General features: G+C 38.0%; 1 protein-coding gene across 1 annotated transcript; it reads right to left on the bottom strand.

Annotated features, from left to right (window-relative positions):
• Positions 1 to 2938: 2938 nt before the first annotated feature.
• Positions 2939 to 100961, bottom strand: LAMA1 (laminin subunit alpha 1). The gene is made up of 63 exons (XM_014871232.2): positions 100880 to 100961; positions 79758 to 79928; positions 79303 to 79415; positions 72422 to 72664; positions 67323 to 67502; positions 64506 to 64595; positions 63938 to 64055; positions 62713 to 62891; positions 61128 to 61233; positions 60476 to 60636; positions 57493 to 57633; positions 56384 to 56557; positions 54696 to 54797; positions 53790 to 54001; positions 52522 to 52633; positions 51524 to 51634; positions 50636 to 50763; positions 49950 to 50036; positions 49489 to 49700; positions 48872 to 48978; positions 47729 to 47909; positions 46322 to 46458; positions 43669 to 43905; positions 42429 to 42572; positions 41904 to 42083; positions 41121 to 41306; positions 40889 to 41016; positions 39733 to 39853; positions 39453 to 39590; positions 37933 to 38054; positions 36918 to 37004; positions 36483 to 36676; positions 35379 to 35521; positions 32473 to 32571; positions 31046 to 31157; positions 30713 to 30875; positions 28181 to 28391; positions 27835 to 27951; positions 27577 to 27740; positions 26812 to 26950; positions 25460 to 25553; positions 24222 to 24338; positions 23081 to 23263; positions 22631 to 22785; positions 20614 to 20757; positions 19725 to 19858; positions 19413 to 19563; positions 18760 to 18884; positions 17333 to 17483; positions 16043 to 16187; positions 15289 to 15430; positions 14059 to 14173; positions 13707 to 13877; positions 13134 to 13285; positions 12464 to 12649; positions 11799 to 11961; positions 10555 to 10667; positions 9299 to 9488; positions 7201 to 7359; positions 5951 to 6104; positions 5222 to 5355; positions 3936 to 4158; positions 2939 to 3483 (listed from the first exon to the last, which is right to left on the bottom strand). Exons 1-63 carry the CDS (start codon positions 100959 to 100961, stop codon positions 3323 to 3325), a joined length of 9294 nt encoding a protein of 3097 aa, XP_014726718.2. The 3' UTR covers positions 2939 to 3322.
• Positions 100962 to 101194: the final 233 nt, after the last annotated feature.

The raw sequence follows: 101194 nt of genomic DNA, 5'->3' as shown, positions 1-101194 counted from the left end.
ATCTGTGGCTTGTTTATAGGACTAAGCATAAACGTTTTGTCATGTGCTTTGCTCCCAATACCCTTTAGTCCCCTCTGTGGCAATGGACAGCTCTTTCTGCTTATGCTGCCCTTGTTTGTCAGCTGTAAAACAGGACTAGTACTTTCCATATAAAGGCAACATGAGAATTAGTCGAGTTAAATTCTACTCTCAGATGTAGCCAAACAATTCCCTGAGCAGATCAGGAGTTATAAACATCCATCTGGGAAGAACAAACTCAGCAAAGGCTTTTTATGTGGAAAGTGCTTCGAATACAAAGAGAATCATATAAATGCTAAGCGTTATTGTATCTGTAGCCAACTAAAAAGCATTCGGTGACTACAGAAAACCTAAACATTAAGAAAATAATTTGAAACGTCATAGCAAATGAGCTAACTTCCTACAGTACTTTCAGACAAATACATTGACCTCCTCCATCCTTCCCACTCACTTCACTCTGTGCTCTCAGTGGCTGTACAAGGAAAAGGACAGAGCAGCCCTGTGTTCATGCTGCAACTTCCTCAGCATGTTCTGGACCTCATCAATGTTATTTTTGAAATGGGTCTCCCTGCATTCTGTATAGAATACAAGGGGGGTTTGAAAGACTTTTACTACTTCTCAACTTAGGAAAGTCAATTATGATATAATAAAATGCACCCTGTAAACTCTTGTTTTATGCTAAAACTGCCTATAACTTTATAAGACATGCATATTAGCAGATGAAATAGATTCTACATAGAGTGGCCGAATACCTCCTGTCTCTGAAAAAGAATGTCAGAATTCTCTTTTGATACAAATGGCCCTAATGAACCATGTGTAGTGGTTAATACTGTTTCACATTAAGTTGTTTTGTATTGTTTTGGTACACTAACTTGATTTAATATGCAGACAAATGGAACAAGCGCAATGGCATTTTGAAATATGAGGTCTCAACTTTAAGTCTTGTATTTCAAGATGCTGGTGGAGGCATGAAGAATTTTGTTCCTCCTAACAGAAGCTGAATTCAAAACTAAGTCGCAAGAGGATTGTCACCTCACAGAAAGTAACATACGTGGAAAGCTATTACTAAGAAAGTGGTAGCAAGCAGGGAGAAATTTACTGAAATTCCAAAGATGCCTCAAGCATTTATATACTCCACGGTTCTACAAGGACAGCATTTTGCATATCAACACATAGAGAGAAAGTATTGTAAAAAGCAGGTGTTGCAAATCAGACTGGAATGCTTTAACCTGTGTATGCAGCGAATGTCATTAGAAAGTGTGCGTGTGTGCAAATGTGTCTGTGTCCATGTATAATATTAACTACCTCACTCTGCATTTTCCAGGAAAATATTTTGGCTTAGACGTTTGCTACTTAATCTATTATCAATTTCACATTAACACTGACACAGTATTTCTTTTTGTATGAGGCAAGATTTGAAATTACAAAAAAAAGATCTAGTAAAATACATATTTTGGGATATGGATGAAATTTTATCCAAACCATGTTGCCTAAATTATGCTTGTAACGTGAACCTTGTAAGATCAGATGTTGGGGTTAAGAAACAATGAATACAAACAAACGGTGTTTCATTTTTATTTTTCAATGGGTTTCTATTAACGTGTGTCTTCTCTGGAAAATAATACAATGCCACTAATCAAAGTGAAGTGTTTGTATGTACGTTTCCCTTACAATCCTCATTACGTTATGTGTTTTGTTGAAGTACGCCGACATGTTTGTGTATTTGTACAGCAGAGTGTGTCCACTGTATTGTATCCATGTCAAAAATAAAAAAAAAATACAACAAACCCAGCTCTTCAAATCTAAACATGTGTGTTTTGGATAGAAGCAGGGGGCAGAAAGGCAGTGGTGTATCTGTTTTCAAAGCAACTGTGTTGTTACAGCACCCCAACAGCTGTAGAGAGCACCATGTTCTGCCACCCTTGCTGAAGCGCAAGAGCTCTTTGCTCCAGGAGCTCTTCCCTTGGACTACTGCTCTGCAACGTACAAAACACACTGCTTGGAATCATTGCAGCCAGTATTTTTTAAAGTACATAGAGAAAAACTAACTTTAGAACAAACTGTACAAATGCATTGTAAGGCCAAATGAAATCGGAAGGAGCCAAAAAAAATACTGCTAGTTCAAAGAGAAAAAAAAAAAGGGAGATGGAAGTAACTTGCAAAGAACTATGTTTATTACAGATGTGTATTAAAGTAGGGGACACATTTGTCACTGCTCAGTGATCTGGCCAGTTGATGAATGGATGTCCTTACTTGACTGGGATTGAGCACATGTCCCCCAAACCTGGCTCAAGAACAGCTCCTGGAAGACTCATTTTAGAAACAGAGGCAGGCACAGTAAGAAAAGACAAAGATACAACTGCAGGCTGGCCTCAAAACTGCCTCCCATTGTCTGTAAGAAATACTGTTTTCCAAAGATTGATGCATTAGCTTGCATTGTCAAAATACATAGTTATTCCCAAGTAAGACCGAAATTGTTTCTTCAGCAACACATCACTTCACAGGCATCTCTGTGCCACAGAGATGCTGCTTGTCCTGAAGCTGATTCCATGAAAGCATAAACAGGGACATAATCCATCTAGTCAATGTATCTGTAATGAGTGTCAGAAGCACTGGATAGTAAGACAGAAGGAAAAGGAACCAGAGCTACCCTATGAAGTGTAACTAAGAAAATTATATTCATTAAACTCTGAATCTGAGCCCTTCAAAAGTATGCCTTTAGTCAGTCTCCTGCTCCCTCTGCTGGATTATGTCCACTTACATTTCATATAATCAGAGTCATACAATGGCCCAGATTGGAAGAAGTCTTAGAGATTATCTAGTTCCAACTTGTGTGTAGTGGGCATACTTGTAAGTTCTTAGCCTTCCAGGTCTTTTTCTTCTTACTAAAATACATGGACAACTTAACTACATGAAATAATGCAGTTTATTGTAGTTTTATTATGTGGTCCAAAATTACTGCCTTCTTACAAAACCGCCAACACACAATAAAATGAAATACTGTCAAGTAATCAAAAGAAAATATACTGTAAACACTGATTAATAAAAATTCCCAAAAGAAAAATACCCAATTAATGCCATTAAAATTGTTGTAGAGGTATTTGTTGTTTAAAACCATTTAGTTAAAATGCAGGCATAGAGCTTCTGATTAAAAAAAATAAATGACCTGAGTTGGAAAACAACCAGAAAAATAGATGCAGCTTCTTATCAGTTCTTCTTTTCATTACAAAATGAGAATACAAAATAACAGATCAACAACAAAAAAACCAATCCCTCTCTCAATCCAGACGGGCTTTGCTACAGTTCAGTGCTCAGCCCCAGGGCAGGAATGAGGAAACACTCCACGCAGGTCAAAAGATCTGCTGAAGTCAAACAATTCTCTATGTTGGCCTCTGGTCAAAACAAGGTTCCTCAAACAGCCACGGAATGAGCTCTTGCTTGTGAGGCAGTTTTGCTTGACATCAGCTGAAAAACAAACATGAAATATGTATAATCTATTTCCCCTAAACTGAAAAAATACAAAGATGCAGGTTATTAAAATTCTCCTCCTCTGAAATGAGAGGCAAAATCAACACCTGAGGAGCATCAAGTTCCATTCATGTTTGGATGAACTGTGACATCCCAACATGGACAGCAACTGCTTTTTTCAAGCATAAGCCATGCATGGCAATAACTTGGCAGTTTGCAGAAATAGTTCTTGCCAGGGAGCAATGGAAGATGAGAGGAATAAACAGGAGAAAGCCACTCTGTATGGGTTTTTGAAGTTAAAATAGAAACTAGCAGAATATGAAGCAGCAGCTGAGCTGTACATAGTCACAATTCCCATGGCAAACCAAAAGGAAGCACGTGTTAAGAGTAACTCTTGTGAGAGTGAACACAGGAGGGACAGAAGGGAAGGGAAATATTATTGTACCTACCAGGATAACCTCCAACATAAATGGGATTGTTCGTATCTGCAGATGTTGACTGGATGTAGGGATTATCAGTGTGAACCAAATTCCCATCGATTATCAGTGAAATGTGATGTTTGCTTTTGTTTGCTTGAAGCTTGTGCCATTTCCCATCACACAAGTTATTTGTGCCTCTTGGTTCATATGTAGCCGTTATTCTGCCAGCTCCATTGTTGACATGGAATAAAACCTGCACAAACAGCCAGATGCCAATGCAGATATAAAGTAAGAATACATGAACTAATCTGCTTAGATAAAAGCACAATCACACTGGTGCAGAGATTTCCGTTTTAAATGTTTGGCAATATGCACGGTTAATATTTACTTTGATGGATAGAGTAGATCCTTATTAAAGTGTTTTTTAATAATTAAAACACTTAGATCTACCTATGCAATGGTTCATTGATACTCTTCACTAGGGATTTCAATGTTTCTTACAAATACAAATCGTTTTCCACAGAACCTGGGAGTTCAGATCTGAGAGAGGATTCACTGCATATAACTGAAGAGGAAGAAGAATGGCCTGAAAGCACTTGTCATTGCCAATAAATGTATTGATTTTTTTCATGTGTTTATTTTTCAAAGGAGCAGACATTTCCTTAACTCTGTGGTGAGGATTAATATATAAGTATTAACTGGGAAAGTATGTCCCACACAAACAGTGATATTTAACACTGTCTCCAGTTAGGAAGCTTTGAATAAAAAATGAGCTATTTCTGCAAAGACAAATACTTAGGAGCAATCAAGTGTATATTTTTTATGCAAGAGATGACTGGAGAACTATGTATATTGATTGTTAAAAGGTTTATGGAGCATAATGGCCAGTAGAAGTAGAGAATGAGTTAAGTGCTCATGAATATTGAAGAAGAGGTTACAAAACAGTGTGCATTGTATATGCAATATTTTTCTCAAGGACAAGGATAGCTTTATGGCAGAAAAAGTATTAAGCAATAAAAAAGATATATATTTGGTCTAACATACAAGGTATGTAGTACAGGAGGTCAGAATGGCTGCACACTAACATAAATTACACTAATTAAAAATCAAGAAAGTTCCAGTGACTTCTGCTAATGTCACATTTTATCATATGATGGCAATGAGAAACCTTGAGACAACGTCTGTCCCATATTCATGCTGTGGAAAGTTGCCTCCATCACACTTCACTGGTGTGTATTTCATGCATTCCAAGAGTTTTAGCCTCCCAGTTTCAAACAAGCCTTGTGAAATCAGAGTGCCTGCACAGGGCAGCCTACCTTGCCATGTACAATTTCCAGTCCAATGGCATCAACCTTGGCACTGCTGACCCCAAGAAGAACCCCATGCACTGCTGTTGTACGGAACTCCAGGGTGATGTTCACATCAGAACGCACTTTGTAGCCTTCTCTGACTGAAAATAAGTTAGAAGCTTCTAGAAGGCTTGCAACCCACAAAGTTAAATATATACATTCCCATTAAAAGGTCTAAAAAAGTTGTTAATTATGCTGTTGGCATATGAACCTTGCAGAACCTCTGGAAAATAAGTTTTCCAAAGTCATAATTCCCATATTTTACTGGAAAAGATAAATTCCTAAACAAGTTTTTTTTCCATTAATTCAGATTTAATCCATTCTATCTCATTTGTAAGAAACAGTAAAGAGCACAAATGTAATCCTTCAAGTTATTTCACAGGTCTTTTGTCTTCATATTCTTTAACAGACCTTAACATCATGAACATGGATATTCTTAGCTAAAGAAAGATGTAGTTCATTTTTTTCCCAGTGCTAAAATCATTATCTCTTTTATTTGTGCAAGATAGCCCTTTGCAGAAATTACCACTTTTGGATGAATGGAGTAAAGGGACTCAGTTAGAAATCCATATGCAGGGCATGTACTCACTGTGTGAGGAGTCAGTTAATTACACACAGTTCCAGTAAGACCTAAAAGGAGTATGTTTTCATTAACATTAATTCAGTAAGGCACTGTTTTCATTTCATGACACTTACCAAGAGCAGCAAAGCCACTTCCATCAAAGAAAGTACCCTCCTGCACTATTTCATAGCATTTATTCACAGCAAAGATAGAGACAGGACTCTCGTTGTCCAGTTGTTTGCCATTAATTGTCATGCTACCAATGCAGGCAGGAATACTGTGAGTAACCTAAGCATATGGAAACATCAGAGACAATGTTTAGTATAAACTGCTGTGATGGTCTCTAGGGATTCAACTGATCTTACTGTAGATAAAATATTATCTGAACAAAACACAGCAGAATCTAAAATATTTACATAATAAATTTCTATTATTACATATAATTACGTAAGGTGCATAATGTCTTAGAGTCAAAATCAAATTGTTTAGAAGCAGAGCATACGTTGTCTATTGTATGCAGAAAGAATTGTATTTGTTTGACTATGAGCAGGGATACACTCAACAGTAAAAACATTCCAAACATTCTTCAGCAAATTAATGAGTAATCAAGATTTTTGCAGGACATTTTGCAAGTTCTCTTCATCAAAAAGATTAATCTGAATCACTCTAGAGGGTGTCTGGGCATTGCCACAGGCTCTCCAGGGAAGTGGTCACAGCATCAGCCTGACAGAGTTCATGAAGCATTTGGACAATGCTCTCAGGCACATGGTGTGACTATTGGAGTGTCCTGTGCAGGGCCAGGAGCTGGACTTTGATGATGCTTGAGAATCCCTTCCAAATCAGGACATTATACAATTCTATAGGAAACATTATCGTCATCACCAGAATCCTTGTTGACATAATGGGCTGCAAAAAGAGGAAAGTGACAAAAACCTACCCCCTAAAACATGTATTAAAAATATGCTTTAATCTAAAGACAGCTAAACCTAGTATTTCAGAGGTATTTAAGGCACCTAATTTCCTTTCGAATGCAATAGGACTCAGGTACCAAAAATGTCTGAGATTTTAGGTCATGTTTTCACCTTATACTGTGAAAGACAGGAATTTATATTCTTTATCCATTTTAAACAGAGAAACAGAATTTAAAAAAAGTTCTGTTAAGGGCTATTACTAACACACAAGGATAAAAGCTGTAGCTGGAATCATTAAGCCATAAAAAGCTAGAAAGATTGATCTGGTAAAGGGTCATTACTTTCCTTGTTGCTTCTTTCCCCAAGTACTTATTTTTAGCCTGTCAGGATGCTGAATTAGATGAGTTTGCTGCACTATGCTCATTCTAGTCTTGCAAAATGCCATAGTCACCCCCCACCCCAAACCTTCTTACATTCCCAAGATTCTTGGGCACGTAGTCTAAGGGGAGTCCTCCCACATAGAGCTTCCCTTCCACGTCCAAGGTGCTGCCATCTCCCACAGCATTGACTGCTACCAATTCCTGTCCATCCACAATGATTGTGCCTTTTCTTTTAACATATTCCATCTTTACCTGGAAAAAAAGGAAGCATGCGACATAAATGAGTAAGCTGAATTTGCTACCTAATCATTATTTGCCATAGAAATAAGCAAGACAATTGTTTAGTGGTTCAATTACTTTGACATTCTTTTCTGAGGCACCTTCTTGAAATTCTTCCTGAGGCTGTGACTATTTCTGAATGCAGTTAAACAGCTTTCTTGCCTTCCCAAGGGCTCACAGTGATTTCATACTGTCCTGCCTAAGGTTTTCAGCATTTTAGTATTTCCTTAAATCACCAGTTTATTGCCTTAGAATATGGGTACGTCACCGAGTTTGGAGAAAGGCATTCTGTGCTGGCCTCCTGCAATTATTGTGCTACCCAACAGCTGAGGCATTTCAGCTCTCTGAAGTGCACATTCCTATGCTGTCATTTTATGATAGGCAGTGCTACATTCACTATGACCAAAAAGCTTTCCAGTTCTGTCTATCTTCTTCACTCATGTCCTCGTGCCTGCATTGCCCTAAACAATTACTCACATGTGGCTGAGGGAAGTCAGCTAGCCATTTATTCCTCTCTATTTACTTTTAGCCCCACTCAGAATCATGACTAGGTTCAAAGTGAAGTTTTATGAGCATTTGGGCTGGCAAGGGTATAAAGGAATAAAGCAAGGTGGTATGAGCAGAGAATGAAAATAAGTGGTGCTTCTTTCAGTAGCAATGCATATTAGTTTGCATTGATTGCAGAGGAACTGCAATGACCACCCCCAGCTGGGAAGTGGTGTGACTCAGCCTTAATCTCTGAAGAAGGCTGAAGCTGATGCCTTATGTCCTGGGTAGTAAAGACAGGTCAACTCTTGTATAGAATCTGTTCAGCTCTTAAAATGTGGATAGTGTCAGTAGGAGTTTAATAGGAGTATGTGTAATTTTAAACAGGCAGCTGTGAATCCTGGAGCGTTCCTCCTTTCAGGGTAGGCAGCAGAGCTTAACTATGATATCTCTGACAGAAGTTCACATTTCCTCTCTTCATGTTAATTTTTGATGTTTTCTCTTCTGATTATTTATGAAAAGCAAAAATAACTCTGCTGATTCCCAAGGCACCTAGGAAAGCTGGCAGCTTTGTGTCATCAATCACTTTGTCCCTCAGAAGCCACTTCCTAGAATGAAGGTTTCACACATGGATAAGTGAGGAGGGGAAGCTTAGCAGGATGAATATTATCATCCTCACCTGCCTTTAGGAAAAGTGATATCCTCAGAGTTACTTCTAAGACTCCTGCAAACATCACAGTCACTTCTCACACAGAAAGCCAGAGCCAGTATCAGGTGGGTTGCTTGGAGGAGCTGGGCCAACAGAGACTGACGCAATCTTTGTGCAGAAGGCCTGAGTGCTGTGTGACACCTCCAAGCTGTAGACATAATTTCTCCTCAACTCTGCTTAAGACAAGTCCTCCCTGCATTTCAAATGTCCCCCTTTCTCATGTTGCCTCAGCCAAGGAAAGGAAAGACAGTGCTCCCCTGTTGTCACTAGCTGCTGTGACGTGCTCAGGTAATAAGCGGTAAACGGGAGAAAAGAGAAACAGTGCACCCACAAATCTCTGTCACACTGTCACATGCTTAAGTGCAGGTCTTTGGTGGCATAATGCATTGAAAGCTCTCTGTCAAAAATATCAGACTTTTTACACCTCTCTGTTAAGTCCTTCTCTGTAAAAGATGACCATCATTATACAGTTGGTGAACTATTTAATTCCTAAATAGTTTGAGATACTTGACAGTAGCTGGAAGATGGATTTGATATACAATTAATGACAATTTTAAAAGGAAATAATTATCAAATAGGAGTTTTCTGAATGACTTCATGATTGGGTTAGAACCAGTTTGCTTTTGCAACACAGCAAGTATACAGAGAAGGCAAGCAAAATCCATACCAGTACCTCCAGGGAAGAGAAAATGGAGCACAAGATTGGCGACCACCTACCGTATGCCATTTTCCATCACTGATAACAGCAGGGTGAAGAGCTACTGCTTTTCCTTTGCCTAAATCAAATGAGAAATGGAGCTGTCCCCCATAAAGCTGTAGGGCTGCATAATCAACCTGGTTTTGGTGAGCCATGTAGTAAATCAGGCCACTGGAGGCAAAGGTTCTGAGATTCAGCTGGACGGAAAGTCTAGACAATAAAAATTCAGTGTTACTGAAAGGTGTTTCTTCTGAAGTGATGAAAAGCTTTTCTGGACACAGAGAACAGCCTGAACCAATTTATTGTTATGAAAGGAGATTTATTCTTACAAAGGCCAGAAAAGTAGAATTTGTGTTGATTCTAAGAAAGTATGACTTATAATGTATTTCATAATGAAAATCAGTGCTGTACCTGTCAGAAGCAGAAGAAGTGCTTGTCAAAGAGCAAGATGAACTTTAAGAGAGACAGGCTCAGCTGTTTGTGACTGCAGGTTTGCTTATTGCCCCAAGAAAGGAACCCATTCCAGGATAACTTTATGACATCCATTACTATTAGCCAGGCTTACTGGGATATTATGGGCAGACTGAGAACAGAGGGAGGCTTAAAAGGTAGAGGAGATGAATGAGCCATTTAGTATGTGGACACCAGGTTCAGACTACATGGCATCAATCCTCTGCAATGTCCTTTGCTCAGTAGCTGTAACAGAAGGGCTAGAAGGAAAAACCACTCTTTTCTCAATACCTGTGGAGACTTCCTGAGTTGAAAGAAGCAAATACAAGTGAGTTGCAGGCTGTTTAATTGGGACCTTATTGGGAGCCTCTCAAACAAGTAAAAGAGGCAGAAAGGCTATCATACATTATGTCTCAACAAAATTATTCTTCTCAGCAGCCTTATCTCCTTCAAGTGCACCTTCAAACATGGAAGGTGCACTTGCATAAAATAAAAAGGAGAGGGTGAGATGTTATCTGCATCAGACAAGGGAATAGAGACTGAATGTGAGCTCTGTATATGGAAAAAAGTCGAAGTATTTACAGAGGGTACAGCGAGACTCAAGTCTGAGAGGAAAAAAAAATGCAGAACTCTGACCATGAATTACTAAACTCATGATCATTAATCTGGGATATGATACTTTCTTCCATGAGGAGCTCACAAACCTGAAGTGAGGGCCATGTTCAAAGCTGGCAGTGCAGTGATCAATCATGAAAACCATCACTGCACTTCTTGCAGCTCAATACAAAATAACACTGTGTGCATGTGTAATTCAGGATATACTCACTTCTTCCTGACAGCAGACTGATTGAAGAGCAGGGTCAAGTGGCTGCCTTTGGCAAGTCCAAACTGATGGGCGCCTTGAACATGATCAGGCAGCTCATCTTTTGCACAAACTACCTGTTAATGAAAGGTCTTTATTGAGTAGGATAGTGTCAGGTACTGCCCAGCAATTGTTGAATGATAATCTGTGCCTGCACACAGCTTTGTAGGAAGCAAAACTGAGCTCTACAAGATAACCATGAAATATACGGCAAAACATCGATTAACTAAACTCACAATCATTCCAACCTATCTTCAGACTCAAAAATAGCTCATTCTAATGATTAAGCTATGTCTCGTAGACAGCACTGGCCTTTTCTACTGAAAAATGTTTGTAGTTTGAGACATTCAATTCACTTTTTGTCTTAATTGATAGCCCTTTGTATAACTAATGCTATAAGTAAAATTTCAGTGTGAAAATCTTATAGGTTTGGTAGAAATATTTTCCCATTTTATGAGGACCCACATTTTTGTTATGATTTGGGGTATGAAGAGCTGATAACAGAGTATAAGCCAATGCTATACTCTACCTCTAAAAATGACAACTTACTTCTTTTTATAGTCACAGTTGTATGTATGAAATCTTGCTTTTTTATAAAATCAAACATAAAAAATCTTGCTTTCTGTTGCCACAGGAAAGTGGTTTCAAGAATGCTTTGGAAACCCTTCCTTATAAAGATGTGCAGCTGCAGGAGGAAAGAAGTAATGTGCTTTCTCTCCTGGGAACAGGGACTGTATGAGAGGAAACAGGTGCCATGCAAGCTCCATTCAGACACTCTGTCTCTCAAGTGGTTTGTGCCTCCTCTCTGACAGAGAGCAGAGACTGCATGTGTGTAACCAGGAAAATGTGAATGCAGAACTCCACAGCTAATGCAAATTTGGGCACAGAATCCCGTTGGCAGGAATACACTAAAGATAATAGTTACTGTCAGGTCCTCCTGTTGGGAGATTATCATTCCACTTTTTCTTGCTGTTGTTGTTGCTGCTGCCTGAAGAGTGATAAACCTAACTACATTTCCATTCCAAATGGCCAACAGGCTGCTACAAAGGTTAGTATCAGTTTTTCTATAGGAAACACAAATCTCAAATTAACTTCCATTGAACCATTCCATACTGCAAAGGAAGCAAATACGTGCCATCTGTAATTTGATAATTCTCCACAAAGAAAGGACAGAAGAGGTGGCAACAGAGCTTTGCTGAAATACGTACTTTTTTTGCATCTGTGAGAGGTCTCAGGGGAACTGGTAAAGCCTGAAGTTCAGGTTGAATCACAATGTCTGATGGCTGCACAGCTGGTTTAGGCTTCTCTGACAGAAAGCAGCTGTCCATATCCACATGTTCATACTTCATGGAAGTGGTGAAATATAAAAGCCTATATTTTTTTAAAAAACAAATTTTAAGAGGTTCATTTTTGCTTATTTCCAAAGGAGAGTATTTTACAATGTCTTTCAGTAGTATGAGGAAAAGGAAAGGAAAGGAAAGGAAAGGAAAGGAAAGGAAAGGAAAGGAAAGGAAAGGAAAGGAAAGGAAAGGAAAGGGAAAAGAGAAAAGGCATCTGTGACAAACAGATTGAGAACTGGCAAATAATCTGTCCACAGTACAATATGAATCTACAATATTTTTGGAAAATCATTCTGTGTGTCACTGCAGATGAAATTATAGTACAGAAAGCTGTGCTTTGTGCAGCATCTCCATAAACACTGAAAATATTTTTAATACTATTTAGAAATATAGCTGGTAATATCCTCTTTCTGGCTGTTATAACACCCAGATCATGAGTACCATGCATATCTTATGTTAAAAAACAGGCAAATGGAAGTGTCATGGAAGAGATCACGGTTTTCCAAAACAAGGCAGTTACCCTTCTGACTTACTCCTTGTTAAAAATAAGGTTGCTGATACAGCCATGAAAGGAGCCAGCCAGTTTTAGCCCAAAGATGCCCTCTCCTGCTGGAATGCCACCAGCATAGAAGTTGGAAATATTAATGGGGCTATTTTCTGTTGCTGAACCAAGCCTCAACTCTGCAGGTTTACTTTCATCCACCTGTACAGTTATGATCCTGAAAAAGATAAAGTAGGGAAAGCATTCAACAAGATTTTAGAGAGCAATTTTCAGATGAAAAGCATTCCTACCAGCCTCAAAAACGTCCTCTTCTAATAAATAAATATTCCATCACTTTGATAATCCTTTCAATGTCTTAAAACTGGAAGCTCTTCTTTTGATGATTTTTAAAATGTAAAGTTTTGTCAAATATCTTTCTGAATTATTTTGATAGCTGTGTATCTTTTTTCTAATACTATTTAGTATGCTTGTACTCAAGTGCCCCAAGCTGTTCTAGAGATTTTGAGAGCTTTTAGCTACACCTCTATCAGTGGCTGTATAAAATTACCATGTAAATCAGAACATCTGCATTGACAGCAGAAAAACACAGCCCTGATTATCCCACCTAATAAACTAGCAAAAGGCAATTCCTCAGAGAGTGCAGTGAACTGACAACAACGTACAATAATTAAAAAGGTAGTACTCTTTGCAGTCACATGTACCTCTTATTCCGAATTAGGATGACAGAGTGTTCTTGTCCATCACTGTATGTTCCATTAGCAGACTGAAGAACTACTTTCCTAGTACTTGCTCTATCTCCAGCATTAACATGCACTGCAAGATGACCATCAATCAGCATGATGGAAAAGAAAGGCTGTAGATTTAATCAGAGGATTAATTTTTAACTGTAGCTCAATTTTCAGACACTCATTTAGTGTTTAAATAGAACATACATGAGAAACATTTACCTCCAACCTTGTTGGAAACTTTTTAATGAAACTCAAACACTAGTAGGAATTGTATTGGTACCTCTCAGAGTACAAAGCCTTCTAAAATCAAATGCAGAAGCTGGACATTTCTCTGGTCAAAACAACTCTAGGTAAAGTGTAGGAGGTTTTTTTAATACACCCACACACACTCCTTCTCTTACAGCAGGAAATAGTAAGATTTTCTCTTTGGATTCTAGAGGCTTCAACTGTGCATCAGATACATAATATATATAGCAATCTGACTTGATTTTAGAAAATAAAAATGGCAAAAATAATCCCCAAAACTTCTTTGTTTTCAGTACTTGCCAAATGTGCTTGTCTTCGGTGTCGCTTTTCCAGTCCCCTGCTGAGTCCAGCAAGGATGATGCCACTGCTGTTCTTTGTAGCAAAAGTTGCCATCAGTTCTGACTCTGGGCTTAAGGACTTAGGTACCAACTCAATATATCCATTGTTCATGATGCTCACACTGTGAATAGGCTATTTTTTGAAGAACAGAAATAATTACTGAATTTATCCCAACCCAGTGTCAGGTAAGAAAAAAATAAAATAGAGATTAGATTATCTAAGAATTTGTAAAGATAAATCTGTTTCAACTCACAGTAAACACCACTATTCCATTAAAATAAAGATCAAATCACAAAACTATAAAGTCTCCTACCTCCAATACACAGCCTTTTCTTACTCCATACGAATTTCTAAGCAAGTCAAAGGTGGAACGAGATATTTCAAGATTCTTGATGCATCCCACATACATTCTGCTATTAAGACCTTTCCTGAAACACAAAACAAGGCTTTCTTTCCAAAGAGTAGTACTTGGAATCTCCTGGGAGAAAAGATTAATTTCTCTTCAACAAGAAAAGAAAGACATCTGTTTTAAAGAATGAGGTTGGTCTGGTGTAAGTGAAAAGAGATATAGTTTAAGTTTTACTCTTGGATACTAAATCTGGTCTTAAAAAGAGTGAAGATAATGTTGTGCCCAAATTCAAACATGAAATGTTGTGTTGCCAGGCCAGGTCGTTTCCCAAAACTTTAAGGTGAATCTTCAGCTGAAAGAAAATAGATTGTGTAAACAGCAGCTACTATGCAGCATTGATTTTTCAGTTTTCAAGTCTGGAGAATGCCTAATTTGGTTCCCGGTTTAAGGCTGAGGAATCTAAGGCTATCCTGCCATAATCCCTTACACGCTGGTATGCCAGCTAAGATTAACAAGTCTGCAGTCTGTAATGACTGTGCAGAGACCAATAATGTACTAGAATTGACCTTATTGTCAAGAGCATGCAGAAAGTTTAATTAGATTTTCTCTTGCCATATTTATCCTTTCACAGTGAAGCCAGTGAAAGAAATGTGACTTTGCAAGTTCAGTACAGATGTGCAATACAAAAACCCCCATAAACTGGAGACATGCTATAAAATATGTATTTGCAATGTTTTCTGATCTGTTCACAGTTGTTTTTCCTCTGTTCCAAGTTACTGAATTACAGGAATTCTGCAGTACAACTTTTATCCTTAAGCACAGTTTTGCCCATAAATGCCGCCTGGAAAACACAAGGCTGGCACAGGTGGAGACCAAAGGAACATCACTGCAGACAGCAGTGCTGAATGCTTGCCCCAAAGAGCAGGGGGAGGCTGCTGTGGCAGCTGCTGTGGTGGAAATCACCCTTGGAGGAAGAAAACAAAATTAATTCTGATCTGAACTGCAGCATCAGATGTACCAGTAGAAAGCACTACACCAGAGTTTGAAGTCAAAGGACAGATGTTGTATGCGTGGCCATAAACTAAACTCCAGAATTCACTTTTTTCTCTAATTTCAGAGGAGATTAGAGTACGTAAAAGTTCTTCCCTCACCTTACAAGAGTCTTAGCAAAGGTGGAAAAGTGAGACACTTTACCTCAGAGCCCTCGATCTTGGCAGCCCACCAATGAAGATTGGGTCCTTATCAGAGCGGTTCAGGTCTGAGGCAACACCAGGAGATTCTCCTTGCTTGGTTTCTTTATAATTAAGGTTATATGCATCCATGACTGCCAAAATTCCTGCAAAGAAAAGAGAGTAAAGATCTGGAGAAGGACATGAATACACATTCTTCCCTTCTGGCAATCTTGTCCATAATAAAGGAAAATGCATTCATTGACTTGGACAGGTATGGACAATCTTCTTATTTTTACAATGAGCAATTTATTGTACTTCCAGCTATTCTGTTAATCTCATTCATTCCTCTCTGCCAAAACCAAATCTGGAGAAGTCTACAGGAAAATAGATATGTATGAGAAGATGTTATAGCTATTAGCACATGTGTTATTGCTGAAACACAGACCCTCATAGAAGAGTTGTACTAAGTAACATTAAAATGCAGAAGAGAAAATGTGATCGTTCATCTACAGACTCAGACAAAAATCTCAGTCTTTAAAGACTGTTGGTACATTTTTGTGAAGCAGTTTCTACACTACCTGCTCTTTATGAGATGTGCTAAACCAAGCACAAGATTCATACCATAGTCCTTCTAAAAGCAAAGTATCATAGGTGTGGCTGCTAAAGACACTGCATTGAAGTGATCAAATTTGTTTGCTGTGATGTTCCCTGCAGCTATCTCAGATATTTGTATTTTCAAATGTGCAGACAACCAGATTTTACAATCTGTAGCCTACCTTGCTTCTTATTCCGATTGAATGAGATTTTATACCACGTTCCATTGTTGTAACGATTTTCTGTTGTAAGAGCAAGGGGTCCTGAACCAAGATCAACAGTCACCCTCACTTTGCCATCAACGAGCTCAAGGGACAAGAAGTCTCTCTGAGAGGAAGAAAAAAAACCCCAAAACAAAACCAGATTACAAACTAACAGATGACATTCCTGGAAATAAAATCTTCCTGAAGAATGCATCCCTGGCAGGTTTGGCCTACTGTGTGGAAAAGATTTAGTAACTCTTGCACCTGGACAATTTGTTAAGCCCAAGATGCTCATCTTCACTATATTTAGGAAAATTAAGTTACAAGTACCTGTCAAGGATGTATTTTTGTTTTGTCTTATTATTCTTACTTAAATACATTGTGAGGTTTGATTGCTCAGAAGAGGAAGAGGTAAATAAAGTCACATTTTCCTGATTTTGGATGAAGTTAAAAGTAATTTGATTTGAAAATTAGCATAACGATCAAACACTATGATGTTTTTTCTGCAAGAAGCAAAGACCTTCCTCAAACATTAAAAAAGACTTTCTGAATTGCATTAAAGGTGCCCCTCTGAACTGTAAAGCTTAAATCAGATATCATTGTGCAATGTATTCAGGCAGTGAGTACATAAAGCAAATGAATAATGCAGTGATTCTGAAAGAATCTGTACCCAAAGCTTTTCCTTCCTTCAGGAATAGAAAACCACCATCTAAGAATGCAGTAAACTGCATGACATGACAATGAAGGTCTGCTGATGGGTCTGGGTTATATTGCTGTTGCAGGAGTTTTATTTAATTTGTTTCAGTTTACTGATTTCCCATCTTATGGATTTAATTCAATATGGTTTTTTATTATTATATTGTCTTTCTGCAAGCTCAGTTCCGAAACATTTTTGAATTCTGAAAAGGTTTCTCTAACTGAAAAAAACTAGCTGGTTGCCCTTACTGTTTTCTTTTCTGTCCTTTAGTTAAGTAATCATTAATTTTAGTCTAAAATAATTTATTTTTATTTTAAATTTTAAATAAATTGTGAATAATTATTTTCGTTGTTTAATGTTGCCCTTAGTTTAGGTGAATATTTGCTGTAATGACGTGTCCTCTAGGATTCTTGTCTTTATTCCTTTAGCTTATGATGCCAATCTCAGGTGATGAACTACACAAAAGTAGTAATATGCTCTAATATATGTGAGCTGAAAAACAAAGAAACCAGTAAACCACCAAATGATCTAAGACTGTGTAGACAATTTAGGAATCTGATCCATTTTCTTACAGTGCCATTAGAAGCAAGATACAGAAGAAGCCCATTCGGTGAAAAGGTACTGAAAAATATTATTATCTGAGTCACTGTTGAGCGGAGTGCCTTCTCCACAACTGAGTATCCACTGCCATCAAAATGGAATGAAGTGTCCTCATCCTGTGGGCTACAGAAGCAGAAAACCAGTAAAAAAATGTTAACATTTGTTTTTTCCCAGTAATTTTAATATAAAATGTAAGAAAAGTAAGATCATAGGATAGTTTAGGTTGGGAGGGCCCTTAAAGCCCATCCCATTCAAACCCCTGCCGTGAGCAGGGACACCTTCCACTAGACCAGGTTGCTCAGAGCCCCATCCAACCTGGCCTTGAACACTTCCAGGAGTGGGGCATCCACAACTTCCCTGGGCAACCTCTTCCAGCATCTCACCACCCTCACAGTAAAGAGTTTCCTTCTAACATCCAATCTAAACCTGCTCTCAGTTGGAATCCATTCCCCCTTGTCCTGTCACTCCATGCCTCTGTAAACAATCTCTCTCCATCTTTCTGGTTGGCTCCCTTCAGGTACTGCTGAGTCAGTGCAGCCTCCAGGTAGTAATTTATAAAGTGTGGGAAAATACTTGAATCCTGATGTAATGAATAACTGAAGGATTCCAGCCAACGGCCACTTTCATGATACAACCTCACAACACATGATTTAGCCATGGGGAAGGATGCACACAAGATAAGTGTTCTTCCCTTATGTATGAAAATAAAAGCCAAACCCAGTGATTTCCTGAGGGAAAAAATAATTGTTACAGCATACACCCTCTAAATTAAAACGTCATCCATTTATCAAAATGCTTTGCATAATTGCACTTACAATACATGATCTATTAGCCCCTTTCCCTGCAGCACAAGACTTGTAAAAAATATCTCATACAATCAAACAGCACCCTCTGCTGTTTCTCCGTGAAATATTCTGCAAAGGGAATATGGACAAGCATATTTCTTTTCTATTCTTTAAACACAAAAATAGTACAGTCTGCAAAACGTACCAAGTTCAGTGGCTACAGTTTTGCTATCGATTTTTTTGGTAAGACTGCTTTACACTGTTTCTTACCCTAGGAAAGAATTTGTCTTACTGGAAAACAAAGATGCCAAAGTATTTTGGTTCACTGGTAGTCTCTACTTCCCATGCACAAAATAGAGAGCAACAATAAAACTCCTCGGAAAAAGTGATTTAAAAATTGAAATTCCATACAATTAAGTTATTTGATATCACTGACACATTCAGATTAATGTGCTCAGAACTGTAAGTTAATGATCAGTGAAACACTGCAATTTGTCTGAGCTCCGTATGTTTAGTTAACACAAAAATATAACATTACAAATGTAAATTATTCTAAACCTGTTAAAAAAAAAAAAAAAAGAAAAAGAAAAAGAAAAAGGAGTGAGACAAAATACCTTCCAAAACAGCCATTGCACTTGCCCTCTCTTTCTACATAGTTCCAAAGACCAACAGATTTGCCATTCAGGGATGCCTCTCCTAGGCACCCTTTAAAATGGGTCACCTTAACAGCAGGTGATTTCTATAAGACAAGAAATACTTCATGAATACAAATTAATGTTAAGTACTCTGAAAATTATGCAGCAAAATTTTTGCTTGGTTGTTTTCCTTGAACTTTGTTAGATAGAAGTCATAAGAAGAAAACAACATGTTTTAGTATAACTATTAACAATTATAATTCAAATAATAATAGATTAGTACATCAAAAAAGTAAAATAACTACGTCCTTGACCTACTTACACATTTCATAGTGTGAATAACGATTGCAAACTAAAAGAAACCATGGAAGAAGCAAACAAAACCCAAATTCATTTCATAATGTCTATACATGGTGCATGCAGACACAGACAGTCCTGGTTAAAACTTTATGTAAAAATTTTCAGGGAAAATTAACTTCAGGATACTATAAGACCCTTACAGCATCTCAGCTTTATGCTCAGAGTACCTGGCAATGCTTGATGAAGTAACCAAATAATGCAATTACTTCTAATGCAAATGTATTTCTCAAACATGTTCAAAACAATTAACAGAAGGCTGATCAGAAGTTAACCTTGATTTGCCCTCCAAGTCCTCCAATGAACATTAGGGTTGACTTGTTAACATCCAATATGCTGGCTGTCCCCGGAGAGGTTCCAGATTTAGGTGAAGTCTTCTCATTGGAGTTCATTTCCTCTATGCTGAGTGTACCTGTTTTTCCAAACCTGCCGAACACAAATAGTAATAAATAGTCTTAGAAATCACCAGGCCCAATCAACACACACATACTGTTGGCTTCTCTTTCTAAGGAAAAGAAAAATCTCATCACTGAAAAAGTCACTGGATGCTTTGTGTACAACACTTACGACATTCTCATTTTAATTACCTAGTGGCATGTATTCTGTGCCATTTGTTGTTGTCAATTTGAAGATCAGGGTATTCCACTCTTGTTGATCCAGAGCCCAAATCCCAAAGAAGAGCTACCTTACCACGTCGCATCTCCACTGCCAGGAAGTCTGTCTGAAAAACAGCAGAGCCTATTGTAATTCACAGCATCAAATGTGCATTTTCATCAGTAACATGGAGAAAGCCTTTCCAGATTCATGTCCCTATATCCCATATTGCAGGAGTTAACATTTAGCAAAATCAGGCTTTTCACTCACTTCTAATGAAACTAAAGTCCTTCAGGTTATATGCAAGTAGCTGAATGTATTCTTTATATAATACATATATAAGGAGACATGCAGATACATAGATGTCTAGAAATATACAATCCTGAGTGTATGTGAAGTGACTTATCAGTCTGAGAAAAAGTAGTATCCCATGATAGTGTGCTACAAGGAAATAACAGCTGTGCATTTATTGGGATTACAGAGGGAATGAAGAGGACAGCAATGTGACAGTGAGCCATCACAATCCCTTTCAAGTGGGTGGATGCACCGTGCTCATGAGAGCCAATTTTAAGAAGTTTAGTTGTGTTGTCAAGCAAATCATTTGATACACTCCAGCATGCTATACGAAAGTATCACAGAGGGTGTGACACTCAATCTGGTGCTTTTATTCTCATCTCTGAAAAATCTCTGGAATCATCTAAGGCACATAAGTATTTCCACACTAGTGAATACATCTGTCTGCAAGGGGCCCCACTTGGTTACTTAGTTTGAAATCAAGTAAGAAAAAGCATATTTAAAATTTTTAAAAGTCATTTAAAACTTTTAAAAGTCATTTAAAACTTGACTACCATCACCTTCAGTGAACGTACACCAGAAACTTACCTTTCCATTGCTACCCAAGTAGAAAAGGAGGTTATCTGGCTCAGCAGTTTTCACATTAAGTGTTAAGGTGTTGTAATTTGTAGATGAAATTTGGGGTTGATACGCACGAATGCAATCTCTGTCTGCTGATACTGCAACTTTAATCTGAGTGCAAAAGAAGAAAACAGAATGTAAACAAATCTCAGTGCACACAGCACTCATTTGTGGAGTATGTACCTAGCTTCTGACCAAAGCCAAACCTTTTGCTGAGATCCTTCCATGTAATCTACGTATTGCTACCTGGGTTAGATTTTTGCAATCTTCTAGGTATCACTTGATAAAGAGATTCACAATAGAAAATAATGAAATCTGTCTTAATACATTCACTCAGTTGGGAGGTTTGAATCAGTTAATAAACTATTCAAATATTTCAGAAAATAACAGTAAGTCTTGGATCAGAATATCATAAATCAGCAAAAAGCCATGTCATAATATTAGAAAATAAAGATACAGAAATTCAAAATGTTTTAAAATAAAGGAAACAATTTCTAGTCTATGTGAAGATAATTTTTTTGTAAACAAATTAAGAAGGCATATCATCAGCAATAATTTTGATTATTCCAAATGTGTATTGTTTACACAATATTAAAAATTACATTTGTGAATATATGGCAAGTTCAACTTTTTAAAGATTAAATAAATCATATCCCTGTTGTCATACCCCTAAGACCACTGTTTAGTAAACTGATAAGGCATTGATCCAAGATAAATGCAGCCAAACTTCCAGCAGCTTGGTAGTATAATGACAGAAAATCCATTTTAGCAAGAAAAAAAGCCTTAAATCCTTTAACTTCATGGAATATATCTGTAACTGCTAAATGCATATAGCACACATGTGTGTATGCATGCATCTGGACACAGATACATAAAGTTTCTCTTGTGTAGCAAAAAATTACAAACCAACCAACAAACAAAAAAGATCAAACAAAAACCTGAACAAAAATACACAAATATACAAACAAAAAAATTAAACAAAAAACAAAACCACAAAATCAAAACAAAAAAGCAAATAAAACAGAAACAAAAAAACCCAACCAAACCCTAACCTCACCTCCCCCCAAACAGAACAAATTCCCTCAAATTGGAAAAAGGGACTTTGCTAACACTTCTTTTCACCTTGCCAGGAACCTCTGTGGCTTATGACACCTCAGAAAATACCACTCTTTTTTTTTGTGGTGGATTCATTAAGCTTCAGTAGACTGTGACAGAGAAGCAATAACCATATAATTAAGAAGATTTGCAGGAAGAACTGAGTGCCTTCTGGTTTTTTTAAAAAAACCTCCCAAAACCTTGCAATAACATGTCCACAATTATGTCAAAGGCATACCAAAAATTACTCATTGCAAAGTCAATTTCGTATTCCTCTCAAAGCCTAATGAGATCCATAGTGCAGTTGATTCACTTTTGCTGTCTTTAAGGGAGAGGCAGAGATTTAAAAACAAGTATACTGTCATAAAGTACTCTGGATGCTCAGCTGCTTCTCACAAAGAATATATGGATATGACAGGCCAAAGATGGCAAATTTATTGATAGAATCAATGCTCTTGACAAAAAATTTTAATAGTTCTTGATGTTATGTGGGGATACCCCACATCAATCTCTAAATAACCTCAAAAATTAACATCTCATACTAAAGGGAACAGCAGTACCATCTCCCAGCTTGTTTGTTTCTCATCAAAATCTCTCATGACTGCTCTCTGACATATTATGTTTCATTATTTTTACAGGAAACAGGAGGAAATAGCAGATAAATTACTAGCTAGCTGTTCTGACAAACTCACAAATGCAATAAGAACCTTGATGCTAAAACCTTAAAATGTACCAACAGCCCTGCCAGTATCAGTAGGTGCTCTTTGGACTTCACTGAGACTCCGTAACAATAACCAGGCACCTTGAAAAGAAATTTTAGGCTCCTTATCTCAAAGAACCTCCCTGCTAAAAGTGAAAATTCATTTAAGTCTGGGATTATGGAACTTACAGATGCTGCCTGCTTGCGAGCCTGGCTGATAAGTTCTTTAATTTCAGACAGGTTTCTGTTCAGGTTCTCCTCTAGCATTTTCAAAGGTTTGAGTCTGTCCAATAAAAGACTTGCTTGTGCTTCAACTTCTTTAACTTGTTTTTCAGCTGTGAATGCTGTGAAAACATAAAAAGAAATGTTGAGGTAGGGTGAATGCAAAATGTACTGTTCATTGCTAAAATACTTAGCCAAGGTTGCCAGTTTGTGATCATTTTGGTTTCAGCAACTTTTAACATCAGTAAGGGATATACATCCCATGTGAATCCTCTAGAGGACTTTTTTAAAAAGTTAGCATTTTTTTACTGAATTAGGAATAAACTCACAATCCATCAGACTCATATTTAATGCCTGTGAAAACTGAATATTAATACTGCTTCTGCAAGCAGTGACATTTCCACAGAGCAGACTTACCAGCTTTTGATGAATCAGTTATGAGTTCACTTGTTTTCCTCAAAGAGTCATTAACTTGGGACAATGTAGAAGATGTATTCATCAGCTTTTGACTGAACTCCCCAAAGTGACTTAAATCCACCACAGCACTGGTGTTTGCAGACACAGCCAGCTCTTTCACTTCAAGCATGTATTTCCTGGTATCTGAAACACAGTTCCAAGGTTAAAACACATTCAAAACCTTCATACATACTTGTAACTAACAAATGCCTGGCTTTGTAACAGCCCTACAAACATAGTCAAAATACTAGGAATGTGGTCAGTTACATTCCTGTCATAGTAAGAATTGTGGTTTTGTTTCTTCGGGGAACTTGATTCTGCCTATTTCATCAGGAAGTTTGTATGAATGCATCAGGGTTGTAGTGTGTTTAAGTTCCCTAAATGAGTGTTGGCACTCAGAGACACTCGTCTGAGACTTAAGTTTTGAATTTAGCATTCTAATCCAGATTCACAGTAGAATCAAATAACCCTAGCTAGAGGTCTTTATCAGTGTTTTTCTAACTTAAAACACATTATTAAGATTGGCAAAGTATTTCAGACCCTCTTATTCAGAACGTAAACGTAATTTTCTTTATTAGTTTCCATGAACTCTAGGTTTTGCCTTTATTCAAAATAATGACTGAGAAAAGAGGAATTCTTTCATTTTAGAAAAGCACAGAAAATAGATTTTAATCAATTAAATGAAATCAGCATTTACAACAGGAAAATATTTACAGGCATACTGTGAAATTCACAGATTAGCAAAACAATTTTGAAACAAGTCAGAAAAGAAAGTGAAATCTCAGAGTTCCATATGTAAATTTCCCTGCATGTGGGATTAAATATAACTTTGCTCTCCTTTCATATCAGTGCAATTATATTTCTATCAGAGCCCATCCTGATTTATAGCAATGTGAAATGTGAATCAGACTGCAGACCTTATATTATAACCCAATTATGTTTAACGGGTTTACTGAAAAGAATGTAAAATATTTACAAGGCTAAATGAAGTCTCCAGTATAGTTTAATACTAGGTCTCTGCAATCAGATAATGAACTGGGTTTATTACAATTGTTCTAGAGAGTTCTGTAATAAGAAGAATGTCAATATAAATTTCACTTACTATTAGGCAATGCTCTGAGTGTCAACAGAGAATCATTAAGTTGGTTGCCAATTTTATTAGTACTTTCCTGAATCTTTTCTACCTTTTTGTTCAACTCATTCAGTCCAAATAGAAGTCCTGTAGAAAGAAATAACAAATGCATAAACAAATACCATACAACCCACACAAACCCAAAGTATTCATTTATCTCATCAAGGGAGCATTTTTTTTCAATAGAAAGAGCACTTTACAAACAGGAATGCAAAATGAATGCAGTATAAATATATAAGCTCCTGTTCTGTTCAAATCCAATTCTATCAGACTGAATAACTACAAACCTTTTCCAGTGAGGAAAAGACTATAAATTAAAATTATTCCATGACTGTGAACTCCAATAATTTTTAGTGTTCTTCACATTTTGTATTATCAGACAGGAGCCAAATAAGTGGCTTTTTTCTATATATTTGTGATCTGTTTGCAGAATCCTTTTATTAGAAATTAAAATATGTAGACAAATGGTAATCCTGTCCATGTGAATAACATAAAATTTATTCATATTTGTAATTCACTGGTATTGCAAGACAACACAATTTTACAGTTACAGTTTATCTCTGTGAAACATTCCCTGTCCAATTTTGTCAAAAATGTAACTTAGGGTTTGCCTCTGCTCCTACACAAAGCCTTTGCTCAAAATACTTTGAATTTTCGTGGTGTAGACTTCAACACCTTGCTGGTATCTTTGGAATAATATTATAAAAAAAGTATTTTTGAATTTATGGAGACAAAGAACTTCATCCTTTTTTTCTATTTCAGCTGTCCAGCGGGAAAAAGTGAAAAGGATTAGGATTTAAACATGTCATCTTACATACCTGTGTCATCCATGATTTATTCCATAAAAATGAATGGAATTTTTGAGAATTATGGTCTTTCTTTGTCTAGTACACAATCTCTAATGATTTAATTCATAAAGTTTGGAAAAACAGCCATTTCAAGCACTGCTTATTATAAATGGGGTACAGTGAAGGCCAAATTATTAAACATTTATGGAGAAAAAATTTATTCTTACCCAAAAAATGAAAATCCTATGAGAATCCATAAAACATTAATCTTAATTGCATGAAAATATGTACATAGTCGTAGATATATATTTACCTTAGCTTATGCTCATTAAAAAAATAATAAACTATACAAAAAACCAGCACAAAACAGAAAATTGAGAAAAGAAATAAAGGTAGAAATGTAAATTCTATAGAACTGACCATCACTTTTTTTCTTCAGATTTTTAGCTTCATTCTGAAATCTGGAGCTAAGCAGTAGAGTTTCTTTTCCCAGAAGACTGAAAGACTCATCTGGCTAAAAAACACAGACATCAAGTTGCCACATATGAAAAACAGAAATGCAACTGAAAATATTTAAGTATTTGCTGATATCTACATAAAGTTATTGAACATTCTTGTTATTTATGAGATATTGAGCATCCATTGAGATATTGAGCATCCATTAAAAATAATACAAGTTGTTATCCTTTATTCTAGAATGTGACATTGAATGTCTTTGCATTTAATAATTTCTAAAAAAGACGACTATGAAACAAAACCTACAAAATTTTAGTTTCAATACTGCTAGAGATTCAGTGTTGCCTTTTGGAAATTCTAATTCCAGGCCTAACTCAAAATTTCCAGCACTGAGCAGTTTAAAGTGAGATATTTCAAAATTTCAGTCTTAGAAGCATGCTTTTACCTTTCTCCAACTGAAAAAACACCTTGAATGATTCATGCCATAGAAAGCTTTAATAAGACAGAGTGCTGTATAATAACATACAAGGTCATAAAACAATGTCTATTATTTTGATCACTGTCATGTAAATGCATTGTCACACATTTACTTCTGCAGTTATAATGTGCATGACAAAGAGATGTGGGGAGGGGGGGAAATTATAGGAAACTGTTAAGATCAGATTGGGAACTAGTCTGTTTTTTCTGATCTACTGTTCCAGTAACAATCTGATAATCTTTGAAGGCAGAGGGAAGGTAGATGAGACACAAACATACATTTGTTATCAAATGTCCTCTACTAAGCAAAGTAGCAGCAGTTGGGAATACCCAGATAGAAATGGAAGAAGGTTAGGTCAGATAAGGAGATCATTGAATAATTCCAAAGGTGGAAAGGAGCACTAGAAGTTTGGGAATCTAAGGCCTATGGGAATACATGTCAGATGCCTGATATAAATCCTCATAGAATCAAGTCCAGTCCAATCTAATGCTAAAGAGGCATTAGATGCTAAAAAGCAACAAACAAACAAACAAACAACAAACAAAAAACACAAAACAAAACAACACAAAAACAAACCAAAAACAGAAAAAAAAAGGGAAAATGGTACTGTGGCAGAGAGAAAAGCAAAGTAAACTGAACTTGAAATGTGATGCCATTACTGCCTTGGAGTAGGGAGTCAGGATACAGTACATACTAGCTAGTAGGACAGAGACTGCCATCAAGGACATGCTGCCATCAAGAAGACTCAAGTATTCAGCAAGAGCTGAAACAAGTAGAACAAATATTCCTAAATAAGAAGGGGGAGGACATAAATTAAAGTACTAATTTTGATACTTACTAAATCCAAGGGGACATTCATAACTCTAGATGCATCATCTGCCAAACTCTCTGTTCTTTCAATCACACTTTTAACACTGGAGTGAGTGTAGATAGCAGCAGTTGTATTCAGAGTCACATTTCTTACTCTAGAAAGGTCACTAAATGGACAATTAACAAGTAATTATGTTTTCAATCAAGCACTGAGTTCCATGTCTCCAATTACAACATGCATATCTTTCCAGAATACATGATGCACTCTGAAAAAATGAGCACACCTTGCCCAGTGCTGCATAAGGAGGGAGCTTTCAATTCATTATTTTGACCTCAAAGAATCAGTTAAAAGGTTTTCAATTACAGGGCTTGTTTCTATTTTGTTAGTTGCTGTTCTGTTTTGTTCCATTCCATCTCTTTTTTTTTTTTTCTCCTATTTTGTTCCCTTCCTTCATGCTATTTTTTTTCAATTTATAACGACCCTTAGGACAAACAAATCGTATCACCTAAACAGAACAGAAACAAGACCCTATCTGAAATTCAAAAACTAAGTACAGATACAGGATCTAGGAGGAAATTATAAACATCTGAAATCTAATCTATATTAAATTTTGCTTTATTGAATTTATCTGGCTGTGGTGAAGTCAAGAATTGCTTAATGTTACTCCAAGCAAAATGTTCTGATTTCAAAACATGGACAGGGAATTTGTTTAATGAGTTAGGCCTCTACCTATTTATATTAAATCTGACAGTAATGTAAATCTGATAATTTTGTAATTCTTGGGTTTATCACCTCTCTAGTGCATCTGCAAGTCTTTGGAACTGGGTGGCGTGTTCCTCAGCTCTGTATACCAAGTCAAGCACTCCTCTCACAGACATCTGCATCACCAGCTCATCCACGTGATGTCGCAGCTTGGTGCTCCACAGGACCAACCCATCCTGCTGGACTTCCACGTTCTGCAAAAAAAAAAATGTTTGCCCTTTTTTTTTTGTTTCACTAGCAAAACAAACTCGAGAGTCTCTAAAAGGATGTTAAAACCTGAGGACTTACAAATGTAGAGTTCTTCACATCTTGGGCAAGAGCAGCAGCAGCATTCAGTAGGACCTTCCCTTCTTCAATGAGCATGGTAGAGACTTCTTCACCTTCCTTTATTTTCAGCTTTTTGTCCTACAGCATAAATCAAGTGTTTTATAGTAGGCTGATAAACCAGGTGTACTGATGAGTTCACATAACACATAATATTATGGTTTTCAAACAGGGGTATGGTTTACTTTAAATTTTTAAGGTGTCATATATTAAAACGTTTAAATATGTTTAAAAATGTAAAATATCAGCTTTTAAACACAATCACATATTTGCTATTTCTTATGCAGCAACACTGACAGTCCAGTCTTACATTTAAGTCTGCCAGGTTGCTGGAGATGAGAGGAAACAAGCGATGGGTCTCATTGATGTCAGCGAGTGCCTTGTTCACCAGGTCCTGGGCATCCTGCAGTCTGCTGTTCTGCTTTGATAAGAATTGGCTTGCATCTGCTTTCAGTTCAGCCAGTTCCTGCTGGGGTTTGAGATACTCCTTCTGAACGTGGGTCAACAACTTTTCTGCAGCTCTGAAAAAGGATAGGAATCAGAAATTAAAGAAACAGCAAAGGAGAAACTAAGGCATGGATTTCTTAAGGAGAAAATGGTGTAATGTGAAATTAATTTACATGCATCTTCCTACTAAAGTCTGCCATTTTCTTCTAGAATAGCATACATACACATGGCAGTTTAGCTGTTCATCTTACCACACAAAATGATGACTGCCTGGGGAGAGGAGAGTAATACAGTTCATAAACTTTGCATGTAATGACTAGAGGGGAAAGGGGAAAGTATGAATCACATTTGTTTGGGTTTAATGTGGGACATATAATTTGGGACATACCCCCCCACGTCAAAATCTCTATGAAACTTTCCTCTGGGAGTACTCAAATCCTAAGTGCAGTGATTCATATTTTGAATGTAGGATCAAAACATCATTTATGAGGATTGGCACTGGAAAGATACAAGTACAAGTAACCATAACTGAAGGACAAGAGTCTGGAAAAGTTTAAATATCAAATAAAAATAAATAGGCTTATTAAAATGAACACTGAAATGAACAATCTCTGCACTTATATTTTTAATCAGCGACAGAGATTATCTGGCAAATATTAAATTCTCCCAAATCTGTCAGTTGTTAATTGCTTCAGCTGTTCTATCTGGGAATATTTGCATTCCCATTTGAACACTTTCCAGAACTGAAGGAACAGAAATGAAAATTATCCTAAGTCTATTCCTTTGTTTCTCTTCATTTCAGCACATATGCTGAACATTGCAACTCCTGAAATGGTATTTTTACATAAATGTTTGTCCTTGTTAATCTGAGTGCATATCACATAGATCTTTAGCCAAAGGGAAAGAAACCTAGTTTATTTCACAGTTACATACAGCAAAATGAATTCCAACTTTCTTACTGAACAGCAGATGTGCATTTGCATGTATTTCCTAAAATTAAAAATTCAGACTCCTTTCAATCGGAAGCCACAGCCTTAAAAAATTTACAAGATCTAAAGTATTTTACAAGTCAATAATGCCTTCTGTTTCAGTATAGAGTAAAAAGGTTATATTCCATATTGTCTGGGGACTTTGCCCTTCATAGCAAATGTGTGGAGACCTCAGTTGCCTCAAGTACATTATCACAAACTCAGTCCACTGTGAGTCACGTGGCAATATCTACTTCCTAAAATACAGACTAGCAAACTGCTTATTTAAATAATTTTTGAATTTACAGCTGCATTGCTTAAGAAATTCTGCAGAGCAAACAACCTTACAGAACTTATTAACTCTCTTCTTCAATCTGTCAAAGGACCCTTATCAGAGAGCTTTCAGGAATTTCAACAGAGACTATAATTGAAAAAGTTATTTTGCAAACACCTTCTATAACAGCTCAAAAGCTGTTGATGTTGAAAGTCAGAACCTTCTTTTACTATGGAACAACACATTTGGAGACATATTTGAAGTTCCTAATAAGAATAAACGGTACACTTCTGGTCCATTTTCATGTCTAAATAGCTTCTATACAGTAATAAATTCAGCAGAAGAGTCTGCTGAACAAAATGAGACATGCTACCAACACAAACACTCTATCCCTGCTTAATCCAAAGGACTTAATAAACAATAGTCAAAATTTAAGAAATATTCTACTCTGGTCTAAATCCTTGTTCCTTGAAGCCAATGTTAACATTCCTACAGGTTTTGGTGTGCTATGGCATTAGTTAGTATTCTGAAAGTGGAACAAAAAATTTGCTGACTTTTGGAACCACATTTTTTTATCTTGAAATAAGCACTAATAATGATTGTAAAAGCCATTTCTAAGTAACCTTCAACTGGGGACAAATCAAGACAACAGAATACAATCCTAAGCAATGGCTGAGAATGCTTTAAAAAATGCCATGGTTTTATTTGCAGATCTTTGTATTACACATTCCAGTGACAATCAATTGTCATGTCCTGACATGTCCTGGGCTTGAAATTGACTGAGACAGTTTTCAGCCAATATGTCATCTAACATATATACATGGAGAGGTGTATTAGGGTGAGATCTGAAAGAATGTGAAATCAGTGAGTCTTCTGGCTTATTGCACTGGAATTTTGTATCACATCCAAGTTAACAGGCTTTACTATTGATTTACAGACTTCTAAAAGAGTTTATTATTGATTTGTATCACATGGGATGACCAAGCATCACCAACTCATGTAACTCGAAAACGAAGTTCACATAGCTCTTCTTGGGCTAACTATCACACTGCCACCTTATTATGGCAAAATGTTTCTCCAGATATCTCTTCAAAAGAGCAGTGTTGCATGGCAAGACATATGTGAAATAAAGCTTTTGGTAGAACAGGCTTACTTTAGGACTGTGGTAGCTTTATGGTGCCGTTGAACAAAATCCTTCTTGCGCAATGCATCCAAAAGGGCAGAAATATCATCCTGCAGGCTCTGAGATGCAGCATTTGACAGTGGCAGATCCAGGCCCAGTGTTTCATTTAGTGACAAAGCAACTTCAGCAAGTACTGAGTAGAAGAGTAAACAATTTAGTCATACCATTAAAAAAATAAAGGACATCTTTGAATCCCCTGTGCAAACTGTAGCATTTGCCATGTAAATAGGACTTCAAGAGTTGTAAAGGACATACCCTTACTAAATTTTGTAAAGAAATGGAAATATCTTAAAAACAGTATACCTTTGATGGTTGTATGTACTGTCTCAATAAAGCCAGTCAGTTCTTGACTTTTATTCCTGGTTTTCTGAGTCATTGTGTCAAGTTGCTGAGCTTTTTTCAAAAATCTAGTTGTCTAGAATAAAATCAGAGATGATATTTGACAGTTCTCCTAAAACACTGATTGATTCCTGACACCTGTCTATGTTTTTTATGCTTATTTTCTTAATATTGAGAATATTTTAGTTTAAGGAAACAATGTTTTTTGGTAAGGTAGATCTAACTGGTTTACAAATCTCTGATGCTTCCATGCTTGCAGATGCCTTAATTGTGTGTAAAGTTACAGACTCTCAGATCAGAGTTATCAATTATTTCCATAATCAGTAAGCTCATAATTAGCAAAGCTATTTCTTTATCTAAGTAAATTTTTCAAGTACAAGTACTGTTTGTTAAGAAAATCACTGTTCTGGATACATCAATATTAATGCAATACAATAACAACATTCAGTGGAAGCACCAGGTTAGATTCTCTACACATGGTCAGAAAATGATAAGAACATATGGTCAACAAATGAGATCTAATGGCTGAAGTACTATGGTGTATTTCCTATCTACAATTATTCTTCTGTTAAGACTGGATAAAGAATACAAATGGTATTTAGTTTTCCTGTGAGACCTTAACAGACATATTTCTCCTGAAATAATTTTAAACACAATACTACAGGTATCAAGGACTTTTTCATGAATTCTCAGCTGTGACATAACTTTTAAAAAGCTCCACATATTCAAACCAATGAGAAGAAAGTAACTCACTCTCTACAATTTTAGGACATTAAATGATCACAGTACAAAAGAACTGAACTTAAACAAAAACCATGTAAATCTCCTGTACAATATTATAAAACACTGAATTTGCAGATTTCCACATAGCAATTAACTCCTCTTTTCAGGAAGACTAGAGCATGGACTGAATTCTTTCACTTAACTGTAGATTTAGCCTGGAGAAAAGGAGACTCGGGGAAACCTTATCACTCTCTACAACTCCCTGAAAGGTGGTTGTAGTCAGGTGGGGCTGGTCTCTTTCTCCAGGCAGCAACTGAAAGAATGAGAAAGCTTAGGACACAGTTCTAAGCTGTGCCAAGGGAAACACAGGTTGGATATTAGGAAATATTTTTCACAGAAAGAGTGATAAGATACTGGAATTATCTCCTCAGGGAGGCAGTGGAGTCACCATCCCTGGATGTGTTTAAAAAAAGACTGGATGTGGCACTTGGTGCCATGGTTTATTTGGACTGGGTTGGACTCAAAGATCTTGAAGGTCTCTTCCTACTTAATGATTCTGTGATTCTGTGTAAATAATTTCTGAACAAGTCTCTGGCATTAAGCTATTATGCTATGAAATCTCAAATGATTTCTCCAGACAGCCTAAGAATAAAGAAACCAGCACCTACCTCTTCATGCAAGTAATCAATTCCCCCTGATAAATTCAGAAGATTTTCTTCTGCTGTATCTAATGAGTAAGTTGCATCTTCTCTAGGAACTATAGACCTCTATAAGAAATGAGAAGAGCTCAATGTAGTTTGAAGACTTTGTTGTGGGTCCAGAAAAGCTGAGAAGAAAATAACTATGCACACTATTTCGATTATAATTATGTTTGAAAGGACTGATTTTCAAAGCACACGAGATGACATAAAGTAATTACATATATAACAGTTCATGCAACACAGTGTACCATTTCTTTAAATAAGCAAGAATCCAGCCATGTTGTATTTTTAATAGAGTTAAAAGGAAGGAAACAGCAGTTCTACATTCCTGATTCTCAATTTCACCAGAGTCTGAGCTGCCCAAATAAACTACTTTGAGGAGCTCCAAGGCCCTTCAAATTAAATATTTCACCCAGTCCTGTAGCTGCTACCCTTACAGCAGCAGGTCCTGTTAGAACAGCTGCACTAGGGTGTATCTGTGAGGATGACCCTGGAGATCAGCAGTCCTGTGGGTCCCTTTGTCAATGAGAAAGAATAACAGGCTCAAGGCCACCTCAAACCTGCACCATAAGGCAATAAATAGGTGATTGTACCCAAGTCTGTAATATTTGATACAGTCAAGGCCTGAAACAGAATAGCACTTCTCTAAATATGCAAAGAAACTTACAGCATCTCTTACAGAGAGAGCAAGTCTAGGAAAGGATATTTTTAGATTTCAGATGTTTCAGAGCAATCATCGTAAATACCACAAGTTCTATACATATATATATACACACACATATAAGTAAAATCCAAATTATTCAAAAAGTAGTACACAAGAGTATCCAACAGCCTTGTGTCAAATGGGAGTTTCAAAGAAAGCTAAAGCTCTTGAGTCTTAAAGCCCAGCAGGTTTCTTTAAAAGCCTAGTTCAAGAAAGCAAGCCAGGACAGCAACCAAGTTTAAGTTTATGAGGAGGAGTAAAGCAGAAGGCTTTAACTAGAAAAACTGAACTGCTGAAGCCTTCCAATGGACTGGAGGTGCAGAAGCAATGAGGAGTGGACAATCTGATGTGATAACATTGTCATTACCAATGGACCCACAGAAAGGTACAGAAAAGAGGAAGTACTCGAGTTCCTGAAATACCAGCATGAGTGCAGGGGACAGCCCTTCAGGAAAGATCTGTAATTCACAGAAATAACCTTGGGGATTTTCTGGCCTCCAGCCACAGGGGTTTTTTTGCATAAGGCAAAAGATAAGGTAATCTTTAACTATGCAGGAAAAGGGGAATACCTGCTTCTAAACAGAGAACAATTATAAGACTATCAACTTACCCCCACGATTAAATTGTTTAAAAACACTGCAGCCCGACATAAACGAAATTACATGATTCACAAGAAGTTTTGTATAACTTTAAGCACACCATTTCCAAGAAAGTGACATCTGGCTTTCATTTAATTTTAATATTGAAAAAATGCATATACTAATACTTCAAAAGTAAGAAGCAAGTTGAAGCTTACTTAAATAGTTAAGGCGAACTTACTACAAACCTACCATGGTTAAGAAAGTTAAACTTACTTAAGAAGTAAGTAGAAACTGCCCTTATTTTAAGCACTTTGCAATAAAGTGCTCAAAAAAACCTACATATCAATAATGTTTTCAAGTAAAAGATGATGGTGCTCCTATACAAACACAAACTAATTATAGAAAGCAAGTGAATTGTATCCTTGAAGTATTACAATTGTTCAGTACACTTATGCCTTAGGACATAAAGGAAGGGAAGCATCACTGGAGCTTTCCAACTAAAAGGTTAGCAATTAAATTGAAGGATAAGAGTACCTCTGCTGAAGCATAAACATGTAATTTAATCAAGTTTGTCATCAATTATTGTAAATATTAGCATTTTGAAGTACACTGATTGGAACTCATTCTGCCTTATACCTTAAATAGAAGAAGTTATAATTCAAAATTTTAGTTTGCTGAATTTGGCAGCACAAAAAAACTCACATAATTTTGATTCTCTTGTGATATGGTGAAATACAAAGAAGATAGTTTTGTTTCTGACTCATAGCTTGTCTACTTGACTATTGCTGAGAAGAATCTTACCAATAAATGTGTTTATTTTTAGTAGTCATGAAGCAGGGAGGATCCTGTTTATCTCTGTTTCTGTGCAGAGGCCACATGAACCTATTCCTCAGCAACAATAAATGACCTTCTAGACTCACAAAAAGTGGTATTTCATGCTTTGTTTAAGGGGGGGAGGAGCTGAAGGGAAGTTTGCCCCAAGCAATCTGAAAGTTTCCAACACTGAAACACTCCACCTGACTTTAGTGTCCTGTGCTGGAGGGTAAAGTAAAGCACTTGGACTGCCACAGTCAAAAAGAAAGCAAACTGCTGCACCCCAAGCACCTTTGCTAATGGAAAAGCAGCCCACCACTCCAGGGAAGAACCCAGGGAGCTCTAGGTAAACAGCCTCTAGATCTATGCCTTGGCAGCTTTTTAGCAAAGAGACCAAAAAAGGAGAAGACCTGGCCTGCTGTTTCTATTTCATCACTGAAAGTGAATTCCCTTGCTGGTCAGATTTAAGAATGCACATAATCTAAGTGAAGCACATACATACAGCATGTTCAGAAATCCAACTGCTGATTGAAAAATATATTAATCTATTTATTTAAATGCCAGAGCAACAAATGAAAAGAAACTGAAACAGGCAGCCAAGTAACTTAAGGTGTATTTCCACAGCAAACATAATGGTCTTAATCTGGTATCACTTTGACATATTCAAGCCATGAACTTCAGGAGGCCTTCTGTCAAATTACTAGCATCTGTGGGCGCTAAAAGTTTTGTTTTAAAAGTGTGACTGAATATTTCTGCTGTTTATGTGTTCATTTTACCTTCAGATGTTGTGTTGCGTTCTCCAACTCTGACAATATCCCATAGGGCACACGGTCAATACCAGTGAGGTTCACTGAAAGCATGGCCTCGTTGAGATTATCCAAACTGTTTAACAAAACTCCTGTGCAGTTGTCATCACAAGCTAAATAAACAATTTTAAGGAAGCAGTATTAGTATTAAAATGAAGACAAAAATACTGCACTTTTGATTTAGACAGTATGTGCCTTCACCATTTCAGTTAAGAGCGATGAAGTATAACTCTGAATATACAGATTTGCAGTCTTGCCTTTCCCTTCTTGCCTAATAGTGAATTTATTCCAAACACATTCTCCTTAGGTTAACACACATTAGAGCCCTATTGCTTCTACTAATATTGAGCTGCTTCTTGTATTATAAGCTTATTGAGCCTATTTAGCTATTTTGCAATAAATCCATGTTGAAGCCACTCAGTCAAACAAGCTCATCAGACAGGAAATTCAAGCCTACAGTCCTGTAATTCCATTTATTTCCCAGGTTTTTTTTTAATTTATACAAAATAAAACCAGAGTTCTAAATCCCAATTCATTATAGAAGCAGATTGCTGTACTAGATGTGTCTTTCTGCTACTTACACTCTCATAAAGAATTACAAGAATAATTATTGGGAGAATATGACTTATTATTGGTAGAGAATGCCTATAAACCTGGCATAATTCCAAGAACTATTATTAGAGCAATTTCACATCCAAAGGGTCGGTGACATAGGAATTCAAGATTTTGCAATAAGTAAGATATTGTACAGTCAGCAAAAGTCTTAAAATTATCTTTCCTTAAACTTGGTTGTAAATAAGCCATTTTAAGGATTAACTGCTTGGCTGATATTATGATCTCTAGTGTACTTTCTCTGTGTTCACTGAACGGTTTAGGTTGGATGAGACCTCCAGAGAATACCTTCTCCAAACCTCCCTGTTTTACAGAAATAATAATTTGTTTGGGTTTCTTTCTTTCACAAAAAGAACAGGGCTTGACATCATAAACCCATCCAAGGAATAACCATGTGCACACAAATATCACTGGAGTGGACCACAGCCCCTTGGGAAAGTAAACAATTTAAAAACCACCTACACACACACTGGTCTTCCACCAGGAGATGCCTCGGCTCGCACTCCTCGCAGAGCTGTCCCGTTACCCCCGGCTTACAGAGGCACTGCCCAGTGGAACCATCACAATTCCCATCAACTGAACCACCAGGATTGCACTGGCACGGATGGCAGCTGCCACCAGGGAGCTGAGGGTCACCGTAATAGCCAGGGGAGCACCTGCAGGGAGCAATGGCACACTGAACATCACGGGATATTCATCATGATATCAGATGTTACATTTACTAACAGCTTGGAGTTTTTATTAACAGTTCAACAGTAATTAGGAAATCACTCTAAGTCCTTGAGCATTTTTATACACTTATTTATGAACACTGAATAATCTGAGTGCACATACGGCTCGTATTAACCAAACTGTCGTTGGGAGCTGGAATAAATGGGAACATCATGTGTAACTCACCTTTCACAGTACTGTCCTTCATATCCTGGGAGACAAGCATCACAGAGGTAATCCTGAACACCTTTCAGGACACATGTGGGACTAAAACTGGAGGAAGGATAAACAAATATCTGCTATCATATAAATAAAAGACCATACAAAGATAGATAACACCTGCAGCCACAGGTTAAATACTGTAGGAAACAGCATCCTCTGTTTAATCTGATTGCATTGCTCTAGAATTTGTACTTTAAATTAGTGAAGTTTGCTTTCCCAACGTGGCTCCATTACTGCATAACATGCTAGAGCACATCATGGTCTTCCTTTGAAAAGGTAAGACAATGTAAAATGAATGCTGTATAATATGTCTGTTGTATGTATTTAACTGAGTCTTGCATGAGGATACCAGAATTGCTAAACCCTCATTCTGACTCAATTATACAACAGCAAACAACAAATACGTTTTTTAAGCTTCTGAAAAAACCCAGCCTGCACCACATTTTGTTTTCCAAAATACAAAGTTAACTGTTCCTCTACCAAACAAGCAGATGTATACATTTCAAACAAAAGAGTATTTGATTTTCCCCTAGGATTGATCTCATGAAAAGTTCCTGCTTGGAGTGGGGATGGCCTGAATCTTTGAAAATACAAAAGTACTGTTCTCTGAATGAAGAAAGAGACTCACATTTGATACTAAACAATGCCACAGCAACCTAGTCTATAAAGCAGTCTGTGTCTGTTCTAGTTTTAGAGAAAAAAATTGATTCATCTATCACCTAATACTTTTATTTTAAAATTTCACAGAGTTACCAGTACAGCTCAGAATGCAAGCTCCATTTACTAAAAAAAATAGGCAGCATTCAAATGTCTAAAAAATTAAGGACACATAATGATTACCAATGATAACACATAATGATAACCCTATTGCCATAGTGGAGGAGGAGGAGGAGGAGGAGGAGGAGGAGGAGGAGGTTAGAAGTACAACACAAGAAATGGGAATGGTAGAACATGCACTGGATTTAGTAGCTCTGGCTACCTGACAGGGTTGGCTCTGGGACAGGCACAAGGAGAGCAGTCACTGGCAGATCCAGTTACTTTCCCGTAGTAGCCTGGGGCACAAGCACTGCAGTAACCACCAACTGTGTTATCTCTGCAGTTCTGAGACACAAAATTCAGATGGTTTAAAGCAACAACAAACAACAGGAGTACATTTATCTACTTTATCAGTACATGTGTACAGCTTCCAACAATAATCTCTACATGTCACTACCCACCGGTCAACATTCTCCGAGTGAAAAAATCTTTTATGCAAACAGAATGCCAATGTATTTTCTCTTATGTGAATGGCCCTTCGGGCAGGTTGACCTAATTTCTTTTCTAAATTTCTGTAAAGTTTATGTATTTTTGCTACTATTCATCAATTCAGGTCAGGACAGCACAGTACAAACCAAAAAATCCTAAAACATACCCAAAACAAACAAAAAATCCAAACATAAGAAACAAACAAAGAACAAAGGGAAAAAAAGGAAAAATTTAACAGAATATCTGGCTTTTCTGTTTCAGAATTTCAGCAAATGCTGAGGACTATCCACAGTTAGGATTCACGGACACTACATTTAATTTGTAAAGAGTACTGATTAATAACCAGTGCTATTAATATTAAAACACTAAATTTGTATTATAAACACAATTTAAATGACTAGTCCCTCAAGTGAACAAAAACACTTTTCTGCTTTCCCTAAGTTTTTTTCTATTACCCTTTCTTTTTTCTTATTCTGTATTTCATATACCAGCTAGAGTGTATTTTAGGTTGATTGATGAGGTAAACAGTAGAAATGCAACCTCCTATTTTATGGGAGCAGAAGCAGGTGAAAACCAACTCTCTTGCCTACACCACTCAGCTGGTAATGTCTGAGCAGTAATCTCAAGACACAGATGCTAACCCTCAACATGAAACTAAGAGGAAGAATGATGAATATTCACTTCTGTGAAAGACCTATGTATTTTAGCCCTGTAAAAGTGAGAAGTTTAGTTTTCACTCGAGATACATCCTTTTCTACAAACCTGAAAGCAGAAGAATGGCTTAGAAAAGCCTGAAGGACTAAGGAAACTCACTTTAAAACTAATTTCAAGAATGAATTCAGCAGAAGTTGACTTTGAACTAACCCACTCACCACTGGAAAAATAGAACAACTGGTGAAAAATATTAGGAAAAAATACTGAGCAATGCCAGGGAACGAACTTAGTATGCCTTCTTTGGTTAGCTGAGAAACAGACAAACTCAACCAATATACAAGTAATATTAAAAGTAAAATTAAAACTAAAATAATTAATGATTTTGAGTATCTTAATGCCCCAAAACCTTGCTAAATTTACTGAATGAACCTTAAGGGAAACTATTCAGATTTTCCATCTTTCAGAGCTGTGGAGGGAGAAAAAAAATCACATTTTGTCCAAGAGGTACAGCCATATACTCCTCTTAAAAATTCCTTGGATAGGTCACTGCCATTGTATGCTCAGGTGAAATCAATAGAAGAATGTTTAAGATGTACATACCAAGCATTTTCCAGTGTCAGGATCACAGGTTTCACTGTGGTTGTTGCACTGACATGGCACACAAGGTGCTATCAGAGTGTGAGGCTCTCTTACATTGAGTTCTGTATGCTTTCTCCTGTAGTATCCTGGAGCACAGCTCTAGTTGTAAGGGGAGTAAAATAAAATAAAAAAAAAATATCACAACTATCAGCAGCTATAATTTTAAAAGCCATTTAAGTAATTTCTTTTTCTTTTACTTTCACACTATTAGACACACAAAAAGGATTCAAGGGCTAGGTACCTGACAGGAAAATCCAGTGTAACCAGCAGGACACCTACATTGCTCTACAAGATGAGCTAGAGGTCTGCCTACATGCATTTCTTCAAACTTGACTGCAAGTTCCATTGAGATATTTGCAATTCTACAAGATACATGAAGAAGAGAATGTGAACATCTGTAAAGAAGCATGAACGCCAAAAACAAGATCCACAAACATTTTCATGCTTCAAGATCAGGGCTACAATACATAATCTTCCTTAATTTCCCATGCAAATATCTCAAAAACTGAAGATTTTTTACTTATTTATGGGATTTAAGAATCTACAACTGAACACATCAGAAATTATTAAAAGTAATAAAGGTTGATCCCTCTCAGTCTGGAAAACTTCCCAAACCCACCATGTAAGAGTATGTAATTCTTCTTCAGAAATATTAGACAACTACATACATTTGTCTCATGACACAATTTTGGACAGAGCTAACAAAAAGATAGTTGAGGGCATGTGAATCAAAAATATCACAAAATCTGGAGGTGTAATCAGACTCCTTCAGAGCTGTGAAGACATACAGAATGGGTTTTCATTGGATGCATCTTTGCTTGTCTTGTTAGTTTCCAGACTGACAGATGAAATGATGATACCCCATCCCTCCCTCTCATTAATAACCTAGTTCTGGACAAAACTGTAATAAAAGCTACTACTCTGAGGTAGGACTATCTTATTACCACTGCCCAGAGTGTCAAGCTACAGGAGACACCTAGATTGATACAAACCCAAGAATTCAGGGGACCATGTGCTTCAACTGAAAAAAGAAACAAAAAATTCAATATCCATAAAAATATGATGGGAAAGAAATATTTTAGAAAATATAAAATATTTAACTATGTAATCAGTCCTGCAGAACACTGCATCATCAGCCTGTGCTCCTTTGTGTGTCTTCCTATCAAAGTAAGCAGCAGAGTTATTTAGTGTTTCACAAAATAGAATTCAATAGGGATTCTGCTGCTATTAAAAGTCAAATGTTTTCTTGTCAGAGGAAGAGCAAAAGTCATAAAAAAAGTCAAGCTTCGCTGAGGTAAGTCTTTACTATACTTTCATATAGCTCAGATGGGGCAATTTGTAAGTTAAATTACAGTAAATGCAGTAAAATAAATAAATGTAATCAGAGGTTGCTTTACCTGCTTTGCTGTAATCCTTGGCCATAAGCTGCCTTGATAAGGATGTATTCAACATTGCTGAGCACAGACATGAAGTCAGAACGTAAGACAGGCTCATCAGACACAGAGTTAAAATACTTCCAAGAATCCTAGGGAAACAACACATGATTTATTTATTTATTTATTATTAAAACCATGAACATTCAAGTTTACTTGGTAGGTCATGCTGTGCTCCTCTTGTGCTTTGGCTTACCTCCTTCATTTCTACTTCTTTGTCAGTTCTTACTCCATTTTCTGGAGAAGGGATGTCTACATAGATGACCAACTTGCTGGTGTGACCTCCTTTCATTAGAATCTGTGGCTCAAAATTTGAGGTTCCAAAGCCATCCAAAGCATAAAAGGCAACGGTATATCTCAGCTTCCCTCCATAGGCCATGAGCTGTTTGGATTAAAAATTATTACTATTATTTATTGTAAGGTTTGAGCTACTAGTTGAAAATATCTTAACATCATCTGTAGACTGGAAAACTGCCAGTCCTTTGAAGAACTAGCAATAAAACATGAAAGTTGACTTAAACTCAGTGGCTTTTCCACTAAGGTTAAATACATATTTCTAAAAAGCAGTCTTAGTTTCTTTACCTAGACTCTCCCAAGGTGTGCTCTCCATTTTCATTCAATTCCTAAGCAACAGAGATTTTATGATCTATATACTGATTCAAGTACAAAAATTCTTTCAGATTTCTACAATGAAACCAAATATATCACTGTTTCCCCCCTCTAGAATCTGTGAAGTAATTAAATATGGGTGTTGCCAATTAACAGGGTCAAGAAAAATCTTGTTAGGAAAGGGTAATGTAAATATATTGTTTGTGCTAGCTATAAGTTCTATCACTGCATAGTTACAATATTATGACCTACAAGAATAGAACTAACATAGAAATATGTTATGAAGATAAAGTTACTATTATAGGGTAAAGGAGTGTCTATTAGACAACAAAGTTATCTACAAAGCATTCCAATTATTTAATGTTCTTACCTGGTCTCCCTGAAACTGCTCTGGCAACTTCCAGTAAAATGTTTCTGTATTTAAGTATTTTCTGACTATGGCAGCATCCAATAAAACATCAGGAAATTGTGAAAATACTCCTTCCACTGTTCCAGTCAGGTTACTTTGAGCTACTACAGGAAGAATAGCCTGATCTGGAGTTAGTGTTATCTGTGACACAAAGAGAAAAAGATTCCTTCAATAAAATATCCTGCTTACAATTTTAGTTGCTTTGAAACAGTCAATAATCCATTTAGAGTAATAAATCTCCCAACTCAAGAAACTGGAAAACACATCTGATATTCTTTTTTTAAGAAGAGAAGAGTGAAATGCAAGGTTTCAGAAGTAAGAGTATGACCATTTGCCATTTGCTTTCTTTTCTGTTCTGATCTTTGCCACTGGCCCCCTAAGCCAGTCAGGACACTCAGCCTGATCCACTAAATGTGCACACCAGTGTGGTACCTAACATGAGGATAACAGCAAACTGTGTCTGTGTGGTTATACTGCTTTACTTACAGGAATTCTCACATGGTCCTCTAGTTCAGAACAAGATGTGGACATCCCAAAACAGAAGCATGGAGTACACCCTAGTGCATTGTTAGCAGACAGACCAAAAGTTCCAGGTTTACATTCACTGCATTGTAGACCAAAAACATTTTCCTAGAGGATATTTAAAAAAAAAAAAAAGTGACAGCACACTCATAATACTTCGCTATTTAAATGAAAGATGATTGTTTTTGGAAGAAAAACTAGCTGCTACATAAACTTCAGAGCAGACTATCAATTATTGTATGCAATCTGTTTTACTGTGCAGTACATTACTTTTTTCTTTATTTTCCAATGCTGTTTTGCTTTCTTCCTTTCAAAAAAAAAAAAAAAAAACCAAACAAAAAAAACACACACAAAACCCTCCACAAACAACCACAGAACATTTATGTTAAACTCGTATATTTGACTGCCTATCAAAAATCAGGAGCTATGTATTTCAGTTCAAGACAGAATTTCCTCCCAAACCTTCATCTGGAAAATGAGTTCCAAAAGCCAAATAAACTGCTCAGTATGAATAGGAATCAAGGAACCTATTCCTAAGTGTCTATTTTTGCACTCAATTCCCAGCTGGTAAGCTGGACCTCAAGAAACACCCAAAACTACAGTTAATGCCCACTGGTACCTTTAATCAGAGATTGGACAGACACCTATGAAGGCATAAACTTGTTATCTTGAAGTAAGTTTTCTGTCACTCAGTCTTTCAAGAACTGATTCCCATCTTTTCAGAAAAATCTATACTATCTGTGTTTTTACTGTTTCCTATATACAAGAATATTGAACTTCACTATTAGCAATATATCTGAGTTATTCTTAAGCACTGCCTTTGGTTCCAGCACAGGAAATTAATTCAAACTGCAACATAAACATATTTAAAAAAAAAATAGATTTTCTATTTAGCATTTATTGCTTTCTTCCTATCATTATAATTTGAAATTTCAAAAAAGTAGACTACATCATCTGAACTAATGTGCTGTTCCCAAACTTAATAAAACCAAATGTGTACGAACAGAAAAACTTCACTGTTTTTCAATTTTTCCTGATAGTAAGATCTGTCACAGAAAATCCTTTAGCAGTGATCTAGATGTACTCATAAATGATGCAGATTGCCTTCTGAAGTCCTTTCAGCCCTGTATCTTCCTTGACTTCAATGCAATTAATGTCTAGAAAACACTAATGCTTTCCCAGAAGGGGGTGAATAATTCAGTACCTTGCAGGTACAGATGCCAGTTTCTTCTTCACAACCACAAACTCCTTCAGTGTCATTACACGTCTCTGCTCTGGTTCCACTCAAGTCACAGTCACAGGCAACACAGTCCGGGTAGTCCCTGTAGCCCAAGGCACACCTGGAGCAGTCTCGTCCTCCAAATTCAGTTTTGCACTGGCATTGACCTGTCAACACATCGCACTGGAGGTTGGCTGAACCAGTGCTGCTGCAGTTGCAAGCCTTAGTGGAAGAGAAGAAATGTTCATAAATGGCAGATCTTGGAAAAAAAAAAAATTACAATAGAAACAGCACAGTAAATTTAAAAATTAACCTTAAAACTCAATGCTTGCCAACAAATACTGTACAATAATAAAAGAGAAGAAATTCTACACAGAAATGAAGTTGTTTGGTTTGTATTTTAGCGAAGAGCTGCATTTACAGTCAACAGCAGGTGGCAAAAAGCTAGAAGCTTTGTTGGTTCCCAAATGTGGGTTGGGAACAAAAGGAGTTGAAGGACTCTTTTCCAGAAAACAAAAATATATCTAAAAACTTAAATTACAGTACTAGTAATTGAGTACTGCAAGTAAAGTAAATAATATCGTATAAATGCTGAATGAAAGAAATCTGTAAGCATCATCATTTTATAAATATGACAGAAAGGAAAATCTTAAAACTGACATTAAGATTTCAAGAAGCATTAATAGCTTCTGCATCTTGCTCAAGCTACTTTTTCTATTTGATGAGGGACCAAGAATCTCATGGCATCCCAAAGGTGGGAAGCTCAGCATGCAGTGCAGTTCAGTATCAAAGGAAAACTGTTTCCTGGCAGAGTGCATCCTTCATTATGCAATCAGTAATATGAACCTGTTATTACAGACATGCAAAGTGGATGTACTTTATTTGTCATTCTTTTTTGAAGCAGTCTGGATTAGCCTTCACTCTTAATTTCTTATCTGTGGTTGCTTAACAAGCCCAGTTTTGGTCTGTGGTTATTTCTAAGTGATCAGGTAAAAAGTACATTCCATCTATCATCATCTACTGTGAGCATTTTCTCTGTATTTTCCCTGACTTATTTTCCTCATCAGATCTCTTTGAGATGAAAAGCCTTTATCTTGCCAAGTCCTGCATGCCAAGACCTACAAGTTCTAGAAGAATTACTGTCTATCCTTTAGCATTCTTCACAATTTTGCTGGTTACCCACAGCACTCTTTGTATTAAGCAGTTTTTACTCTAGCACTGAGTACTATAATTCCTGCTACACTACTGCACACAGAAATGGATGCTAAATGTCAAGAAAACCTCTAGAAACAGAGTCAGATAAAGTAACCACTTATGCATTCCATGCTGCAAAAACAGACAGTCTGAGCTTCTCAGAATCTCCCCCATTATATCCATGTAGAGAGCATGCAAAGAGTCTCTCCTGGGTTTGCCAGGAGACACTGTTCCTGATCTTAAACTACCACATATGACTATTCAGCATAGGAAATATCCCTCTGTTGGGACTATTGTCTGGAGATCACATTACTGTTTGTTGCATCAAAAAAGGATCTAAAATACCTTAAGAGTATTTCACATTCATTACTGTGATGCTGCAACCAAAAGGAATGATAAATAACCTAGCAGAAGTGAGCAACTGCATATTTAATTACACCTGATCATTGGCAAGTGCTGTGGAATTACCCTATGAGAGGAGCACCTCAAAGGAAATGCACAAATGTACAGCACATTGTATTTGCAGTACATTAGGTAAGAATGACAGTAAGCTGACAGGTAACAAAGCTGTGGTTTAAAGACCAGTTGCCAACTATGTTATTATAAATGACCAAGATGGTTAACTCTGAAGACTTATTAGGACTACTTTATCATCCTTACTCTAAAAAATTAAAGAGCGAAAAAGGATACCAATTTGGCTGACTCTTAAGTGCTTACTGCATGTAATGACAGACCTTGTCAAGTTGATTGTATTTGTGGTTTCTCCACTGAAGTTATCCATTACATTCATGTAATTGAGGCTTTTAAAAATCTCAACATTTACAAAATATTTTGGACCAATGCCATATCTGACAGGAATTTACTGCATGAACCTAAAGGCATAAATGGTCGCTATTCCTTGGATCTGCACTGACTTGGCATGTTATTGCTTAATCATAAGCATTAAGCTGAGATAATGGGAGCTACCAATGTTCCATCCATGAAACATTAACTACATTATACCATTTTAATTATAAATTTTTCAGAGAAAATGCCTGTAGTAAGTTTCAAGACACTTCCAATGCTCTTAAATCCGTAATATTATCACTTATTGATTTGCACAGAAACTATATTCCCAGTTGCCCGTTGCTGCTATAAATCTGGTTTAATACCACTATTTAAACACTTAAATGTTAGAATAATCACCTCACAATTTTAATGTGAACTATGCACCTATCCAGAATAAGCACTCTGATAGTATTTTCAAAGACAGCCCTCTTAGAAGGTACCACAATAAACACTGTGCCATCTTCTGTTTTGCTGGGTTTTGTTTTAATGTGAGCATGTTGCATTAACACTTTGAGACAGAATAAAGATCATGGTTCTCCAAACAAGAGTCCAATTCTGACATCTGTATAAGCAAATTGCTTTCAACAGCCATGGCTTTTCACCCAGCATACCATACCTTGCAACCAAGTTTAGGAGAGAGTCCCCAGTAATTTTCTTCACAGAGTTCACACTTTTGTCCCTGAGTGTGAGGGGGACAAATGCATTGGCCAGAATCAGCATTGCAGTTGTTCTGAGTATGGGCACAGTCACAGGCTGCAAGAGAAACAGGACCAAATGAGTAATTTTATCCACGCTTCACTACAGAGAAGAAACTCCAAGACCACCAATAGTCTTACTTTTCTAATGCAGTACATTTGTCTATTCCACCAGGAACTCCTTGCTGTCTCTGATCACTGAGAAACAAATCATGACCACAGTGACATTTCATCTTTTTACTGGAAGCCCATTACTGCTTACTGACTTAGCCTGCCTGGTGTTCCAAAAAGCAGTGCTGCACTTCCAGAGGGGGATCAACAAGACCACACAAATTTACTTTTGGAGTAGAGTACATTTGTAGGAAAAAACTTGTATTGCAGAAGACACATGATGAGTTCATCAGGAGATGTGCTGATGTTCTCAAGCAGATGAAAGGATTAATCTCAATAATTGCTTACTGAATAATAGAGATGGATAACTATTTTTATAATAACTAACTACTGCAGGATGCATTTGGCAATTTAAGAAACAAAATATTATTCCAGTTAAAAAGCAGAATTTCAGGGAAGTAATTTTATTAATCTTTTTAGTAACATTTAAGTGATTTCCAGTAATGAAATTGTTAAATGTACCCAAGGGATCTTTGATTCTTAGTAAAGACAAAGTATATTCATTTCGAAACAATCTTATCACAATCTCACTGCATATTTCATTTTAATGTACTGTTTGAGGCAAGAAAAAAGTGGTTTTGTCTGGCTGGATAAAAGGCAGGCATTCCTTTAGCTATACTGTATTGAAAAGGGTATCTTATTAACATGAAAAATTAGGTTTTGATGGTATGTTCTTTTTTTAGATGAACAATTTCTTCCTTATCATGATTAAAAATTGTACACAGCCAGGTGATGATGGCAAAATAGAGTGAATGACATCTTATCAAAGTATGAAAAACATATTTAAGAGTTAAATTAAAAACTAAAGTAAAAATCTTTAGGAGTAGAAGCTCTTCAATTTCCCAACTGCAGAAAAAAACAGTTTCATTCTGTTTGAAGGACTGAAGGGGTTTGTAATAAAGAGACAAAGGAGGTATTGAGGATGTAATATTTCTCTCATGCACCCTTTATGAGTTATTTCATAGTCACCACCTTTTACAAGGAGCCACAGTGAGCAAAGAAACGTTTTGTTCCCCAGCTTAATCAAAGTATTAGCAGACCTTCCTACAGATTCTTCCGTATCGTCATCAAAACAACTGACCTTTGCCAGAGTTCAACATACAATGTATTGCTGAAATTCCAGACCAACTCTGGAAGGATCATGGATTAGAGCTTACGTGTGCAGCCACCATCCTGGAACGCGTAAAAGCCATGAGCACAACGATCACACTTCTCTCCAGCCACTCCTGGCACACAGTGACACTGTCCCTGATGATTGCAGTCCTCAGACACCGAGCCAAACTGACTGCAGTTGCAGGGAATGCAGCCAAGCCCAGTAAGCAGCCCATAATACCCATTCTGTTGGAGAAGAAATAAATAGATTGGAGCTATGTTTCACAAATTTTTGAAAACACTACAATATACACTCTTGTTTTCTCTTGTTTGCTCCCCATGATGTCTGACCTGCATGAATTTTGGCCAGCATTGCATGACTGCTGTGGAAAGACTCCCTGGCATTATTCCTTCACTGTTGCCAGCTATAAAGCAATATGCACTCGGGTGAAAAACTCAGCCCTGAAATACTCTCATGGTACTCTAATCTCACAAGCAAGACACTGTGTTTTGAAGTCTGATGTTATTCTAATTTAAAGACTTGAAGGAGGTGAGGGTGGGCTGTGCTGATCAAGCACAGATACCTGGACTATGAACGAAAGCCTAGAATGGAACAGGTCAGTGACCTAGTGCACGTGTGTTCAAAGTCATTCAGCTGGAATGGAACAAAAGGCAGCAACTGGGCACAGAATTCCTGCTCTGGTCTCTGATGTAGTTCTACATCTAGCATAGACTGGAAACTGCTGGTTTGTATCACCAGTGAATATCTGCTTGTTCTTGTAACAGGCCTGCCTTTCAGCTGAATTGCTTGTTGGCATTCAGTCACGATGTATTTATTATCACCAACCACATTTCTTCAGATATTCCCTACTCAGACTTAATTTTATAGAAGCACAGCTCTAAGATTCCTTCAGGTTAACAGTGTTTGGTTTGGTTTTTGACTGCACTCTGTCAGTACCAGCCTGAACAGCCCTATGCAGGAGGGTGCTGAATCAATTATACAGCTTCACATCTGCAAGGAGCACATGCAGAGCAATTTTCAGCCACAAAAACCTCTGCAGATAAACTTTGGTCTCCATTCCAGCAACAGGCCCCTCTCCCTCGAACCCATTTGCTGCTATTCTCTGTATCTACTCAAATCAGTATTTATAGATAAAGAGGAAGACAAGAAAATATATACATTAGCAATAGGTAATGTATCTGCTTACCAAGCATTTATCACATCTTTCTCCAATTACATTTGATTTGCAGGAACAGACGCCTGTCTCATGTTGACAAGTACTTGAAAGGGAACCATTCACGTGGCAGGCACAGGCTTGTGTTCAGACAAAAAGAAACCAAATTAAAAAATTATTCACGTGTTTCTGTAGGCATTCATTATTATACATTATTCAAAATCTGGTATACGATGTGTTTCATCTGTTTATATCCCACAGATGCTAATATATCCCAGAAATGCCTGTGCATTTGGACAAAAATTTCAAAAAACAGTTCGAAACACCTCTGAATATCTGTATTTAAGAAGTTTTTTTTCTTCCAGCCCTATATATGACTTTCAGAAGTAGGAAGTGTGCACAGCATGTCATTGGAGGGACAGTGTTAAGCAAGCCAGTAAGTTCCAGGGATACCAAGTGTCAAACGCTAACATAATACATTCCCCTCCCTCAGCCTAACCCAACCCAGAGTTTTTCAACTTGCACTTGCCAAATCACAACTTGAAGATTAACTTTTTCAGCAAAGGTGCACATGTCCCCATCCATTTTGCACGTGAACACTACATTTTTGTGTTCTTTAAGTGTTGAAAATAATAAAAGTAACAACTTACCACGACAGTTTTTGTCAATCACTGCATCCCCATAATATCCATCAGCACACTTTTCACAGTGATGACCTGCTGTGTTCCCCAGACATTTCAGGCACTGTCCTGTGAAGGGATCACAGTGGCCCTCTTCTTGAGGGTTTACATTGCCATTGCATTCACAAGGAGCACACGACTGTCCAGGGATAAGAGGATTCCCATAGTAACCATTAGCACACCTGCATCAGAGTTTAGAAACTTTATCAGCTGGAGTGTGGTCATGTCATATACTCTCCTCATTGAAGGGAGATTTTCCTATTAAATTTTAATCTAAAGTGTCTCTGTATTACAGTGAAAGACAAAATAAGAAGGAAAATTTTATTAGGAATGTTCCATACATGTGGTATGAACAATACAAGGAAGATAGGATGACGAACACCTAGTGATGGCAATGATATAGATATTTCACCCAAAATTAGTGTACATACCTTTCACATTGAGAACCAGTATAGCCTGGAAGACATTTGTCACAGACAATTCCACCTTCTTCATTCAGCTGGCAAGTGGGACTGAAACTATTAACAAGATTTATGGCACTTGGTATCAATGCACAGAATCACAAGACTTCTGCAAACATTCAATATCCACCCTTCCTTGCACCTAGCTATATAAACACACGATTGCAATTTTTTCTAGTTTATCAATGCTTTCAAAATTACAATGTGTCAAAAAAACCGGTATCATTTTCAAAAACTCTTGGAGTTTTTTTTACTTTGAAAGCAAGATTTTAAAACTTCCTAAAAACTTGGCTTTCATTCTAGCAAAGCAGTACAATTGCTGTACTGAGCTCCTTTTTTTCAGATACAACACTTCTGTCCTTCTACTGTTTTCTGAAAAAAAAAGGAAGATAACCATGGTTTTGGTGCAAAGTTCAAGGACAGGCTGAATTATTACTTTCATCCACCATGCAAAATCATACCAATTCACTTAGCCTCTCTTAGCCTAGTCTATGTATTTGTCTGCCTCAAAAAGGAATGTTTCTGAGATATACGCAAACAAAGATGAAGAAAAAATATGTCCTTTTCTCTCTCCTTCAGATGTCATGACATTTTTCTTTATCTCACTTTCTGTTTTTGCTGAAGATGGAAAAGACAGCCCTGCATAAGAAGCTTACTTGTTTGCAGCAGAACTCAGAGGACATGCACAAGGCTGGCAGTCCCCAGATGTTCCTTGGGATGGATCTCCATAGAAGCCAGGCAAGCACTGATCACAGAAAGGTCCTGTCGTGTTGTGTTGACAAGCCTGTGAGACATAGAAAAAATCTTTCTGTGTTTTCTCTTGATTTTTTGGCCCCTGAGGGATTCCTACAGCCGTCTGCACACAGTGTGATACCAAGGAAGCCATTCTTCAAGCCATGAAGAACTGCCTAGAACTCTGAAAATAAATGTTTGATTTTTTTTTCTGAGTTGTAACAATTCTGATTGTTTTTTCCTGCATTTTAGAATATACGTCATGAAACCAGACACATTACCTCTACACATACTTACATATATTTTGCATATTGCACACATTTACAGTAACAAACTTATATAGTTTTTACTGGTAAACACCAGCCATTTTATTCCAGTAACCTTTAATTTTCAGAAGAGATCTGAGAGCTAAATTTTCTCTTCACAAAGTGATGTGCAATTTTCACTGGTGTTAGTCATGGAAGATGCACATATAACTGAAAACAGATATTCACCACTTAAATTTGTTCTTTTCAGGAACCTGCAGCAAGCAAAGTCAAGATTTTTATCAGCCAGTACATGATGGCATTTTTGTATTAGTTCTGACTATTCCCCACTTGAAATGATAAACTGAAACAAATTCTTTATTGGAAAACACACTTATGGAGTCTTGAAACATACTCTGAACTAAACAATAAAAACCAACAAAAATAAGCACTTGGTACCCATAGCTTGAAATTATGCACACTGTAAATTTGTCTCCCACGGTAAAAATGCTCTCCTAATTCCTAAACAGATGCTTAAAACACAGAACACTTTAAAGGATGACTTACAAAGCAAACACCGTGAATGTCACACTCAGTTGCATGCCCATTGCACTTGCAGGGTTGACAAATACCTCCAAAGAGTATTCCATCCACACGGTAGTACCCAGGGAGACAGGACTGAAGAGAAATGAAGGGAGAAAAAGCAGTAGCACTATGTGTGTTGAAAATACACATCCAAACTTTTTCAAAGAGTGCATTTCCGACCACCCACCATCCAATCCATTCACAATGTGGTAATTGAATGCTCTTTCAACCCTATTGATGTCACTGTAACTCTTTTCTGGTGGTTGTTTTTTACTTGCACTGGATAAAGAGGATAAGAATTAACTCCATAAAACTTTGATTCCCTTTGCTCCCTGGAGGCATGAAAGTTAATTTTTTTGTGGTTGAATATGTGAGATTCCTGATTATGTGACAATAGAAAAGATATTCTACCACCTCTGCAGAATCATTAACAATGCTATAGCACAAGGCTTCATACTGAAATTATTTGTCAAAACAATTCCTGCTATTCTGCAGTAGGACTGTGCCTCTCAAAATCTTATATTCAGATACACAAGACACCACCTTGCACAATGCATTTCACCCTCGTGGGCTCTTCCAAAAGCTATCATTCTTCCCTGCTAAGGTTCCTTATTGCCTCCATAAACTTAACAGCACATAACAGGAATAAACTGAATATGATCCAGATTTAGAAAAAGTGCTATTAATGAGTAAGGTAAGCTCAAAATAGCTTCACAGAGCTTTAACAGCTGCAACACCGATATTCTGAAGCACATCATCATTTTTTAGTGCCATGAACAAGAATTCAAGAAATAAGTTTAAAATCCCATTTAGAGTATCTGAAAGAAAATACCTTTGGGATTGTATAAAGTATAGTTGGCAGCAGATCACCAAACAACATAAACTTTAATGGCAGTTTAATTAAAGGCAGCCTGCATTTAAACCTAGATCCTTTACAATAGGAGGTAATTTTGCATACACATAACACTGTAAGAAGTTACCTCACAGGATATTCCTGTGTAACCCTGAGGACATTCACAGAATTCCACATCTGGCGCTGAAGAAAGATCTATAACATTTTCACTTGCAGTATCCAGGGTCACAGAGTCCAGCCTAGGGTTAAGCAGGAAAACATCACATCATTTGTTTCCCCAGACACAATCTTCAACAGGACAGTTTGCTTCTGGGGAGGTAACACCACTGAGCACTGCTCCCTGCCAGGGACAAGTGAGGAACAGGCACAAATCTCCTCTGTAAGAAGTCTGTGATCATACTCTTATCACAGCATTTTCCCTCCCGGGAGTAGATGTCTTCTGTTATCATTATTGTTACTGGAAGAGACAACCTTCTCAGCCACAGGTAACATTTTTGTAAGGAATCCTTACAAAAATTCCATGAAGGTGAACACACTATCCCTAAATGACCATAAATTTCACCAGAATGGTGTGAGTGCACAAAGCAAATTTGGTATCAGTTCCTATTTTATTGACATAAAATACTACCAAATGACAGAATATTCACAGAATATTTTGAGTTGAAAGGGATCATCAAGTCCAACCCTTTAATAAATGGCCCATATGGAGATATATATCCATAACTTTAGTGTTATTAGCAGCACCATGCTCTAGGGAATGAGGAAGAAAGATTGTCAGTGAGTGTAAGGAAATTAAGTGAGTCAATGATGAAGCCAATTCCCTTGAGACCAATATAACGTTATTCCTGTTACCTTGGAGAAGAGGTAAAACAGAGATCTATAAGTATCTGACACAGATACTGCCAATGCTGGTTTGAGGCTGTGAAACGATCAGCTAATCCACTGCAGCCTAATTTTCCTATTAAGGCCTCCCTTAGAGAGGAGTCTCAATAACATCCACAAACAAACATCAAAAGAAATTACAATCAATGTCTTTATTGATAGGTTTTCAATAGTCAGTGATGGATTAACCTGCCACATACTGTAGAGAGTTCTGGAGGCATTTCCCTCTAAAAAAACAGCCATTGTAATAAGGCTTTTATGCACTATTACTTTAAAGCAGAATACAACATCTCTGCTATCAGGTATCTTTAAAATCAAATGTCCCTTATCTCACACTCCATATGACTGTGTTTTGGGGACAAAGATTGGTCTTAAGAAAATACAGTAAACAACATTTTTTCTAGGAATTATTAACATAAAGCTTCAGGAACACTACCAATAAGAGCCATGATTCATATGCAGAAAAAAATAATAGAAGTTTATGGATTAACTTGAATCTTTTATCTCACTTACCTGTACACAGCCTTTTTGGCAATGTTGTAGTTGGCCCTGATCAGAAGATGGGTCACATTTGCCAGAACAGTCATCAACATTTCCCGGTCTATTGCCTTTTTTGTATTGAACTCTATGAAATTCTCTGATACAAATCTCACTGAATTAGAATACTCCTCGTATGGCTGTAATGACAAGCCTGCTGCTCTTGTACTCAGAATCTGCCCATTACCCTGAAATTAAGGGACAAGAGAAAACATATTCCATAATTGCATGTAAATTTTATTAAGTAACAACATTTAGTGTCAAATACACAGAAGAGGCAATCAAATTAAATTCCTTGCATTAAGTAAGCAAAAGACATTTTCTGTGGCTTCAAGACTACAATCCCATTCTCTCTTGATTCAGAGACTTCAGAATTCTTTTGTAAAAGAATAAACTGAATTGCAAAATCAAATACCTTTACAAATCAGAATCTCCTTTCTCCTTTGTTCTATTGCTGAGTACATATAAAAAAATAATGTTTTTAGAGGTGCCTGGATTAAGTATAGAGCCTTTTTAACTGCAACAGAAATCTAGAAAAGTAAGCAATCTGCAAGAACACTCACTTGTTTCATAAGCAAAAGTCTTTACAGTTTATTGCAGTTTGTTTTGTATACAAGCTTTGTACATTTGGTAATAAGCAACTCACCCATATACACACAGATTAAATTCTAGGTATTTAGCATTTAAAACTAGTGTTGCATACCTACAATTTCAGACAAATGGATTAGAAAATCAGAAATGAGTAGTAATAAATCTTGATGGTGACTTTCAAGAGACTTAAAACTGACAAAACTACTACTATAGAAGTATTATTTTATTTTTTAACCCTTTCATAGATTCTTAGTAATGTCTGAATAGTAACAAGTTGAAAAAAAAATCCACCTGAATGATGACATCCACGCTAGACACTATATCACTGTCCACACTCTCCATTGGAATGTCATAAGATACCGTATACTTCAAGTCTCCACTAAAAGCTGTGAGCTGAAATGACAAAAAGAACAACACAATAACCTCCAGCCAACATGAAGAAATTACACGGGTCAGTGCAACGTCCAAATTATAAGACAATTGCAGGCTTGCAAATACCACTTTACAGGAAAAGTTTAGCATGCTATGAGTGTCAGCACAGGGACAAGAGCTGGCTTGTTGCTGTGCAGGTGGTGAGAGCTAGCTCAAGGCTCTACAGGTGATTCAGGTAAGTGCCCTCATTCACTGGAACACTAACAGGACTCTGAACAGACAGCTGAGGTGTACACACTACCATCCTAGCCAAGGGGCACAGCATGTTGGAGTTTTTCACGTTCCATACACCACCTTTCAGGGTCCTTCGCCCCACAGCTGCTGCTGACTACTACAAAGGAAGTTAACCAACAGTTAAACCTATATTAAATTAATAAGAAATCAGAATTTGAGTGAGTGTTGCCCTGTGCAAAACCTGCTCCTTAATGTTATACTTCTTACACTTGTTTTCATTTACTGTGTCACTAGACTAATAATAAACACAGCTGCATGGGCAGAGAGTGGACTGAAAATAATTGCAGGTAAGGCTGCAAGGTCCTCCTCTGCTCACCACTGGTGAGGCCAAAGCTCGAGTTCTGACTCCAGCTCTGGTCTTCTCAGTACAAGAGAGAGGTGGACATACCAGAAAGAGTCCAGCAAAGGGGCACTAAAATGATTAATAACCTGAAGCATCTTTCATATGAGGAAAGACCAAGGGTAGCAGGACTACCCAGCTTACAAAAGTCTCAGAGAGATCTTATAAATATATATACATATATATATATATATATCTATATATATATATATCTTATGAGAGGGTGCAAAGAGGATGGAACTGGGCTCTTTTCAGTGATGCCCAGTGCCAGGAAAGGAGGCAATGACCACAAATACAGGAGGCTCCTGCTGAACATCAGGAAACACTTACTGTGAGGGTGACCAAGCACAGGTTGCTCAGAGAGGTCGTGGAGTCTCCATCCTTGGAGATACTCAGAAGCAGCTCTCTGATCATGATCTAGTTAACTTGCCCTAGGTGTCCCTGCTTGAGGACAGAGATTGGGCAAGATGACCCCCAGAGGTCCTTTCCAATCTCAACTATTCTGTGATTCTGTTGCAAAAACTAGGACACACCTAGAGCTTCAGCTGGTAAGCAGGGAAAAAAATTAAAGACTAGGTGTTTGGAAACAGAAGATGGCCAAGAAGCAGGTAATAGATTTTAATGGTCCCATCTACTGTTATTGGGACAAGGCATAAAGGGCGTAAGTTTTGGGATAGGAACCAAGTGCATGGGAATTGTGATCATGTAAGTCAGTAACATTCAAGAGAGATTATATTGTGTCAAGGATAGGCAGGAAAGGAAGTGGGGAGATGGATGAACTCAAAAAGCAAAAAAGAGGGTACTGGGCATACCTGCACAGGAACATTCTCATTTAAAAAGCAGAGCTCGAGTGAGAAGTTTGGTAATGCTAAGCTTTATGTGTAATCTTTAATTGCTATATATTTAGAGCAATAGGTTATGGTTAAGACAGAGAACCTATGAAGGAGTTTTCACTTCTTAGCTGAGTACTTACTTTATTTCCTAGATATGCCTCAGGTGCCGACCAGTAATAAGTATTTTTCAGTACTTTCACAGCCTCAGTGTTGTTAATACTTATTTGATGGGGTCCATCAAATTGGCTTCGTTGAGGCTGCACTCTCCTTGCTTTGTATAGATCAGTAACAAGCCATCCAGACATGTCTGAAACCTACAAGAGTAGTAATATTAATGGAAGTCAGGTAGTTGTGTCACTGAAAAAGCATTCACCTCTTCCTAGATATTCATTCAACCTGATGGATCTAAAACACTTTCATTAGCCAAGTCTGACACCCAATATATGCAAATATGCCACTTCAGACTAGGATGGTCTCCACCTCTCAATTTGACAGGAATAAAAATATAATGAGCGTGATTTTCATCCTTCCAACAAAATTAGCATTACACCTATGCAGCTCTCTGAGACAGAAACACAGAATTTCAAAGGCTTCAAGGCCAATTGTCTCCATTTATAGATAGGGCTGAGCTGGAGGAAAGCGAAAACTACAGTCCCAAGATGAGAGAACTTTTTTCTTCTCACAGAGGGAGTTTTATTCAATCATATTAGAATTTAAGTCAGTTTGATATGTTTTTCCTCCCTTTTTGCTGCACACAAAACAGGACACCCAAAGTGTGGCAAGGAATTTGATGGGAAAAGAATGGCCCCAAAGCCCCATAACTCAAGAACTGTCTAATCAGAAGACAGTAATATTTATAAACACTGTTAAGAAAGAGTATTGGCCATATTTCCAGAAGTCCAATAGCTTTGTCCAGTAAGTATGAGAGCAAGGAAATGGGTTTGTGTTTATCTCTTCAGTATGAAAAAAGACTTTAACAGTCAGAAAAAAATTCATTTTTCCAGTGCATTATTGCAACCTTCACTACCCAATTCTTCTGATATTACTGCAAGCCAGCAGGGCCAAAGCCTGCATGGGATGACTTGCTGACTACCTCAGGGCTGCCCAATGATACTGAAAATCCATTCCTCTGTAAGGAAACACATACCAGAATTTGCAGTTAACTTGGGCACGTGTCAAAGAGAAGCATAGTACATTTTACAGCTGCCTGAAGAAAGAATATTAGGTCATGGAGATAACATATAAATACCTGACTGACAGGCCATGTAAGACTGTCACAGACATCAGAGACGCCAAAGCAAAAACACTCTGTGCAGCCGTGAGGATTTCTTTCTTGCAAATTGTAGAATCCTGGTTTACAGAGATCACAGTTTTCACCTTCTACATTTTCCTGTCAAAGGCATATAACATTTGGTTCACATCAGCATTATTATGGTAACAAATACCATGGATTAGGTGGGATTTAGGCATAACAGCATTCAGAAAGTTACAAAAGAAAACACATTTCAGCACAGCAGGATTACTGAATAACACTAAGTGCTTAAAACGAAACTGATTGGAAAAATTCATCAGAATTTGCCAGTTCATCAAAATCTAAACAAGCCCCAGCAAGGGTTCTATTGTAGTAAAATTTCATCTCAGAGGCAGCTTCCGCCAGCTTGCCAGTCTACTTCTCTTGTAGCTTGACTTTGTAGACTGCCCTGGAGAAAAGTTATCATGTTTTCTGAATCCAAATAGATTACCTTTCAGATATCTCACCAAATAGAATCCACAAAGTTCACCTTTAAGGCCAGGCTCTTGGAGCCACCACAGCCAGCTTCAAGAGAGCAATTTCTCAGCCATCTTGTAATATTTATGCTGTGATGCCCACTACTGCAGCCACCTCTTCCTGGAAGAACACCACACTGTGCTAGCTGGCAACTCTTCCACCCAATATGCTCTGGCTAAAGTACAGAAAGTCCTGCTCCAGAAGTAGAGGTGCTCCAGTCCTTTAGCTCCTTTCATTGGTCTTCTACCATGCTAATTGGATAGTTCAGAGCCTACAGCTACAAACCTCTTTCAATGCAGAATTTACAGAGAAAAAATATCCAAAACTCTGTACCCATTTTTTTTAATCATAAAATATTTGTGCAGCAAGTATGTGGCTATTTCTTAAAAAAAAGTTTAGACAATTGCTGCTGACAAACAAACCAGCAGAGAAAATATTTGATTAATTTCCACAAAGCTGTGTAAATAGCAGATCTCCATGGGCATTTCCACACACTAAGATACAGAACATTTCCTAATGCTAGGGACAAGATTCTGATAATGTCCTAGCTTTGTATCAAGACAAGACCTGGACACACACCACTCTCCAATCTCACTACAAGTGGGAAAATCCCACTACAAAGGCAAAAAGGACTTTAAAGAACAGCTCACAAAGTTCCCTGATACATATGGTTAGGACACTAAGACTGCAAGGCATCCATGTGAAGCACAACTGTCTTACTGTTTTGAGGAGGCTTATATGAGCTCTGCATTGCCATGTGAAATGCAAAGTCTGTGGACCAAATTCTGCTTTCAGAAGAGTTACCAGGGTACCTTCACTTCAGTGACAAGAATGACTCCAGAATGCAGACTTACATCAGATCTGGTCCTATGGAGCAAATTTCAGGCTTACCAGAAAGAAATCTGAGACTTCCAACTGTCTTTCCTTCTGGAACAGTGTTTGGCATGTCAAGTTCACATAAGACCTCTCTAGACAGCCAGGTTATGTGATTTGGAAAGCAAAGTACAACCTGTGTTTGCAAAACACATTAAAAATCTCCAAGTCTGATTCAAAGGCTGAGGATGGCTGCTTCTATTTCTTCATACAAAAACTTGGGAAAAATCTCAGGCAAAGTGCCTCCTGATATAATGGGATTTTAAAATCTTGGATTTTTACAGAAATAGTATTTGTATGCTCTTTTTAGCTTTTTTATTTCTCAGTCTTCAGGATGGATTTGGATCACGCATTTCTTAATGTCTAACATTATTAGACAGAAATTATTTATTTCTCAATGAAAAATAAAAATCTTACCCAATGACTAGACCTCAAGAGCTGTGTTTCAGGAAAGATCAAATATCACAAAATGTACCATATAAAAAAAAGAATACCTTTTTCTACTGTGTTCACAGAGTCTGCAAAGGCTTAGAAATCCTGTCTCCTTCATTTGATATTTGGAGTGCACAACTTTTCTCCTTTCATCCCCATTGGTGGTCTGCTGGCTGGTGACACTCTTTGTGATCTGGCCTAAAAATTCTATATGCCAGGCTCATGCCTACATAGCACTGAAAAGGGGCAGTTTCTAGTCTAGTTTATACCAAAATTTTCACTGGTTATCTGCATTGGCTGATAAAGTGTTACCCTAGCTCAAAATAAGGCATGTATCTCCATTTTCATATTTAAATTGGTGATTGGAGCCATTTTGTTTTTCCAGAGTCCTGTTATTTATATAGGTTTGATTTTTTGGATCAGATAAATTATGCAAAAGGACTAAATTTTCAGAAGAATTGTCAAACAAACCATGTTATCCTGTTCACTATCATATTTGGCAACAAATACATAAACTACTCTAACATTTGGTTCAAAAATTAAGTAACTTCTTTAAATATTAACACAGTTTTGCAATAAAATTCAGTGGAATCTACAGCTGCAAGAAATTTTAAGAGGTTTGGATATTTACCAAAAAATAAAATGCTGCAAGACTTCTCTCTTTTTAAACATTTTTATGGTTTATATTTTGTAATTGAATAATTAAATCATATTTCATACATATGTCTAGTACAAGTGTTCCAATAGCTCTTTCCAAATGCCTGCTGTTTCTTCACACAAAGCAGATGTTTTAAACACAATATTTGTTTACAAGCAATCAGTGACTTTGAAGAGAAGTATCAGCTCATTCCTAAAACCAAACCCAGCTAGGCATACTCACTCTCTGTGCCTGCCTCACACATGTACAGGTTTTATTTCATTTGAATGTCAGTCTGGCCCACTGTTATAGAAAATGTTACATTAGTAACATACGGATCTACTCAACATAAATTGCTGTATTTTTCAGTATACAGAATAATTAGTAGTTTTAAGTTCTAGGCTGTCAGGTGTACACCAGGTTACTTCTTATAAAGGAAGTGATTTTCCCAGTTAATGAAATTTCCCTATTAAAAAGGAGTTAACAAACCATGTTGAACAAAACGGGCAGTTTGGTACTCACTTTGCAAAGACAAGGCTCCGTGCATGGATCTTCATTAATGCTCCCAGCCAGGCTGCAGTTACAGCGCAGGCACTTTGGGTAGCCCCGATACCCAAATGCACAACGATCACATTTCTCTCCTGCATAACCTTCCCTGCACTGACACTGGCCTGGCAAAGTTCCTTGAAGAGCAAAAGTAGAGAAGAGAAAAAAAAAAATTAGAGTGGGCAATAGGCTGGATTCAAATGTCTCAGAGGGTACAAATAATTAAGCATTCCTTTTTTATTACACTCCATGTCATATTCTGCAGACACGTGGCAAAAGGTCAGTCTCGCTGTCTATTTTTCATATTTAAAGAATCAAATGCACAGAAACTGCAGCAAAATGAATTTTGTGACAGCTGTAACAGCGTTCATGGTGTTGGATCTCAACTACTCACACTGTTTCACAAAGTAGGAGTCCACAATCCCCACAGGACATGTTCAGGGACCTGACATAACCTTAAAATCATAAAATTACGTTATGCCTCAGCCTCAGCTTCCCAAAGATTTACCAGTGTTTTGAAGTGGTACCTAAAAGGCAGCCATTCAAAGGTAGATGGTGTACCCTCAAACTTCAGTGACCTACAGCCAGACTTGGAAGTTTAGGGAAAAGGCACTTCTTGCTTCCTTACCATGCTGAGAGTCGGTATGGTGCTCATCTTTAACACAGACAGAGCTCAGAGAGCCGAAGGGGTCGCAGTCACAGGGATAGCAGGGGTGATCCTCATAGGGAGAAACCTATAAAATAAAAGCACTCTGGCAAATTCTCAAGTCATTAACTGGGAAAAGTAAAGTTACATCTGTTTCCTGTCTTCAATCACCAAAATTAAAATGAATAAAGACTGGAAAAAGATAATATGGGGCAATAGATAAAGGGACTAGTCTAACTTTAGCAAGCAGAAAGATCACAAGATTGCAGGGTAGAAAAAGCTTAAATTTGGGAACAAAAGTTGATCTTCAATAGCACAAAGATATAGTAACTGCTAATGGCTGGAAGCTGAAGTGTGACACATTCAACATAAATAGACATTTTTCTAAAGTAACAGCAATTAACTACTGTGAAGGTTTGCCAAAAGATATGGAAATGTTCAAGACAAGAGTGGATGCTTTTTGCAAAGATATTCTGGTTCAAAGAGGAAGGAAATTAAAGAAATCCTTGGCTCTGTGTTCAGTGGAAGGATAGCTTATCTATTAATACTCATTCTGACTTCATGATCTATACATCTTTGAAATATAAGGCAGTACAAATCATATGGCAAGATTTTATTTTTTTGCAGGGAAAATTGTCCTTTGAGGTGCTTCAGCTGTAAAGCAAATCAGTAATGACTTCTAGATACACATTTAATGTCTATGAGTTGATCGAAGACCTTTCTTCAATGCTTCTTACAGCAACTCTAAGACAACCTCTGACTCCAATTAACTTCCTTGGATGAGCTGTACCTGCTGTCTAGCCATACTCCTATGGATTCACCCTTGCTCTCTGCACCAGTTTATGCCAGATTTTTAAAGTACAGGTTTTTCAAAATATGCATGAACCTACCAAAGCAAGAACATGTGGAGTAGAAATTTAGTTCAGAACATCTCATTATACAGAGACCTCTAACACTGCAGTTAGATGCAGTGTTAAGTTATGTAAGCACCTATGTTTAACTCTGTCAGCCACATCTTAACAAATGTCTTGTAGAGTTTATGCCTTTTTTCCAAAGAGTGGCACTGGAAAGTACACTCACAAGTCCTGCAACAATCATATCAAGAAGAGCATTTTTTCAACATCTCATGAGCCAGAGATTGTGGTCTTCGAGCCAGGTCCTTTTTAACACTGGTTGAAATGGGCTGATACAGGATGGTAGACAATTTTTGTACTTTTGAAGACAGTGAACCTTTACTACTTTGGACCTTTTTAGAGCTTTACCCCCAGGAGAAATGGCTTTCCTATGAGAATATGTACATTTCCACACTAGGATATCAAGTGTCATCTTCACTTATAATTTTCTTCTCCAGAAACTTGACCTGCCCTCTCACACAACTGGACAAGCATTTTGGGTTTTTTCTGAAAGTTTGGCGTTATGACATTTACCAAAAAAACCAAAAAACCTCTATAGTTCGTAGCTATTCTGCAACTGATAAAAAAACCAATATATTAATCACAATCAATCAGCTGAAATAGGCATGATACCATGTTCACCAAACATTAGAATGGTATTTTCTAAATCTTACTTTGGGTGGTCTAAAATATCCATCAGCACACATTTCACAGTTGATCCCAGTAGTATGTTGAGTACAGTTTAAACACACACCACCTCCTATATACTGGCCATGAATATCCATGCTCCTTTTCTGATCTGCAATACTCTGGTTGTAATAACAATCTTCTGCTTTGTTATGACAGTTACATTCTGAGAAGGAATGGAAAAGAAAAAAATTTTTTTCTTATTCACACTGTGTAACATTTCCTAAAATACTGACATTTTTCAAAGCTGAAAATGTAAGTAGAACCTATCAATTGACCTCAAAAGTGTGTTTTTTCCCTTTAACCATGCCATGTGCTTCATTAGATTTAATACACTATATTTCTTAGCAAGTAAGCAAATTTCAAAACCACTGTTATCATTTTAACAGCACTGTTTTTAACAATATTCTGTATCCTACTGAGACAATCTTGTCAGGACTGTTGTTGACAGTGATATGTGAAATTAGCAATAATGTTCCTTCTTCTGTCCTCTGCATTATAGATGAAAACCTGCCTAATTCTTCCCTTATTTGTATTATAGACAAAATCTGAGAGGTTAACAAAAAAGTACATAAGTATAAATTTTATTTAGTTTGAACAGTGACATTGTGACTTGAGCAAAGACTTCAACAAAAAAGACTCTTTTCCATCAGAACTTCAGATTTTATCCAACAGGTTCTTAATTGTCTGCAGCTTGTGCTATGCATTAGTAATGTGAAGTGAGAAAATGCACCAACTAGCCCTACACATTCAGCCATACTGGCACAGACTAAGTCAATCTGTCAGACAATCTGAAGTGTAATTGGCCAAATAAGGAGATTCTTTCAAAACATTTGTTATCAGAACAAAGTTCTTCATCTGACAAAATTTATGATCAATTCATAAAATTTGCATTTCAAGTGGCTAACAAAATGATTGATGCAACTCTGCTAGTTTCTACAGGAGTACAATAAATCCCCAAGTCCCTTTGAAAAAGACTCTGGAAGACTACATGACAACTCCACTAGCCAAGGAGTCACACTGAACAGATTATTGAAAACCATCTGAACCTTTATGATGAGAAGTAGGTTCTCTACCTTTGAACAATCCCATGAAGACAGTTAATAGTTTGTGGATTTTTCTGGGAAATTAGGACAGATCTGTATGAAAGCAACCTCAAACAAGAGAATAGTAAGACATCATAACACTATCTAAATTCCTGTGCATACTTACTCTCACATTTGTTCCCAGCAGAAAGGGTTCCTGGTCTCCATGGTTTTTGGTGGTAGCCTGGACAGCACTTGTTACAGCTCTCTCCACAGGTGTTGTGTTCACATTGGCACTGTAATTTCTAAGAATAAAAAATCCACTTTCTTGAAATATTTTTTAAATTGATAATTCAATCAATGTTTCCAAAAGTCTCCCAGTATCAATTTTACTCCCACAAATGGCATGACCCACAAACACCTCACAAGTAGCACTGAACTGCTCTACCATGGTGCATCAACTACTAGGACGTAGCCTTTCCAGAACAGGAGGGGCAAATCTCCTGTACTGCAAGACAGACTATGTCTTGTGCCCCTTGAATTGTTTAAATTCAATGCCAAAGAAGAGTTTACTTCAAGAAAGTTACACTACAAAACCCAGATGTGTTTGCTCTGAAAAAAAAAGAAAAATATAGCAAATAATTTCTATGTATCATACAATGGATTATGCATAGAAATTATTTAGCTTTGTCTTTTTCATTCTCCTTAAGACATTTTTTTTAATTGGAAAAAAAAATAATGAGAATAAAGAATACCTTTGTGATTTCATCCAAAGGGCAGCTTCGAGCATGGCCATAACAAATACACATGCCACCAACAGAGATGTCCTTTATTGAATAGTAGTACTACAAAAATACAAAGGTGAGAAAAGTATGAATAAAAGACATTTACACGTATTTACATTTCCCTGCTCTACTCTGCAAAATAAAATGTCAGCATTCAACTACTCTGTGTCTTGAAAAATAAAAGAAATACTTGAAAATATTTGCCATTTGGGGAAACTTCAGTTTTTGCAGTTTTTACTTTTCCTATGTTTTTCCCTATTGGTATGAAACACTAACTGATTTTTAACTTTTAAGTATGCATGTAAAATTCCTCAGCTTTGAGAAAGACCACCAAATGTGACCTCAGTCAAAATGTACTTGCAAAAATAGAAAAAATCTTTGTTTTCACTTTACAGGAAGCCATAAAGAATAATAATTTGCCCTATTTTAGAGTCAGTCTGGGGACTAAGATGGGAACTCTCCCTTCCTTAAAACCACTTTACACATTCGTTTCCAGACCAGCTCTTTGCTACTACTGTGTAGCCAGTGAAATATTCCATCCAAACCCTTAGTTTAAAAATTGCGGATACAGCAGAATAGTATCCATTAATATTGCCAGGTGGTGAGCAAAAACAACATGCATAAGGAAAGGATTTAATTTTCAAGGCAAAGAAGAGGCAGGAAATGACCATCTGGGTTCAGTTACAGCTGCAGTATCAACATGGTTGGCCTGTTTGTATCCTGGGAAGTATGTACTACAGGGGAATGAAAAAGAAACTCTTTTTGAGGATACTTCTAAGGGAAGAGTTCAATGCTCTCAGACCTAGCAACCCTAATGTCAGCTGGTTCAGGAAGAGAGGTAGCCCTGGGTGGTCAGACATGCTGACTCCTGGACTGTTATTTCTTTGAAGGCGCTTGGAGCTGGAGCAAACTATCTTCTTTGATTCCACACTTATTTTTTTTATGGTCTTAAATTTCTTATGTTCACTCTTTTGGGAGAATTTTTAATGTTATGGACTTGAACTACAAAAATAATTCAGGGACTTATCATGAACAGTAAGTCCTAAACTACAAAGAAGGAGGTTCAGGCTGAAAAAGGAAGGGGACAAAAGCAGAATTTAATTTCTCACTGCGTTCCCTGCTTCATCTCCCTTGTCTTATTTTCTGACAGTGTATGGCTCACAGCAGCTGTGTGCAGCTTGGAGCTGAATGAGAGCAATAATCAAATGCTACAGACAGAAATAAATAAAAAGAACACAGAAATAAAGGTGGTCTTGAACACTCAGAATCTGAATTGGCCATTTTTCAAGACTATGTATAGGAAACTAAACATAATTGGTATGAACAACCATAGTAAAGTCTTCAAAGCCAATAAAAACAGCATCCAGAAAGCTGGAAGTGGTTATCTTTGTTATAGCTGGTTGCACAAAAAAGTGAGACTCAAGGTGAGACATCAGGATTTGGGAACTCTGGCCAATATGTGTAGTTCTTCGTGCAAAACTGCACAAAGCAGTGCTAGGTGAAGTACAAAGCCCTAGATTGCAAAACTGTGTATATTACAAAACCAGTGGCAATGCTTGTCCTCCAAATTCTTGTTTCCCAGATGTATGTTTGTATGCTTCCATGTCAAACTTAACTTTTTGGGGTGTATGTCTTGATATGCCAATACCATTGATAGATCTAAATATCAACTAGCCTGCTCTGTGGGAACATCTCACCTCTCATTTCCCTGTTGCCAGCAAGACACAGATGGAGCACCTGTCCAATACTCTCCTCTTGCAGTCTCCATGCTAGCAATTCCCATTGACAGAAAATGCATATAATCCAGATTTTACACTTTGAAATGCTGCAGTTAAATGGACACCTTGAAAGTACCCATCAATCCCTGACCAAATCCAAGTTCCTTCCTCCCTTCTGCACTCAGCTATCCAGACAGCACAAGAATTGCCTGTATCAGAGAAGCCACAAGCTGCAAGAAATCTGCTGCTGCACAAGGAAGAGTTGCCTGCAGATGTTTTTCAGGAAAAAGAGCTACAAAGGAAGGGAAAGAGGAAACACTTCTCCTGTACTCATCAGAAAGCCTACTTTCACAGAAAAACTTGAGGCCTCTGAAGTGCTAACATATGAGTCATAGGCAAATTAAGATTATCAAAGTGGCAAGATACAAAGCAAAAATCCTGCAGAACTGTTTAGATTTCCAATATTGAATTTGTGTGAAAGCCTGAAGAAGACAGCCTAAGTGCCTGGGGCTCAGTTTTAGTACCAAATCTGGAAATCAGTTAATACTCTTGGAATTATATACATTAATTCACGGGCTCTAAAACAATTGATTATAACGGCCTTTAAAAATGAAGAAAATTCTTATCAGACATGAAAGTTCACAGTAGCAATGTTTTCAAATAATTATGTTTATGAACCACAGCACTGGATCCTGAAATCTATGATAGACCACAAAAGGTACTGCAACAGCATCAAGAGCAACCTCAAGTGGCATGTCCATCAGCCAAACCATATTTTGTATCTTGATGATAAAGCATTATAAACACTGCTCCTAGCACAAATCATGTACTCAAACAAATAAAAATAAAACAAATAAAAAAACATCTTGAAAAAGCTTTTTCTAAAAGCTGTTTATGACAAGATATTGTTGTTAATGGTGTCAAAGGCAAAGCAAGAATTATTTAACAACCTATCAAAGTGACTCTGAATGATTAAGGAAAAGGATTAAGTACTTCTCCTTCTCAGATATGTCAGAATAGACTCTTCCATCAAGATACACTGAATACCATTTATGAACAATCAGCTTACCCTTCTGGTAACAATGGGGTCTAGTTCCTTAGGGTCATTGTGGCTGAGAGTCATGAGGTCAGCATTCAGCGTTCGAATACGCTGCAGTCGCAGGCGAATGTATCTTGCAGAAGTGAATTCCAGCAGCTTCTGTGAGGGATCATCAGCACTAGGCCTACCATTGATCAGTGATGTGTGAATCTGGAAAGAAAGGCTGGCTTAGTCACAAACATAATTGTGATTCATTTATCACAACAAATATTAGTCTGAGAATCAAAACCACAGAACTTATCTTGTTTCGAAACAACTCAGGATGGTGACGTGTTAAACTACCCGGAGTTCTTTTTATTTCCCCATTGTCTACCTGCAGGTAAAATTCCTGCTGCCTGACTCACACTGTTCTGAAACCACCATTATCAGGTCATCATAGTCCCAAGTCTCCGGGCTTTTGTAGTGATAAAATAAGGAGAAAAACCAAGGTACAGAATCAAGGACCAATGCCTAGGTCCTGCAGTCTTCCTTCCTCTCCCTCATTAAGATGGAATATGTAACTCTGGCCATAAACTCAGTTTTGTCCTTACAGATTTCTTCTTTCCAAACAGAAAGATTACAAAGCATAATCTGGTCCACATACTCAATCTGGGGTCATTATTCCTACACTTAGCAGCGATAGGGCTGCACAATCAGCAAGTACTCAGTGATAAGAGAATGCAGTGGGATGCCACAAAGGGGAGGGCAACTGAAAGCAAGGGGCTGCCATCACAATCCCACTCATTTGACCTTCATCTTCCTTGCACAATTCCAGTTGGCCCCACTATGGCTTTTGGTATCAAACTGCATGGCTTTTTCTGGCAATGGCCCCTTCCTTCTTTCCAAAGCTACTTAGGAACACACAAGGATATAGTTCCCTATGACCATACAGTCCCTGTTCCATTTTATGTAAGAAACAGAAGAACAAGACTCTACCTTACAGACAACAAACAAATGTTCAACAGGTCACCTGGTGTCCATAACAAAGGGTCAGGTTTTGGGCTTGTCAGCTGCATTTCAGAGTGCATGACATATTCTCATTTATGATAAGCAATTGTATCTCCTATACTACTCTTGAATTTATAGTTTCAACTTTGTACAGTACTGTCAAATTGTTCCCCTGAAAATATTCCTATATGTTATAGATTTTTTATTATTATTATTTTTAAAAGAAAATCTTAATTCTGTAATGGAGATCCCTAGGGCCTCCCTAGAGAGTAACTGTGTTATTTAAAAGACATATAAACAGAAACTTGTAATGGAGATCACATTCCCAAATTATAATTTTGACATTTATTGATTAGCACCATTCCTTCTTAATATTCTAACACAGTGTGTTCAAAGATTTTAACTTTTCTGATAGCTCATCTATTTTTCAACCACAGACTAACAATTATGAAAACCAAAATGCTTCCCAGGTCTCATCCTGCAAATTAGCCTCACCTGATATAATATTCAGCTCTCATAGAAATGCAGAGAATTCTTCTAGTCTATTTTCTATGCTAAAGTAGGATTTACTAGAATTTTTTTAGATGCTTGACCAATCTGTTTTTGAAGACCAGTGCTGCTGCTGACTTTACAACCCTCGAAGGCAATATATTCCAGGCCTTTCCAGCTTTTTTGTTAGAAATGGTCCTAATCTCTAAACCATGTTTTTCCTTGTTGCAATTTCAGAATTCTTCTTGGATCCTGTCACAGACACGTAGAAGAGATTTTTCCTCTTTGTACCCATGCAACTGAAAATTGAACATGCCCACCACATCTCAGTCTGTTTTCTTCAGGCAAATTGGTTGTGACATACTCATTCAGAAGTTACATTTTCTGCTGGGAATTACAAGGCAGAATTGTCAGTCAAAAATTCAAATATCACTGCACTCCTTTTACTGAAAAAAAATTAATACATATGTGCTCAACTTTAGAAGAACACAACTTTAGCATGGGGCACCACATCCTACTCACATTTACCTTTCAATATAGACATAGAATTTGCTGGGCTCGCTGCAATCCTTTAATTTCCTCACCAAAGAGAGCAGGATCCAACCATGGCCACTGGAATTTCTAACACACTGTGTTTGCTTTTTATCACTTAGACACCAGAGATTTAAAGATCAAGAAGAGCCTGTCGCAACCAACTGGCCTTACCTCCCATGTGTCTCATGCCCCTTCATTTTACATAGTCTTTCCTGCTTAATCTATACTCTCACTATTCCCAAGTAGAGCCTTTTAAGTGATAACATGTAAATTATGACTCACTTTTTTTCTCTAAAGTTAAAAGCCTGAACAGTAGAAATTCTACTAGTAGAAATTTCATAACAATACACTTAAATCTTTATAGAGACTGTAGAGGAATCTTACTAACAAGCAGAAAAAGGGAGAAACAGAAAGGGTACTGACTAAGATACTAATGAAGAAATATGATTCTCCTTACACACTGCTAAATTTGGCTAATTTATTGGTTATATAAGCTTATACACTCTAATATTTCTATATTATGTATTTTTGGCTTACTTGTCCTTCATAACTCAAGAACATTTTTGAACAACTGCAGCTTAAGCCTTGCAATTCATCATGAGTCCTAAACTGATTATGTAAATTGCCAGAATCAGATCTTCAAGCAGAATAAATCAGACAAACAACAGAACTTAGAGTTGAACAGCTATATCTCTTCAAACCTGAGAAAGATCTAGCAGCCAAACAGGCAAAATGTCAGGTTTGGCAAAAAAAAATATTATTAATGACATCCATATTTAAATATGTGGTTTTTTTACCCTAACAGTTATTTCATATCAAGACACTCCAAGCTGATGGCAGAGAACTGGAATGCTAGCAAATGCTGGATATAAGGCAGGCACTTACAGAGATCAGCTGGTTTGCAGGGCCATTCTTAAGTTCAACAGATAGGCCAGAACAAATTACAAAGCCCTAAATATTTTCTGTAGAGTTCCAAGATTCAGTAATGCAGGTTATGAGATATTTCATGCAGGCAATATTCCTGTCTGACAGACAATCCAGTCACAAAGGAGCAGCCTGTCCTTTGTGAATGACAGCTTTTATGCATGTGTGTTTATCTGCTGGAGGGTGGGAAGGCTCCCCAGAGGGATCTGGGCTGGGGCCAACTGGATGAAGTTCAACAAGGCCAAGTGCTGAGTCCTGCCCTGGGTCACAACAACCCCAGGCAGTGCTACAGGCTGGGGGCAGAGGGGCTGGAAAGCTGCCCAGCATTAAAGATCCTTGGGGGTGCTGGTTGAGAGCAGCTGAACCTGATCCAGCTGTGCCCAGGTTCAGGTCATGTCCAAGAAGGCCAATGGCATCCTGGCCTGGACCAGCAGCAATGTGGCCAGCTGGAGCAGGGCAGGGATTGTCCCCCTGTACTGGGCACTGGTGAGGCCACACCTCGAGTGCTCACTACAAGAAGGACATTGAGGGGCTGGAGTGTGTCCAGAGAAGGTCAGAGGAGCTGGGGAAGGGTCTGGAGCACAAGTCCTGTGAGGAGCAGCTGAAGGAGCTGAGGTTGTTCAGCCTGGAGAAAAGGAGGCTCAGGGGTGAACTTATCACTCCCTAACCTGACCAGAGGCTGTAGCCAGATGGGGGTCAGCCTCTTCTCCCAGGTATCAAGTGATAGAACAAGAAGAAATAGCCTCAAATTGTGCCAAGGGAGTCCTAGATGGGAAACTAGGAATGTTTTTTGCATAGAAAAGATTGTCAGACGTTGGAGGAGGTTGCCCAGGGAAGTGATGGAGCCAATATCCCTAGAGGGACATGTAGATGTGTCACTGTAAGAACATGGTTTAGGGGTGAAGTTGGCAGTGCTGAACTTATATAATAAGACTCCATGACCTTAGTCCTTGTTAGTAAGACTAATAGTTAGTAAGACTCAATGATCTTAAAAGTCTTTTCCAACCTAAAAGAATCTGTGATTCTCCACAGTAGACAGAAATTTAATTCTGCCATTTTTTGTGTTATGTTTTTCCATCACCATACTCAGAAAAAAAGTAGTGTTTTAGACAGTGTAGCCTAATTAATTATGTGTACCATCATGAAAAAAAGAATGAGAAAAAAAGTCACTAAAGTGAATTTCTGGTATCCCTGGAGCTGGAGTTGTATGGCCCTACTAAATGCATATTTACAAGTAGCATTGTTCCTATACAGTCAGCCTAAGGGTTTTCTTGTTACTTGTGTGGAGAGAGAGGTGGAGGTTTCTTTGTTCTATCTCATCTGTTGGTTCTATGATGATTATTTGTTGATCATATGCTCACAACACTGCAATAAACATTTTATTAAAATAAGTGTGACCTTACATTCCTGAATTTCACTAGTTCTTTTCTTGCTGTTAGTTTTAATTTTACATGAATGGCTACATACAGTCCAATCTTTTTTTAACCAAGAAATAAAAACATATTGATTTCTATGCAGCTAGGAGTTACTAGCATTCTCCATGGGATAATGCCACACTTATTATCACGGTCATACATTATAGCATTCACGATGGAATAACCACTGGTTTTAATGTATCATTTCATTATGTGGCTGCCTCTTCGTAATAAATTACACAAGTACCATGAATAGAATTTGTTAAAAGAAAGAAAAGAAAGAATAATCAACAGCAAGACTGCACAACTCGTAGCCCTTTTAATTATGCTACATCCTTGAAACAATGCCAAGGCTTGTTTAGGAGTTCCAGCTGTGCCGAACACTTCAACAGTGTTAGCAGCTTTATCTCACACAACCAGGTGCTCCTAACACAGGAGTTTTCTCTACCAAATGAAAAAACTGGCAGAACACAGAGCCTCTGTTATAGTTTTTCAGGATAAAGGAACTAATAATTCACAGCTAATTGCTACCATCAAATTATATGGAAAGAGAGAACAAAGGGTTTAGTAATGGGAACACATAGAGCCAGGCACATTTCATCCCAACATTTAGAAGTTTGCTATACTAGTACATGATGTAAAGATAATGTTATTAAAGAAGAGCAACAGATGATCTGGTAGTGCTGAGGGTGATGAACTCTGTAACTGCAATTCAAATGTTTTCGAATTGCTATCACTCCATGTTCTTAATCACAAATTGCCACTACAAAACAAAGATACCTCTCCATGTTCCAGGGGAACTAGTCTGGAATAATAGGAGGTGCAGATCACTTCATCATCTCTCTTGTAAGTTGGCGGCCCAATTCTTGGGGTAATATTGTAACGAGTTAAACACTCAGTATCACTAATTGCATAGTACTGCCATGGTCTGAACTCCGTGCCATCTATGGAGCGTTCCAAAATCCAGTTTCCAGGTCGTGGAGCATTAGCAGCTTTGATGATGACATATGCAACTTGAAAGACCTGAAAAAAATGCAAGAGGAAAATTTTAACACTTCGTTGTACTGTAAAACACCACCAGAAGCCAACAGGGTAGTAAATTTAAATTTTAAAAGTAGTATATGGGTTACCTGGGGACAGGGTAAAATTTGATACTGTAACTTTGGGTAAATTTTTGCACAACGGTTTGAGAAGAGGTTGTCTAATTGTGTCCAGGGCATCAGTCTGTGCTGATGTAAGAGCTGAAATCTATATCTATACTGCACATTTCAGGCTTAGTTGGGTATAACAATCTGTGGGACATGTTTAGATCTTCTGAAACACAGAGGGCTTCAAAAACCTGGGGTTTGGTTGTGTTTTCTTGCTTGGTTTTTTTGTGCTTGGCTATTTGTTTTTGTGGGGTTTTTTTAATAGAGGTAGCCCAAAAAGCTCTTTGGTTTACAATTTAGCAGGGAATGTAATCTTCTCTGTAATAGTATTTCTGATAAACTCTACACACTATGTTAAAAACCTCTTTGCATTACAATTGCATCCTGCATTCAAGTTATTTCAGCAGAAGACTACTTAAAGACACTGCTAAAAATACAGAGACAAATAAGCTGAATGTGACAAAAGTAAAACATAAAATAACTAATGTTCTTAACATTAAGATGCATATGAGCTATGTAGCTATCTTGACTATTTTTCTGACAACCCAAAGTGAAATCCCCATGCGTACAACAGGACTGTTCAGCGCTTCTGTGAGTAGGCAGGGCAGTAATTTAGTTCATATCACCTTTTAAATTACCTTGTCATGGCAGCCAGATAACCTGCACTGGCCCCCAACTCGGTACAGCCTGAGACACAAACACAGAAGTACAGCAAAGCCACCACGTTCTCCCTTACCCAGTACCTGCTACATCACCTCACTCACTCAAAAAGGCTGCATTTGCAAATTCATAAGACTTCTATATAGGAGTTTAATGTTTCATATGCACTGGTGCAACAAGCCACATTTAGATGAAAGAAAAACTCTGTATTATTCAGCCATCCCAGAGAAATGTATTTCCACTTGAGCATACTGCCTGGTTTGCTTCTATTGTCATCATAATTCCTGTCTGCATGTGCAGTATTAATACCGTGTTGAGCTCCAATCTGGCTGCCATCAGTTCTTTCATACATTATAAATTTAAATTTTTAGGACCTTTTTTTTTTTTTTTGCAATACAGATTAAAGCCAGAGCAAGAACAATACTTGCCACATGAAAGCAGGTTTTGATTTTGCCAAATGGGGAAATAAACTCACAAGAATAAATAGTAACTGCATTGTGTATGCAACTCAGGAAACTACTTTTGAAAAACAACATTATTTAAGTGAACAAAGCTTTGATTAGGAGATCTTCTACACATGAGAAGGAAAAAATTGGCAATACTTATCTTCAAATGATTTACTATATATAATATCTTTTAAAAAGTAAAACAATCTTACTTTATTAAAATCAGACATAACTTAAACTACAATATTCACTTGGTTTGACTTTCTTTACAGGCATGCCAGTTTTATCCTGTTAAACATCAGTCAGATACAAACAGAACATTTCTAGTTGTTCCAATAAACAAGATAATTTACAGAAAATGAGGATTTTGCTGTGCCCTTTCAGCAATGCAAGCAGATGCAGGCAAAAGGAAAAGCCAGCTCACTCTTTAGTCAGTCTTAGAAATAAAATTTCACTGGGGTCTGTGAATCCTCTGTTGTTTCACATAATCTTAAAATTTGATCAAAGTTAAATGAATATCAAGAATTATAATCCAGCTTCCATGAAGAGAAAAGCACCTTTTAAATAAAACATACATGCCAACAATCTCCAAATGAAAAATGAAAGCCAAAATACATGGTTTTAAAGGAACAAAGTACATCATTTGGGCAGACTTCAAGTCAAACAACTGTATTCCCTACACACAACCTGGACTTCATTGGTTCAGTTAGTAGTATTGAGTTTTGCACTCAGTTATGGCCAAGCAGAATCTGGTATACCATCATTTCAGTACCCAAAACCTGAAGATACTTGTATGTGACAGGAGTTGCTTGTATGGGTATTTTCTCCATCACAGATGAGAACTTCACAAAACTACTAAAATTAGAGAAGTTTTATTGACTGGGCTTAGAAACAGCTGTGCACTTCCAAGTTCCTTTGAAGTCAGTAATCTTTCTCAAATGCATTAAAGATGCAAGACTGGAACCCAAACCTTTTTCAAATACCCTGGTAAAAATCTCCCTCAAAAACTCTCATATGTCCTTTATTTATTTTTTTTTTCTCTCTGCTTGCTGTCATCAACTAAACTGCTTCCCTACTTATTACACAGTTGGCTGAACAACAAATGATCTACTTTTGATTACTTTGAGATTTTTCAAGACCCATTATAGTCTGCAGCTGATGCGGCTAGTTTTAAATCCAGTTCCAACTTGTAACAATGAACTATCCTTCACCACAAACTAACTGCTGCAGTAAAAAGTATTCACAAGAGTATGCAAGCTAACTTATTTTAAATATCAAGTTCCTTGGTGAGGGGGGAGGGGAGGGAAAAGCCAGTTAAATATTAACATTTTCACAGAAACTGTGCACAAATTAAATGCACAAGTTAATAAATTAAATCTCCTCTCAACTCTTCCATTTACACACATAGCTCACAGGTATCCCATTTTACTTCGCAGGTAAATTCACAAGATAATGAATATCAACAAGTTCGGGAAAATTTGTCAGCTCCAGAAATAATACAGGTTAAATAAATAAAGGATTTTGTAAAATGTTCTCAGACTCAAGAAGTCACAAGACAACCTACCAGGAGGAGCTTTATTCTCAGGGATTATGTTTCCAGGCAAGGGAATGAAGCTGAAGGAAAGGACCAAGGTGTCCACAGTGTTCACAGATGAAGATGTTTTACGGAATGTCTGTAGGTAAGGGTTTTGCAGACCTGCTATCCCCCAGCCTCTGCAACCCATAATAGGTCAAGAAGTCCAAGTAATCTTAACTGACTTTCCTTTGAGCACTTTTTTTATAGATTTTGACTTCTATAAGTTCAAGTTTGAACATCACCAAAGTTTCTTATCACTTTCCACATCCATTCAGTGCCCACCAACCAGCCACATGATAAACCTGAGCAAGAGCTAATGATTTGTATACTTTAATTTGACTGTATAATTTTCTCAGAACTAATTTCCTTATTGAACTACAAGGGTAAAAAGGGCAAGTCAAAGCAAGTTAGCAATTCCTAAGTCATAGATTAAAAGTGTCATTTTAAAGGCATTTCAAACCTGATTGCTAAGATCAGCCAAATAAACTTGTACTAAAAAACCTCTTTCATAGCTGCAATGCCAACAAAACAAGAAATTTCTGCTTTAATTAGACTTTCTAAAAATCTTGTTTCCCTGAATACAGATCCAGCAACACCAAGTGCATCATTCTTGAACATTCTCAGAGTAGAAGACTAGATGAAGGGATGTATATCAGCTAATATTGTTTACAGAAATCTTTCTGAGATAAAGACAGCACCATGCTCTCAGACAGTGAAGCCTTTGTTTGCAACATTTTGCTCTGATGAATCTGTAATGTTAAAAGTGCAAAATACACTAAATCCATCAGAATTTCTAGTCTCATTAATTATCTTTTCTTTAAGATTTTGATTCATTATGAGCAAACATGAATTTTCCATCTATTCCAAATTAATTTTACTCAAGAATTTTATTGTAAGAATGGACAGATGAACACCCGGAATCATCAGTTTTACAAAGCCACAGAAGGCTTTTAAGGAAGTTTGCCACATACAAAAAATTAGCATTAGTCCTGTAAAGTCAACAGAATAGCATTTTTTCACATCAGCAAAACACGTATCTTTACAGAAACCTGGTGTTGCCAGTTGATTTCAAGATGAAAGCTCAGGAAAAATCATACTATAATATTTATATTCTTTTTTACTATGTAATAGCAGAAACTACAAATTACTCTTACATCAGCCTCCCAGTGGTAATCCAGTATTCATAGAATATTCATGAGCTATGACTTAATCTGAAGTGGAGTTGTTTTCTCAACTCAACTTACTACTATGAGTCTTCTAAGAAGAACTAGTTTTGCTTTGCAATTCCAGAACTTTTGTTATACAAACATCTGCCTTTCTGCTACACCAAGGATACAGAGTACATTTAAATATCTTCGGAAGTCCGAAGCATGGCAATAAAACTGAGGTAAGTAGCCTTTGTTTAATAGTGTCACAGAGTAATATTTTACAGCTGGCTCAATCACACAACTAAAATGTATCATAGCCAGGATTTAAAAGAATTGTAATTTCACAGTGCAATTGCCCAGAGGAGTCAAACTCAGGCAAAAAATGCTGTTTTTATAGAAAACCACTGCTGTGTATTTTGTTTCTGTAGAACTAGCAGCGTAGGAAGCACAAGGTCATAAATCAAATCTTAGTGTCTTGTACATCAATCCTACACCTCATTGCTACACTACTCTTTCCCCAGCTCTGGATCATTGCCATACATTTAATGGAAAGGGGAGGAGGAGGAGACAGTGGTGTAGGGTGTGGGAAGGAAAGAGTATCATACATGTGAATCCTGGAAAGACTGAAAGACACACTAGAATAAATGTACCTAGTGGCCATGATGTATATGAGCTAGAAAACCATGACATAAGCACTCACTATCCTTATAAAATGCTTCCCAGCTATGGGAATCTTCCCCATATTTGCCAGACAAGGATATGTTTCAGCACTTACCAACTCAACTGCTTGGATTATATCTCTAAACTGTACATTGGTAATAATCCAAAGAAACAGTCAATTCCTCTTACTCCTAGAACTTCTGACAATTGCACAAAAAAACGCCCATAAATAATGACCAGGCGGTCATTTTTAACATCACAAAAATATATACTGTGAATATATACTCTGGCAAGGAAAGTTGAAAGGCATGTTTACTTTAATATGGTACTTGACAGATTTAACGCACACAGCTTGAAATGTAAAAAAATAAAGTAACAATGATGAAGTTATACTGAACACAGGTACTGACTTTCAGGATTACCTTTACAGGTCCTATTTTAAGTAATTCTGAAACAAATGTATGAATTAAACAATTACTAAAATCACTAAGGTCTTTCACATGCTTTTCTTTTGTGTTTTCTTTACTTGTGCTGACTCGTTTAAAGTAAGCCCACCAAGTCAGCTCTAATAACTCACCGACTTCAAGCAATCTCTATTAACCAAATCCTTTCTCACAGAGCAGTAATTTACATTCAGTTTGCATAGCCCTAGATGCCTTCTCTCTCTCAAACTCTCTAGGGAAAACACAGAAGAAAGGCCCCTTAGGGGAAACTTTTCAAATCAAATTAGTGAAACTGAGCATGGGTCAGGGGAGGAAAGATATGTATTTGTTAAAACATCAACAGCACTAAGACTGAAGAATAAATGATTCAGAGGGCAGCTCAGCTGGTTTGTTTCCAAAATGAAATTGTTCTAGGGGGATAAAAACTAAGGCATCTCCTTCATTTTTCCTTCCTGTTTGTCCATTTAGAAACCAAACAAAAATCTAACTCTTCAAACAACATGAAAATCCAATCCAAACCGTCTGTCACTGACAAAAGACACCCTGTGATTATTTTCTTAACAGTTCCGCTTTCTAATTAAAGAGCAAACTAGGCACTTGCTTAACCTGTGCTTTATTTGAAAACATCAAAGTTAAACTTTCTGTTTTAATCTTTAAAATTACTTTTAAGCAGAGTCTAGAGATCCTGCAAAAGTTTCTTATCAATTCTCTACCTTAAGTATGCATTTCTTAGTAAAAAAAAAAAAAACAAACGCTGCTTCTTCCAGAGTTTAGAGGCATCCCTATATTAATAAGGAATTATTGAGCTTTGATTTTAAAACAATTTAGGTAGGCCAGCACATAGGTCTGTTCAAAGCAAAACAACAAGAAGAAGGCAAGAATAACACATTTCTTCACCAATTATTTTGTCTTTTCTTGCAGCAGGGTAGGTGACTTCTGATTCTTGTATATTTAACGGACAAACTTATAAATTAGCAAATGCCCTATACAATTTAGAATGCTCCTGTCTAAGAATGATAAATCCCTCCAAGTTTGGCGATCCAGAATGGCCAAAACAGAGGAAAAAACTTTTGCACAGACACTTACAGACTCCCCAGGGTCACAAATCACTGTTTCAGAAATTTAAACCCTAACTCTGCAGAACACCAGACAGCAGAAGTTCCTAGAAGATACAGTTTTGAACTTTTTTTTCCACTGCTCCTTCCAAAAAGATGATGATCAGAATCAGTCTGATGCATCCTCACATATAAAATGTGTGCTTTGGCCAATACCCTGAAAACACTGCTGTCTAAAAATAAGTCCTTGAAAACACAGATTTCTAGTAACTTTTAAGAAAGAAAAGGTGGAGAAAAGCAGTATCACAGGACTGCTGGGGAAAAGACAGAAGGGTGAGGCAGAGGAAAGTTACCAAGACAAAGGAATTTGTACAGATGGAATTGGTCACCAAGACAGAAAGAACATGGATGAGAGTTTTTACTAAATACCTTTTTTGTTTTATCTAAACACAGACGAGTTGCAATCAATTTGTATTGGCTTGTATCCTATGTCCATTTAATGACACTCACATAAACATTACTCACCTGCCTTAAATCCAAGGTGATGGTGACCCAGTGGTATTGCCTTCCATTCTGAATGCTGGGACTCTGCCACCAGTTATTGGTACCATCGATTGCACTGGAAATTGGGTGCTGCTCTGTTTCAAAGCAAAATAATTGAACATCTCTTGAAAATAAATCTCACTGCATTTTTCTGACCCAGCACATTTGTTTCACACAAAGCACAATCTCTTCCTCTCATAAAGAAGTAAAATCTGAAATTTGCCCTCAGACAAGAAGGTTGTCACTGGATCTTGCAGTGCTCAGTGGTGACACACGGTGCTCACACTTCTTCAGCCTTTTGCTCCAAGGTAATTGCACTCACATAACAGAGAGACTAAAACATATTTGACTCCAATACACTCTGTATTCAAGGGGAAAGGTTTAAAAAAAGACACAAACTCATGACACAAACAAAATCCAAAACACGTGAAGCTTGCCTTTGGGATTGGCACTGTGACGGTCACAGACGCGGCACTGGGCGTTGCGCAGGGGCCGTCCAGGGACGTGCTCCACCAGTTTGCAGAACATCTCCGGTCCCTTCTCCCCGCAGGTGGCATTGGTGGAGATGTGAGCATTGCTGGCCAGGTTCAAAATGGCAGGAAACAGGCCTTGAAAGAAATTATGTTTATCAGCCACATGGTAAGGCATGCAGAGTTGGCACCCTGACAGCAGTATCCCTGTTATTTCACTCCACATTTGGATGCTTTATGCTGAGGAACACAGGAGTCTGCAAGCCAACTCTCTCAGTTACTAAACCTTGCCTTGCACAGCAAATTGATCAAAACCTGGGGGACAACTGGCCCACTGCCAGAATCAAAGCAGGATTGTAGAGCACACACTCAGCTTGTGCGGAAAACGGCATTTAACATTAGCTCTTTGCAGCAGCAACACCACTGGCCCAAACCGGACACTCCAGACTTGAAAGATTTAAGGACTGAACTTTAGACCTTTGCTACAGGCTTCTTCTGCAGTCTCTGTAAAGTCTAAGGGATATTTTGCTTGCCACTTATTAATCTTTACACAAACACTTCACTGTACTTTCAAATAGTTTTGCTCTTGCGCAGTGGAATAATGTAACAACAGACTAAGTTTTGAGATTACAGCTACCAGACCAGGAATCCTTCATTTTTTGTAATAGGAGTGAAGTTTTACTTTGGTTCGAAGGCTACTGATAAAATTTCTAGAATACTGTATGTGATAGAAGTTAAGCACAGTTTCCCAATCAGCTTCCAGCTGTCCCTCATGAGCCAAAAAGCTTTTATTTCTTGCATGGTTATGGTGTAACAGAGATACTCCATTTCCACTCTGAAGTAACTCTGAAAAACAAGCAATTTTGGAATGAGCAGTCCTGTCTTTAGAGATTAATCCTAGTGGGTTAGAATCAAAGCTAGAGCCTTTGTATGGCACATTAAAAACGCCACAAGAATTGCTAGTGTTGCAATAGTAAGGTATTAAAATCACATTTTTCTTCTGTTGGAAGGAAATCTGAAAAAAAATAAAAATCAAGCAGTATTTGTAAAAATATATGCCTGCTCCGCTAGTAAAACTGTATGAATTCTTTTACTTCATTATCCACAATATACATCAAAAGACACTGCAGTATTAAAAGTTTTGCTTTCCTTGGCTGTTTATACATATAAATATCTCAAAGGTGGGTGCCAAGAGGATGGTTCCAGGCTCCTTTGAGCGCTCTTCATCAACAGGACAAGAAGCAATCAGCATAAAATAAAGCAGAAGTTTCACCCCAACATGAGGAAAAACTTCTTCACACAGAAGGTTGCAGAGTTGCAGGCTGCCCAGGGGTGTTATGGAGGTCTCCCCTGGAGACATTCAAAACCCACCTGAACAAGTTCCTGTGTAATCTGCTCAGGGTGACCCTGTCCTGGCAGTGTCATTGGACCAAATGTTCTTCAGAAGTCCCTTCCAACCTTAAAAATGTTGTGATTTAACAAGACTACATTCAATATTCCTTTCAAGAGTCTTTGCCCAGTAATTGTATTACCCTAGAAAGCCTGGAGAAAAGTTTCAGTGTTATTTAAGACTTGCCTTCAGCTATTAAAAATTTGGCTAAATCCTAACCCTCTGCACCACTGTATGAATAACAAGCAGTGTGTTTTGAATTGTGCTATACTTGAAATTTAATAGGAGGGAGATGGAGCTTTTTATTTTTTTGAATCCTGACTTCATTTATGTTAAATCCAGACTAGGTCAGATGCCTTGTTCTCATTACACCCAAATCTGATGCAGATGAGGATGCTGAAGACATCCTAATGACTACTCTAGTGAGGTTCTTCTGCCAGTAAGATGTTTTCTGCACAGGCTTCTCTCACCTTGTGCAGTATGTGTGCAGTGCATCTCCAGATGTAAAGCTGAAGCCAAAGAAATGCTGTCCTCTGTTTTCCTACTCAACAAGAAAGCTCAGTGACAGAAGAGGGTATCTTTTTAAAACTGCTCTCCAATGATATAAAATCTTTTTCAGGATTAATTACTGTTCATGCAGGGGTCTTCAAGAGCTATCCATTACTTCCCTGGGTCACCCATTACCTTCACTCATATTACACAGTAGCCCTGCCATTTCCTTCCATTTGCTACAGTGAAATAACCTGCTTCCAACAACCTTCAGTCAACAGATTTGTGCCAAAGGAACAGCAATACTATCTCATCATGAGTTTTCTAGGTCCCACAGAGTTAATATGAGCACTTCTATCCAAGTGAGTTGCACTGGAGTTTTGCCCCATGATCCAAATAAAAAGCAAGAGGTTATTAGCTTCCTCCTGCAAGGTACTGCATTTCTCCAAATCATAGTTGACTGAGTTCACTTCTGAATCTCTTTACCACAAGTAAAATGTTAAGGCAAACTGCAGAGGTGCAGCCACTGATTTCAGAGAAGATCAAGAATAGTGTAGGAGATGATTTATTAGGAAACAATAAGCATCTGCAACAAATGAAGTTGAAAAAATGCCAAATTTCAAATAAATTAGTTGCATCTTCAAAGAACATTGTTCTTCTTTATTCTTTTACTAAGGAGAGCCAGGTACTCAGAGTTATGAATCCAAAAGCTCTTACATGCTGCTCTGTCAACCTCCCTTCTCCCTCACTTCTCCACATCCCCCACTTCCAAAGAAAAAACCCAGAAAACTCAACATCTGGTAAGATATTTTTATGCCTTGTAGGAACCAGTAGGTATTATAACGATGAGCAGCCACAGAACCAGTCACTTAAATGAGCCATTTACAGGTAAACAGGGGACTGTCATCATATCCTGATGTTCAATGCAAATGGCTGTAACTGACATGAAACTCCATCAGAAGATACCATATGTCATTAAACCTAAACTTTAGCAAACGATATTTCCATTTTTAAGGACATCACAGCATCATTTAGTCCCTAGGAAAGGACCTCTGAGATCATCAAGCCCAACCTCTAAATGATTACCACACTGTCGACTAGACCATGGCACCAAATGCCACATACAGTCATTGCTTGAATACTTCCCGTGACAGTGACTCCACCACTTCCCTGGGCAGTCCATTTCCAATGTTTAACAACTATTCCCGTGAAGAAATTCCTCCTGAGGTCAAATCTGGATCTCCTCAGGCACAGCTTAAGGCTATGTCCTTTCATTACATTACTTGCTGCCTGGGAAAATAGGCTGACCCCCACCTGGCTACACCCCCCTTCTCAGATAGTTACAGGGAGTGATAAAGCCTCTCCTGAGCCTCCTTTCCTCCAGCCTCAACAACCCCAGCCCTCTCAGTTGCTCCTCATAGGACGTACCCTCTAGATCCTGCATCCATTTAACTTTCACAATTTTCTATCTAAAGTACAGCACAAATAATAGATTGAATTTGATTTGTTATATTATTCCCACTAGAAAGGAAGGCAAGTGCTCTATGCAAAGCCATGGGAATTACTGCTCAGCATTTTGCAAGAGACTGCTGCACTCCTGAGAAAAGCTAGAAGAATTTTTAAACTAAACTCATTTACTTTTAACTGCTAGCCTGCTCTTTCCATGGTAAGGTGAACTCTTTCATTATTTTCCAGCTACTCAGATGCTCATTTGCCTCAAACTAGAGATTCACACACCCCACTGCCAGAAAATGAAGAGTATAGATCTTAATTTGACCTTGAGAAAGAATAACAATTGGTACACTACAGCTCAGCACAAAAGCTAAGCACAATGCTTTCATTAGATGTTCAAGCAAGTTGCTCTCATTTGTAAAGACTCTGTTTTAGCCAGATGCATGACTAAAGCTCAGTAAGGGAGAACTGAAAATCTGAGTGGGTACTGTCAGAATTATGTCATTCAGAGCTTTCCTAGAGATACAAAACACCCCAAGCTCAGAGGAAGTGGAAGGAATTACATCTCTAGTAAGGTGACCTGCAATTTGGGTCAGAAAGGTGACCTGCAGTGTGGGTCAGAATTTGTCACATCCACATGCTACACTGTTCAGGAATCCTTCAGGAAATGACAAGTAGTAATTTAGAGGTTAGATGGATTTGTTGTATGTACAGTTCAGCAGGCAGATCTTATGGGAAGGACACAGTATTAGTGTTTCAGCAAAACTCAGAAAAAAGGCTTGTTCATAATGAAGCCAGTTGTTACATTTTCAAATGATGAACAGTTGGTCAGCATGCAGTATGCCAGGGAAAAAGGCAAAGAGCTTTAAGGCAAATGAGGCAGTTTCTGTTTTATGTGCTTCAATATGCCTATTGACTCTAATTCTTCAAATTAACGGGGACAGGTGGAGCATGCAGCTTAAAGGGGCAGATTCAAAGTACTGATAATTCATGCAGGTCATCATGGATTACCTAAATAAAAGACATCTCTAGCCAGGACAGCTATCCCTCTACTGTAAAGTTAATGGTCGAACATACAGCCTACAACTCTTTGGGAAATTATTCTACTTTAAACCAAGTTATACAGAAGTCTTCACAAGCTCCTTGTTGCTAATGTAAATATCATCATCTTTCCTGGAAAATCAAGTTAAGTCTTTGTGGGTTTGTAAGCTTTAACTTTGTTACATATATAGACTACCAAGCACCCAGAAGTTCTCACCAAGAAGCATTTCAAGGATCTGGGACATTTCCAGGAGTCTGGTAACTCCAACTGTGGTCAGTGCATATCAGGATACACCTGATTCACTGCACACATGCAAATGCTAGCAATTATAATCATTCCATAGTACTGTGCAATGAGTCTGACATATCTGGACTTACTGAGCACTTTGTGTAGCTCAGGTATCCTGTTCGTGTAGAGCAGCATCAGTGCAGTCCAACACTAGCTTACTCTCCATGCTCAACCCACAGCACATATCCACCATTAATGCAAATATGGAAATCATGTGCATGTGTGTGCCAGCTATCAAAGGCTTTTTAGACATATTTTTCCCCTTCCTTCTATTTAAGTTCTCTCAATGTAGGACCCTTGGCTGCATTTTGCACAGCTATATCTGAACGAAGCCCCAATTTCATTTTCTGATTAATGATTCTTTCAATCAGAAAATTAATAGTATTTAATCACTGTTCTGTTTTGGGTCGAAGATAAGTGGATTTGTGCATTTTGGAAAAATGCATGCATGATCTGTGTTTTTTATCATGTATAACTGTATGAATCCTCACAATATGACAGATAGTGTAAAACTACTTTTATAGGTGGTATGTGAAGGGAGACAGTCCCCAGAATAACAATCTTCCTTGCAGAGACATAGTTGATTAAAATAATTTATTTTACAAACAGAAAGATGCACATGAGAGTTCTATTTTACATGGGCTTCACTATATCACCTAATATTTTCAATGAGCACAATAAAGGTAATACATTTTGGTATCCAGATCAACACAGTACTGATGGCAAAACTCTTACAGAAATGCCACATTTAAGACAGCTTCTTTCTGAATCCAGATTCACTGCTCTGTCTGATATTTCTAGAAAACTAACTAAATTAGGGAGGTGTTTGTTGGGTTTTTTTTTCAAAGAAGACAAACTGATGGGAAATGAACACAAAAGATTATATGAAACAAGCCAAGAACTGAGTCCAGAAAGTTTTCTGGATTGTTCATTAGTGTACACAATAAAGACTCTAAACCAGACATCAGTGAGCAACATTGAGATATTCAATGATGCCAACAGCCTGATTTCTCTCTAAGTATTTTGGCTTTTTTTTTGTGCTGAGTGTGATAAAGCAGTAATTTGCAAGTGAACAAAGTAGATCTGACTTAAAAACCATAAAGAGCTGATGTGTTCAGTAACAATGAGCTTTTATTGTGTCATTTTTCAGAACACAGAAATACTTGAAGGGGTCTAATCTCATTTGCAATTTAGCGTTTTTAAAAATGTTAAGGCAATCAGCAGCTCATAACAGGCCAGCAATGCTGAAATTTGCTCACAAGCAATGGATTCTCCCTTTACTGAAAACTTCTAACAGAGTACATAATGACAGTTGTTCAGAATAGTTTGATGCACTTCAGGAGAACAGAACAGACTAAGGACAAAATGTAATAAAATGTTGCAGTATTAGAATATATAAAATATGTGATAGCATTACACACAGAAGTTGAGGTCACATTATTATAACACTCTCAGACAGTTTTCAATAGCACAGATTTGATTTAGTTGTTCTGTCTTATTCAAGTTTTGGATTAAATGAGTTTATTAAATAAATGCCCTGGAATCATCAGGCTTGGGTTCAGATTCCTAGCTGCTCAATAGATTTGCCCTCATTATATTTTACCCCTAGTTTAGCCTTCTCTATACACTTTCATCAGAATCCTACCCCATAATCACATCAAATATTTAGGCTGCTTTCCCTAAAATAAATGGGCTGAAATTGCCAACTTCTAACTATGGGAATTAAGGTACTAATTCTCTGTTCTTACAGTCTGCAAGAAATGTGGGGCATAACACTCAACCTGCCCTATAATCCACTTTGTGAAGATGTTGCCTAAAAATGTGTTAGCTGCAGCATTAACCCACTTGAAAAGCTGAAAGCTTCACCACAACTTACACAATAAGCTTAGGTAGCAAGCCATTAGTAAAAGTTATTTTGAAAATGGATCACCCCTTTTTCTGTAGCTCTAGAGAAAAAGCTAGCAAAAATCTGTTTACAGGATTTAACTACAGAGTATGTTTAGTTTTTTTTAGTAGAACATCTGCAAACTTTAATTTGCAATATTTAGATAAAACTACTTCAGATTTAAAAGAAACCTCTAACATGACAGAATATTATATTTTCTTAAAACCCATTCTCTATTTCTTCTACTGTAGAGCAAAGCTGACTAATGTGTAGAAATGTGTAGAAATACTAGCTAGTGAAGAATACATTTATTTAATTTAATCAGCCTTTAATGTAAGAACATACTAAGTTTGTTCTCAAGAGCTCCCAATGAGGGACATTCCTCAACATCAAGTCTAATCTGGCACTTTATCACTTTAAAAGTTACAAATTTTCAGTGCTCTTTGCCGCATTCAAGATCGGTCATGATCTTGATTACAACTTTTGTTTACTTGAGGTGTTACCACACACCCTTTTCTAGACGACGTAAACAATCCTCTCAATCTTTCTACAGTCCATTTTCTAAACTTCCTATCCCTCTGAGTTCTTGGCAGTTCGCATTTTTCCTACAATGCAGATCCTCAGACCACATCAGCACCAACAATCCTTAAATTCTTGACAGTTTTGTTAACGCACGTGACAATAAGTTTTGGGGTTTTTTGTCAAAATACTGCTGTTCTGTTGGCATTTAGCACCGAGGTAACTAAAAGATCCTGGTCTGTTGTTCTGCAGAGCCAGAGTCACTTACAGAAAAACGAGTATACCATATCAGACTCTGGGATGAGCTCAGGTTATCTGCAAAACAGATTACTTTGCAGCCATTTGCTGAACACTCAACCACTTGCTTTCAGAAAAGTCTGCTGATTATTTTACAGCTCTGATCCAGTCAAGCTTTTGCAAATCACGCTTAAGCAATCCAACTGGAGCACCAGAAAAAAGGACAACAAAAGAAATTCATTACACCAGTTAATGTAACAAAAAACATTCTGTTTGAACTCTGCAAGCTGTTAGAGCACAAACAAGCTACAGAGGATGAAACCTTGCCCCTTCTTCTAAATGGCAAAGTCTTCTCTGCCCAATATTTTTTTCTGCAGTTGCTTATGTGCACTCAGCAATATTAATGAGGGCCATAATGCAAATAGGGTACTAGAGCAAAATCATTTTACCTACTGTGGTCTCCCTTGGGCTAGATTATGTGCTAATTGCATTCAGTGCTCAGAAATGTATTCAAAATAATTACAACCCTGCAAATTAATAAAGTTATAACACTACAAATTAATAAAATTCTGTCAAACTCAGACTACAAACAAAGTAGGCAAAAGTTTGCTCATTCAAGAATGAACACCAGCTGCACTATTATCCCACAACTAGTTTCCTCAACATAGTTTATGAAGGTTAAGAAGCAAATGTCTGGCATAACTTGCATGTCTTCCTTAAAATTCCCAAACACCAGCATAAACCCAGGCTGATGGCCCCAATGAAACAGAATTTGAACAAGGTAAAAACAAGTGCTTTTCTTTTCCAAAGGAGGGCAGAAAACCTGAGCTCTAAAACAATTTGAATTTCAAAGTGTATGACGATGCAATATACAAAATACATTGGAAAAGTAAGGTAAAGAAATGGCAAGGAAAGCAACATGTCCCAGTTAAGTGTTCATTGCAATATGCAGTATTGGGAATAGAGTACCAGGGAAAGGAAATGAAATTAGGGAATTATCAAACTCAAAAAAATGTCCTCAACAAAGAAGTCCCAGACTTCAGACTAAATGTTTAGAAAAAGGAAAGCCAAGTAACACTAATACATCATCTGCAGAAGAAACTGAAGCTTGTCCTCTCGGTTACACAGTAACTAGTGTTTGCTTACACAAAGTATTGCATTTTTAATACCACAGATGGGTTAGATATTTTTTGTGTTAGTACTCAGTCTAAACTAGTATTACCAGTTCGATTAGAAAGCTATGCATTAACAAGTTAGCTGGTATGAACTTCACCATGTCCCACCTTCTGAGTCTGTCCATGCTCAGCTTGCAAACACAGATCTAGACCACAGTATGTGTCCCAACACACATACTTCAATTGGAAACAGAGAGGATAAGGCTGCAAAGACATGGTCAGATGCTTAAAATTGAAGAAGTTCAAGCTTTTCAGCCCCAACCAGACATTCTTACAAATGTGCTACCTTGTTTCCCAAAGGGGTTCACATTATCTTTGACAGCCTGAGCATAGAAAACATTGGTGAATTCAATAGGTTTCATAGCTTATATCCCAGCCCTAAATGTGGTTTCTAGTATTATGGCTTGGTCCTTTCACAGATTTCAGGGATTTGAGGGGAAAAAAAAAAATTAAGTTCCTGGGGATAAATAAATTCTATCACAGGTATTTCTAATATCCTCAATATTGACAGTAACTTACTGCATATTTCAATCAGAACAAACTAAGGGGGAGTAGAATAAAAGAAAACTAGATTTCATGCTAGTTTTCAGCATCAGACAGTACAACTTGATATGAAAGGTAAGTCATTTGTGAGTATTCCATCATGCATTTCCAAAGTATAATCAATATTTCTTCTGTCAAGCCGTGTCTTGCAAGTATTGATTTTTCAGTATGCTGTTGGCCAGTTCAATAATCTGCCCAGAAATTGTCACAGCATTTACACCAAAGCAAAAGAGCCAAAAGTTGACAGATGGGCAGGCTGCCAAGGAACAACAAACCTGCCAGACCATGAAATTAGTTCTTTCTTGTTCACCCAAAGCTTTTTCCACACGTTGAGGAGTCTGCATCATTGTGCTTGTTGGTTTGGGGGTTGTTCTTCCTTTTACCAGTACGCTAGCTTTTTTTCTGAAGTCATCAGTTGGGAAGAATCTTTGCTCAAACCTGAAGTAAATACAGGCCACAGCTATTAAAGACTTCAGTGTCTTGTCAGTTTTGCTTATATGCTGCCTAAGACATAATATCAGCTTAGAGCAACATAACAGAAGTACTGGCAGTGTGACTGGCGTGTCAAAGACTAGGGACCTCAGTCACTTGTCACTTACAACGTGACCCAGTATCAACAAAACTAAACATTTTTGTTCTTACTGATGTAGGACCCGAAGTAGACTACTCCCACTTACTATGACTCCTTGAACTTCTTTTCTATCACTAGTTTTCAACCTGAAACAACTGTCTTGTAAATTAAAATCCTCTTGGGTTTAATCCTAATTAAATTTGCATGCATAAATGTGCAGCTTTAGGCTGCACACCAAATCATTCATTATAATAAAAAGGAAGGTATGACCCAAGTATCTATTAGCCCTCTTCTGGTTCTAAATTTCCATTTATCACTTGCAAATTCTGGGAGACCTGAGCTTGAGAAGAATTTTAAAGATTTAGAGGTCCCACTTACTTCAGTACTGTGACTCAGTATCACAACCAAACAAAATGTTACTACTTTTTGCCCCATGCAAACATTAAGAAAGTTAAAACAGTTGGAAATGCCCTCGAGTCAGTTGCCATTACCTTGTGAACATAAAAGAAGTAGGTGCACTACAAAGGAAACCTGAAATGCATTTTTCACTTAGTGAAAGCTTGTTATTAGCTAGCTGTACATAAACTCAAAATTTATTTCATTTTCTTAGTTTAAAGATTTGTCACTTCCTTAATATTAAAAATTGCAGCTGCATTAGATGAAGCTAAATTTCTATTTAAATTAAGTCAAAATTTTCCATTTATTAAAAAAAGCGATTTCAAGTTGAAGAGGTTTTGGCATCTCAGAACTACCAGCTCTCCTGTTTTCAGACAGGAAAGAAAAATGTTTTCATTCCAACAGGCACAAAGCCATTATCAGGGCACATACAGCCCTGTATCACTGCCAGATCTTCCTGGGTAGAAGGAAGCACATTTCCTCCAGCTTGAATGGACCTGAATGGATTTGCAACTGTGTAACCCCAAAGACATGCAAAACTTAGCCATTCCCTGATCTCTACTGACAAGATCTAGCAATCTCTAATTTTCAAGGTTAATTGGGAAAAACCTGTCAGGATTTTTTTACCCTTTTTTTCTTTTAAATTTCAGTAGTAACCAACTGTTCAATATTATATAGAGGTGGCTTTGTAAAAAGTAAAATGTATCCTGCTACTTTTTTTTCCTAGGCATTTTACTCTAGTCAACCAAGTAAAACTGCAAATCACCATGCTTTGTTTTGTCTTACATCTGTGGGTCTCCAGGCACATAGATTAACAAATGTTCAGGACACAAACTGCAACTATTTTTAAAAATTAATCTCGAGTCAATTGTTGCACATTTTTTGTTTCAAACTCTCACCACGTGCAAATTCTTATTTCATTATTTTACAGTGAATGCCTCCATGAAATTCAAAGGCATTTGTGTCACACGGGTTAAATTCCTGGAAAAGTGTAATTTTAAGTAGCAAAAAAACGGGGAAAAAGAAAACAATATTTTAAAAGTTCTCTTCTATACTGCCATTAATGCTCAAGAACTCAGTCGCATGGAATTTTAATCAAGTGTTCTGAAAGTATTTTGCCTTTGGCCTGAAAACAAGAATGATGCATTTCAGCCCAAAGCACAATTTTTAAGGAAAATTCTAACAGACACAGTTCAAGTAGTTTAATTTAAAATTCAGCAATGTTACAGTGACACTAAAATAATAGCGAGCACAGTTGGATCCTGCCTGAAACACCCCAAACATTTTTTGCTGATGACTGTGGGAAATGCAGCAACGGCACTGGTAGAGCTGCAGAGTGGGCAGCTTATTTCCCATTGTCCTTAAGAACAGAAAAGATAAGGGGGGGCTACTCAAATTTTAGAGATTGTATCATCTGTCTGTCGATACTCTGTGGTATACAAAAAGGGTTTTCCTCCTTGGGGAGAACATCCTGACCTCTTCCCTACCACTATACTACAAAAAATTCCCTTCTGACCCTCTTTCCCTATCACTCCTGCAGGATTGTCAGCCTACTGGGAACACCCAAACTTGGATCTGTCTATTACCACTATTAGCCACGGCAGCACAGCAACAAGCAGATCTTTCCACCAAGCACCCACAGTGAAGTTTCTGAGCAACCTGACCCATCACTGGAGCTAAACATCAGCCTGGCAACTTGTGACCCACAGCAAGATGCTCACTGAACACAGCTGTCCCACCAGCAGCTGTGTTTTGTATCTATTGCTTCATCGCTGCCTTTAGATCACATTCGACTGCTCATCACTCTGGAAAGATAATCCATCCAGCTGGAAGTTCCCCACCCCAGCACATACATCTCTTTCTCACTGCCTGCCAAGGGATGCCTCCTCCACGTCAGAGAAAACCTGTACTTTGCAGAATCATTTCTTCAATTAGAAATATCCCCATTACAATATTAACAAATATGCACAAAACTAAGCTGTCCCCAGTGTGACCACTCCCAAGTAAAGAGTGGTCATCCAAGGACGGACTCTGCATTTGCTGCATGCCTTTAGCATTGATGAACTTGCTCTGGAGAACATTGGCAGACACATTGTAAACCAACTTCAAGGAAGATAAATTGGAATAGGTCTGGAAAGGACTTAATTCCTGCAACTTTTAGTTTAAAATTCATGTTTACATCTAAAGACAATTTCAGTATCAAGCTCACATTTTTGCATTAGCAAAAAGAAAATGTGTGGTTCCTAAAATTCTAATCAAGTCTTAGTGAGATTTATTGATAATATCTAAATAACCTAGTTACAGTAAAAAAAACCAAAAACACAGACACATAGCAGGTTTGCTTTCTATCTATACAAACCTTTTTCTTTATGCTGTAAGAGATGTATTATCACATAAGAGTGAATTGAACTACTTTGGCAATTAAAAAGAGGCCCACAGAATGAACGCATTAGTTAGCAACTACTGAAGGAATGAAGTACTGTCAGTCGATGTAATGTAAATTCACAGCAACTCTCCCCAAGTCAGTGAAGTAGATTTAATCCTTCATTTTGTCATCAAAATTTTTATCTCTTCAGCATATTTTAAAGAGTGTTTTCTAGTAGAAGGCATTAAGCACACATTTCAGAGACTACAAGCTAAAGTAAATAGAAGGAATCCTAGAAATTTCAACAGCATATATTTCACAACCTTAATTTAAACCACAGGGTTTCCACAGCTCTTGACAATTCAAAGAACATTGACGTTAAGCTTCTGTTATCTAGCCCTTCTCAGCCAATAAAGTAGAAACAACCCAATCATCAGAGGATTGGCACACAGTTACAAGTCTTTTTCTGCCCTCCCCTCCTAAAACAGTCCAAGAAATGCACAGCAACGGGAAATAAAATATATGAATGGTGTGGCATGCAGAACAACAAAACACACATTATCTATTCATGCATTTGAATTAAAACCAGACAAGAAAAAACTGTGGACTCTTCCACAGTTTTATCAGTAGTGAAGCTCGTCCAGGAGTTGGATTTCTCACTTTTGTAAAGAAACAGCCAGAAACAGGGAAGGTGGGATGCAGTTAACTGGTTTTTAAAGTACAGGCCTGCTGCTGGTGCTAGACTCTCCCCGAGTCACTCAACTGTCCAGATAACCCTAGACAGATCAAGAGTCCCCCAAGGGTCAGTGGAGCCTGGCTGGGCTCCATCCAGCCTGGCAGCAGCTCTGCCTGGGTCTGGAGCATCAGAGGTGCAGTCAGGCTCCCCAGGCTGCCGTTCTCCCTCCCAGGCACCCAGCCTGCCCAACACCTTGTCTGCTTGCTGCAAAGCTCACTCTGCCAGCATCCACAAAAAAAAAAGGATAACTTGGATCGCTGCTCCAGTGCTCCCTGTCAAGGCTGCACCCAGCCAGAATCAAATTGCACTTGGATGTCTCAGTTGCTGCTGGACTTTTTCCTTCTCCTACCCACACAAACATTTCTTTACATACATCTTTGGGTTTTCTGACAGAAGGCAAAATTCCAATCATGCTTTCATAAAACCTAATAAAAACAATCAATAGTAATCTAAGTTACCATCAATGACAGCTGCAATTCACATTTTTGCTCAATGACTGAATTCCAACGTTTTTTACGGTCAGCAAGACCTACCCCACTGATTTGCAGAGTTAGGATTTTGCTATTGAAAACTTCTTGCTTCATGGGTCCACAAGAAAAAAAATAGTGATTAAAGAATCAAGTGAAGACTAGAGAGATTGTTTTGAATTACCTGTACAGCTTTTGCACTGTCCTCTCAGACTCTCAGCAAAAAAAGTTACAGAAATACAATTAAGAAAGTAGTGTACACCAGTCTATTATCAAGGTCATTTTTGAGCAAGCAGCAATAAAAATGCAGGCAGAGACAAGGAGAAAAAACAAGTTTCCACTTTGGGAAGACCATTTCTTAAACAGCTTTTTAAGCTTTATTCTCATGCGGGAATCAAGATGGGGGCTGAGTCCCGCAGCACAATAAATGAGCTCACAGAAAGGAATTACATTATGCTAGCAAAACAACTTTCAAATCTGAATCTTTAATCTAAAAGAATTGGTATGGGAATATCTCTGACAGAGCTGTTACTGTATCGAATGACAGTTTCAAAAAAAAAAAAAAATCAGCAAAAGCTAACAAGTTAAAGATGACAAAACAGAAGGAATTTATTGCTGAAGGCTGACATCTACTCCGCCTACACAAAGCAGCAGCGGGATCTTCTTGGTCTTTGCCCGGTAGGAAAAGCCCAGAAATGACAAGGAAAAAACCAACCGTGTCAGCCCATCGACCCACATTAGCTGCTGCTTTACAAAGCCTGCCAAGTTGAACTTGTGGAAAGGGCAGTGGGTGAAAATGCCTACCATGAATCCACCTCCCTTCCAATGACTCTCTGAGCTCACATAGAACAGGTGAGATTTTCCAGAGATAGTTAGAATGCTTTGGTTTTACCTGAAAACCTGATTTCTTTATTTTTTATTTTTTTAATCTCTATATTTTGCCCTGCACTTCTCAGGAATTGTAACTGCTGTTTCACATCAGAAAGAAGTTTAAATTACGTGCATCTACAATATTTGGTATTAGAATACTGAAAGTTAGTTTCTAGTCTTACAATTTTATGCTTTCCTATTTCCAGACTGTTATTTATTTCTACTCTAATTACAAAAAAAGTCTTCCAGTTTTCCTGTAAAATTGTTATGTCTACAGCTTTTAATACTCAAAAATGTTTATAAAATAATTATTTTCAGGGAAAAAGCAGTTTTTTTAATGGCCTCTAAAACAGAGCACAGAATGACTGAGAAATCATTGAAGTCCTTACATAGCAGAAGTAACTACAAAAGAATAAACACATATATATCTAGCCTTATTTTGCTCTGACAGACAAGCAAATGAAGCACTGGCCTCAAATCTCAAAGCTGTACCCATATATGCGAGCTCAGAGGCACAGTACCTCTGAGTATCACAGGCCTCTGAGAAATCACTTCAGTACCTAAAGCATAATTTTAAAAAGTTTGACTGATGTGCTCCTAAGGTTTATGTCAATTAACAAATCACAATTCCTGCAAGCTGACCTAGCCAATCTTGTCTTGCAAAACTTTTGCAACATACTGTTCCTCTGTTTGGTCAGGAAGGGATGTCTGCAGGACACCAAAAAAAATGTAGGGGAAGGCAGCAAACCCCACCTGAAGATCTTTTGTGAGACTGATGCAAATGCCAACAACTGATAAACACACACTGATGGCCCCAAATTTCAAGAGATGCATTTTCTAAGCCCTCAGGGAATGGAGAAAATATTTACGACAGACAAATATTTTTTTATCTTAATCTTCAGTCTAGCTTAGAATGCTTTCATGGGATTTTTTCGTGCCACATACCTTTGTACTCTGAGAAAAAAAAATTGGTCTATGGCTTGTTGGTGATTTTTTGCAGGGAAAAAAGCACAAAGATTTTAAATTTAGAGCTTTAATCAATGCCAAGCACATTTTTCCCACACAATGCCCATGATGTTCCTTGCAGACTACCAGAAAAAAAGACATTTCTCACTTCTTTCTTCTTCTCCCCCAGCCAGAAGTCAAATCTCAAACAACAAAATTTGTCACTAGTTGAGATCAACTACTTTTTTACACTACATATTCCTTTTAATAAGATCAAACTTCATTTCTATTTAATAAAAGTTTCAAAATATATTTATGTTGCTTATCATGAACTTCGGAAACCTTGTAACTTTAAGACAATGACATACACAAAATCAGCATTCCTGAGGGCATGCAATGTCACCTCTGCTTGAGGTGACATCATCAATTGGTCATCTAAAATTGACCTTTTAGAGTACTATATAGAATAAATTCCACTATATTAAGGCTTTGACAGTCAAATGGACTCAGAGAAAACAAAAGCCAGGAGTTCTGGAGTTACATCTGCTCTTCCAGAGTTTTGCTGGGCTGTACCTACCAAGGCCTGTAGCCCAAGAGAGACTGGGCTGCTGCAGCTCCATGTTCCCAGGCCCAGCCTGTAAACATGTAAAGTAGTAAAGCTGAGCATGTATTCCCACATATAGAACCACACACGTAATGCAATGGATATATGGATATGTGCAAATACATATGGCCAGCCACACAGATTCACAAAGACAGAAACACACAAATGACAGCACCACCAATGGTTTCATCCTGCTCCAGGGAAAAATATGGATTCATAAACAGAGATGGATTTCTTCAATGCCCATCCACAATGTGGATTTCTTGAACACTCGAAGCTGGAGACTCACTGGATCCAGTAGCTGTGCTCCCCCACACCCAAGATCTCCCCATTGCTGGTATCTGGCATGTGAGCCCCTGAGGGCCACAGCTCCATCCCAGTTACTGAGCCAAAAACTGCCTTGCACACAAACCAGCCCCATCTCACACACACACCATGGATCACCACACACTCACTCTTTGCTAAACCATTTTGATCCCTCCCGTATTTGGTCCATCCTCCATTCATCCCAACATAAGTCCCGTGCAATCCCAAGATGTTCTTCCCCTGTATCCCATGATGAGTCCCATACCCCTGCAGAGTGTCACCACCCCCATCCTGTAAGCCTGAAGAGCTGCTCCTATAACACCTTGGTGGCTGCCATAGGAGAGCCCTGGCAAGGGCTCATGTCTCTGGGTTCATTATTGGTGTAGTAATAACACCTTGATCTTGTGCTCCTTTGTGGGTGGACATGAAACTTCTCACACAATCTAAGAGCTTAAATAAGAGTGTGGACAGATAATAAGTATCTTGGGGCCCTGTTACTTAGCCCACCTGAAGACACAAGAGATGTACAGGTTCACTGAGATTCCCAACCCTGAGGAAGAAGTGGAAACTTAAGCCAAGTATACCACTGTACAAAATTTTGCCAAAAATTAAGAAGTTTTTACCTTACCACAATGTTAAGTGATTCTGCCTCAGACTCCTGTCATATTTTTAGCTCATTGGTCTCCAGCCTCACAATGCAAGCTGTGAACAGAACTGCTTTTAAGCACAGAACTGTTTTTTTTCCACAAGCCTCAAGGAACCTGAAGTTTCTTTTAGTGTTCTCTAATCAGGAAACAATATTCACATCAGTGGAAACACAGCAGAAATGTTAAAGGAAAATATTTAGAAGTAAAGACAAACTGCAGGAGAAACCTTCTCATTTTCTATAACACTTAAATCTGTTGCAGATGTTTGGAAAAACTCCTATTTAAGACGGATGGTAGCAAAGTCTATTGAAGCCACCAGCATACATGAACCCAAGATGCAGTATGGTGAAGCACTTAAGATACTTTTTTCATCTCATACAGAAAGAAATTGTGAAAACGACATCCAACTCATCTTGGAACGCCAGAAAAACTTCCTCCAAAACTTCCAGACGTTCTGGAAGTCTCTCTGTTTTAAAAGTGTCAGAGGAAACTATTTCACCACACAAAATACCTTTGAATGCATGAGGTTGTAGTGAAGTGGCTGAGAGTGCAAGATCTACCTATCTAGGCTCACAGACTAACAGACAAATCTACAACACCCCAAACTTCTGTCATATGCTTCAACTCCTACAATTAAAGTACATTACTTCTTGAGGTGGGACCCACCACCCTGACTTAGGCACCAAAGAGCCCTTCTTCATTAAGTGGGATTCACAACCACCCCATGAGTGGTGCCAGGCTTGAGTAACCCACTAAAAAAACTACCAAAATCTAAAACAACGAACAAACAAATCCCAGCAGACACTGGTACAATAAAAGAGTTTCTCCTGAAGTCAAACACCTTATTGCTGCTTGTGGCAAATAAATGAAAGAGAGGGAGGCCTGCACTTTTATTCTCCCTAAATTTTGAGCACTCTAATGATCCAACTAAAGTATCAGCTCTTTTTTCCTTCTGGAAGGAAACTTGCCATCTTGGCTGTACAGTAGCTCAGTTTCAAAGAGAGGTCTCAAGAGAGACCTCCTCCTCCTCCTCTCCATTACCTGTCACAGCAGCTTGGTAATACAGCACTCTATTCAGAGATTGGAGATGTGGGTTCAAACCACTTCACACTAAGGAGATTAACACAAATCTCCCCCTGCCTGGGAATGTGCTCTAACAATATAATTGATAACACTTATGTTTCAGCAAAAAAACCCGTGGTTGCTGACCATAATGTCACAATTTGTAGATTAGTCATAGCCTAACCTAAACCAGATCCTTGAAGCAAAGCAGGTCTGAGAGCCAATGGGTGAAAGGCATGTGAAATACCTATGTTCATCTCTGCCCAGGTGGAGCCATTCAGTTCCCTGAGCATCAGCACTTATCCAAAACCCCAGGCAGGAACAACAAAACAGGCTACTTCAGCACACCAGCTTACACAAACAAACTGAGATGCAGCTGAGGAAATATTTAGTCTACAACTATAGCCTTCCAAGTTAACACTACCACAGGTTTACAGTAGCAGGATGTTTTTTTTAATTACAGAAAAAAATCACCTGACAATGGCAGAGTCAAATTTATGAAATATATGAAATAGCGTTCAAAATCATTAACTGATTTTCCTTTCTTCTTTGAAAACATGTACCACTTAACTCCAGTATAACAAAGAATACATTCCGACAGAGCAATGCTGCTACAAGCCTCTGAAATGGCTTTTTACTTCTGATGTTGCAAAATAATTCCTCTGTATCTAGACACTGAGTTACACTTTTCATGAAGAGTAATTCCATTAGTGGATACAAGAGACTCAACAGAAAATGCAAACCAAACCTTTCACTATGATAGGGACATTTTAACAAAACACCTGTAATTAAAATGCCAACTAAATTTTATAGCTATGTAGATATTAATCTTGAGGCTGAAAGGACCAATCATTAACTTTCAAAGTTGTTCAGTGCAGTGACTTCAGTATTGTGTGTTTCTCTTTCTTAAACTGGACTTCAGCACTTTCTGACAGACCCTTGCAGCTGTGGTACCCTCCAGTTTCTTCATTTGCTGACAGGACAAAAGCAAAACTGAACAGAAAAACAAGAAATGCCTTGAATTCTACCACAGCACTCTCCACAGTCATGCCAAAATACCTTTTCTCCAAAATTCTCTTGACAACTGCTCTGAGAAATCTTTCCATCCTCACTTCAAAATGTGTTTTTACCTCATCAAGATGCTTACAATCCTGAGCTTAAGTTGTTTACTTTCTGTAAAAGCAACGTTGCTATTCTAATCTGCATCGCATTCTTCACATTGTTTTAGGATCAGTTATCTTGAATTGTGGCTTTTGTAAGGCAGTTCACCACCAGGGGGGTTGAAACTCACAGCTTCCTTGGATGATCTGTGCTCTCACGCTGAGAAAAAAAAATTCTGTCAACTTACTCTAATAGGAGGAATGGTCTCTCGACCTGATCTTTCAACTAGAAAGATATAATTATGAACTTAAGTATTCCCAGAAGGGGTGGCTTAGAAGCAGTTAAATATATTGGTAGCTTCAATCACCAACATAAAAATCAAGTATTTTATCCAGATGCCTCTAGCACCCATGGGCTGAAATATAAAAGCTGCACATTACTGCAGTGAGATCACTGCAAGTGTTAATGAAAAAACAAAAAAAGTATTGGCTCTTGTCACCCATACATGGCAAGCTTCAGGAAAATTCCTACCTTTTAAACTGCATGTTATCATATATATTCAAATAGGATTTAGTATTGAGTTAAGGTTGTTTGATGTACGATGGTACCTTAAAAAAAAAACCAACTAAGAAACAAAATTTATATCACTTTGTTTCTACGACTGAATTTTCATAACCAAAGCAAAGCACATTTATTTTCGAGCTGAGACATATGGCCTCTGAAATTTACTTGGGCTTGATTTTGTCCTCTTTACCTAGAGGATATTTTGTACACATAATTATATTAATAAACACTCGCTTTTACTGCAGCCCGTAAACATCCAGATGCTACTCTCCCACACTATATCCATCTCAAACACTATACTTCACCATAAAGAAAAGAAGTCATGCATCTGCACAACACATGCCTTCCAACCATTTTCCATTCAAGATTTTTTTTTTTTTTTTGCTTGTTTTGCTTTTGATAGAGACCTAATGGAACTAGGGATTCATGTGCAGGGAGTAGGGATGGGCAGAAATTCTGCTGTGGACCCCAGCAGGAGCTGACCCGAGGCAAAGGTGAGAGCATCTGGTGCCTACCAGCGCTTCCCACCGCGACCCAGCACACCGCGGAGTCAATTGCTGTTAACCCAGAACTGAGTGAGCCGATGTGCTCAGCAGCTTGGGTCTCGCCGGGACAAGCCAAGTTACAGCACTTTAACAAAGAGGATGCGTGTGACGGAGTCAGTCGAGAGTTAAGAACTTGGCGCGGAGCGTTCCGGTGTCCCGACCACAACGCACCGGACAGCCCACGTGCAAAAAAAAAAAAAACAAAACCAAAAAAGAAAACTTTCGTAAATTATCTCCTTTATTTCTTCATGCTACCTCTCTCTCTTCCCCTGAAAGTGGTTTAGGACTCTTCTCGCTCCTTATAACAGAGCTTAATCCGGTTTATATTACGGACAGGCGCGCGGCATCCCTCGGGGCTCCGCTCCTCTCCCTTGTGCAGAGAGGGACCCCGGGACCGCAGCCCGTGCCCGGCTCTGACCCCATCTCCCGGCGGGCCAGAGGCTCGGCCGGGCGCTGCCGGTGCCCCCGGGGCGGGGAGCGGAGGGTCGCCCCCTCCCCCGGGTCTCGCCGCTCCACAGCGTCTCCCACAAAGGGAGTGGGCGGCCCCGGAGGCGGCCGGGCCGAGTGGCCCCCGCTGCCGGGGGAGGAGAAAGGACTCCAGGAAAGTGGGGGAGGGCGGCTGCAAAACGTGGAGATGGGGGAAGAGAATAGGGATCAAGGAGATGGGGGAGGCCGTCGGGAAGCGTGCGGTCGGCAGTGCCGGACCCCAGCCCGCCTCCCACCGCGGGTGCCTTCGCATCCCATCACGGCCCCCGCACCGGCTGTGCCCGGCGGGGACGGGGACGCTGCCGAGGCTCCCCCAGCCCCACGGGGGAAAGGCTGCAGCCCCCTCAGGCACTGCCCTGCCTTGCGCTGCGCTGCTCACCCCCGCACCCCCGTTCTGCGCTCACCTCGGGGCTGGCCCTGCCCCGGCACCCACAGCAGCCAGGTCGCCGCCAGCAGTGCCAGCAGCCGCCGCCCGCCGCTGCCCATGGCCGGTGCCGCCGCTGGAGGGATCGCTGCCCGCCCGCCCGCCTTATATCGGCTCCCCCGCCGCCCCCGGCCCGCCCCGCCCCGCAGCGCCGGGGGCTCGCTCAGACAGCCCCCTCCTCACACAGCCCTCCTCACACGCCTTCCTCCACACGCACAGTCCCCCTCCTCACACACACACACTCTCCCCTCCTCACACGCTCAGGGACCCCGCAAAGCCGCCCCCGAAGCGCTTG

This window comes from Sturnus vulgaris, chromosome 1, assembly GCF_052056855.1.
Source record: "Sturnus vulgaris isolate bStuVul1 chromosome 1, bStuVul1.hap1, whole genome shotgun sequence".
NCBI classification, from domain to species: Eukaryota; Metazoa; Chordata; class Aves; order Passeriformes; family Sturnidae; genus Sturnus; species Sturnus vulgaris.
Note: the sequence above shows the minus strand (reverse complement) of the source record. Positions and strands in the feature narration are given on the sequence as shown.

What these genes read in the sequence shown, in the direction of transcription:
- LAMA1 (XM_014871232.2), bottom strand. Translation starts at nt 100,961, where the DNA reads ATGGGCAGCGGCGGGCGGCGGCTGCTGGCACTGCTGGCGGCGACCTGG. An exon ending in TCACAGTGCCAATCCCAAAG is followed by an intron (nt 79,416 to 79,757) that starts GCAAGCTTCACG and finishes GCTTTGAAACAG; the next exon opens with AGCAGCACCCAATTTCCAGT. An exon ending in CACAGAATACATGCCACTAG is followed by an intron (nt 19,564 to 19,724) that starts GTAATTAAAATG and finishes TGTGTTCGGCAG; the next exon opens with GTTTGGAAAAACAGGTACAC.